At 50.0% G+C, this 143,434-nt stretch overlaps 1 protein-coding gene across 1 annotated transcript; it reads left to right on the top strand.

Annotated features, from left to right (window-relative positions):
• The first annotated feature begins 30,122 nt into the window (after positions 1–30,122).
• On the top strand, positions 30,123–135,246 carry LOC121432501 (hippocalcin-like protein 1). The gene is made up of 5 exons (XM_041630493.1): positions 30,123–30,373; positions 112,228–112,315; positions 129,400–129,801; positions 131,313–131,418; positions 134,216–135,246. Exons 3-5 carry the CDS (start codon positions 129,424–129,426, stop codon positions 134,311–134,313), a joined length of 582 nt encoding a protein of 193 aa, XP_041486427.1. The 5' UTR covers positions 30,123–30,373; positions 112,228–112,315; positions 129,400–129,423; the 3' UTR covers positions 134,314–135,246.
• The last annotated feature ends 8,188 nt before the right edge of the window (positions 135,247–143,434 follow it).

Here is a 143,434-nt window from a genome sequence, read left to right as displayed (position 1 = left end):
TCCTTGGGGTGGGGGTGGGGGTTTCATCACCTCCGCCTGAAGTTTAAGGAAACTGGGTGAAGCTGGAAGGCTTAGGTCTAGCTGTGTCCCCTGGGATGGGTGTTCTCATATAATCTGAGGCTGGACTCTCCATTGCTCCCACACACAGCAACCCCCTCCACCTGCCCCCTGCCTGTGTGTGACTGGGTGGGCTCTGAACTTGGTGGCACACTTGGCACTGATCTTGAATGGCTTCATAATGTGCTAGCAGCCCATGTGGCAGAGATTCATGAATGAGTGGAGGGTGGGAAGGGCTAGGGGTTCCCTGGGATCTACCTGCTACCCACAAGTGTCCTTGATTCCTGCTTTAATCAAACATATTACACTATTTTTCCGCATCCGTTTGCATGGGCATCCATGTATGTTTGAACACAGAAACCATGCTTTCTCTCTGTATCTATTTGAGCAAAGGACACGAGTGGGCTTGCTCTCCTGGAGGTCTGGCTTCCCAGAAGCCCCTCCCACAGGACCACCTCTTATCTTCTAAGGCTGAGGAATGGCCAGGCCAAGCTTCTCCCCAAGCTTCTCTGTGTGTCAAGTTACAACCAGGGCTGTGCCAAGCAACAGCTGCCCTGCGAGGAGAAGCCCTCCTGGTGTGGCCCTCCACCTGCTGTGAGTGAATGGCCTTCCAAACTCAGGTTTCCGTAGCTGGCCACAGATACTGCCTGCCTTTCCTGTGTATCTGAGGCTGGCGTGGCGCCGGGTCCTGGCTTGCAGGGATGGACCGAAACCATCCCTTCCTGGAGAAGCCTGCAGCCAGGTGGGGAGGCAGAGTTGCTAACAACAGTACAGTGACTTGTTCCTAAGAACTGGAAGGGGAAGTGGAGCCCACTAGGTGGAGTGGGGGGGGGGGGGAGGCAGGGCAGGGAGGGTTGAAGGAGGTGCTAATGAGATGCGGACTTAACTGGAATTGAGGGGGGAGCCCTGAAACATTGCAAGATGGCCAGGCACCTGCCCCCTGCTTGCCTCTCTTTGGGTTCTGCAGCGTCCCAGAGACCTTGGAAGGTATGCATAAGAGCAGTTCCAAGAGTCTCCTTTCTGGCGAGAGAAGACCTGATTCAGATGTTGGCTGTGATTCTGTGATTAGATTATTATAATAGTGTTTGATATAGTGTCTGATTCCTTTTTTTTTTCCCTTTGGTTGTTCGAAGCAAAGGTTCTCTGTGTAGCCTCGGCTGTCCTGGAACTCACTCTGAAGGCCAGGCTGGTCTTGAACTCACAAAGATCTGCTTGCTTCTGCCTCCGGAGTGCTGGGATTAAAGGCCTGAGCTCCCATCGCCTGGCTAGTATCTGATTCTAAGATGCTGTGTACCACAATCAGTGAGAACACAAGATGCATTAAGATGAGGCAGGTGAGAGCACTCGCTGCTCTTCCAGAGGACCTGGCTTCAGTTCCCAGCACCCACATCCAATAGCTCACAGCTGCCTGTGACTCCAGCTCCTGGGAATCCAGGGCCCTATTCTGATCTCTGTTGGAACCTGCATGCGTGTGTGTGAATGGGCACACGTACACATGAATTAAAAAGATGCATTGAGATTTCACGAAGACTGTGATATGTCTTGGGCAGAGGTGGGCGGACGCATCTTAGAGTCAGGGAATCAGGGATTTGCTTTGTAGGCAACACAAATACAGTTCCATGCAACCGTTCTTCAAGTGTAGCTCAATAGCACCCCTGGGTAACCCCTAAGACTGAGGAAGTCTGCAAGCCAAAGCCATTTTCAGGGGTGAAAGTTTGGTTGGTAGTGTATGCTTAGCATGCAAGGGGGCCTTGAAGTCCACCCCTAACAGACTGAATAAGCCAGGTGTGACCCCGTGAGCCCCGGGATACCTGTGACACCTATGACCCCAGTACGTGGGAGGATCAGAAGGTCGAGGTCATTCTCTTCTACTTAGTAAGCTTGAGGTCAACCTAGGATACGTGAGACCCTGTCTAAAAACAAAACCAAGTCAGGTGGTGGTGGCGCATGCCTTTAATCTCGGCACTCAAGAAAGAGGCAGAGGCAGGAAGATCACTGTGAGTTCGAGGCCAGCCTGTTCTACAGAGTGAGTTGCAGGACAGCCAGGACTTGTACACAGAGAAACTCTGTCTCAAAAGACCAAAAAACAAAAACTGTTTTTTTAAATGATTGATTTGTATTTATTTATTTATTTATTTATTTATTTATTTATTTTTTGGTTTTTCGAGACAGGGTTTCTCTGTGGCTTTGGAGCCTGTCCTGGAACTAGCTCTGTAGACCAGGCTGGTCTTGAACTCACAGAGATACGCCTGCCTCTGCCTCCCGAGTACTGGGATTAAAGGCGTGCGCCACCATCGCCCGGCTGATTGATTTGTTTTTATTTTATGTGCATTGGTTGTTTGCCTACATGTCTGTTAGTGTGAGGATGTTGGCTCCTCTGGAACGGGAGTTGCAGACAGCTGTGAGCTGCCATGTGGATTCTGGGAATTGAACTGAGGTTTTTGGAATAGCAGTCAGTGCTCTTAACGGCTGAGTCATCTCTCCAACCCCCCAAACCATTTCTATAATGCTGCGAAGGCCATATTGGCATGGTGTTTTCTTCCTCTCGCTGGGACGCAGTGAGGGTTCCTAGGCCCTTACAGTTACCACGTGTAGAAGCGAGAGAGAGATTCTCTACCAAGTCAGCTTTTCATAACTGTAGAACAGTGATAAACTTCTCAACAAACACTTTGTTTTGGGGGAAAACACAGCTGCTTTTTTTTTCCATAAAATAAATGCTATCATAGCACTGTGTGGTGGGTTCATTTTTAAGTGAATTAAGAGTTATTTCTGAAAAGTTTGGTTTCAGACAAAAGCAGTCTAATAAGGAATGCCCTTCAGGGGGGTGATGAATGGAGTACAAAGGGGTCCTGAGAATATCCTTAAGCTGGTCTATGGCATCATCCCAAGCCAGCCTGGCAGACTGTTGAAAATTCATGTGGGAACATTAGCACCAGCCTTGAACGGGGAGCGTGACAGGAGTTGGGATGGCTTCAGGCCATTCGCTTACTCTCTCTCTCTCTCTCTCTCTCTCTCTCTCTCTCTCTCTGATCCTCCATGACCTCCTCTGCACAGGGGACAACAACACAGACACTTCAGGGGCTCCAAGAGGACCGAAGACAGGCTGGGGGAGGGGCGGGAATGGCGACTTTTGAGCCACTGATTCTGTGCAAACAGGAAGTACTTCCCTGCAGTCTATTGGCTCCCTACAATACCCTGGGTACCAGGAGCCTGAGGGAAGCCACAGCATATAGTAGATGTTTTCTCCTGCTTCCTACTGCCTGGACCTCGCCCCACCCCAGCACCCAACCTATACCTGAGCAGGTGAGGGGCCTCCTTATAAGAGCAGGGGACACTGCCTTGGTGCATAACACCTGGTGCCATGCTGGAAACAGTCCTCTGCTCTCTGGGCTTCCGATGTCTGTGAACACTCAGTGCCGTGCATACACAGGCACAGAAGGGTAAGCTCAGCCAGGAGGCTGTATGTAAGGAACACTGACTTGGAGCCTGAGCCTGGTGCAGGATCTGGCAATAGACTTGAGCAGCAGGGGGTTAGTAGCCACAGGCAAGTCTTTACTTTCTCCCGAGCCTCCATCTGCCCAGACCCAGGATTCAGGCTTCCCGAGAGACCTCACCTGGGTTCCCAAGGCTTCTATCAGGAAGGTGTCCATAGACTGAGCCTAGGTTGTTGCTTGGCTCCACCTGGAAAATAGGACAAGGGTGTTAGCCAATGCTCCTGAGCTGTGCCATCTGGCACCGTGTGGCACCACCCCAAGGCTAACACAGGAACCTTATCTGGCCAGTCCTGCCCAGATCTCCCCAAACCTGGCAGATCAGGCTAGGAGTGCGAGCGTGCGGCTCACATGCACACCTGCCTTTGTTTATGTCAGGGCCCCTCACCGACTTCAAAAAGGAGTAAGAGCCAAAGACCTGCAGACAGCTGTTTGGCTCCGGCCTCTGTGGAGAGCCTGTCTCTAAGGACCTGCTGGAAAGGGACAGGAGGCTTCCTGGGCTCAGGGATGGGGATGCTCTCTAGAGTCACAAGGGCCAGACCTACATTGTAAAGGTTGTGTTCTGAGGCTTGTGGTCTCCAAGGGCTGAGATCAGGCTCTGTCCTGGATGAGAGGCCTGGACTATTCACCTCAGTGGGTGCATGCCACTCTGCATGTATCCTATGTAAGCATGCAAGTGTTTGAAATGATATTCCCAGCTAAATTTCCCTAAGGGTGAGATCAAATTATAAAGCGTAGCTAGGATACTTTCTTCTGGTGGCTCGCGCTCCATCCCCCACTCCCACCCTGCCTGTATCTTCCTTGTACTACATGGATACAGATACCAACAGTAGTAGAAGGTCCCTGAATCCAGTCAACTACCATCAACTCATGCTAGCCTTTACCCTGGGTATCCTCTGGGGCCTGCATTCTATCCAGGGCCTCTCCAGGTGAAGAGCCCTGAAGTGGGGCTTAGAGGGTCTCCAGGGCTCAGCCCGATGGCCATATGGTGATGGCCGTATGGTGATGGTGGCCGTATGGTGATGGCCGTATGGTGATGGCCGTATGGTGATGGTGGCCGTATGGTGATAGCCGTATGGTGATGGTGGCCGTATGGTAATGGTGGCCATATGGTAATGGTGGCCGTATGGTGATGGCCGTATGGTGATGGTGGCCGTATGGTGATGGCCGTATGGTGATGGTGGCCGTATGGTGATGGTGGCCGTATGGTGATGGCTGTATGGTGATGGCCGTATGGTGATGGTGGCCGTATGGTGATGGCCATATGGTAATGGTGGCCGTATGGTGATGGCCGTATGGTGATGATGGCCGTATGATAATGGTGGCCGTATGGTGATGGTGGCTGTATGGTGATGGTGGCTGTATGGTGATGATGGCTGTATGGTGATGGTGGCCGTATGGTGATGGCCATATGGTGATGGTGGCCGTATGGTGGTGGCCGTATGGTGGTGGCCGTATGGTGGTGGCCGTATGGTGATGGCCGTATGGTGATGATGGCCGTATGGTAATGGTGGCCGTATGGTGATGGCCGTATGGTGATGATGGCCGTATGGTAATCCCACTTTTGAAGGAGGAGACTGAGACAAGGCGAGTGTATGAATAGGTGAGGCGTGGCCAGCTTCTTCAGGGCTCTGGTGATCACTCTCTGGTTGCCTCTTGTACTGCAGTGTCCCGTGCCCACTTTGACCTATGAGAGCCTCTAAGGACGGCTCAGACAGGAGCAGGATACCCCGCCTCTGTCCTCCCTCCACAGAGTCCTACTTCAGTCAACCTACCACAAGGACAGAGATGATGAAGGTTCTGGCAGCAAAGCTCTTTAAAGCAGCTCAGGTGACGCCAGGCAGATCATTCCCGGTGATCTACTGGTCCTGAAAACCCAAGTCCCTAACTCCCATCCCTGGTGCCCCTGTAAAAAACTGGGTGTGGCAGCACAGTGACCTCAGTGCTAGGGGGACAGAGACAAGAGGGTCTTTAGAGCTTGCTGCGGCTAACCTGAACCCAGGTCCCCTGTCCCTCCTTCCCCGTCCTGGTCTCAAAACAAAATGTAGGATGAGTCCAACAAAGTTGTTCAGTGAATAAGAGCACTTGCTGCCAAGCCCGAGAACATGGGTTCAATCCCTGGGATCCACATGGTGAAAGGACAGAACCAGCTCACACGGGTTGTCCTCTGATTTCCGCATGCGTACTGACTGTGGCAAGTACACAGACACGGTGGGGGAAGGGTAAAGAACTGTAATTTTTTTTATTCTGAAAACGGACAGCTTCTGAGGATTGACGCCCAAGTTGGATCTTTAGCTCCACATGCATCCACATATAGATGAATACAGCACCCCCCCCCACCTCCCCAGGTACCCTCTCCTGCCGGTACACAGCAGAGAAGAACACCACAGCCCCTGCCTTCTCTCCTTCCTTCAGACTTCGAGATTCAGTTTTTCCAAACCCTCACGGCCTCACCATCCTTTTTATCAACTCCTGTACTGGTGGTTGGGTGATTTTTTTTTTTCTCTAACTTCCTCCTTCTCTTTCCAGTTGATTTAACTTTCCATGCTCCGGGCCAAGTTACACACAAGCCACTCCCTCTCAGTCACCAGGCTTCTAAGATTTTTTTTTTCCTTTGTAGAGGTGGCTCTTGCAGGAGACCCTGGGGAGGAGAGGCAGGCTGGGAGGAGGGACCTGGAACAGCACCTAGCCAGGCAGGGTTTCTCCTGCCTACCCCACGCAGTGCAACACTGAGGGCTGTGACTTCTCTCCTACACACACAGTCCCTTGCCCCACCCCTCCCTTACTTTGTCAAGAGGACCGCAGTTGGCATGGGTGTCCTCACTCCCTGGCATGGGTGGATTATGCCCCTTCAAATTCACAGCTGTAAGTCTTGTCCTCAAATTCTCAGGGTATGATTGCACCGAAGAAGTCTCTAAAGGTCACGTGGGTGGGGTCCTAATCCTATAGGAGTCTTTATCAATAGATTAGGTTGCAGGCACCCAGAGGTTGGAGAGGCAGCAATGAGGTGGCCTTCTGCAAGGCCAGGAGAGAGGGCTCAGTGGACAGCAGTCCTGATTTCACCTTGACCTCAACTGTCCTGCCTCCAGGGCTGGGAGACAATAGCTTAAACTGTTTAAGCTACCTGGTCTGGTGTACCTTGTCACAGCTACCAGCCCTGATCCACATACTGCCTTGGGCTCACCCTGCTGCCTATGGTGACTTGTCAGAACTACATGAGGGTTCACTGGGCTCCATGATGCTGAGGTCCCACAGTCTATGTCAAGACCCCTTTGCTGCTCCAAGGTGGGCCTTCCTGTCGTGCTTGTGTGCTTGGGCCACAGTCGACTGTGTCTGCTCTCTCTCTCTTTCTCACTCTAAGTTTTATGTGCATTGGTGTTTTGCCATAGGTGTTAGGTCCCCTGGAACTGGAGTTACAGTAAGCTGTCATGTGGGTGCTGGGAATTGAACCCGTCTCTTCTGGAGGAGCAGTCTGTGCTCTTAACCCCCGAGTCCTCTCTCCAGCCCCTGGTGTCTTCAAGAGAAGGCTCAGTTGATTCTGCTCCCAAATAGCCGGTACGAATGGTGCTTGTTAACACACGATGCACAAAATGGTATCTCTGCTCCATAAATGCGGATGCAAAGAACAGTCACCTCTGTGAATCCTCAACTAGATTCTTTGAAAGTTGTTCCTGAATGGTAAATTGTTCCTTGCGTTTGCTGCTGAGTTCCACATGGTGTGAAGTCAGTCTCCAGGTTCCTACCCAGTGACTTCTCCCCTTCTTGGAAGTCAAGCTGTTCCATAGTTCCCCACAGGCTGAATCAAGATAGTCGGAATGGGGTGTGTGGCTTGGTTGGTAGAGTCCTCATGGTACAAGCATAGGACCTGAGTTCAGATCCCCAACACACATGTAAAAGGTCATTGCAGCAGTCTGTGCCTGCAGTCTTAGCTTTGGGGAGGTAGACACAGAAGGATCCCTGGGGCCATTGGAATCCGTGATGCCCAGGCTCACGGAGAGACCCTGTCTCAAAAAGTTAGGTAGAGTACGATTGATGAAGACATAACATTGACTTCTGGTCTCCACGACACATGTGTACATAAATACACACAGGCAAACACGCTCTGGAGAACAGCTCTTTGTTGCATCCTTATAAGGAAGAGCTGAGATGTTCTTGAGCCTGTGGCTCCTCTCAGCTCCAGCAGTGCACCCCTCCCCCATCACCCAAACTGCCTCACCTGAGCAGACTGGTGTGGTCCAGTTCCTGACCACAGCCTCTGGGAGAGAATAAGGGGTGGCTGTGGCAGGGAAGCTCTAAGCAGCCGTGTGGTTTGTGGAGTGAGGGAAGAGTTGCTCTCAGTGGAAGCGACACTCGGCTTGCTTCATGAATGTTTTCAGCTCTTGCTGCCCCCTAAAGCAGTGGAAATTAGAAGATCTGAGCGCCACCCCAGCCAATGCTCACTCCCACAGGCACCCGGACTGAACAAATAGGTTACAGCTACATCAAAACCAGAGTGATAAATGGGCGTAATGTATGGTTTATGTTAAAAAGAGATTCTGGCTGGGCATAATGGTGTGGCTGAGGGTACAGAGCCAGGTGGGCAGCTGTGCATTTGAGGCCAGCCTGGTCTACACGGTGAGTTACAGGCCAGTTAGGGCTCCATCAGGAGACCCCATCTCCAAAAAAGCCTTTTGTTAAGCAAAACAAACATCAGTTCAAAATTCTAGGGAAAAGCGTGTTTCTCCTGGGTCCTAACACTACTCGTAGGTGACGATTTGTCTGAAGACCTGAAAGGTTGTTCTAGCAATCCGACTTAAAAACGTGAATGATGTCCCATGGAGTGGTTTTTTCCTAGCAAGTCCATCACAGAGGCCTAACTGAGACACAAAACAAAAAGGCATTGAAGTCTAAGTGTCCATCATAGTAGACAGGCCAGGCGAGAAAGTCCCTGGCCGGAGGGGTTTTCTGCCTTGGCAATATTCCCACCTGCTGCCCAATGCTTGAGAGGACTTAGGTTTCTGTTCTGTGTTTACATGAATAGCTGGTAACTCCCCTACCAAGCAAGCTTCCTTTCCACTCTCCCGAGAGGCTAGAGGCTGATCCTTACAGATACCTGCTATGTCAGCTCTGCTTCTGGCCTTGTCCTCTCTTGAGGAAGTTGTGTGAACCTGGTGGACGAAATAATCACACACCTGATCTTGCCCAGTGGATGGAAGTTCCCAGCCAACCAACTGACCAAGGAACCCTTAAATTTGGACCTGAAGAAGAGACAGAGTCAGGGTAGAGGTAGGAGAGCTGGGACCAGGACATTTCAGGCAGGAGGAGTAGTGGCCATGCAAGGGCCTGAAACCAGATGCTGAGGGTGGGGGGGAGGAGGAGTACCGGTGGTTGGATGAAAAAGGACAGCATGAACCAGGAACCAGCTGAGTCTGGACTCATGGCTTGCAGCCTCAGGTGGATCATGTGCTTGCTGTCAACCCAGGGACCACAGGGAAGTCATCCAGAAAGGACAACTGGGGGCTCTGAGGATGTGAATGAGAAATGTTCCCCCCTAGGCTCATGCGTGTGAAAACTTGGTCCCTGGGAAGTAATGAATGTTTCAGAACATGGGGCCTTACTGGAAGATCGGGTCACTGGGGCCGGGCTTGGAGAAGTCAGAGCCAAATCCACTCCAGTTTTCTCTCTCTTTCTCCCTCCCTCCTTCCCGTCCCCTCCCCACCACTTTCTGCATGTGCTCTGCCATTGCAGACTCTCGCTTTGGAACCATAAGTCCAAATAAACCATTCCTTAAGTCACTTTTGGTCAGACTGAAGTGACTGGGGACCTGAGGGGTGATTTATCAGAGCAACAGAAGAGCAAATAACACAGAAGAATATGTAGCTGGGGCATGACTGCCGGGCACTGAGATGACAGTTTGAGCCCTTCTTGAGAAGCTGGGTGGAGGCCACAGTTGCAGCTGAGGAAGCTACTGGCTTGTGAGAGATCACAACTCTAGGTTGTAGGCGGCACCTTGGGCAGATCCAGGGCAGGAGAACTTCTGCAGGAGGAAGGACGAATACTCTAATTATAGGCTCTGATGACACCACCCATGGTTCTGAGGAAGTCCGGTCTTGAAGGGCAGTAGCCCATTGAGAGGTTATTGGACCTCATCCTGTGAGTTCTGTATCAGGGGGCAGGGGAGGAAAAGCAAGCAGAGGAAGAGCCCACCCAAGCTAAAGGGATGGAGTGCTTCAAGATGGAGCCAGAAGCCCCAGGAGGGTCTGCCGGACTAAGCCCTATGGAGCTCTGGGTTGGCCGTGGACCAGATGTTGCTGCAGATGCAATGGAAGTTACTAGCAGAAACTGTGTGCATGGAGACTCAGTCTTTGCCATTATGAAATGCACAGAAACTGAAAAAGGGACCCTGGAATTCTAAGAGCTTGGTTCTTCTCCCTCCCCCTGTGTTCAGAACAGCGTGTGCATCTGTTGCGACTGGGTTTGGTTGGGAGTGAAGCAAAGACGTAAATTTCACTTAGAAAGGATGTTCAGAGTGGGCGACTCCGCTGGTAATGTTGACTGTCAACCTGACGGGCTCCACCATCACTGAGGACACCAACCTCCGGGCAGGTTTTCAGGTGATTTCCAGACTGGGTGAATGGAGGTGAGAAGACACACCCTAACTATGAATGGCACCATCCCGTGGGTGCTCCAGTCACCTCCATCCCCAAGTGTTCACATCCTCCTTCTACCCATCGTCTTAGTGACTACTGACTGTGCCCACTGACCAGACCTTTGCCAGCCCTTCCCTGCTGCCTCACATCTGTTGCTAAAGAGGATGAGAATGGACATGGTCGACCCCTGGTTGCCTCCGCCTCATCACACTGAAATATTAATGAGAAGTGCTAGCATTGCAGAGGAAGGAAGATGATTTAGGTTTCAGATTCCTGAGAATCAAGAAGGCCCGTGAGGGGATTGCCCCAGGCCTCAGGCTTTAGCAGAAACACAGTCCACACTCCTGCAGGGGGATGCGGGGACACTCAGGTTTGGAGACAGGGCGGTAGGAAGTGAAATTCTTTTTTTATCTGTTGGTTTCTACATCCAGAAGAGATGCCTCTGGCCTGAATGAGGTGTGCGAAAGAGACCAGAGGATTTCAGAGTTGGGAAGACATTAAATACTCATTAGAGAAAATGAGAAAGTGGGTGGAAGAGAGGAGGGGGTGGAGCCACAGGGCAGCTCCAGACAGACGCTGTGGGAGTCACATGCGGAGTCTGGCATGCTAAGAAGTGGGCTGCGTGGTGAGGTCTGATGACCTGAGTTTAATTCCCAGGACCTACGTGGTGGAAGGAAAGCACTGGCTTCCACAATTGTTCTCTGAGTTCCCATATGGGCACTGTGGCACGTGTGCATGCCCAAGTATCTGTGTGCACACCTGCAAAAATAAATAAATGTAAAACACTTAAATTTTGCTTAAAAGAAAAAGAGAGTTTGAGCTTGGGCAGGGAATTCTGAGTTGAGACATGGGAGGACCTGGTGCCCAGGATGGAGAAGTTGGCTCATGGGAAGAGCCAGTTGCTAATGGATGGAGGTCATGTGGCCAAGAAGAGGAGGTGGGGGGCTAGAGAAATCACAGAGCTGCGTGGGCCATCCGTGTGGGTAGGTATTTACTGCAGGACGGGGCAGAATGTAGGTGGGAAAAGAGTGTAAGAAAGGAAGTTAATCACGTCTTCACAGATGTGCCCATCTAGGGGTCTTACAAGGTTGAAATGGCAGAATAGTCAGCAATTAGCTGCTTAGCAACAAAGACCCTCCCCTCCATAGTATCCCAGCAAGTTGTCTTTCCCCAGCTTTCCTTCCCTGATCCAGCTAGCCCAGGGCTCGTGGGACCACCCGCCTGTTCCTCATTGTTCCTATTCAGGACCTCCAGCATGCAGATGTACACCTCAATCCTAGTCTGGCATTTGGGGCACAGGCTTGAGAGCATCTGAATCCAGTTCTGGAGCCTAACCTTAAGAAATATGCAGCCTGTTGCGTGGTTTCCTCTGCTGAGTGGAGATGACCACGGGACTCTCTACAGACCTGGAGCACGGCAAGTGTGTGCCTGGGCTGTGTGCTTGCACTCCCTGCTATCATTACAGCCGTCCCTCTGACCTCCTCCTACCCTCCTGGATACCCTGCCTTTCTCTCAGAAAGCCCTTTATTACCCCCTCTCCCTTCAGTACCCACTGCCATTGCTTGGCCGTCCCTTTCTTCCTACTCCTGTTCAGACCAACTGGGCCTTGTTCTCACAGCCAGAAGGGCTCCTGCTGACTGACTGACTGCTTTTCAGATGTAAAAATCCAGGGCTGGATCAGAGATAGGTGAATCTCTGGGAGTTTGAGGCCAGCCTGATTTACATAGTGAGTGCCAGGCTGGCCTGGACTACATGGTGAATGCCAGGTCAATTGGGCCACATAATGAAACTCTGTCTCAAAATAACAAGACCAAAACTAGAAACATGCAGAAATTCAGACTCAGAGAGACTGTGCAACGTACCTGAACCTTCACAGCACTGAGCATATCATCAGGAGATCAAGACTGAGGGGCCTGGCTGTGATCTCACGATGACATCTTGAAAACATCAGGACCCAAACCTGGAGAAGGCATTCAGGCCTGGGGTGGTGTGGTTGAGGAATGGATCGTCAGAAGGAAGCTGGCTCTAGGGCTGAGTCACCCTGGCCCCTGGCTGACATGTGACAAGAGGAAGGTGGCTACCCAGGCTTCAGAGGCCACTCAGCCCTCTGCTCTCCCCAACCCACGAACCTATGGGTCCCACATGGCTTTGTAAGTGTCAGTACATACAGGGACCACCACAAGGTCCACCCCTTCCAGTGCCTGTGTAACCAGCCTCCGGGGTATGCGTGCTCTTAGTCGGGGTTGATCCCATAGGCTGTCATCTCAAAGTACAGGATATGAGGGGAGGTGCTGAGAACCAGAAGCATAGGGTTCAGGGGCTCCTGTGGAAGCAGCAGATGCTGGCTGGAAGTGTCAAGCTGCCAGCAGGAGGTAGAGCTGGGAGTGAGGGTGGGGGATAGAGAGATGGGAGGGGAGAGAGAGGGCACAGCTCCTGGGTTCTAGAGGGGTGGGCTGAGCACAGTGGCCTCTCTTTCTCTTCACCTGAGTGATATGATATCAGAAGAATCTTCCTAACTGTGGCAAGCCCTGACCACCTGCTACCTGCATGGAGACATTCTTATGCAGGAGACAGGAGACAGTGGGGAGGCAGAGGACAGCAAGTTCCTGCCTTAAGATCAAAGAGCATGTTTGGAAAAGCCAGAGAGGCACCATGTGTTCACGAAGGCCAGAAGACCATATCGGCTTCAGACCCCACTGGGGTTTCTACCTTCCGTGTTCTCACCTGTCACGGAGTTCTGAGTGGGGTCCTCTTAGAGAAAGATGCGGAACAGAGGTGGAGAGAGGCTTGGTGGGTAGAGGGACGCTTCATCATGTGACGCCATTGACAAAGTCTGGCCTCTTTCTGGACTTGCCTCCTTGCCTCCACCCACAGCCAGCAGCTCTTGAGCAGTCTGGCTTCCCTGAAGATTTTACTCTCTTACCCTACCGTGGCTGGATCTTCCCCAAGGTTCCAGGGACATGAGGACTGGGAAATAGGCCACTGTGAATGGGGACCCAACCGAAACATCACAGCAGGCTGAATGTGATCATTGCTCCTGATTCCCGGACACAGTTCCTGGGCCCCTTGGAGCTGTTGAAGAGGGCAGTGAGAGCCTGTGGGACGCCCAGAAGCAGTAGCAGCCTATCATGGAGGGCATCAAACCGCCGCCTCCCCTAGACGGTTGAGTCCCAGCCAATCTCTCAAGTTCACAAGAAAGCAAGTGGCGGGGGGGGGGGGGGGGGGGGGGGGGCTCTCCTAGCCACAGAGCATGCTCAGGCTTTCTCTGGGAGCCTGCCCTTTTCCTCCTGAAGAGAGCAATGAGGTCAGCTTCTGCCCCAAGATGCTTGGTATGGAAGGCTGGAGCCAGACGGCGAGCCTTTATCCTCAACAGGCTTGCCTCCCTTTCACTCTGGCCTGAAAACCATCTCCCCTTCCTTTACCAAACCTGCCTCAGATGGCATCTTCAGACTCCAGTGATGCTCTAGAGAATTTCCCCAACCTTCCTAATGCTATAACCCTTTATACTGTAGTGCTCCTCCAACCATAAAATGATTCCCATTGCTACCTCATAACTGTAATTTTGTTACTCCTACAAGCTACCAGTCGATACATCCAGCAAGTATTTCTAGGGACACTCTGTGTCCCTGCCTTTGCAGGTCGCTGGCCCCAAGGAACTCACATCTTGATGGTAGAGATAGGTAAATACTGAGGTTTGGAACAAAACAACATGGTCAGACATTCCCTGAAGCAGATGCGGGCACAGGAGGGGAGGGGAAGGCTTTGCAAGGCAAGTGTCAAATCTAACTTAATGTAAAAGCCCTTGCTGAGAAAAGCATGCAGAGACGTACACAGGCTGTTTATTTGGTGACCCTGTGTCTTGTACACTGGGACTTAATATCTCCCAGTGGGCTAATGAGGACATAAAGCCCCTTGAATACGATTAGTGTGGCCGTGGGTTGACAAGAGTATGTGACCATCAGGGATTCAGGGCTTTCTATGGAGTTGTGGCTTTTGGTGTGAGGGCTTCTGTTCTTGTTCATAGTGAGAGATGTTTTGGAAGTAGCTACTGAACACCTGATTTTTTGCAGCCTCAGGCTCCTGTCCAGTGGGTCTGGGCACGATTCTGGCCACAGAAGAACTGGAAGGTTTTCATGGAAGGAGGCGAGATGGGAAGGAGGTCTCATGAGTAGGGTGCAGTGTACGGAAGGCCAGCAGGCAGACACGCCACACAGCTGGCCTGCAGGCAGATGTGGGAGAATGAAAGAGAAAATTTCTTAATGTCTTGACTGAGAGAAGGGATTTGGTTCCTTCACCAAAGGCGTGTTTCATGGCTTTCCGTATCTTCCCACTTACACCGTTATCACCTCAGAGAATTTTAGAACACTTCATCAACCCCAGAAGAAACCGTATACATTTTAGAGCCTCCCCAATTCCTTCTACACCTGGCCCAGCTCTAGAAAACCGTGGCTCTATTCCAACAGTGGAACGACTAGACGTTGGATCTTGCAGGTTCTGTCTCAACAGCATCAACCCAGAGAGTACCAAGGCTTGGACCTCATTGGAAAATCCTATCCAGCCCATTTTTCCTTTCTTCCTACCTTCCTCCCTTTCCCTCCCCCTCTTTCTTTCCTTTCTTCCTCCTCCAACTCCTCTTTCTTTCTTTAAGGCAGGGTCTTTGCCCTGGCTGGCCTCAGATTTACTATGTAGACCAGGCTGGCCCCAAACTGTCCTCAACCCTCCCTCCTTGGATTTCAGGTGGGAGTCACCTTGCTCCTTGTTGTGGTCATTTTCTGATGCTGTCTCTTTTAAGCTCACACACTACCCAAATTGAACATCCCTGTTCCAAAATGTTTGGGACCAGAAGTGTTCTAGATTTTGGTACAGTTTTCAGATTGGGGGAAAATAAGAAAATTTTGTATATCCATTAATAATATAGCTTAAATTTGGAGCATGCCTTTAACTCCAGCACTTGGAGGCAGAGGTAGGTGGATCTCTTGAGTTTGAGGCCAGACTGGTTCCGAATGAGTTCTGAGATATGCAGGTTACACAGAGAAACCCTGTTTAAAAAACAAATAAGTGTGTGTGTGTGTGTGTGTGTGTGTGTGTGTGTGTATGAGAGAGAGAGAGAGAGAGAGAGAGAGAGAGAGAGAGAGAGAGAGAGAGAGAGAGAGAAGTGGGGGGTTGGTGCTTGGTTATGGGACCCAAGTCCAGAAAAAGGCCTTCCTTTGATTTTTTTATACCTGATACACGCAGCCTGAAGGTAATTTTACCCACTGTTGTTAGGGAGCCATGTTTTGACTTCACTTGCCTTGCGTGCTGAAGGCTTCAGTGTGGAATCTTCTACTGTGGCATTGTATTGGCATACTAAGCTTTTGAATTCTGGAACATTTTGACCTTTTGTGCTTTTGGACCAGGGATCATCATTTTATTTTTTATTTTACTTTTTACATACTTTCTTTTCAGATTTTTTAAATGTATTTTATGTGTATAGGTGCTTTGCCTGTATCTCTGTCTATGCACCATATGCATGCAATGGCCTCAGAGGCCAGAAGAGGGTGTCGGATCACCTGGGACTGGAGATAGAGATGGTGGTGAGCCTCCATGTAGTTTCTTTCTGAGCATTAAACCCAGGTCTTCTGGAAGAGCAGCCAATGCTCTTAACTTCTGAGCTGTCTCTCAAACCCCTGATTTTACTATTATTTATTTATTTGTTTTCACATTTTTTTATTTTTTATATGTATGAATGTGCACCCCCTGAGTGCATGGGATAGCTGTGAGCTACCATGTGGATGCTGGGAACTGAACCCAAGTCCTCTGCAAGAGCAACAAGTGCTCTTAACCACTGAGCCATCTCTCTAGCTCTGGCCTTTACCCTTATTTTATTTTTAAGTGTGTGTGTGTGTGTGTGTGTGTGTGTGTGTGTGTGTTTATCTGTGTGTCTCTGTATGGGTATGCACATATGAGTGCAGTGCCCTCAAAGGCCAGAAGAGGGTGTCATATCCTCGGGAGGTGGAATTCCAGGCTTCTGGGAGCTGGTCTCTATGGGTGCTGGGAATGGAACTGCAGTCCTCTGCAAAAGCAACAAGTGTTTTAAGTACTGAGCATCTCTCCAGACCCTCGACCTGTACTGTATTTCACCACATCCACACTGTACTGTTTCTGAGCTACTGAGTTCCTATCCCTTAGGACAGGATCCTAAGTTTATCTAGACCTGCAAAGATTCTAGTTATAAGCTCATTCCTTTTCCATCCTTTCTTATAGGAAGACCTAACCATCTGTCCTCGAACCCTCTCTCTCTCTCTCTCTCTCTCTCTCTCTCTCTCTCTCTCTCTCACACACACACACACACACACACACACACACACACACACACCCTGGCTGACATGAAACTGGCTATGTAGACCACACTTATAGAGCTCTGAGCGCTATCTGCTTCTGCTTGAGATTAAAGTATGTGTTCTGTTCCCTGTGTTTACTATCTCTTTAGAAAGGAGGCTAAGTTCGTTCTCCTTTTACTTCTTCCAGCTGGAATAAGGCTATAAATGCCACAGTTTTTGTAGCCGCTCTGAGTCATGGCATGGCTTTGTAAATAAAAACCATACCACTCAGGGGAAGAAGAGACAAAAGACTGGGTCCCTGTCACCTAAGGGTGACATTTTAATCTTGGGTTTCCTACCTCTGGGCTATTGTTTTTGTTTTTTTTATTATTATTATTAAAATCAACTTCCTTGAATTATAACAGACAGAAAATGAAAAATTGCCTATTTGGGTGTGCATGTGTCATGATGCTTAAAGTCTAAAGGTCAGCTACAGTGTTGTTCCTCAGGAACTGTCCACCTTTTTGAGACCAGATCTCTTAGTGGCCTGGAGCTCATCAATTACATTAGACTGGCTGGCTGGCCAGAAAACTCCAGAGATCTACCCATGTCTGCCTCCCTAGGCACACACCAATGTACCTGACTTTTTATGTGGGCTCTGAAGATCAAACTCAGGTCTTCATGTGTATGCTGTGTGCTGGCTAGTTTTAAGTCAATTTGACACACACTAGACTCATTTGGAAAGAAGGAACTTCAATTGAAAAAATGTCCCCAGCAGACTGGCCTGTGGTGCATCTTCTTGATTAGTCGTTGTTGTGGGAGGACCCAACTCACTGTGGGTAGTGCTATTCCCTAGGCTGGTGGTCCTGGAAGTTATAAGAAAGCAGGCTGAGCAAGCCACAAGGAGTGAGCCAATAAGAAGCACTCTTCCACGGCCTCTTCTCCAGTTCCTATTTCAAGGTTCCTGCCCACGTTGAGTTCCTGCCCTGACTTCCCTCAGGGATGAACTATGATGTGGAAATGAAACCAAAATAAATCCCTTCCTCCTCAAGTTGCTTTTGGTTATGACATTTCACCACAGTCATAGAAGTCATGACTATGACATGCTGCAAGAAATTTCCCCGCTGAACCATCTCTCCAACTCTGAAAAGCACCCATTTAAAGTGTTCAGTTTAATGAAGTTTGAGAGATGTTCGTCCCATTTAACTAGTACCTCAAGATACAGGATGTCCCCAACCATCCCTAAAATTCTTTGCATACTTCATAGTCAGTTGCTACTCCCTAGGTAACAACCGTCAATCCACTTCCTGCCTTACAGATTCATTCCAACAGCACGCATGTGCGCTCACGTGTGTATGTACACATATGAGTACAGATGCCTGCAGAGTCCAGAAAGGAATATCGGATCCCTGGGAGCAGTTATGAACCGCCCACTGTGGGTACGGGGAGCTGAACTCAGGTCCTCTGCATGATGGAGGAAGGTCATTGGTTAAAAAATAAAGAAACTGCTTGGCTGGCCCTCATAGGTTAAAACATAGGTGGGAGGAATAAACAGAACAGAATGTTGGGAGGAAGAGGAAGTGAGCTCAGGCAGAGACGCCATGTTCCCCTCGCCCAGCCAGACGCACACGATGAAACTCCAACCCAGGATGGACGTAGGCCAGAATCTCCCTGGTAAACTACCTCGGGAGCTACAGCAGATTATTAGAAATGGGCTAGCCCAGGTGCGAGAGTTAGCCTAGAAGAGGCTAGATAGAAATGGGCCAAGCAGTGTTTAAAAGAATACAGTTTCCCACCCAATGAGACAGTGGAGCTGATCTACTGGGAGCTCACCAAGGCCAGCTGGACTGTGACTGAAAAAGCATGGGATAAAACTGGACTCTCTGAACATGGTGAACAATGAGGGCTGATGAGACGCCAAGGACAATGGCACGGGGTTTTGATCCTACTTAATGTGCTGGCTTTGTGGGAGCCTAGCCAGTTTGGATGTTCACCTTCCTAGATATGAATGGAGGGGGGAGGACCTAGAACTTACCACAGGGCAGGGAACCCTGACTGCTCTTTGGAATGGAGGGGGGGGGAAAGGAGTGGGGGGAGGGGGAGAAGGGTGGGAGGAGGGGGAGAAGGGTGGGAGGAGGGGGAGAAGGGTGGGAGGAGGGGGAGGGAAATGGGAGGCTGGGAGGAGGTGGAAACTTTTTTTTTTCTCTCTTTTTTTTTTTTTTTTTTTTTTTTGTTTTTGTTTTTCGAGACAGGGTTTCTCTGTGGCTTTGGAGCCTGTCCTGGAACTCGCTCTGTAGACCAGGCTGGTCTCGAACTCACAGAGATCCACCTGCCTCTGCCTCCCGAGTGCTGGGATTAAAGGCGTGCGCCACCACCGCCCGGCCTTTTTTTTTCTCTTTTTCTCAATAAAAAAAAAATACAGTTTGTGTGTTGTTATTTCGGGTAAAGCTAGCCGTGCAGGCGGCCAGGGTGCTGGGGACACAGCCCCGCCGCTCCTATTACTACATCTGCAAGCACAGTATGTGCTTTTAACTGTTGAATCATCTTCCCAAGGCCGCCTCTGAGCTGCTTTTACCTGAGGAAGAACTAGATGGGCTACCTTGCTGAAGTCAACATTTTTCAGAGCTCTTTATTTATGACTGATGGTGAGAGAGCTAAATAGAGACATTGTCTACACAGCTCAGCACCTAAGCAGATCTGGTGTTTGCTTAAATCCCCATGCTTTCTTGGAGAATCTTTGATTTTCCAACCCCTAACCCCCATCCCCCATGCTTTAGGTCAGTTCCCTGGGGAACAGATCTGGAGTGAAGTTCACAGACACGAAGGTTTGTTAGAGAGGCCCCAGTGTGTTAAGGTGCCTGGATTGGGACAGCTACAACAGAGACTGCCCACCCCACAGGGAATTCTGTTGCTAGAGTGACCTCAGAGTTGCTCAGGATCTTAGTATGTCCAAATAGACCTGTCTCCAGATATAGGCTACCCCGAGTGCAGGTAGACCTTAGGTTAGGTAGCTTTTTCCACTAGCCAACAATTCCCAGGGAAAAGTCAAGAGCCATTGTAGGTAGATACATTGGTTTTCTGGCCGCCCGGATGCAAATAATCACACAGAAACTGTATTAATTACAACACTGCTTGGTCAATGACTTAGACATATTTCTGGCTAACTCTTGTATCTTAAATGAACCTATTTCTATTAATCTATGTATCACCACAAGACTGTCGCCTACCGGTAGGTGTCTTTCTCCTTAGGCAGCTTTCTACCCTCTGTGAAAACAAAAGAAGAACCTCTTTTCCAAAGCAATATATCCTTAGACCCAAAATTTGAAGTCATGATACCTTTAAAATATATATGTTGGTTTAGCTTAGCAACCTGTACAATGAAATGTCTCTCTGTACTTAGTTCATTCACAGTCAAAAAATTCAAAGAAAACACAATAATATACATAATCCAGACTGTCTGTGTATTTTCCATCTTTATGTGGCTTATTTTATTATCTTTACTCCTTTAATCTATGATGTCTGTATTCTGTCTCTGTCTGACTTTGTTTTATTCTTTAAATTTTTTATAACTGTCTATACTATTTTTCTTCTCTCTCTCAAGCCTACGTACATTTTTAAAAACACACTGTGACTTGTTCAGAGGTTTACTTGTGTCTGAATCTGCCTTTATTGCAGATCTGTAATCATTTTCTGAAAAGGAGTGCTTTTAAAATGGTAAGCAGCTTGGGCGCAGTGGCCCTGGATGCTGGCTGTGCCTCTCTCAGCCTTCCAATATGACAGAACTACCTTCACTATCAGCTCTGGGACCTGCAGGTGGGAACCATGCTCACCACCTCAACTCTGGTAACCAGTTGGCTCATGCTGCCACCAAGTAACTTGCAGCATATTGCCCACAAACCCCATTTAAGTGCTCTACTTCCTGAAAGAGCCATGTTAGTTTGTGCAACTAACATGAACCAGGAAGCCTTAAAGGAGCTGTACAGTTTTTGTTGCTACCACTGAGTCAGGAAGCCTTCTCTTAAAAGAATCGTGCCTCTGTTTGTTTCTAGCAAACAGAGCCCATCTGAGAAAATGCTGCTACCATGAAGCTGTGCTTAACTCTGTTTCTTTTGTGTCTAGAATTTCTTCCCAAGCTCTTTCAGGTTTTATGTGGATCTAGTTGGCCCATGTTGGTGTACCATTGTATAGATGGAGACTGCTCATTCATCTCCCAGCCACTCAGACCTGAATAAGAAACTATATTAATTACAACACCATTTGGCCAATAGCTCAGGCATATTTCTTTCATTTATTTATTTATTTATTTATTTAGGATTTCTGCCTCCTCCCCGCAACCGCTTCCCATTTCCCTCCCCCTCCCCCGATCAAGTCCCCCTCCCTCATCTGCTCGAAGAGCAATCAGGGTTCCCTGACCTGTGGGAAGCCCAAGGACCACCCACCTCTATCCAGGTCTCGTAAGGTGAGCATCCAAACTGTCTAGGCTCCCCCAAAGCCAGTACGTGCAGTAGGATAAAAAAAACCCACTGCGATTGTTCTTGAGATCTCAGTATTCCTCATTGTCTGCTATGTTCAGCTAGTCCGGATTTATCCCATGCTTTTTCAGACCTAGGCCAGCTGGCCTTGGTGAGTTCCCGATAGAACATCCCCATTGTCTCAGTGTGTGGGTGCACCCCTCGTGGTCCTGAGTTCCTTGCTCATGCTCCGTCTCCTTCTGCTCCTGCTTTGGACCTTGAGATTTCTGTCCGGTGTGGGTCTCTGTCTCTGTCTCCTTTCATCGGCTCAGGCATATTTCTAACTAACTCTTATATCTTAAATTATCCATTTCTTTTAATTTGTGTGTCACCACGAGTCTGTGGCCTACCAGTATGGTTCCAGCTGGTGACTGATGTCTTTCTCCTTCAGCAGTTACATGATATCTCTTTGACTCCACCTACTCTCTCTATATATCTCTGTACGGATTTCCTGCCTGGTTTTACTCTACTAAGCCTTTGGTCAAAACAGCTTCTTTAATAACCAATGGTAATAAAACATATTCATAGCATACAGAGGGGAATCCCACATCAAAGCATAAGTCACCAAAGCGCACAGCAGCCGAGAAAATGAGTGTTATGGCTATGGTGGGAATCTAGGGGGTTCATCCTAGCAGCTGTGACACAGTGTGTGCTGGTGAGTGTCCTCAGAATCATTTAGATGTGTGGGAGCTGTGTGCACCCATCAGTCATCATTCCTCACTGTGTTCCACACCTGCCCCTGGCAACCAGGCATCTATGATGAGTCTCCACGGATTTGTGAGTCATACCCCTTCACTATGCACCTTGGGGAGAAAGCCCGCTGGGGAGATGCATGGTTCCCCATGGGTCAGAGGTCCCCTCTTGGGGACCAGTATTGCCTGGCCTCCTCTATGTCTGTTGTGTGCTCTTTGCTACCCTCTCCCCACATCACCCACACCTGAGAGGCTAAGGGTTCTGATTTCTTTTTCACCCTCATTTGTCCAGTTAGGCCTAAGTTTCTCCAGCTGTCATTCCTGACATTTTTCCCAAAGGTGACTGTCCCTGCCTCCTTGTCTCGGTCCTTTCTTATTTTAAGCATCATTCACGATGCCTTCCCTGGACCTAATTGAAGCCTGTGACATTTCACTTCCTTCTGAGTCGCATTTTTCCATCCACTGTGTCTAAGATTCTGCCTTCCTTTCCCTACTCCTTCTGAGGTTCAGCACTACCCAGTGTGGTGATTTGAAAGAAAGTGCCCCCCCCCCCCCAGGAGAGTGGCACTATTAAGAGGTGTAGCCTTGTTGGAGTAGGTATGGTCTTGTTGGAGTAGGTATGGTCTTGTTGGAGGAAGTGTGTCATTGTGGGGGCAGGCTTTGCGGTTTTAAATATGTTCTGGATATCTCCCAGTGTCTCAGTCCACTTCCTGTTGCCTTCTGATCACCATGTCTTTCTGCATGCCACCATGCTCCCTGCCGTGATGATAATGGACTGAACCTCTGAACTGTAAGACAGCCACCCCAATTAAATGTTTTCTTTTGTAAGAGTTGCCATGGTCATGGTCTCTCTTCACAGCAATAAAAACCCTCACTAAGACACCCAGCATGTGGTCTCACAGGGGTGCCTCTAGTCAACAGTGTTACCTCTGACTAGTTAGAGGGATGGCTCCCCAGTGATTACTGTCCCTGGAACATTGACATTCATATGACCTGGGTATGGTGACACACCCAAATCCAGACTTACAGAACGAAGGAATGCTCAAGGGAGGGTATTCATGTTACTTTAAGAATTATTTTAGGAGCTGGAGAATAGGGCTAAGGCCTTAAGAGCACTGACTTCTCCAGAGGACCAGGGTTCAATTCCCAGCACCCACATGGCAGCTCACAACTGTCTGAAACTCCAGATCTACCACTCTCACACAGACATACATACAGATGAAAGCACCAATAAAAATATTTAAAATAATTATTTTATTATTTTATATGTACGCATGTGTGCCTTAATATATTAGTGGATCAGGTTTTCATCCACAAACAGGAAGTGGGAAAGGGGGAGATAAGAGAAAGTAGGGTGAGGTTATCAACCCTCAGGTCTGGACACATTTCCTCCAGCAAAGTTCCACCTCCCACAGGTTTCATAGCCTCTCCAAACATTGCCACCAACTGGGGATGAGGTATTCAAACACACCAGCCTGTAAGGGGACATTTCTTACTCAGACAATCACCAGGACCTTTAATACATTTGTAGCGAAGCGAATATACTTTGTATCATGATGTACAAAGACAAATAGTAACACAGTTCAGACTCGCAGCCTATTCTTCTGTATTGGCTTTGAGATCTGCCCGCAGACGCTGGCATTCATCTAATCGATCTGACCTGCAGGCTCTGGGAGTCTGTGGTTTCCATGTCACCGGCTTCAATCAACATTAGTTCCTCCAGAGTTTGCGGTGACATGCTGACACTGGGCTGTGGGGCTTCTGCAGCTCTGTCAGGTTCTCTAAGGAGAAGCACAAATGCTGTCCTGAGTTAGGGGACTGGCCTCGAAGTCTCTCCTGGATGTGGCCAAACAACTTATGACAGCATGGGGTGTACCCTTGCCCAGAGGTCTTCTCAAACCCCACTGTACTATTGCTTATATTGTCTTTCCTGGCCGCAGAGGAGGCTGAGAATCTTGCCTGTGTTTATTGGCCAATGCCTACTTTTGTTTTCTTCAGTGAGATCCTTTTTTTGTTCGCAAGAGGCTTTTCAAGCCATGTCCCTGTTATACTCATGACAGCGGAACCCCGCAGGTCAAGTGAGGCAGGGGGAAATCCACTTAGATGTCTGTACTCTGGGGCCTACCTCCCACTTACCATTTATTATTTATGACTTGAAGTAAATGTCTTCCTCTCTGATGTTTCCAGTTTATTCATTCGTGCAACGCACAGCTCGGTAGGTTTTGGTGGATGTACCATGTATGAATCACTGCCTGATGTCAAGAAGAAACCCTGTACCCAGCAGCTGCCATTCTCCTCACCGCTTTTCCCATCAGCCCCTGCAAACAGGAATTTGTGTCAGTAGTCTCTGTGGGTTATCTTTTCTGGGCATTATGGAAAGATAGACTGTACAGTACATGGTCTTTTGTATCTGGCTGCTTTCACTTAGCATGGGGTTTCAAGGTTCAACACCTCACAGCAGGTAGCTGGAGCCCATCACTTTGGTCCATTGATGACCCTTTCTTTGTAGATAACACTTGGTTAACACATTCGTTAGCGGATAGATTTGGGTGGTTTTTAGTGAATCCTCGACTGGATTGTACACACATTTTGTTATTTATGGTCCTCAACCTGTGGGTTGTGACCCTTTTGTCAAACTTCTATCTCAAAAAATATTTATGCTATGATTCATAACAGTAGCAAAATTACAGTTATGAGCTAGCAGTGAAAATAATTTTAGGTTGGGTGTCTCCACAACATAAGGGACTGTATTAAGGGATCGCAGCATTAGGAAGGTTGGAACTACTGCTGTTCAGAACCCTGTCCCATACAAAATGGACCTGATGGGTCATAAGGTGACCTGTATGCTTAAGTTGTTGACTGTCTAACTGCTCTCCATAACCAACACTGAGCTGCATTCTTGTTGGCAATGACTTTCAGTCTTTAGTGCCCAGGTCCTTATCTTTATGATCCTAGGCATACTGGGAGGGACAGAGAATTCGCCTTTATGTTCTTCGAAGTCTTGAAAATTTAAATTATACTACTTACTTAATTTTTTTATTATTATTTGCTTGTGTTTTGGTTTTCTTTTGAAACAAATCTCATGTAGTCCAGGTTGGCCTCAAACTCCTTATGTAGCCAAGCCTCTGATTTATGTTTCCCGATGTGCCATGGGGTCAAAGTTTTTTTTTCATTTGCTTATTGGTCATTTATATAAAAAGATACCAACCTTCAATTTCAAGTCATGAACACTTAAAATTTTTTTCTATGAGTTTTATAAGTCATTGATCTAGTTCGAGTTACTTTTTGTATAGGATAAGAGGTAGGGACCTAAATTTATTCTTTTTCTGTTTGTTTATTTGTTTGTTTGCTAGATTTATTTTTGAGACAGGTCTCATGTGACCCAGGCTTGCCTAGAACTTGCTGTGTAACTGAGGATGACCTTGAACCTCTGGTTCACCTGCTTCTCCTGAGTGCTGAAATTACAGCACACACACACACACACACAGACACAGACACACACACAGACACACACACACACACCTGGTCTTCCAGGTGTCCCAGCAGCGTTTGTTGAATACACTGTTCTTTCTCCCATTGAATTATCTTTATAGTCATGACAAAAGTCACTTGACAATGTGCCAGGGTTTATTTCTGGACTTTCAGTTTTAATCTGTCCACCCAGATGGTAATTTTGACACCAGAACCACACTGGCTTGATTACTATCGCTTTGTAGTGATGACGCTGCTCTTCCATATGGGAACTAGAAAGTGCATTTACTACTTGCCTTGGAGGAAGAGGTGGCAGGTGGTTCTGAAAGTGTAGTCCCTGGACCTGCAGCATCAGCATCAACTAGAGCAGTGGTTTCAAACCTGTGGGTTGCAGTCCCACAGGGGATCACCTATCAGATATCCTGCTTGTCAGATATTTGTATCACGAATCAGAACAGTCGCAAAATTACAGTTATGAAGTAGCAAGGAAAATCATTATACAGTTGGGGGGGGTGTCACCCACAACATGAGGAGCTGCAGTGGTAGGAAAGTTGAGAACCATTGCTCTAGACACTGGTCAGAAATGCCCTCTCTCAGGCAGTGCCCCAAGCTTGCTCCACTAAAAACTGGGCCTGTGGCCCAGCAGTCGGCATCCTAACAGGCTCTCAAGGGATGCTGCTGGGCGCTAAGGCCTGGCATTCATTGCATTGCATCTGCACTGTCTTGATGTCCACGGAGACAACCGCAAACACATATGGTTATTGATTGAGCACTGGGGTTGTAGTCAATCCAAACACACTCAATTTCAAAGTTAATGTGGAACGAGAATAAAAAATACCTCATTCATGATTCTCACATTGATTTTTCACATACGTACAGGATTAAGTAAAACGCACCATTAAAATTGATTTCAGGTTCCAGGGAGATGGCTCAGTGGTTTAATGCAATTACCAGACAAGCACGAACACCTGAATCCACATCCCTAGATCCCACATGTTTTAGTTCGCTTTCTCTATTGTGATAAAATATTCTAACCAAAAGCAGCTTAGGGAAGAAAAGGGCTTATTTAGTTATACTTCCGTGTTACAGTCTACTGAGGGATGTCATGGCAGGAACTCAAGCAGAAGCTTGAAGTAGAAACCGTGGAGGTATACTGTCTGCTGTGGATACTTGCTGGATCAGTCTCTGGCTCACTGGCAAGTGGTGGTGTGCACCTATAATTCCAGCGCTCAGGAGGCAGAAGCAGGCAGAGCTCTGTGAGTTCGAGGCCAGCCTAGCCCACATAGAGAGTTCCAAGCCAGCTAGGACTCCACAGTGAGATATTCTTTCAAAACAAACAAAAACAAACAACCCCTCCAAAAAATTGGGTGGGGGTGCTTGCTGGAAAGATGGCTCAGTGGTTAAGAGTGCTAGCTACTCCTGCAGAAGATTTGATTCCCAGTACCTACATAGTTGTTCACAACTGTCCATGACTCCAGTTCCTAGGGATCTGACACCCTCTCTTGGCCTCCAAGGAGCCCTGGCATGCACGTGGCACAGACATATATTCAGGCCAAACAGCCATACATATAAAATAAGTTTTAAAAAAGAAAGAGAAAATCAAAACCAAAACACCCCTGATCCCTGTGTGAGGCATGCACTAAGGTCTCAGGGCATCAGCAGCTCAATTTCCTGGAATAGAGACTACACTGAGAACAAGGGGTGGGTGGATGGGGGGGGGGGGGGCGGCAGGCAGGTCCTTCCCAGTTTACACTGGTTCGGAACAGTGGTCAGGGCCATTGTTTGTATTTAACTTTGGAGTTTAACTTCTTCCCGAGGGATCTGATGTCACACAGAACACAGAACCTGGGCTAGCTCTCATTTTCAGACAAGGAAAAACCATCAACGCAATGCACAGAGCAGAGTCTCGTGTCAGGGCTTCTGATTCCTGTGGGCGGATCCTGACAGGCTGGGGACTCTCCCTCCAGCCAGCTGTCAAAATCCACAGTAGCACAGACCTGTAAACCCAATTTGGTGACCATGGAGTGAGTGCTCCAAGATCAACATTTGCAGTGGCTGAAGTACACTTCATGGTTTATGGAGCCATTTCCCACTCCTTAGTGTGTCTGAGCCGACCTGCCTCTCATCAAACCTACCTGATGGTGGAGTAATCTCAAAGCCATCAGAGTCTTGTCCTGTAACACTGACCAAACATGGTACAGCTGGGGCTAGCCCCGGGCCTCCTAACTGACATGTTGGTTTTCTATATATGTGCTGCGTGGTCAGGCTGATGGAAGAGGACATAGTGGGCCTGGAGGAAGAGGCCAACGAAGAGGAGAGAAATGCGCCTATCATTTCCTGGATACTTACTACGCTGTAGGCCCTGTGTGTACACCACCTGTTTAAAAGCATCAATATCCATCCACATTTAGGAACTAAGAGCAGGAGGGGGAGCAAGATGTCACAGTGGGCAAAGGAGCTTTTCTGCCAGACTGGATGATCTGAGTTAAAATCCTGGAACCCACGTGGTAGAATGAAAGAACCGGCTTCTGCCAGCTGCCCTCTGATGTCCACACACATGTCGTGGCACATGAACACTCACACATGCACACACAAATAAATAAATGTAAAAAGTAAAAATAGTAAAGGGATGCTGGAAACCTCGATCCTGGGTCAGTTGGGGTGACTGCAGAGAATGTTCCAGGCCTGTCAAAGCAGGGGTGGGAGGATGGTAGCTAAGAAGAGGTAAGGGAGGGAATCGTTATGTCTCCCAGACACCTCATGAGGTATGTCTTAAGTCCTGAAGGTCCCGCCCCTCTGTCCTGGTGCGTCAGCATCCAAGGTAGGACAGAGGAGTCCCAAAGATGCAGGGGTAAGACCTCCTTAAAGCCATGAGTAGGTTCTGGGGCCCTAGCATCAAGACCAAGGAGGGGTGATAGGTATAGATTAGACTGGCCAAGTGCTGGGCTTGAAGGCAGGCCCCACTACATATAGCTACAACCAAGTTTTTTTTCTTTTAATCTTTTTTCTTCTTCTTCTCCCTTTTTGTTTTTTGTTTTTCAAGACAAGGTTTCTCTGTATAAAAGCCCTGGCTGTTCTGGAACTCATTCTGTAGAATAGGCTGACTTTGAACTCACAGAGATCTGCCTGCCTCTGCCTCCAGAATGCTGGGATTAAAGACATAAATGAGCCACCACCAACTGGCTACACTCATGTTCCTTAAAGTACTATATAAGTTAGCTTTTTATTTAATCTTAACATTAAATTTATTTACTCTGTGTATGTGTGTGTGTTGTTTGACTGGGCATCCAAGAAAATCGTAACTCCCAGAGTCCCTCACAACCAAGTAGGTCCATATGACTAATTCTGGATGTGAGCGTAAGCAGAGAACTGGGCTAAACTACTTCCAGGCCTGGCACCCCAAAGACCTCCCTGAAGTGCTGCTGGTGCTCTCTTGGCGTCCTCTTAAAGGATGTTGCAGACTGGTGGAAACTGGAGGGTTTGCTGACATCCCTAGAGAGAAGCTAGACGGTTTCTGAATGTCTGAGTGGGGGCTCCCTCTTCCAGGCTGAACTGCAACCTGGAAGTGGATGAGTGACCATAGTACAAAGCACCCTGCCTGGACCGACTGGATCTCTGAAGTCCTCTGCCTTTGTCCTCCACTTGCTGGGGTGAGGCTGCCAAGGGCTTCTTACCTGTAACCCGACATATCTGTGCAGTTGGAAAGGGACAGAATGACCTTCGATTGGGCCTTTACTGGGTAGGAAGTCGTCGTGGTCCACGGGACCACGACAAGCCCGCTAGCATCATTGGACAGGTGCCCTGTAATCCTCGCAGCCATCATCCCCTTGCATCTTCTGGGTTTAGCTTTGCCCTGCTGCACTAGAAGCTGAAAGGAATGGAGGAGGCCCTGGGGCTGCCCTTCACCCTCCTAGCCGCTCCACTACCGGTTCCCTTGGCAGCCTCCTGTATAGTAGGAGTTCACTCGCATGTTTTTGTGGAGGAGGATTTGAAGGAGGGATTTGAGTTTTTCCCTAGAGACGCCAGAGAGACAGTTTTGTCTCTGCACAACAGGCTCGCCCAGCTCCTCATATAAACTGTTTCTGTGGTTACCTGTCTTCTGGGATGTTTGCAGTGGGTGGGCATGGCAGGTGCGATCTGCCAGGGTATGCCGGGAGTTGATGAAGGAGCTACCGTGCCCCTCCCTGGCACCTAGAAGGCCAGCTGTCCCTAGTATGGGAGATGTCAACCAAGCCCCCCCCTCACCAGGAAACTGAAACCACACTGAATGTCAAGGGAGGCAAAGCCCCAAAGAAGGATCCTGGCCCTCCTCACTCTTTTATAGGTGGGGAAACTGAGACTGAGAGAATGAATCTAAGGGTTTTCTTGGCAAGACCATTGAATGAGTTGGGAGAACTTCAACGGGAATCCAGGTCTTTCTGCCTCCAGGCCACGCTCTCCTCTTTAACGAGGCGCGGGAAGGTGGGTGATAGGTGCACACAGGACTGGCGTGGAGAGGGAGGGAGGAGGGCCTGGCGGGCGGCCCAGAAGGTGCTGGGGTGCCTAGGGCGACTCAGGCCTCTTTTCCACTTCCCTGGCCACCAGGGCCGCACTTCCTGCCAAGAACTGTGGGGGCGGGGGGCGCTGGAGTAAAGCCGGCCCCTCCGGGCGCCGCCTCTCGGCCTCTCCCACACCCGCAGGCTAGAGGCCAAGGGTGAGGGAGGTGGGACCAGCGCTCGGCCCCTCCCCTGCACCAGAGTCCCGTGGGACTGACACCCAGCCGGGAATCTGCGAGCGGTCAGGGTGGTGAGAACCAGGGGTCGCGAACCGAGGGTCCAGCAGTGGGTGTGTCACAGGACGGGGGCGTGGTCGGACTGCAGCCGGGGAGGGGCTAAGTCTGGGGGCGTGGTTGCGGCGTGGGGGGCGGATCCTTAGGAAACTTGAGTGCCCGCCCTCGCCGTGTGCCCCGCCCCGGCCTCCGCCTCCGGGTCCCGCCTTCTCGTCCCTTCCTTCCCGGGCTGGCGGCGGCTGCGGGTGGTGGACCTGCGGATCGGCGGCGGTCGCCCACACCTCGCTCCCTCCTGAGCCGGCGGATCCTTTTGTCTCTTCGAGCGGCGAAGGTCGCAGGGCCGACGCAGCGGCTGCGGGCGCACGGACGCCCGAGCTCCCAGTCACTTCCCTGGCCTCAGCCGCCGCCGAACTTGGTCTCGAGAAGCCGGCGGACCGCGTCCAGTGCCGGAGCCGGTAGGAAAGGGGCTACTGTGGGGCCGCGGGGCTGCGTGGAGGGAGCGTGTGTGCAACTGCTCGTTGCGACCCAGCTGTGTGAGTGCGCGGGTGTGTGCGCACCGGTGCTGATGGTGCCTGTTTCTCTGCGTGTTGGACTTGCAGCAGACCGCGGACCATGGCGTGGCTCTAGAATGGCGTGTCCTCGTGGGGATCGGTGTGCTCGGTGGGATGTACACTTTTCAGACTGCGTTGGTGAAATTGTGTGTCGGGGTGCAGTTGCCGGTGGGGACTAGTACAGGGCAAGTATGGAGGGGGAGCCGCTGTGCGCAGCGTGGGAGTGGAGGGGTGGGCGTGGGCGGTCAGGCCCCCGCAAGCTGAGCCCCCGGTTGTTGTCGCTCGGCGCAGTGCGTAGCTCAGGAATATGATGGTACGGTTAGGACCCGACCTGCATAGTGCCTGACTCATGGGTAGCGGGAATTAATCCTTCCCCACGGGGATGGGGGGAGGCCCACAGGGTCCACGTGGGACGCTTGTGGGCTTCTAAAAGGGATGGGGACCCACGCGGTAGTGATCAGCCCTGGGACAGTGGGAAAGATCAACCCAGCCCTGGCCTTGCCGTTACCAGCCCTGAGACCTGAGCCAGACACGCCACCTTCTTGGGTCGCAGTTGGAGTCTCTATCTTATGGGTACGGTCCCTCTGGAGCTGTCCTTTATGGAGCTGAGAACGCACTATGTGCAGTTCTTGACACAGAGTCTTGCACACAGTAGGTGCTCTTCACTGGATTCTCATCTCTTTAAAAAGAAATTTGTTTTGTCTATATTGTGGATGACGCTCTCATTTCCTCCTCTGCTGTGGTTTGTGCCTCCTTCCTGGCTCTAACTTGACAGTGAAAGCTTGGGAGATTCGAGAAAGTTTAGGCGGCTGGGTGCGCTGCCTTCTGTCCTTACCGCGGGCTGCGTGGCGCGGCCTTCGCGGGTGTGGAAGCCCGCCGTGCAAGGCACCACCCAGCGTCTGCGAAGGGTTCCAAAAGCCTGCGACTACAGACTGGAGCCCTTTTGTTCAACAAGTGCCTGGAGGGATGTCGCTCTTGGAATTCGAGTCGCTGTGTGAAAGTGGCCGTCTCCGTAGACACGCAGTCTATGGTTCCTGGAGCCTTCCTCCCCGCCTGGTCATTGGGGAGGCCACCCTCTGTTCTCCGAGCCACTACCGAGCCCCCCCCCCCCACCCCCCAAGAGGAGGGTATTTGCCAGGACTCCAAACCCTGTTAGACACCGCCCCCCACCCCCAAGCCCCACCTGCCTCTGCTCCCATGCAGTCATCCCGATGCAGGAGGCCGAGGTCCGCGAGGCGCCCCTCCTTCTAGTTCCACTCCTTGATTAAAAAAAGAAAAGAAAAAGATATATTTAATAGTATTAAAACATGGTTAAAAAAACGCACTGCCTGGATATGCATACTGTTCTCTACTCAGCCCATTGCCTTTCAACATTTGCTCTGTGCCAGTCCGAGTGGCGTGTGGGGCTCTGCTGCCACGGCCCTGCCAAGTCCCTTGATGGCTTTCCTTCGCTGCCTTCTTCTTCTTAGTACCCTTCCCAGTTTAAAAACAGCCTTTTAGCAAGGGAGGAACAGAACCTTTTGGTGTCAGGGACTCTCAAAACGGAGCTCTGGTGGGGACTGGGCTGGGCTGGGGATACCTGCCACCTGCCCTTGTATGGGATGCTCCTAGGTGCTCTCGCAAAAGACCTAGCAGGCACTGAGACACGGAAACATAAACCTCTGGTTTGGGTCCTTTGGTTTGTCTCCAGAACCCTGAGGTCTTTGAGATGATGGCCATCCAGGGATGTCAAGCTGGTTTATCATCCTGATTTGATGTCGGGGACTTTAGAAAGCCACCTGTTCTGAGCCTTAGCAAATTATTTTATATCCTAAAGAGAAAATGGCTTTTGACTGGAATCTTATCTCCCCCAAATCAGATTTAATAATCATTTTAAAAAATCAGTCTGACTTTCTCGGCTCAAAAGACAGACCCAAAAGCTGTCTTGTTTTGTTTTGCTTTCCTGGTTAAAGCCAGCCCTTTGTCTCAAGCAAACCAGTATTTTGGCCTTGGATCTATTTCTGTTTCACTTTTGAAAGCGCCTGTAATTACGGAGCTCTTGAGGTTTTATTGGATAATGTGCCAATGGGAAGACCCAGGGGCTGTGCCTCTCCCTGTCTCTCAGGATGTAGTGCCACTGCCTAACGTGGATTCCTTTGAGCCCTGCTTTTACAGTGTTTCCTAGGTGAAACATAACTGTCAATGTGTCTTAACAGGTCAGAAGCCATGTCTTTGAGAATGGATGTCTGGAGGCTGTTGGCTTGTGAGAGATCGGAGCAGGTGGACAACCCAGATGAACAGGGGTTTGCCCAAACTCTGGCTAGATGCTTACTTATGACCAACAGTGTGGGGGAGAGACAGAGAGAGAGAGACACACACACACACACACACACAAACACACACACACACACACACACACACACACAGAGAGAGAGAGAGAGAGAGAGAGAGAGAGAGAGAGAGGGAGAGAGAGAGAGAGGAGACAGAGATAGAATGAGAGAACGTGAAGGAATTGTTTTAGATGTAGACCCAGTCCCCCTCTCTGGCCACAAGGCTGTGCAGAATTAGAAATTCCCATGGAGGAAGAAGGTCCAGGGCCTCTTGCTAGGTTAGCTCCATCCTTACCCAGAGAAGCTGTTTTCTTTTGTTAGGTGGTAGACCTGTTTCTCTTAGGTTTTTTGAACTCAGCACTCAGGATCCACATCCAGTTCCACACTGGCTAGGCAGCAGGATGCTTTCTGTGGCTTCCTCTCAAACTTCCTCTCAGACTCTGTATTGCCCCTGATAAATGGTGGGACTCTGGGTGTACCTGTAATCCAATGATAATCCCAGGCCGTCCCAGGGAGCCTCAGTGTTTCCTTGGGATTGAAGGTTAAGCTATTTGGCAACTTGGTTCTTTACCTAGGTTAGGATCTGGTTTGTACTGGGTCCCAAGCCAGGCTTGTTTGGTGTGAGGGATGCTTTCAGTTTACGAGTTGCTGGCCCAGGCTTGATGGGGATTATGTATGTTTTTGGAGTTTGTCAGGATCTGATGTAATCGTGCTAGGGAAGGGAGGGCCCATTTGGAGTTAGGGTGAGCCGACACCTGGAGCTTTTGGCTGTGCTCTGCTTGGCCCCCCTCCCGCTCAAACCTACAGTCGTTTGGGGCTACTTTGGGGTGTCTGTGTGTCTTTAATTCTCACATTGTTCTTGTAGTGAGATCCTTTTAAGTTGGGTTCTTAATCTGTGGAGGATGTAATTACATATGGAGGTATCAGGATGGGCTGAGGGGCTAATCCCTTAGTGCCTCTTGTTCTACGTAAGAGGAGAACAACATTCACTTCAAAACCACCTACTAGTGGGGCAGGTTGTAATATATAACTGCAGATAATATAGTTTGACAGGTAAGATGTTTCTTTAGTGCTGATGAGCAAGGCGTGAGCTTAAAGAAATTACACACACACACACACGTTAGAGAGCCCTATCTTGACCATGTTGGTTCAAGTAAAGATGAATTTCCGAGGCAAAGCTTTACACCTCAGCATTTATGAACCATGACTAACTGAACCCTCTCTTCTCCCAGGCTTTCCCGGCTCACCGTCTCCCGCCAGCCTGAGGGTAGGAGGCGGCGCTGCTGGGAGCTCTTTTCCTTTACCTTAATGACTCTGGCGCAACGCTTGCCAGCCTAGTGGTTCTGCTTTCCTGGTACCCTATTTGTTTCTTTGTGGTGTTTTGGGTGCAGCCTAAGTTGGCAAGCAGCCAGGAGCCTGGAGGTGGAGGTGCCAGTTCAGCTCTACCTCTTTCCTTTCCGCAGTCTTCTCCAGGAGCCCGCAAGGGGCCTCTGACTAAGAAAGCGCAAGACTGGTTACCACAGCTCCGTGAAGATTCCCATGATCCTAAAGAAAAGGAAGAAAGGGAGTGGGGCTGTAGCTCTGTAGTAAAGCTCTTGCCTGCCTTGCCTGACGCTCTAGGCTCCACCCCCAGGATTGCCAATTAAGTTTAAAATGGAAGAAGGCCTGGGTCAGGGGGTAGGGGAATTCAACTTGCACAGCCTTCATGGATTTTGCTTCAGTATCCTCGGGTCTCTGTTGAAACCCTTCCTTGCTCTAAGTCTGCCTCAGCCGAGGCTGAGTCCCTTAGTATGAGTAGCATAGGCAGTGCACCTGCCGAATCCCCTAAACTGGTAGGTGACACACATCTATGTCAATCCCTTGGCTGCAGCTCTGGTTCCATGTTCCGGGATAGGATATAGGGTTCATGATACCCATCCCAGCTGGTCCAAAACTGTGTTGAGCCCACATCTTTTACCTATCATAACTAGACAATTTTCTCTCCTCAGCTGTGGAAGCTCTGTGTCGCAGGTAGGGACGAGGGCTCTTTTCTGTCCCTCATTGCTCTTGGTGAATCTTCAAAGTGAATCTGGACTGCCTGCCTCTTCCCCTCAGCCAGAGCCACCTCCTCCCTTGTACCGTGCCTTCTGGTGCTCTCGCTACAGCATTGCCACAAGCAGCTCTATGTAGGGGTGCACATTCGGGCATCTTGCTCCCCCAATCAGGTTTGTCCTCTTACAGAGTAAGTGCTATTTCCCATGCCTCCTGCGAGCCTCTTCCAGTCAGGGTCTGGGAAGGCTTAAGCTGAGAATGGGGTGGGCAAGTCATCAAAAAGCCTTTGGAGGTCAAGGGACCCATGTAGGAGAGCCTCTGCCTAGGAGAGGAGCAAGGGAGCTTCTGGGGGGTCGGGTGGGGATGCCTTCTAAGTGGGAGATGTGGGGAGAGTAGAGGGGCTGGGTGGTTTGCTAACCTTTCTCCTCCAGAATTCTGTAACTACGAGATTCCTACCTCTGCAATGCTGTACTATAACTCAAATAAAGTTATGGGCCTTTTAAGTGTACAGCTCAATGATATTTCTCTCAGTCTACAGTTACATAACCACCACCATCATCTGGCAAAGGCTCCTGAGTCTTTTCCGAGTGAGACTTCATGCCCATGGGCAGTGACTCCCTGGCCCAAGCTCCATCCACACAGCCTCTCGTCACCAGATTCCCTTGCTTTTCCTTTTGTCTCTCCTTCATCTTCCTAGGTTTGAACCAAGGGAGCTTTTCCTCAGGGTCATTTTGGAGTTTTCCAGGTAGAAGTGACTTGAACCGTGCGCTTGTCCATCTCATTTCTACATGGCGAGCTCTCTTATTGGCTTCCCTGGCCTGTACCTGGCATAGTCCTGGTCCCTAAGATGGACTCCGAGGACACATTCCGGACTGACTACAGTTGCTTCCATCCTAGTTCTTTCATCTAATATCTTGTAGACGAGTGCACAGCGGAGTGTTGGAATTTGGGGTACAGGGTATATGTGCCTGAGATGCTGTGGGGGCCTTGCTGCAATTACCGTCTCCTTCATGAAGAACCTGGGAAGCAAATGGCATCAAACCCGTCTCTTAGAGATAAGAGCTGAAGAGGCCCAGGGCAAAATAAAGAGCCTCAGACTGTCTGTGTCCTCTGCTTTGGTTGTCATTATGTGCCTGGTGTGACCTGGCCTGGGCCGTCTTCTTGTACGGACTCGTCATCATTTCCTAAGCTAAGGTAGCACCTTCCGGGGCGTGAGTGGTACACGACGTGTCCTCGTTTGCCTCCATGTCTGGTCCAGCTGGCAGCAGTAGCTGGACTGTGGCCATGTAGAGGGTTCTCTTGGGACGCAAGTGGCGAGGGTGGGCATCCTTGGGCGGGGAGTGCTGGAGTATTGAGGTGTGCTCCAATGCTTTCCACATTTCAGAAGGAACACGCTCCTTGCACTTGCGGGTACTAAGGAAGCCAGCGGAGGAAGGTGCCCTGTTTGACTGGGCGCACCAGCAGAGGCATGAATTGGCACAGACACCCATGCGAGCAGTGCTCAGACCTGAGACCTCCAGACACACCGTCAGGTCCCAGGCTGCTGCTTTCCCATTGATACGGGCAACTCTCATGGTAGACAATGAGGATGTCTTGTTTCCTTCCATTTGTAAAACAGCTTGGGAGAAGACAGGGACCTCTGGCCCAGCCACAGCGTGTGCTTTCTGATGTATTGTCTGGGAGGGTTCTGGGCCCACCTGGACCTTCAGAAGAAAGGTGGCAAGTCTGTGGCCACTGTCGCTGGTTAAGCCTCCTTGGATGGCAGCACCTCTGTGCCGTTAGATATTTTTCTTCCAAATTCATGTTGAAGGGACTGACACGTGTGTGTGTGTGTGTGTGTGTGTGTGTGTGTGTGTGTGTGTGTAAAGGCTACTGGAAGGGAGCCGGGAATGTCTGGGTTTGGAGTTTGGAAGACCATTTTGGGTCTTCTTGATCTCGTGGCTTCTGAAATCCCCCTTCTTGGGTTTCCTCTTGCATCTACAGGGTCGCTAATATTGGGGCTTCCAATATTCCAGATGACTCTGCAAGTTGCTTCTCATGCTCAATGAGGCTGGGTCTCCTGCCCCTTGCCCGGGAGTCTTGGAAAGCCTGTGTTGATGTGTTTTCAGGCCGAGGAGTTTTGCTTGCAGTGCTCACAGTCAGACCCAGAGCGGTGTGCTCACGAATCATACCATGCTCCTTCTCAGTGAGAGAATGCTCTGTGCTCTGCTTTCAGTCTGCAAAGGGTGGTGCTGCCTGGAAGCAGAACCAATGGCAGTCCTCACCCCTCCCTGCCCCTCCCTGTCACTCCCACCCTTCCCATTTGCTTCCCTGTACATAATTTTTGGAGGGAACTGAGAACCTCTTAAAGATCTGTCATTTCCAGCACCATGCAGGGTTGTTTTTCATTTGTTTGTTTTCCTGCTTACTATTGTTGATAGATGCTGTCCTGGGGCTGCAGAGGTGGCTCAGCAGTAGGGAGCACTGACTGCTCATCCAGAGGACCCGGGTCAATGCCCAACACCCGCATGGCATCTCACAACTGCCTGTAACTCTAAGATCTGACACCCTCAACACACACATGCAGCCAAAAACACAATGAACATAACTATAAATAAATAAAAAAATAGATGCTCTCCAGCCTGGGGTCCAAGCAGGGTTTTCCCCCACACCCTTGCCCAAGTGTAGCTGGGTAGAGATGTCGTTTGTTAAAAACCCCTCCACAGTGTCTGCGTGGGTCGTGTGCTTGGTGGCACAACCTGGATAGGGGCAGAGCCATGGCTTCCAGGTGGGGTATGTGACCTGTAGCTGCTGCCTTGGCATTTTCAGCTAGTGAAGTTAGAAGCTAGCCCGTCTGGGAGACAGCCATGTCAGAACTCTGGCCTGCCTTCATCCTGGAGTCTTAGACAAAGACTTGCTATCCTCTGTTCCCAGTGCTACTCTCTTGCTGAATCTGACATAGTGTGGCCTGATGGTCCCCTGACCCCACTGTCAGGTGAGATCCTGGAGTTTGGAGATATCAGTGAGAATGGGGCAGATGAAATAAAAGCACAGGCGAGGGGTTCAGGGCCTCTCAGTCAGGGGACCCCACAATATAGGGGTTCTTTGCACCAGGAGCTCCCTCCCATAGCTTGTCTTGGGGAAGTTACTGACTTTCTAGGAAAACCATGTCACTAGGGTCATCACTGCTCATAGTTGTTACCACCACCTACCACCACCATCAGACCCACCGTTATCATTACTACCATCACGACAGTCATCAGTGTTATTATCCCCACTGTCACCGTCACCACCACCACCATTGTTGTAGTCACTACCACCACCACCACCACCATCATCATCATTGTGGTCACCACCACCACCACCACCACCGCCACCACCACTACCATCATCGTTGTGGTCACCATCACCACCACATCACCACCGCCACCACCACTACCGTCATCGTTGTGGTCACCATCACCACCACCACCATCACCACCGCCACCACCATCACCACCGCCACCACCATTACCACCACCACCACCACCACTATCATCACCACCACCACCATCACCACCACCACCACCACCTGTATTTACTATCACCACCACATCACCACCACCGCCACCACCATCGCCACCACTATCATCACCACCACCACCATCACCACCACCACTACCATCATCATTGTGGTCACCACCATCACCACCACCACTACCATCATCGTTGTGGTCACCATCACCACCACCACCACCATTACCACCACCACCACCATCACCACCGCCACCACCATCACCACCGCCACCACCATCACCACCGCCACCACCATCACCACCACCACCTGTATTTACCATCACCACCACCATCACCACCACCACTACCATCATCATTGTGGTCACCACCATCACCACCACCACTACCATCATCATTGTGGTCACCACCATCACCGCCACCACTACCATCATTGTTGTGGTCACCATTATCACCACCATCACCATCACCATTATTGTCATAATCATCACCTAGTCTCGGCATTGACTCAGCCTTTGGGCCATGCTCGTGCCTTGTGGTTACTGGTAGTAATTATGAGGGACCTTGCATAGGATGACTGTAGGCATAGGTATCTCGAATGGATGTGTGGTGGAATATTATTCTGAGACTGGCTCCAGAATTACTGATCAGGAAGCTTCTGGAAAAAAAAAATCCATCCATTTTTTTTCAGGCCAGTGTTGTCTGGCTTGTGTGTTCTCTATGCCCCTCTGGAGAGCCCAGCTGTACTGGTTAGGCACTGTTTGCCCACCTGTCCCGAGGCAGTGGGCCTCTGAAGCTGGAACCCTGTAGATTCCTCCTGGTTGGCATTCCCTTACTGTCATAGAGCCAGGAGCACGATGGATGCCCAGATGTGTGCTGGAGCAGCCCCCACTTGCTCAACTATAGGATGGTGATTGCATTGAATTATTTAAAATCTCCACAGCTTGCCTGAGGGTTGTTCTGCAGGCTTGCGTGGCCAGGCCAGTGCACTAGTGACATTTCCTATGTGTGTCACTGATGGGTGTGTGTTTGTTCTGGGCATTTGTTAAAACTGTGACATAGCGGTCTGGGAGCCATCGAGACTTATGGGTTGCTGAGATGACCCCTGTCCGGCTAATGTCTGGCTTTGACTTGGCATAGGAAGCTTTCCTCTCTAGATTTCAGTCTCCTCATTTGTCAAATGGGAGTTTATGGCTGGATAAGTTCCAAATACCCCGTCAGCTCCACAGTTCAGGAAAAAAAAATGGTTTAAAAAAATGTAAACATGTGTGGTAAGACATATCCAGTGAAGAGCGTACTGAGAAATTTATGTAGCTAGACTGACTGCAGAAAGAAAGAAAGAAAGAAAGAACAAATTAACGAAGAACCTCCTAGAAAATGCAGACACCTTGGCACCCGCTGTGTTGAGCTGCGGCACAGCAGAAAGTGATGCTGGGAGGGGACCCACGAGTGGGGCACAGGCAAGACAGAAGCAGGAGTGGGGGGTGTGGAAGCCGGGGAGCTGAGCTCTGAGGCTTTTCTCTGCTGGTGCCACCATCCAGCTTTTGCTCTTAGCTCCCTGGCAGGTGGGATAACAAGGCAGGGCTCCTGGGCAGGAGGTGGATGGCAGCCTTGCCCACAGTGGGAAGCCACCAGAGGTTTGCATGTAAGCTCAACCCTTGAGCTCTGGACTCAGTGCCTTATTTAGAAGCTGTGTGCTATTCCCACTGGATGCTTTAGCAAGGAAAGCCACTGTCCAGGATGCGGTCCTCCTCATTCTAATGACGGGTTTTCATACTTGGGAGAGTCTATGCTGATGATCTAAGAGACTGGGAGGCGGTGCTTCTTATTGTGATTAATTGTTAATTAGGGACATGGCAGCTCCATGAAGTGTTGCAGAGGACAAGTAATCATACTACTTTTCAGACCAAAGTATATTTAGTGATGTAAAACTCTAACCAGATTTTGCTTCAAATTCATCTTGTGAGAGAACTCCTAAGAATTCCTTTAATATTAGCGCACAGTCGGATAGTAGGAGTTAGTTCCTGGAGTTGAACACCGGGAGTTTAAGCGTTTCCTAAGTATAGGGTTGGGAACCAAAATATGCAATTATACAGACAGCTTCATTTTACTTATGTTTGAGAGGGAAAAGCCAGAGGAGGCCCATGGGAAGGAGGTGCTAAACTGAGAAGAACAGGCATTGAGTATGGCTGGGAGCTGAGTGGACGTGTCTTCCCTGCTCCTCTGTGTTTCTGCGTAGTCTGAGTTTTCCGAAAGTCTGTGGCTTTTGTAATTAGAAAGAAAAGCAGGCTGGAGAGATGGCTCAGCAGTGAAGAGCACTGACCTGGGTTCTGTTCCCAGCACCCACATGGTGGCTCCCAACATCTGTAACTTCAGGTCCAGGGCGTCTGGTGCCTTCTTTTGTCCTCCACGGGCAGAGACATACACTCAGGTAAACACTCGTTCACATAAAATAAATAAATCTAAAAAAGAAAGAGAAAGAAAAGGAAAGAAGTAAGGAAGGAAGAATGAATAAAAGAAAGAAAAGGAAGAAAGAAAGGAAGAAAGAAAGAAAGAAAGACAGGCGCCAGATGTTGTGACCCATGCTTGTAATTCCATTTCTTAGGTGGAGGCAGGAGGGTCAGTAGTTCAAGGCCAGCCTCAGTGTCAGTGAGTTTGAAGACAAACTGAATCTTGTCTAAGAAACAAAATATCACCACCACCAACAGCAAAAAAAATGAAAGGAGGAAGGAATGAAGGAAGGAAGGCTGGTTGGCTTTTAAAGGAGCCTTGACACAAGTCTTCCTTGCTCATCTCTTCCGTGGCTTACTCTCTTTAATTTGTTTACCCGACTTCCTCCTTATCCCCAGACTGTCTGGAACCCGCACGGTCCATACTTGTGGCTGTGTGAATTAATGGAAATGTATCATAAATACACCATTAGAATTTGCTAACCCAATCTAAACTCAATACTGAGTAAAATGCATTAGCTGGATATAAGGGGCAATGTCCAGAGTCCTCCAAGAAATCGGCCTTGTCCCTGCAGCCGAGTGCAGTCTGTTCCTGATCCACACTTCTCCACTCCTGCCTTGTTTGTTTGGATTTGAGCATTCGCTTGTCTCTTGATCTGAAGAAGGCTTCCAGCTCCTCATGCTTTTATATGGAGCATTAATTTAAAAAAAAAAAAAACTTACTTATTTTGTGTGTGCATCTCTGTGTGTGCAGTGTGTGTGTGTGTGTGTGTGTGTGTGTATGTATGTGTGCAGTTTGGGAGGTTAGAGGACAACCTGCCAGGGCCAGTTCTTTCCTTCCACCATGTGGGTCCAAGGCATCAAACTCAGGCCGCTGGACTTGGCAGCAGGCACCTTTATCTCCTGAGCCATCTTGACAGCCCTCACTTGGGGTATTTTGAAGCCCTGGTGCCAGGGGTCGCAGTTCACTTTTTGCTGTCCTTACTTCTTCAGATACTGTCTCTCGTCCATCCGCTCATCAGACTGGCTGATGTGCCCAGTTTCCCTTTCAAGAGTAACCTTTCCCTTATGACCTGCTGGCATCCTGCCTTGGGAACCAGAGGGCTCCCCGTGAGAATTCTTCATTTTCTCCTTTGACTGAGATGGTGCAGGCTGCTGCTGACTGTTGCGGGGCCATCTCAACCTTAGTTTGGGTCAGGCCAGACTTTTGGTGGCGTCCCTCCAAAGGCTGTTATTCCCTGACGTTTCTCAGTAGTTCAGCCTGCCAGGGCCAGGCTGTTGAATCAGCAGTGGAAAGTTAAGGAGATGAGGCCGCCATGAGAGAAATGGGCTAATATAAAAATTAACTTTAGGGTGAATGAGGGAGAGAGGTGTTGGGAGCTGGGCTGCCTCCAGGCAAGTAGCGTTGCTGTGGCGTGTGGGAAACCCAGGGTTGCCTGTGCGGCCAGTCAGTGGCTACTTATTGTTTCTTGGATTAGATGTGTTTCAAAGCACAGTTTGAAGGCCTAGTCTCTGTATTTATGATACGGAGAAAGAAAACTGCACTTGTCAGCAATATTCCACTTCAAGACCTTCGCTGTAAGGAAACCAATTTAAAAAAAAAGAAAGAAACTGAAAAAAGAACAGGGCTCTGGTGTTCAGAAATCGCTCTTCCTCATGCTGGGTCCTCTGGCAATTCCAGCACCAAGGCAGGAAGTCTGCCTGCCCATCACTGAAGACAGGTATGTTTCTATGGCAACCAGGTAGCGACTGTGGTTTCCTGGGTACCCCAATCATCCCAGAAATGGAAGAAGCCCCACCTTAGGCATGTGCGTGAATTAACTTTCTCTAGGCAGAGGCGATCTGTTCATTTTACTCGCAGTGTGGCTCCTGACGTCACTTTGCTTTCAGTTCTCCTCTGTTTAATTATTGATAGCCCCCCTTCTCTGCCAGGAACACTTGAATGCACTGAGACCGTCTATCCAATACAACACACCTTTGGAACCTTTTGCTAGAGCTAGGAAGCTTGTTTAGTGAGAAGGATGAGTTCCCTGTAGATCCCAGCAAATGAGTTCAACCATTACGGGCTGTGAGCCCAGCCTTGAGCCAGGGCCCAGTACACTATAGGAGCTGGGCTGCTGAGCCTCTGTTATGGCCGTCGTCCCTACATTCCCAGTGTTCTTCTATTAAATACCCGAGAGAATATCCTTAAAAGGCCAGGCGTGGTGGCACACACACACACCTTTAAACCCAGTACCTGGGAGGCAGAAATGGTGGCTCTCTGGTGACTTCAAGGTCACTCTAGTTCTGTTTAGTGAGTTTTAGGACAGCCAGAACTACATGGTGACAGCCTGTCTCCAAACAAACAAAAAGTCTTGGAAGACAGAGAGGGGCCAGCAGAAGGCTTAGTTAGTAAGGACAATTGCTACCAACCTTGACAACCTGAGTTCCATCCCTGGGCTTGCATGGTGGAAGGAGAGAATTCACTCTACAGGTAGGTATGACTTCTACAGGCAGTAAATAAATAAATGTAAAATTAAAAAAACAGAGGTGGAGAGGTTTATTCAGGTTCACTATTTCAGAGGTTTGTGTGACTAGTCATTGGCCCTGTGGTGTGACACAGGAAGTGTTGTGGTTGGGGGGAAACAAAGGGAGAGGAAGATGCCAGGGTCCCATTGTTCCTTTTGGGGACATGCCCTTGATGACCTACCTGACTTCCTTCCACTAGGCCCCACCTTTTGACTGGTTCACCAAAGCCTGCAGTGTTGTCATTATTGGGTTTTATCAACCTGACCCAAACCTAGACAAGGCTGGAAGGAGGAAATCTTAATGGAGAAAACGTCTCCATTGGATTAGCCTGTGTGCACGTCTGTGGGCATCTTTTCTGGATTAATGATTGGTATGGGAGGGCATGCCCACAGTGGGCAGTGCCGCCTCTATGCAGGTGCTCCTGGGCTGTATAAGGAAGCAAACTGAGCATGTCAGTGAACAGCGCTCCTCCACACCGTCTGCTTCAGTTCCTGCCTCCAGGTTCCAACCCTGTTCCCTCAGTGATGGACTGTGATCTTAGCATTCCAAGATGAAGTAAACCCTTTCCTCCCTAAGTTGCTTAATGTCCCGGATTTTATCACAGCAATAGAAACCTTAATTAAGACGGAAATGGGTACCGGGCTGGTGGGGTATTTCTGTGACCAACCTGATCACGTTTTGGGGGAGGATTTGGGTTGAAAAGGCCATTGAGTGCTCAAATTTTAACGGGCTGTTCTCTGGGAGCTTATGTAGTTTCAGAGGGAAGTAAAGACTATCAGGGCTGTATCAGTCATATTTTGAGTTAGAGTCTGTGGTTCTGGCCAGCTGTGATGAATGAGACCAGAACCACTCAAGTGAAACCTTTGCACAGCTGAGACAATCAATACTGGTTATCTGGGGCTGAAGAGTCAGCCGTGATTAAGAAGAGACCAGCATCATTGAGGAGAAGTCTTCCGGGAAGTGTTTTCCTCAGAGTAAACATATAGAAGCTGGCGTGCAGATAGGCCAAAGCTGTACCTCATGCTTGTGGATGAACTTCATAATGTTTAGGAGTCTTCCATGTGGTACAAGTTTTGAAGGCATGAAGGGGTCGTGGAGAGCAGCTGAGGTCTGGCCCTGTGAGAGGCCAGGGGAGTCCACTGGTGCAGGTGCAGCCTTAGTTGCAATAGAAACCTCAGGATTGAGAAGATCATGGAGAGAGAAGTTGATGCTTGGCAGCATGTGGCAGGGTCAGAGTCCCTGAAGAGAGTCTGTTGGTGAAGCTGCAGCCTGGTTGCACTGGAGACCCCAGCATTTTGAAGATGCTAGTACCGTGGGGTGACCGCCAAAGGGCAGCCACAGGTCTCGAGTGGAGCCAGCCTGAGCTGTGAGATGAGAACTATGTTCTGTGCTGGGCAGAGCCGAAGAGGTGGAACTGCACAGGCCTAGAAGGTGACGAGTGAGTCCCAGATGTCTGATAGTGAACATTTTTGGACTTTGATTTCAATGTAACTGTGTCCTGCTTTCTTCCTCTTAGAGTAAGAAATTATTGAACTTTTTATTTTACAGGAACAAAATAGGGTGTTTTGAAGAGACTGGACTTTTAAAGTATTGGAAAATCTAAAGACTGTGGAGCTTTTAAAGTTAAGCAATTTTTTTTATTGCTATATCAATAGCCGATCTTGGGGACAAACGAGAAAGGAAAGGTTGTAGTTATAGTGATGTGTCTATTTGTCAAGCTGGACATAGCTGAGGGAATCTTGAGAAAATGCCTTTTTAACAGTGGCCTGTAGGCCAGGCGTGGTGGCACAAGCTTTTTATCCCGGCACTTGGGAGGCAGAGACAGGAAGAGCTCTGTAGTTGGAGGCCAGCCTGATTTCCAAATAATTCCTAGGGTAGACAGAGCTACACAATGAGATGCTTTTTGTTGTTGTTGTTGTTGTTTTTTTTTTTTTTTTTGGTTTTCTGAGACAGGGTTTCTCTGTGGCTTTGGAGCCTGTCCTGGAACTAGCTCTTGTAGACCAGGCTGGCCTCGAACTCACAGAGATCCGCCTGCCTCTGCTAGGATTAAAGGCGTGCACCACCACCGCCCGGCTGTTGTTGTTTTTTTAAAGTGACCTATAAGCAAGTCTGTGGGTGAGGACATTTTCTTGATTAATGGTTTCTGTGGGTGAAGCCTCCCCTGGATTATACCATAAAGCAGACAGAGCAAGCTGCTGTTTCGGTTCCTGCCTTGGCTTCCATTGAAGATAGGCTGTGACCTGTCAGCTAAAATAAACTCTTTCCTCCCCAGATTGCTTTGATCTGGGGGTTTAACCGCAGCAATAGAAAAATTAACGAAGTATATGGCCTTTGGGGATACTTGGTCTGAGCCATCATAGCCAGGGGGCTCTATGAAGATGATAGGCTCTTGGCTCCCTGCCGACCTGTGGGTGGAGAGGGAGTACATGCCTTGCTGGGATGATCTAGCAGCTGTGTGGTGGGTCTGTTGTGATTCCTAGGCATCTCCTGTGTATTATCTGTCTGCTTGCTTATGGTTATTTTATATACTCGGCAGTTCATGCCTACCCTGGGGAGCCCCCTTCACAATTTCTCAATATCTTTTTATTATTATTATTATAGTGTAGTATCTGTGCTACTAGGTGTACTACGGTCCTGTAGCACCTGAACTATGTGTACTACACTTGTAGCTGAGAAAGGGGCTGGAGATTTAAATACATACACACACAGAGACAGAGACAAGGAGACATGGGTCATCCTTGAATTCCCCAAGTCTGCCCCCTTTATTGAGTTCCAGGGGAGCTTATATATGGATCCTTAACTGATAGCCACGCCCCAGCCAAACCCACCAGAAACCACTCCCCTGCCATCAGGAACTCCTGAGAGTCTCGTGCTCAGAGCAGCTGCAAGCACAGGAAAACAAGTTGTTTACTCTGGCAGGCAAGGGGGTCACAGGAAATTCAGGGTCTGAGGGTCTACAGTCCCCAACATTATAGTTTTATTTATTTTCTGTGCATGTGTATGAGTGCATGTATAAAGGTCAAAGGACCTGCAAGAGGGTTCCCTCCTTCCACAATATGGGCTCTTAGGGTTGAACTCAGGTCATTAGGTTTTATGCATGGAATCATCTCGTTGCAACCCCCTCCCTCAACATGAATTTCTAAAGGCAGACATGAATGATCGGCTATGCAATGATTGGCTGGGCTCTTGCAATGCTTAGGTCTCTTCCAATACTGGCATTTCCCTTTCTTCTTTCATCCTAGCTGGGCTTTAGAATCTTCCAGTCCATGGGATCAACATCCTTAGCCTCTGTGGTAGAATCTGAGGTGGGTACCTCCCTCTGCCCATGTAGGCAAAGGCTGCTTGTTTGTTTCCGGCTACCCAGACTTGAAATAATCACACAGAAACTATATTAATTAAAATACTGCTTGGTCTATTAGCTCGGGCTTCTTGTTAACTAATTCTTACTTCTTAAATTAACCCATTCCTATTATTTTGTGTTTTACCATGAGGTTCATGGCTTATTGGTAAGGTCCCGGGCATCTGTTTCCTTCGGCAGTTACATGGCATCTCCTCGACTTTGCCTACTCTCTCAGAGATGTACCTCTGTTTGGATTTTACTCTCAGAGATGTATCTCTGTTTGGATTTTCCTCCTGGCTTTACTCTGTTAAGTCATTGGCCAAAAGCAACTTCTTTATTAACCAATGGCAATAAAGCATATTCACAGCACACAGAGGGAAGCCCACATCATGCCCACAGGATGCTGCTACACTTCTGTAGCAAATTAATAAAAACCCAGAGACAGAAATTGGGGATCAACTTGAAGGTCAGAGCAAAACAGTGAGCCATTGGCTCTTACCTCTACCTCAGTCTGAAATGGTGATTTTGCCTCCAGGAATCTAAAGTAGTGATATTTCATCTGTATTTTAATAAATAAAGCTTGCCTGAAGTTCAGAGAGTAAAACAGCCACACTGATCAGCCTTACAGACCAGGCAGTGGTGACACATACCTTTAATCCTAGTAACCACCCTAGTTTACCATGGAAACCAGGTGGCATTAGTGCACGCCTTTAATCCCAGAGGAATATAAGACAGGAGTAGGCAGGTCTCTGACACAGTCTCATTCTGAGATTCCTGGAGGCAGGATCACCATTTTGGACTGAGTTAGAGGTAAGAGCCAGTGGCTGGCTGGCTGTTTTGCTTTTCTGAACTTCAGGCAAGCATTATTTATTAAAATACAAATGAAATATTACTACATTTCCTCTTTTTGTTTAAAAATAAAAAAGAAGGCTATAACTAATATAAGAAAACTACAATAAGTTCAATGACTATATACAATGTATACAGGCAATAAACATCAACAATGTCTAGTTCATTTGCATTTGACAAATTCAGAGAAAATATTCCATATATAACCTATCTCATTAGGTATGTTTTCAAGATCAAACAAAGATATATTTTAGATAGACAGATTATCTTCAAACACTTCAGAGATCTACAGAATATGGCATTTAAGATGTTTTAATAACATAGTCTTTTTATGATAATGAGACATGTCTGCTCCTGGCAGCACCAATCTACTTCAGAGAAGATAATGGGCATTGAAGAAATGCCACATGGAGTTTACTTTCTTTGTGGCAAAAGTAAACTACTGGCCAAGAAAATGCCCTTGCCTTAACTGCTGACAGTATGCTGTCCTAATTGGACAAGCCGGACACAAAAGAAAGTGACTGTCAAACATTGTCAAACAAGGTAGGACAGCCCTTCAGAATATCCTGCTTCACAGAAACGTGTGTTGGATATGCTAGGCCTGTAGACCGAAGAAGGATGCCCCAACATTGCAGAGGAACCTTGGATAACTATCCAGGCAGCCAGCCATTTCTGTCATTACTCATATGTTTTGGAAGTTGCTTACTTGCACTTCCTGCTTACTCAGTTATGTCCTTCTTGGGTCTCTGAGGGAGTTGAATACTAAATAGTTGTAGTTATAGTTTTCCTTGTTTACCTGATACAGAAGGCAAGTTATGATAGAAAGCAAATTAGGTACAAGGCTTTGGAAGGAAAAGAATGAATTAAAGTGTAATTCATATACCACAAGTGTCATTGTTTAAAAAGTTCTGTGATACTAGAGAAATGGCCCAGCAGTTAAGAGCACGTGTTGCTCTTATAGAGGGCCTGAGTTTGATCCCCAGCATCTACATGGTGTCTCACAAACTCCTGTAACTCCCAGGCACTCATGTGGTACATATTCAAACACATAAAATAAATCTTAATTTTGTAAATGCACAACTCTGTCATTTTTAGTGTACACACAAAGTATATTGATACAAATTGATACTGTCTGCTTTTGCTGTCTGTCCATCACTCCAAGAAAGACATCTCGTAGGCATCATCAGTCCAGTCTCTCTTGCCCTAGGCCTGCAAACCATATGTTCTGTTTGCATGGATTTGCCAGCTCTGGACATTGCAAGTAAACAGAACCATCAAACATGTAGCCTTTTGTGTCCAGCTACTTTTATTGAATATGCTTTGGTGCTTCTTGTGGGCATGTAGTACCACATGCAGAGGTGCTCTGTGGCTTTACATGGCACTGTAATAGTCCACTGCAGGTGTGTGTGTGTGTGTGTGTGTGTGTGTGTATCCCTGGATGATGACTTTGACCTGTAAGGTAAAATAAACTCTTTCTTCCCCAAATTGCTTTGATCCAGTTATTTAACCACGACAACAGAAACCTAACTAAGACTAGTATATGGGTCTTTGGGAATATTTAGTCCTAACCATCATGGCCATAGGCTCTATGAAGATGATAGGCTCTTGGCTTCCTGCTGACCTGTGGGAGGATACACACACACACACACACACACACACACACCTTTCTCTCCTTTGGATTGTTGATGAACATTTGGGCTGTTTTCACTTTGGGACATTTGCTTACAAGTCTCCATGTGGACATAGGTTTTGTTTCTCCTAGGCATATAGTGAAATTCACTTTCATAGAGTGTGACCCAGGGAGGCAGATGGAAGGTGATCTTTGAGGCTATTGGCTGCCTGCAAGCCTCAGTTTGTGGGGTTGCAAGTGCAGAAAGCCCTTCTGCACAATATTGGGAAACAAAGCCTGCCCTTAGCCACCCCCAGCCAGGGAAGCCTAGACAGTTTAGCCAGGAGACATTCAAGGTCAGTGGAAAGGACTCCTGTTTCCAAAGAAAGCCCCCAAATCCCAAGGGCTTTCAGAGCATCTATCTTATCCTGCCTGGAAAGCTGATATAATTTCTGGAAGTTGGGTGGCCTTTTTGTGACTTTATGACTGATGATCCTGGATCAAGACCAGCAAAACAGATAAACAAAGTAGGTCTTTGCTGGCCTTTCCACTCTGAGTGTTGTAGTGTGATGTAGAGAAACCCCTTTCTGTCTACGCCACTGTTTGTAACCAAATGTGTTCTTCCTGGATTGCATGCTCAATGCAGGGTGTTTCATTTCCAGGTCCCCCTGCTGCTAGGCACGTATCGTGGCCGGCTTGGGAGACTTTCTGGTCCCTTCTGTTATTTCCCTCCCCTTAGCAGGCTAGACTGTCGGTTGGTCACCAGGGTGAGGGGTTCCCCCAGACCGACATAAAGGACTTTGATAATCACCATTTTGCTGCTTTGTACTTTCGGACATAGTGTTCCTTCTGCTGGGAACACCATTCCCCCTCCACCTATCTGTACCTGGCAGTTGGCTATGCATCCTTTTGGTGCTGTGCTGAGGAATGGCTCAGTGGGCAAGACCACTTGTTTGAATCCCCAGCAAAGTTAGACATGGTTTGTAACCCCAGTGCTGGAGGCTAAGCAGTAACAGGGGGATCTCAGGAGTAAGCTGGCTGCTAGGTTCAGTGAGAGACCCTGACTGGAGAGAATAAGGCCGCATGTAATGGAGCTGGATGCTAGACCTCTTTGGCCTCTCTGTATGGATGGGGGTGTGTGGATCTGAACACACACATTCTAATAGACCACACAGGCAGACATTCGTGCACACAGATACAAATTTAACAAGATCCAATGCCATAGGCCATATCACCTTCTTCCTGGAGTGTCTTGTGTAGCTTTTAATCAAAATGGTGGAATGGCATCTTCTAAAGAAACTGAATTTCTTCCCAGTTGATGGAGTCCCCAGAAGTCCCCAGAGAGCAGGGCCCAAACAGGCCCTCTTCTTCTCTCTGCACCTAGTCTTGCTCTGGTCTTCATTCAGCCTGGGATGGAAGGAGCTGAGGCAGAGGGAGGCTGAGACTATTGCAGACGCTGATTTGTTAGGTACACACACACACACACACACACACACACACACACACGCACACCTGCTACCATGTGCCCGTACTCCAAAGCTCCCTGCTTTAGCAGCCATGAACTACAGCAGCAGTGACAGAGTCCACTGTCTGAGCTTCTTGTGTGCTAGCCTGGGCAATGGTACCTGTTCATCACACAAATAGGAGTGCCTACCGCATGCCTGGGCTCCTTCCAGGCCTTTGGCTCTCACCAGTGGAGAAGCATCCTTCTCTTCTCTGAACGTCACTGTGGCTCCTTCAGAGACACCCTGGGTGTTGGCTCCTGTCTTCTTATCTTTCGTTCCTCAGTAGGCTCCAAGAACATGGTCTAAAGGATGGACTTCAGGCGCCAGCGAGATGGCTCTCTGGGGAAAGATCCTGCCTCTAAGCCTGATGTCCTGAGTTCAAACCCCAGGACCCACATGGTGAAGGGAGAGAACTGACTCCTGCAAGTTGTCACCTGAGCACCACACGTGTGCCATAGCATGCATGCAAGCACACACATGCAATAAATAAATAAATCATATATAGATATCCCCTGTAGCGCCTGCACTACGGGATGGTACGTGATCTGGGAGCTAGGCTGGAGATTTAAAAACACATGCACACAGATAGAGACATGGGGATACGGGTCATCCTTGAAACAAGAATGCCAAGAATGCCCACTTTATTGTGTTCAGGTGTAGCTTATATAGTGCTCTGGGATTTTTTAGCTGCAGCCACCAGAACTCACTCCCCTGTCTTGTGCTCAGAGCAGCTGCAAACACAGGAAAACAAGTTAACGCAGATGAGGGCAGCTCCGAGCATCTGCAATCAGTTGTTTATAGGAAATTCAGGGTCTGGGGGTCCACAGCCTCCAACAATTCCCCAAAGGTTGAACATCAGCAAACTAATAGCCGTCTCAGGAAAAGGAAAGAATATTGAGCACAATGAGCAAGTCCCATTGTTGCATCATGGCCTTTGAAAAGGACCAGCTACATCTTGCTGGTTTGGGGGTGGCGGTGTCTGGTGCTGTAGATTCACTGGTCCCTGTCTTTAGAGGTGAAACCTAAAGATGTTGTTATGTAAAATCCAATTAAAATAAAAATTAAATGCAAATACTGATTCATTGTAATGTTAATTTTGAGCCCTGGATCAATCAGAGGCTGTGGAAATGCCAAAGTTGTTAAGGCTGTGGTTGCCATGGTGATGGTGCTGCACAGACTGGGGGGGGGGGCTGTGCAGAGCCCTTCTGGGGGATTGCTGTCTGCTGACCTCTGCAGGGCAGGGTAGAGCTCTGCAATTTGGCCTGGGCGTAAGGAGACCTTGTGAACATGCTCTCAAGACTCGGTTCACCTAGAACTACCTGGTTTTCTTGGGAGAGAAAGTCACCCTTTCTGCCTCAGTTTCCCGTGCTTTAGAAGTAGCCACCCAGCAGTTTGAGTACCAGAAGCCATCGAACTTACTAGGAAATTATTGTGTTTATTGGTTCTGAATATGCCCCTTAAAGTCCTTAGCTCAGAGGAGGGCAGGGACAGACCCTGACATCCTGTCCAGCTACCCTTGATGACAATGGCAGTGTTTCTGTTCTATGGTCCATGGGCAGATCTCTACGAGAGGTGGCTGCTTCTGTGGGCCTCGCTGGGTTTTGACTCCCAGTGCCCCTTGCCAAGCATGAAGACCTGAGTTTGGTTTCCATAATCCATGTAAAAAAGCTGGATATAGTGGTTTGTGTGTGCAATCCCAGCCCTGGGGAGGCTGAGACAGGTAGACTCCTCTGGGCTTGATAGCCAGCCAGCTCAGCCACTTGTTGAGTTCCAGGCCAGCAACAGATCCCGCCTCACGAAACAAACTGGATGGTACCTGAGGAATGACTCCTGAGGTTGACCTCTGACCCCTCCACATGCATAACCAGTACATGCACACCCTTGTGTACCTGCACGCTCGTGAATGCACACATGCACGCGCCACAAAAATATTGGGGTTCAGAAGGTGACTTGTCTGTGTTTCCTGGGCTTCATGGTGGCAGTGCCAGAGTAGGCACGGGGTCCCAGGCTTTGGAAGGCAGCGATGTCTGCTGCTATACCGCTTTACCTGCCTCTGTATCACTAACACACACGCTCTCCTATTCACCCTGTCCTTAGAGTGAGTCTGCGGAGATGTTCGTTTTAGTGTCACGTAGATTGGCTTGGCGTGGAACAGTGCTGGATCCAAGACGATCTTGGTGTGTTTGAGGGAGTGGGTCTGCTGTGGCTTCCCGCCGCAGCCTGTGCCTTTAAGATGCGTGGTGCACAGCTGCAAGCACATACTAAACACCTGCCTGGGGTGGACCTGGCTCCCAGCCTTTATCAGAGGCCTGCTTTTTCTGCCTCAGCTGGGGCTAATTAGTGCCTCTACCGGCTGGCGTTGGGTCCACTTACTGGCTGTGTGAAACCGGCCTGGTCTTTCTCCATGCTCCGTGAGGCCGTTGGGAAATGAAGCAGCTGTTGGGGGACTTTTAAATTGTGTGGGAAATAGACTGCGGTTCTGATATCTAACCTGCACAGCCTCTGAACCGTCGTCTTCAGTGCGGCTGTCTTTCAGGGCCCTGGTACTAAAGAATGGATGGTGGTCCCCAGAGTGCTGTGCTGTGTCCCCCGCACACAGCGACTAGAGTCCACAGAGCCCTCATGAGAATGAAACTGGGAGATTACAGGTTCCACAGGGAGCTTTGCTCGCAGTCTGGCTTGTGGTTGTCAGGGTTAATTAACAAAGCTGTCTTTCCTCTGAGTTTCTCCTCCATGTGGGTGCATGTGGTGGGGGTGGTGGGGTCTTCCTACCCAAAGGCAGTGGCCAAGAGGCTATGAATAGATGCGCCCAGCTGCTGGGTGGAAGGTGACTTGGGTGTGTGTTAAAGGAGACTGGCATGTCACCCTCGGGTTGTGACAGGAAATGGCAGAACCCTGTGATAGGACCTGCTTTGAAAAATCTTAATGGCCCCTCTTTGGAGGTGGGATTAGGGACAAGGCTGGGAATTAGCCACATGAGAGTTTACGCTGGCCTGCCTTCATCCATATTGCTGCCCTGATCTTACCCCTCACCTGTGAAGGTAGGCGTGCTGGCTGGTTTTATGTCACCTGACACAAGTTAAAGTCATCTGAGAGGAGGAAACTTCGATTAAGAAAATGCTTCTATAAGATCAGGCTGCAGACACGCCTGTAAGGCGTTTCTTAATTAGTGATAAATGGGGAGGGCCAGACCATGTGGATGATGCCATCTCTGGGCTGGTGGTCCTGGGTTTCTGTAAGAAAGCAGGCTGAGCAAGCCAGTAAGCAGCACCTGCGTCAGCTCCTGCCTCCAGGTTCCTGCCCTGCTTGAGTTCCTGTTCTGACTTCCTCCTATGATGGACCACCAAGTGGAAGCCTACACTGAATAAACCCTCTCCTCCCCGAGTTTCTTTGGTTGTGATGTTTCATCACAGAAGCAGTAACCCTAAGACAGCAGGTGAGGGCATCTTGGCCAGAGCTCCAGGTTAGGGTAAACTGGCCTCCTGCCTGTCAGCTGAGTACTAGCCTAGGAGGAGCTTCCACTGAGCCTCCCTGGTACTTGTTTCTCTGTCTCCAGCCTTAGTAAGGAAACGATACTCTTGTGATTGCTCCCTTTTGAGCAGAATTTCGACCACGCACACACACACCCCAACCCTGTGTGTTAGAATTGGCCAGCACTTGCTAACAGATGCCTGAGGCTGCTAGCATGGGTGGCTGGCCATCACAGCCTCTCCTCCCATGTCCACTCTGTCTCCCAAGGAGTTGGACAGCCGCCATTCACCAGATGTACACCTCTCCCGTCAGGCCCCCAGCTTTTGGTCAATTCATGCCCTTCTTCACAGAAAGAGTACCTCGGCCTGGGGGACTCCCTCCATGAACCTGTGGTCCCTACGCTGAAGAGGGGGAGGGAGGGAGAAAAGGAGGGAGGGAGAGAGGGAAGTACAAGCACCTCTTAGCAGCAGTAACCCATTCTATGGCCTCCCTGTGACCTCACTCTCTGTACACCGCACTTGGAATCTCGCCTCACCTGCCAATGACGTGCAGCCGGAGCTGAGCTGAAGGAACGCTTCTCAGTGCTCAGCTAGAGCTAAATGATTCCAAACGCGCATTCTATAGCGCTTAGTCCTGCTAGGGCAGACTTGGCAGTGCCATCCCTGGGGTCACTGGCTCTCTGGAGTGACCTGTGGGAGGCCCAGGTACTTCTGTTTCTACAGAGTGGAGAGTGTGTTGGAGTTGGACCTCTCTTTGTTTCCTGAGTTCCCAGTCAAGATGCATCTCTGAGCCTCAGTTTCCCTATGTGTGAGTCATGTTGACTTGCTTGGAGTGTCGTGGGGGATTCTATGAGATTTCTTTTTTTATCATGCTCATGTGAGTTCCTTATTTCGGTAGCACTGGAGAGGGGTTGTTTTTTTTTTTTTTTCTAATTTTTATTTTTAAGCCCAGGACAGGATCCAGTTTGTCAGAGTCATCTGTGGGTGTTGGTAGCCTTACCTTCAGCAGGACTTGAATTTGGCCAAGAGCCCTGGCTTATTCCCATGGAGAACGGAGTTATTTAGAGCCAAACTGTGGGGGGCTTAATTCTCTGGGAAGCATTTGCTGCAGACAGCAAAGACATTAATGACTTGCTATATATGTCTTCACAGGGGAGTGATTTGTGGCCAACGCCAGACCCATAACTTCCCATTTCCTGAAGCTTCATTTTTAATGGCCCCTTAGATTTAGGAAGTGTGAAGAACTTGAGCTGATGGGGTTTCAGAACAGGACTGCTGTGGGGGGAGCTGGTCCTGTGGGACACTGAGGGGTAACCACAGAAGACATCACTATCTCTTCAGGAATGGTCCGCAGTGGGCAATCGATGGCCAGAAACCTATATTATGGAAAAGGACCCAGAGACCAGAGGAGGTTCAATGATTTGACCAGGTTAACAGCTCCCAGGTGACAGGACGGTGACACCTGTGACCCTCAGTCTGAAACAGAGCTTCATGCAGGGCAGCTGTGACGTTTGTGTTCCAGCGTGATGGCTTGTTCACGTGCCAGCTTGACTGGGCTAAGGGGTGTCTAGGTAGATAGTAACGTGTCATTTCTGTGTGTTGCTCGGGAGAGCAGCTCGGGAGCCAGCAGATAGAACAGAGGCATTTGGGTCAACAGATTCCTCAGAGTGAGTGAGTATGGTGTCTAAATAGACACACTAACCAAATGTATTGGTTATTTGTCTTGTTGATATGACAATATAATTTACAAAAGTGTTTACTTGGGTTTGCAGTTTGAGGGTACAATCCATCATCGTGGGGATTCAGGACCTTGAATGGGCTGGTCACGTTGCATCCAATCAGGAGGCAGAAAGAGAAGCAGTGGTGGGGTGCTGGGCTGGTACTCAGCTCGCTTTTCATGTTTTGTCCGGGTCCACATTCCAGCCAACGGGATGCTGCTGCTCACATCGGGGTGGGCCTTCCCAACACAGTGTAGTCACTCTGGAAACGCCCTCTTAGATACACCCCGAGTATACCACCAGTCTCCATGGTGATTCTAAGAAGTAGACAATGAAGATTAATTATCACCCAGCGGGGAGAGTGGACATCATCGCTCCTCTTTGGACACCAAGCTTCTGGTTCTTGAGTCTCTGGATTTAGGTAGAATCCCCAACCAACTGTTTCCCCTGAGCTCCAGTTTGTGGGCAGCAGGTTGTGGGACCTCTCAGCCTCCATAGCCATGCAGACCTCATCCTCTTGCTGTAGGTCTCTAGCTTACAGCCCCTGGATCCTTGAAAGCCCTCACCGGTCACAGCAGGATTTGAGTTACTTTCCAACCCACACCTTCTCCATTCAGGATGTTTGGTCATGGGACAGGGAAGTGTTGTTGGGGACCTAATTATGAAAATTAATTGGCTTCTGTCGTACTGGGGCTCAGGGTGTGACATATGGACTTTGGGGGAGCACACTCAGCCTCTTACACATGAAAGTGATAGTTTGCCTAAATAAGCGGCAGGTAGCATTAACCCTAGAGAAGGGTACCTGTCTTGTTCTCTCTAGGAATTAGCTCCCTGCCCACCCCTGTTACCTGTTGAGACAGTTTCCTCCAAGCTCAGGATCTGCCCGTCTCTATGTGTGGAAATGCAGAGTCCCCAGACCATGCCTGGCTTTGCCAGCCAGTAGCTGCTGGCGGCTGAGCAGTTTACACTTTCAGTGTAGATTCTCAGCCCTCTCAGCAACTCCTGGAAACTCCCTTCTTCGCTGTGACAACCCTCGCTGTCATAGCTTGGGACAAGGGCTGTCCCCACCAGTGCTGTTCTCTAGCCCTGTGTGAGGCACACAGTCCTCAGACCGCTCTTTGGAGATTTGCCTGCAGGCCGCAAAGTGCAGTCCCCTCTCTGGGACTGGCTGGCATCTCTGTGCTACACTTGGGGTTCTGGCCACTTTCCCAGGAGTCCCTGGCTGCCTGCTGTTAGCTGAACACACAGCCTCCTGCCTTTGGAGCCTTGCCTCTGCCCTCTGATCTTGGAGACTGTTTTTTTTTTTTTTTTTTGGCCTCTTCTATCCCAGAAGAAGAAAGGGTACCATCTCCAAGCACAGGACTGGATTCTTTCTTTAGTGTTCTTGTCACCTGGAGTCCCTGAGAAGTGTTAGCTTATAGGATAGATGAAGTCAGTGTGGTTCTCGGGGGCGGGAGATGTATTCTCGGGGAGCGGGCCGGGGCTTTCCCTTAGAAGCAGTAGCATCCAAGCTCTAAGATAGCTCTGGTGTGTGCATCAGTCTGGGTGCTCTGTCTGTCTGGGTAGTTCACTGGCCTCCACTAGGGCTCCAGCACACTCCTCTGCTCCCTTTCTCCTCCCGAGGAAGTCTTTCTAGTCATCTATGAACCTGGAAATATGGCCATGGGATGGTGTTATCACACCGACTCTCAGCCCCCAGCTGAGCTGACTGTCCCTACTGGGCTTTGGCAGGGAGGGGAGCCCTTGTCCCTGATACCATTTCACAGGGTTGGATCTGCTTTGCGGGTCCCTAAGCTGCCGGCCCCCCGAGGCTCTGCTTTCCCTCAGGCTTGTGAAGGGCTCACAGAAGGAGCTACTTACTGTCTGTCTTTCAGCTGCTCTGAAGGGGGGCTGCTGGGGCTGCAGAGGACCAGGGCATTTGAATGGGCTCACTGGCTCTGGCCCTCCAGAGTGTGTGTTTTATTCATGTTCCGGAAAGGTTTAATTAATACAACCCTTAGCCCAAGCTGGCGGTGTAACTCAGTTGGTAGAAAGCTTGCCTGGCATGCCTGGAACCCTGCATTTAACTCTTGGCACTGCAGAAAGCCAGCTGGGGTGGTGTGAATCTGTAGTTATATTCCAGCACTCAGAGGTAGAGGCAGGATGAAGTTCAAGGATATCCTTGGTTACATAGAGACTTTAGGGATAACCTGGGCTATATGAACCCCTGTCTCTGCTGAAGTTTGGAGACCACTAAGCAGGACAATCTCCAGGCCCTTCCACCTCTCACCCATTGCTCTGGAAACCTGTGTCTCTTCTTTTACACCTTCTGGCATTTCCAAAACGTCATAGGTTAGGCTGGGCGGCCTTGGGTCTGTGACAACCCTGACAGCCATGTAAGATAGTCAACAAGCAAAGTACTTGGTATGTGGGAAGAGCCTGTGACAGGGAGACTAGCATCTGTCCCTCACATGGCCTTCCCACACGTCCCAGGCGGAAGACACTCTGTAGAGGGGCAGGCAAAAGCCACACTCCTGCTCCAGGGCGGTGGCCAGGCCTTGGGCTGCCATTATCACTGACCCTCTGCCCTCGGCCTTGTGGATAAGGGTTACCCTAAGAGGGGATGAACATGGCTTTGGGAAAGAGTGACACATGGGTTCCCTCTCAAGCTACATGGAGGTGGCAGATGCTGGGAGCAGGATGCTGCCATGTTCCCTGGTCACTAGGAAGGACACCAAGAAGAAACCTATGATGTTTCCATCTCACTGACAAGACCTGAGGTAAACTCAGCTCAGTGCCAAGTGAGCAGCTTCCTCAACAGAGCCAGTGTGGGAAGACTGGGTTCAGAAGCCTTTAGTCAGGGGGGTTTACCCTGTCAAGCGCTTGTCAGTTCTCTAAGGACAGACACGGGGCACCTCAGTCAGGGCTGTGAGGGGATTGTAGAGTCACAGCCTGAGGGGTTCCTGGGACATTGATTGAGCTGGGCCATGCTTGAGGCCTACTGCAAGAGGCCCACCCTGCTTGGCCTCTGCCCTTGTTCTTCCCCAGCCCTCTGAGCCCTGTGGATGATAGAATTTTCTCATTTTAAAAGTGATTGATTCCTCTGGGCTCTAGAGGGTTGGACCGTAAATCAGGGGGCCAAAAGTCATGGTCGGGCCTTTCTACCTGAGCTCAGGGGTAGAGATTAGTGTTTTTCTCACCCCTGTTCCTGTTGGCCTAAGTTGCAGGTCCAGCCGGTGCTGGAGCATGGCTTTTCACACCTGCCCACACCTCTAGGTCAGGGACTTCCTATTCGTCACCTGGCCACACACCCAGAGTGGGAGCTCCCTGTGTTCCACGTCTTCACTGCTCAAGGCTCAGGATCTCACCTCTGCCCCTGCTGTCTGGTTTGAGCTGGAATTCCTTAGCACTCACTCTCAAAGACCCTGCGTTCTGGAGGTCAACCCTGGCCATTTTGGTTTTGATTTGGTTTTATTTATTCTTTGACACAGTGTCTTATGGGTCACTCTGGGCTGGCCTGGGACTTGCTATATTGATAGACAATGCTAGCCGTGAACTCACAGAGATCTGTCTGTCTCCTTATCACTAGTTCTGAGTGAAAAGATCTGATCTGACACTATGCTCAGCCTTGGTTTTGATATTTGAAGAAAAAAAATTACAAAATTTTGTTTTGGTTTTTTGCTTTCTCTGCTTAGCCCTGGCTGTCCTGGAACTAGCTCTGTAGACCAGGCTGGCCTCGAACCCACAGATGTCCACCTGCCTCTGCCTCCCAAGTGCTGGGATTCAAGGCGTGCCCCACCACACCTGGTTTGAAGAAAAATTTAATTCAGTTCTTACACACAAATTTTGGTTAGACTAGAAAATGCAGAAAAGCAAATTAAAAGACAATATAAAGACCCTTTTCTCCATGGCCAGCGAGTTGGCTCAGCAGGTAAAGGCACTTCTGTATTAGCTGTGACAACCTGAGCGTGTCCCTAGGATACTCATGGTGGAGAGAACTGACTCCTGTATGCTGACTTCACGCATGTACTTTGGTGTGAATCCCTCCAGACACATAAACATGCACACACACCACACACAGATACAGTTCTGACAAGTCTTCACAATTCTCCCGACTGTCTTGGTTGTACCCTGACTAGCATGCTGTTTAGCTTGTCTCTCCATTTGTTTCTGTCCATGAAAGGAGTCCCTCTGTCTGGAAGTAGAGCACACAGTCCAGCGGCCTCCAACGGCGCCCGGCTGGGAAGGGGTCAAACCATCTTATTCTCGCCCAGGCTCTGTGGACACCCGAACATATGATAAATCAGTGTGTGTGTGCTTCAGCTAAAACCCGAGCCTGCTTGCCCTTTATTCTGGTGGAGTGTCTTGCGGAGACCAGTACTATCACAGAGTAGACTCCCTGCCTCCCTCGTTCCTTGCCCTATGTCTGGGGAGGAGCGTGGGTCACACCCACATGACTGTGTCTTCTCTCCACACACGTGCAGAACCGTAAGTGAGACGCAGCGTCTGCACGTTAGATGTACCTGTATACCACTCTTCCTGCCAGATTGTCTTTTGCCCGGACAGAGCATTCAGTGATGTTTCTGTCTTGTCCATGTTAACACTATGGTCCAGGGTTGGGGGGGGGGGGGCGGCGTGTGGTAGACAGTGCTTTGCAAACATCGGTTCCTCTTCTCCCTTTGTCGTCTGCATTTGGGTTGGTTCAGTAGCTGTGATGAACATCTAATTCTCATGCATGGGAGACTGCCTCCCTCTGCCTCCCTGTGTCTGCACCCTTATGTGGTCTCCATCCTGGTGTGGCCCGGCCTTAATGGTTTGAGTCTAGAAAATAAAATACTGTTGGGGAACAGGTATCACTGATACCAGGGTCTAAGGCTGGGGCCATCATGCTGGGTCTTTACTTCTTTTAAAATGTCTTTGTAAAACTGGGATGGAGCCCAGGACCTCATGCATGCTGCACAAGACCTCTGTGATGAGCTATATCTCCAGCTCCTCTTGTTTTCTCTGGGATCGATTGCCCTGGAGGAAGCCAAATGCCCTGTAGAAGAACCTCATGTAGAGTCCCTGCCTATGGGAGGACCCATCAGAGGATGAGCTCAGGGCTGGCATTAGAGCAAGGCTTGGACCCCGCCCCCTCCCTGCACTTGACCTAAACGGCTGTGGTTCCAGGGTCTGCTGCAAAGCTCCAAGTGCAGGCAGGACCTCAAGAAGGCCCAGCGTGTCCCCACAGCACCATAGGGGCTGCCCTCTGGCAACCAGTGATTTGCAGCTGAACGGCTTAATCTGCATTAAGGTGTTGCTGAGCATCCTTGGGCTTGGGGGACAGATTTGCTATTTTTAGCAGGGAGTGTGATAAATCCTTTTAGTCTACACAGTGGAAGAGAGGGGTTGTTTATTGCGAAGAGTGGCATAAGAACTATCACGACGACTCTTCTATGAGACCCTGCCTATGCCACCCCACTTATATGAGATGTTCCAGGTGGACCAAGGTGGACCTGTTGGAATTTCTGTCCAAATGCTGAAATGCTGTTCAGATCTCCGACCAGACTCGTTAATTTATATTTCCTCCTGGGACCCCATGGAACTTCAAGTCTCTGATTTGGGGGCCAGAGGAGAAACTGAGCCAAGAATAGTGTAGCCCGGGCTTTCCTGTGTAGGCTCCTCATCTTTGCGAATCTCGTCTCTAGCTGTCCTTACACGGCTGCAGTGATGAGCTTCAGGGACAACACAGCGACACAGTGTAAGCTCCGGATGTCGTGTGTCACCCCAGGATGGTTCGAACCCGGCACCGACAATGACAAATGACAGTGGAGCCATCGGGACCCTTGTGTCTCGCCAGAGGGAGTGAGAAGCAGTGCAGCTGCCTTGAGAAGCCCTTTCACGGCTCCTCAGATGATCGCACAGAGCTGACAGATGACTTCCATGGTTCTACCTCCAGGCAAACAGTAGAAAAGTGTGTGCACACAAAGACATGGATGTTCACAGCACCCTCATTCCTAAGAGGTCCCAAAGCGGGAACAGCCCAGGTGTCCACCAGGCTAAATGGATAAACAAAATGAGGTAGATCCACACAGTGGAATATCACACAGCCACAGAAAGAAAGGAGACGCTGACTCATGCTTCCACATGAGGGAATCCTGGAGATATTATATTCGGCGAAAGAAGCCAGACACAGATGACGGTATATTGTGTTACTTAAATGGAACTTCTGGGATATACAAATCTAAAGACACCAAAAAGTAGAATATATTTTGGGGGCGGGGAGGAGGGGAACCAGAAGTGACTGCTGATTTTCCTTTTGAGACAACAAAAGAATGTTCCTGGGGTTAGACAGCTGTGGTAGCATACTACCCGTGAGTCAGCTGGACACCGTTGGGTTGGATAGCATCTAACAGTAAAGAACAAGTCACTTACTATACATGCACAGTGGCTGGGGCTCAGGTCTCCACACAGAAGCCAGGCAGATGCAGTGGTCACCTTAATCCCAGAACTCAGGGCAGGCACAGGAAAGTGCTCCCTAGGACAGTCAAGTTGGACAGCTGAACCTGCCCGCACGGGTGAGCTCCAAGCTCAACCCTGCCTCTGTGAATGACGTGGAGAGTGATTGAGGACACTGCATGTTGACTTAGGGCCTCCGGACATACATATCACACATGTGCACATGTGGGAAGAAGAGGAGGCGGGGGAGCAGGAGCAGGTCACCTTAGCAGTACCACCACAACCGTGCAGACATGAGCAGACAGCACTTTGACAGGCAATGGGGAGTCCCATAAGGGAGGTAAACTGGGGGATGTTATCCTAGCTATGAAGAGGAATGCATCAGGCAGGTATAGCTGTTAGTTTTACAGGGTTATAAATGAGCTTGCTTGAGCTATCTTTTAGCCTTGCCTTTTGCATCTGTAAAGTGGGATTACTCCCACTTTGTCGAGCTACTATAGGCCTGGAGGCTGAAGATGGATGCCCCAACGTTGCAAAGAAACTTTGGGTGACTGTCCAGGCAGTCAGCTGTCTCTGTCATTTCTAGAGGTTTTGGAAGTCATTTGCAATGCACTTTGTTTATTTAAGCAATACTTTAAACTTCTGTTGTCTTTGATGGAGTTGAAGACTAGATAGTTATAGTTGTAGTTTTTCTTAGATATGCTAGAAAGTAAGTTAGGTATATAAAATTTTGGATTTACTAAGATAGGATAGACTGTGGCGTATTTTCTTTAAATTTACCAGACACAAATGAATTGGAATTCAGTACACTGTGAACGTAATCTTTACTTGATAATTGTATACAGTCTTACTATGTTAATGTGAAAATTTTTCATTTTTGTTTAGAAAGACAAAAGGGGAAATGTTGGGGTCTATTATGTTCAGGTGTGTGACTTTTGTTTATGCTGCATTTGTTTAATTCTGTGAAGCTGTGACTGTCTAAAACACCTGATGGTCTAATAAAGAGCCGAATGGCCAATAGCGAGGCAGGAGCAAGGGTAGGCGGGGCTGGCAGACAGAGAGAATAAATAGAAGGAGAAATGAGGAAGAGAGGGAGCAATGAGAAAACAAGAAGACATTAGGGGCTCACTCCCCAGCCACCCCGCCACCCAGCCACCCAGCCACCCTGCCACCCCGCCACCCAGCCACCCCGCCACCCAGCCATCCCGCCACCCCGCCACCCCGCCACCCAGCCATCCCGCCACCCCGCCACCCAGCCAGCCATGGAGTAAGAGTGAAAGCAAGATCTACAGAAGAAAAGGAAGAAGTCCAGAGGCCAAAGGCAGTCGGGGATAATTTAAGTTAAGAAAAGCTGGCTAGAAATTAGCCAAGCAAAAGGCATTCATAGCAAAGACCAAACCTCCGTGCGTGATTTATTTGGGGACTGGGAGTCGGGCCCCCAAAAGAGTATGACATCACACAACGTACGGCTGAAGACTTTCTGGGGTGATATAGTATGTGTCTCCCTGCTCTGGTAGGTGTCACAGAGTGGTGGTGACTCTGATGATTGTCCGTTGCTTGTGCCCAGCACGGGACTGAGTACCAGGTGTGTGTGAGGAAGGTGGAACAGTGGCCAGACCCCCACCTGTACCCAGAGTCAGCTTGCAGGACCCTTTGACCCAGCCCGCTTGGAGCTGTGGTCCCAGAGAGCTTGTCTCACTCCCACGTGCTCACTTGAAGCAGCTCAGTCAATCAGTGCTGTCTCTGCCTGATAAGGGACAAGAAAGTGGTTCCACAGCAGAGCCCCAGGCAGCCAGAGAACCGCAGCAGGGGGCAGGGCCAATATTGGCTCATAGGTGAGATAACAGCAAGGAGAATACAAAAAGCATGCTGAATGCCTCCTGCATGCCTCCTCCTGGCACCCGATGTATTAGCACATATAATTGTCCAGGCAACTCTAGGACATGCTGAAGCAGCCGCCAGTGAGTGACGGGCTGTCTGTGTCAAGTTCTTTAGAAGCACTGCACAGGACAGTGTGCAAAAGAGGGCACAGTTGCGATACGCTGTGACCTGGGGACAGGGCACTGAGTGCTAAAAGCCGTGTCTCATACAGGTTTCTGTATCTTGAAATCTTTGTGGAACAAAATGGTTTTTTGAGACAGTCTAACTATGTAGCCCTGGCTTGCCTGAAACTCACTACATAGAGCAGGCTGGCCTCAGACTCCCAGAGATCGGCCTCTGCCTCTCCGGTGCTGGGATTAAAGGCGTGTGTCACCACTGCCCTGTCTCTGTGTTTTAAGGGAAATCAGGCCTTAGATCAAGTAGTTCTCAATCTTCCTAACGCTACAACCCTTTAATACAGTTCCTCATGTGGTAGTGACCTGCCCCTGTGATTATTTTCACTGCTATTTCATACTTGTAATTTTGCTGCTGTTGTAAGTCATAATGTAGATATCTGATGTGCAGGGTTTCTCATACGTGACCCCCATGAAGGGGTTGTTCGACCCCCAGGTTGAGAACTCAGCAGGTCTCAGAATCTGCTTGCTCACCCTGTGCACAGCGGAGCTTAGCAACAGGTCCTGAGGAGCAGTCCCTGGGGCTCACAAGCCTCCTGAGGTGACTAACTGTTTGTCCTTCCTGCTGTTGGAGCATCAGAGGCCCTGGGGCTTCTGCCAGGTTTTAAGAGGGGAGCAGTTTCCTTTGTCTCATGATGTGGGGTATTCTTGGTTAAGCCCAGATTAAGATGTTTCTCTTGGTACTACAAAACCAAAAAAGTTTTTGTGTTTTTGCATTTGTGTGTGTATGTTTGTGCCTTAGATAGGGTCACTATTGCTGTGGTGAAACACCATGACCAAAAGCAACGTGGGCTGGAAAGGGTTTGGCTTACATATCTTGAATCCTGGCTCCTTGAGGGAACCTCAGATAGGAACTCAAATCAGGCAGGAACCTAAAGACAGCTGATGTAGAGGCCGTGGAGGGAGTTGCTTACTGGCTTTCTCCCACGGCTTGCTCAGCTGCTTCTCTGTAGAACCCAAGCACCACCCATCTTGGGCTGGGCCTTTCACCTTGATCACTAATTGAGAAAATGCCCTACAGGCTTGCCTGCGGCTAGATCTTGAGGCGGCAATTTCTCAACTAAGGCTCCCTCCTCTGGGATGACTCTACAGATGGTGACAAGTTGACATAAAACTAGCCAGCGCATCGTGTGTGTGTGTGTGTGTGTGTGTGTTCCCACAGTCACATACAGTGACTTCCTACCACCCTTCTCTTTTCCTTGCTGATATTTGGGAATGAAATGGGGAGTGGCTAACCCTCTCCCCTCCAAGCTCCTTCCAGAAGCCCGTCAGGGAACCATGGCCACAGCTGAGCTCTTAACCAACTGAGGGGGATTGTAAAATTTCCTAGTCTCTGTGAGCCAAGTGTCCTGACGTGAACAGGAGGGAACAAATGTTCTTGTGCTGACTGTCCTCAGTGTAGCTTGGGACCCAGGCCATGGAAGATGAGGCAGGACATCGTAGACTCTGGGCTAGAAGTTGTGACAAGGACTTAAGCCTGGTGTTTCCAGAAGGTGCTAGGGGAATGTTCCAGTTGTTAACGTGCTTTGCATACCAGGTGACTCAGAAAATGCCCTTTACCATGGCAGAGGGTGGCTCGGAGGTCAGCAGCAGCGGGCACTGGCTTACTCCCTTGGTATAGGAGGATAAGGTGTGGAGGGGACTGAGCTGGGGACACAGTCTAGATGGAAGGGATCAAGTCTCACACAGGCCAGAGCGCTGCCCCCCCCCCACACACACACACACTCTAATTTCCTACAGTGATGGCCTTTCAGATGCTGGCTCACCTCTCACCAGGTCCTTATCTCCCTGTCTCCACATTCTATGTGGTCCCCGACCCCTGGAAAATCAGAGCTCTCCTGATCATTCCACCCCTGTCCCAGGCCTGGACTTACTCCTCTGGGTTAAGCCGTCCCACTTTTTCCTCTCCTAGCACAGCATCTGGTCTAGATTCTAGACTTGGCATCGATGTGCAATAGATTGGAATAAATTATATGACCTGTTGCAGCAAGCCAAGGATCTCTTCACATACTAGGGACAGGTTCTCTAGGGGTCCTGCTTCAAACAAGCTGTCCTGGGCAGTGTCTCCAACAACCCCCAGGTCCAGATTTGTAATAGAAGTCATGGCAGAGACCACTGGGTACCATGGGGTTCCTTGGGTTCGGACTTGGCCATGATGAAGTTGGGAGGTTCGGGAGGGGAGGGAAGTGTCTTGAAGCAGAAATTCTTCCTGACACGTGGACCCTCCCAAAGCCTCAAGGAGTGGAGCTGAGGGTCCCCTTATTGTAGCATCCCGCAGTTGGAAGGGGTTGTGTAGGATTAGAGACAGTTTGTTCATTGCTAAGAAACATCGAGAACTTGGCATAGATTGAGTGAGCGCTGGCTGGGGTGGGGCCTCATATTGGAGCCTCTACATGATCTGGGCAGGTCTGCCTTGCCGTCAGTCAAGACTGGCCAGCCCCAGCTCCTGGACACAGTCCAAACAAGACTTAATCCTTAGTCTTCTTGGCTTAGCCAACGGGAGAGGGCATGTGTATATGACAGGGCCCAGAACAGAGTCACCAGCTTGGAGTACAGGGAAGTTTCCCACTGAAGAAGGCTCTGGACTGCTCAGGACATCACCATGTTGACATGGGAGGGGTTCAGCTGAGTGTGTTCCAGGCACAAGGAACAATATGTGCTAGTGTGCCGGGGCCTAGTGTGCTGGGACCTTGAGATTGGCTCAAGGCATGCCTTTTTGTGAGCACCATCAATCTCTTCTCGGGTTTTGTTTGGTCTCCCTCCCCAACTTTCCGAGTGAGGGGAGGTACAGTTCGTTCCTGCTGCCATGCAAAAGTCTCTGTTCTGAGGGTGGAATCCAAGGCTGTGTGGTCTGGAAGTAGCATTGGCCTCTCTGCTCAGAGGTTTTCCCCACCCTCCTCTTTGAGACAGGCCGTGCTGTGGAAGTAAAGTGAGGTGGGCCGCCTCGCCTTTGAAGGCTGGCCTGAAGCTCAGCATGGAAATCGGTGCCCTGCCACGCTGAGGCAAGAACTGCCCTTCATGTAGCCACGAGTGTGGGAGTTGCTCTGCTTCCAGCCCTCGGCTCCTCTGCACCCTGGAAGCCACTGTGACCACGTGTCTGTATGGAGCCAGCCATACTGAAGCCAGTGTGATCAGGCTGGTTGTGCCGTCCTGGTATTGAAATGACTGCAGTCGTGGTTGCTAAACATTCGTGCGTACCTTTTCTGGGGCCACAGACTTCCCTGTGACCCGAGGAGTTCAGGAAGCCACCCCTGGGCTGTGTGGGCTGCCAAGTTTCACTACTGGCCTTCTTAGGTAAATCTGCACTTCCCCTCTGCCTGCTAGGCAGGCACAGCTCAGCTCTGCTTTGCCCTCTGCAGTTGAGAAATCTTGCTATCTTCAAAGTGGGCAGGCTGCTGAGGCAAGGGGCCCCAAGTGTCTGACTGGGCTGGATGCCGCAACTTGAGAACAGTTCAAACGGACCTCAGCTAAAGTCAGTTTAATACTGAAGTGCTGACTTCCTCAGGATGCTACCTCTCCGGCTGGGAACCCCATGAGGCAGGAGGATTGCCTTTCTGTAGTGATCGGGACAGCTGTCATCTCTAGTCAAAGCAAGGACCAGTGTTGGACCAGAGAAAGAAAGAAGGGAAGAAAGGAAGTGGGGAAGGAAGAGGTGGAGGAGGGAGAGTAACAGGAGAGGGAGGAGGAGCAGGAGGAGGAGGAAGAGAAGGAAGAGTGTGGGGCGAGGGTGTCTTTTCTCAAAGAAGATCTGAGAATTTTAAGATTTATTTTGACTATATCTCTGTTTGTGGGTGTGTGCGCACATTTGTGAATGTGTGTGCGCATTTGTGAGTGTAGGTGCTTACCCAGGCCAGAGCTATTAGATTTCTCTAGAACTGGGGTTACAGGCAGTTATGAGCTGCCTGATTAGGGTGCCAGGAACCAAACTTGGGTCTTCTGCAAAATAAATGTTGCAGGTAGGGTTTCTATCGCCGTGACCTTGACAGCTCTTATAAAGGAAACCATTTGTCTCATTGGGGCTGGTTTACAGTTCTGAGGTTTAGACCATTGGTGTCATGGCGAGAAGCAAGGCAGCGTGCAGGCAGATATGGCTTTGGAGAGGTATCTGAAAGTTCTCCATCTTGATCCGAAGGCCACAGGAGGTGAGTGAACTGTCACACTGGACATGGCTTGAGCGTCTCTGAGAGTCAAAGCCTGTGCCCACGGTGACACACTTCCTCCACATCTGTCAATAGTACCACTCCCCCCCCCCCCCCGGAGGCCATTCTCTTTCAAAGCACCCCAAGCATAAGTGCTTATAACTGTTGAGCTATCTTTCCAGTCCTATTTTATTTTTTAATTATATGTGCGTGTGGGGGGGTGGGGATGCGCACACATGCAGTTGAGTGCAGTGCCCTCAGAGGCCCAGAGGAGGACGTAAGATCCCTTGGAACTGGAGTTACAGGCAGAGCTTATGAGCTGCCTGCGGTGGGTTCTGGGAACCTGCATCAGGGCCTCCGCAGGAGCAGCCCATGCTCATACCTGCTGAGCGGCAACAGTTTTAAAAGGAGAGCGTTTGCTCCCTGGCCACCTGATTTGTCCCTTGCCCACCTTTTGTCTTCCCTGCCAGAGACTTCCCTTTCCTCTAGCACACCTAACCCAGCTTCACACAGAGGCCCATCCTGCCCTCGTAACACCCTCAAGTTATGTATCCCCCTTCTTCTACCCTTTGACTGAAAGGCCCATCCTCCTGTCATGGCTTTCTTCGAGGGTCAAGACAACCTGGTGGCAATTCAGAACAACATGCGAAGAACTGACGGCACCTATTCCTACCCTGAGATGCTAAGTGGGTTTTTAAGCTTCCGCTGTCTTTGGCCACAGACATGCCTATGCCTAAAGCTGGGTCTGCAGGGTCAGCTGGAGCTGTATTGAACTAAAGTTGAAGGACAGAAGTGAACCCAGTTCTCACAAAGGTTCTTTTGTTTGTTTTGTTTTGATTTGATTTTGACATGGATATCTAGTGACAAAATCCTCCTGCTGCTGCCTGGAGGGATTAACTGAGAGGTGGGGATTAGGGGAGAGGCTGGAGCAGGAGGAAGAATGGTCTATCTTCAGGGCTGAGCTCACGGTTGTCCGTGCTCTTCCTCAGCACATGGTTTCTGTGCAAGGCTTTCCTCACCACCACCGTGGTCCTCTTGGAGACCTGCACTGCTCTGCTTCTGGGCACACCGAACTGGTTCTCCAAAGGGAGGCTGTGTAGTGCATCCTGCAAGGAGCGTCTGCAAGGAGCATCCTGCATCTAGATAGCATCCTGCAAGGAGCGTCTGCATGGGGTATCCTGCATCTAGACAGCATCCTGCAAGGAGCTTCTGCATGGGGCATCCTCCATCTAGATAGCATCCTGCAAGGAGCATCTGCATGGGGCATCCTGCATCTAGATAGCATCCTGCAAGGTGCATCTGCATGGGGCATCCTACATCTAGATAGCATACTGCAAGGTGCATCTTGCTTGGAGGATCCTATGTGGAACTGAGAGCCGATTGTTTTTTTAACTAGTTGAGCTGTGTAGGACCTTGATGAAACTTCCCCCTTTGAAAGCTAAACCAAATGCAGACCGGGCGGCTAAGCCACATGGATGACTGAATGTCACTGTGAACCTTGTGGCTTTCATCTCCCAGGCTCCTGTTCCTGCACAGAGCACCAGGGACATAGTCTTTGATGTTGACCCAGGCATAGCCATCTTGGAACAAGCTAAGCTGTCACAGAGGGGGTGATAACTCTGAACCAGGACTAATTATGTAACAGAGCCTGGATCTCAGGCCCCACCTGGTCAGACCCTTTGGCGGTATGGGAACCCAAAGTGCTACCAGGTGCCTTGGGATTAGCCTGGGGCCTTTTATTCAGGAAGTGAGAAAGGGCACACATCTGCTCAGTGGAGCAAAAGCAAGCTGAGTTCCTGAAGTTGCCCCGTCATTGTTTTGGTGGAATTGTGGAATAGCTTCTTGGATGTCACTCTTTCAGGCCCTGAAATGGAGCCCTGTGCAAAGAAATGAGAAAAATGACCCGGGCATCCACAGCCCCCACTGTACCATCTGGTGGCTCAGGAATCTTTTATAATGAAATGAAGAAGGAGGCTTCTCACACTGCACATTGTATGCTCTCTCTCGCTCTCTCTCACTCTCACATGTGTGCGTGTTCATACACGTGCTCACACACACACACACACAACCAAAAGCAACAGCCTCTGGGAATGTTTTGCTATGTTTTGGAGTCTTTTCTGTGTACCCTGGGTACAAAGATGATATATTTAGCCAAGCACGAGGGATAATTTGGAAATAAATGAAAGTTTGAGTTTGTGGGCACATATGACAGTGTCTGGGCCTGTGTGATAGCCAAAGCTTGTGTGTAATGCCTTGGTGTCCTTGGGTCTCTTCACCCGCCTGGCTGTCTTTGTCCCTTTTATAGGGAGATGGGTCAGAAGAGTAATGCGGATCGGTAATGTGGACAGAAAGACCAACTGTAGCTCATGCCACGCCAGAAGGCCCTGAGGACATGGCAGGAGAAACTTTAACCCCAGGAGGAGGTAGAAGGGGTCAGACCCGGCCTGCTTCAGGCTCTTGAAGCCCACAGGCCTATTCAGGGCTGGCTCTGGATCCCTGGGGAGGCGGTTCCTCATCACCAAATTTGAACATGTCTGCCTGTTTCCACCTCCACCCCAAAGTGGTGCCAATTCTGTCCTCTTGGCCACTTCAGCAAAAACAAACCTCCGAGGAGCTTGGAGTCGACCCGTATCAGGAGCCAGTCAGGGTGTGAACGGGCTGTACAATTGGGCAACTAGCAAGTCAATTGCCTCAGACTGGAACCAGTGGTATGTCCTTGTGTTGGCAAATGCTAGCTAGCATGGAAGGCCTGGGCGGGTTTCCACCCTGACACGAGATAACAGCAGCACTCAGTCGTGCCCCCCCCCCCCTTCTGCTTTTCTGTTTTTATTACAGCCCTCATCCTACTCCCTAAACAGCCCGGCCTCCTCCCCTCCCTCCTCCCTGCTCCCTCCTCCCTCCTTCTGGTGGGGCTCAGGCCCTCTTGCAGAAGGGAGAGTTTAAACACGTGTTCTCCCGCTCTCTGCACCCCACCCACCTTTGGCTTGCAGAATGCTGCAAGCTGTTTATCCTCCTCAGAGGAACACTGCAGCAGTAAACACTCAGAAGTCTCCCAAACACTCACTCACCCTTCTGGGCGCTGCTGGCGGTAGACGCCACCCAGGTGAGTTCGGCCCTCGTGGGTAGTGCAGGTGCCACCCGGGGAAAAGGATGATGCCTGCTCCTCGGGTCTGGGCACTGGACGAGTGTCCTCCAGGACTTTGTATCTCCTTGTGTTGGGCCTGCAGTGGAAGTGGGACCCGGAAGACGTGAATCATAAGGGTTTCATGAGTGAAACGTGCCTCTCTTTGCTTCACTGTGGTCTCCATCACATTACCCTCCACTCCAAGCTCAGGTCCCAAGTGTGGACCAAAGGGTGGTGGAGACAGTGGCAGGGAGGAGGAAACCCGGTTTAAAACCTCTGTGCCAGGGCCAGAGGGATGGCTCAGCAGTTAAAAGCTAGGCTCACAACCAAAATGATAAGAACTCTGTGTCCACTGACCGACTAACTCTTCTCTCGAAGTGGCTCCTATCACTCGGGGCTTCCAGGATGTGATTGCAAGGGGTGGGGTGCCATCCCCAAGGGGATGCACCTGCTTTTGCAGGCTCCCCCAGACTCTCTCGAACCTTCTGCTGGCCCCTATCTTCCCAGGTATGAGCACATGTCTGTCATCTGACTTATCCTGCACTTAGGGGAGAAGGCCCGGAATCCCCCAGACCTCCTTTGTGGTATCAGACTCCACCAGGTACCTGACCCCCAACATGGACACATCAACTTACCATCTAATCCCTGGGTTCCTCCTGTCTCTGCCTTCACCTGCATCACACCTACGCCTCTTCATCTCCAGAATTCACATAACCCAAGGCTCGGCGCAGTAGACCATTTCAGACCCTTTTTGAAAGTAGTCACATGGCCAGGGAGGGAAGGGCAGTGTTAGGACCACCTCAGAGCCCAGCACGCAGATATGTGTTCCTTCGTGCCTTGATTCGGTTACTAGATGCCTGCCGTAAGCCTCGCCTGTGCTGGGGATGGAAAAAGGAAGGCTAAGGATTAAGAGCCAGCGAGACAGACTTGGAGCCAGCAATTTTATACACTCTAAGCAGCAACATTGTGTTTCTTTTTAAAGTCATCTGGTTTTGGCCGTCTCCCAGGAAATCGGATGTGTGTGGTGTGATGTGGTTCACGCCTGTTTGGTCTAGTAGCCCAGCATCTTTGCCAAAAGCTCACTGTGAAGTCCCCAGCAGCTGGACCACAGAGGTACATGAAGGTACCCAAATTTCAGGCAAATGAAGGAATCTGTTTCAGCACTGATTAACTCCCGCTGAGAGCAGCCCGCTGATGGATGCTCGGTCGGTCGCCCTCTAATGTTTCCTTTGTATTTTGCTGTTCCAGCACCCAGGAATTTTCTTGGCTCCCATGATGCTGCAGGCCATCGCAATGGGTGTTACTGAATTTCTTCCCAATATTACTGTGTCAGAATGGAATGCAAATCTTAAAAAAGAAATTTTATCATGGTTTTCCACTACTCTAAAAGCAATAACAAGCCAGGCATGGTGTGACTCATGTCTATAATTCTGGTCCTTGGGCAGCTGAGACAGGAAGATTGCCATGAATTCTAGGCCAGCCTAGCCTAGAATGCTTGACCTCCATCCTTTAAAAAAGAAAAGGTAAAAAAAAAAAAAAAAGGAAAAGGTAGGCCTTGGGATGTGGCGAATGCTTGCCTTGCGTGCACAAGGCTCTGGATTTGAACCTCAGCCCCTCATGTACCAGGATTGGTGGCACATCCCTATAATCCCAGAGCTTGGAAGGTGGAGGATCAGAAATGCAAAGTCTGAGAAAAAAAAAAAAGAATAAGGTTGGACTCCATTTCATGCTATATAAAAGAATTAACTCAAAATATACCCCAAACCTACATATAATAAGTAAAACTAGAACACTCTTAGGAGGTAAATGAACCCAGGTTTGACCTTGAATTGAGCCATCAATGCTTACATAGGAAAGAACAACATCCAAAGAAAACACAGGCAAATAGCTGTGCTTCAAAGGATGCCATCGTGAAGGCAAAGAGAGGAAGAGCCAGGCTGCCGAGGCTCAAGGATGCTGGACTTATATCTGGACTATGCAGGGAGCTCTTAGATGGAATCGCAAAAGACCCTCACAAAAACGTGGGCTTTTGTCTTTGCACTGGCAAGATGTTTACAAAAGCTGCTTAAAGAAGAACGTGTGGCCACGGGGACTTAAGGTGTCTGGTCACATTGCTCTTGCAGTCAGGAGGGGGGGAGAGAATGGGGGGGGCGTGCTGGTGCTCAGTTCACTTTCTGCTTTTATACAATCTAAAATCCTAGCCTATAGATGGTGCTTCCCACAGTTACGGTGGGTATTCCCACTCCAGTTAAGTCAACCTCACAGGTATTCCTCCCTCAAGGTTGTTTTCTATGTGGTTCTAGAACCTATCAAGTTGACAGTCGTTGTTAGCCATTACAGGACCCGAGAAGACGTTGCTCAAAGAATATATATATATGAGATATGATATGCAGGGGTGTGACACCAGTACCCATAGTTAGCTGTCATGAGAGACATGCAGTCTAAAACCACCAGGGCCCGCCCACATCCACTAAGAGCCTGAGAACAAAGTTGGGCAAATACAAGTGTAGGAGTGGATATGTGGACGTCAGAACCCTTGTCCACTGCTAAAAGAAATGCCAAGGGAATGGTGCCATCTCAAAAGATGGTAGATCGTGTCATTCCATTTCTGTGAAATCTCCGGACCAAGGAACTCCAGAGTATGGACACTCGTGGTTACTTAAGATGGCGTGGGGGGGGGGGGGGGGGACGACAGGAACTGAGTGGTAATAGGTATAAGATTTTGTTGTGCAAATTCTAATTGGTATTGATAATGAAAACCCAGAGTCAGATATTAGAGGGTGAAAGCTGAAAGATCAGAAAGCAAAGCAGCTGGTCACTAATTCTTACCTCTATGAAATCCCCAGACCGAATGGGGTATCCTGCTGTCTCTACAAAACCTCAGCCTGAATCCTGAGCTCCTGTCTCTCTGTCTTATATTCTCTCCATTCGGCCATATCATTCTCCAGAGTGCTGGGATTAAAGGTGTGTGCCACCACTCCTGGCCTCGATGGCTAACTAGTGGCTTAGCTTTGCACTCTGATCTTCAGACAAGCTTTATTTGTCAGAGCACAAACAAAATATCACCACAGGGGTTCTTCTTACAACACATTTTATTTGGTGTGTGTGCTCATTGTCACACATATGGAGGTCAGGACAACTCTGCTTGCGACCATGTAAGTCCCTGTGGAACTGAGCTGTGGTTTCCGGCCTGGTATGCTAAGCACATTCACTCACCAAGCCGTCTCTCTAGGGCAGATGTGAATTTTCTTAGGAGGGAGACTAACATGTTCTACCATAGACTGTGGTAATGACCTCACACCTCTGAAGCTGCTACATCCTTCCGACATGTGAACCGTGTGCTCTGTGTGTTATCTCTCGATGGAGAGCTGGGTTAGTTGCATCGTGCACCAGGCAAAAATCAGTTTCTGGAAGAAGGGTTAATTTTGGCTCTCAGTGTGAGAGGGCACAATCCCGTCATTGTGGGGAAGGCATGGCGGTGGGGACCCGAGGCAGCCACAGTCAGGAAGCAGATGAGTGCTGCTGCCCGCGGGCAGTCACCTTTTCATTCACTCTGGGACTCCAGCTCGATCAGTAGTTCTCAACCTGTGAGTTGCGACCCCTCTGAGATTGAGCAGCCCTTTCACAGGGGTCACCTAAGACCATCAAAACAAAAAAAAAAACACAGAAATTTACAGTATGATTCATAACAGTATCAAAGATACTGTTGTGAAGTAGCGATGGAAATAATTTTAGGGTTGGGGGTCACCACACCACGAGGAACTTTATTCAAGGGTCGCAGTATTAGGAGGATTGAGAACCACGGCTCTAGGTCATGGGATGGTGCAGCTCACATTTGGGGTGAGGCACCCCTTTTCAGTAAAACCTCTTTGGAAGCAGCCTCCTAGATACGTGCCCAGGGGTGTGTCTCCTAGGCAGTTCTAAACTCAGTCAAGTTGACGGTGAAGATTGACCAACACAGGAGATGGTTGAAAACCTTCAAGGACTTAGCACAGGAGCTCTGTTTCCACTCATCCTTTTCTTTCCTCAGCTCACACTCCAGCTGGAAGAGATTTCCTTCCGTGTCTTCCCTTCAGCCTGCCCGGGACCTTCCTTTCTTCCCTCAGAAGGAACCTTGTGTCCATGCTCATCTTGCTACAGTGTTACACCCCAGTCCTAGATCTCTTTAGGTTCTTCCTCCTGGGCTGCTCTCCCAATGGGGCTTGTGTGGAGATCTGAAATAGTTGTCCTTGGGACTGGGTGACTGCATCGCCGTTAGCGGTCGAGGCTTTGCAAGCTGGGGCGAGATCCAGGCCTGTAAACTTCTTCGGCAGCTGCAGCCATCCCCGAAGTTCATCTCTGGGTGTCTGAGCATCAGGAGAACCCCAGCAACTGGTAGGCGCTGGGGGGAAGGAGCTTCACCTAGCGTTTCACCAGCAGGCGTCAATCATTAGGGCCTTCTGTGCATCATAGCAGAGAGAAAATCTGCATCCCGGCCAGCTAGGGTCCTCTTTAATAGTGAATCCTGTTCCTTACATGTGACACTAGCAGAGTCATCGGAGTGGGTTGGATCCTTTAGTAATTTTTGATTTGCACTGGTCAATGAGAAAGCAAACTTTGAAAGGGTATGTCAGCTGTCTGAAAAAGTGGGTTGGACATTGGTTGACCAGTCTGAGCAATGTAGAAACCAATCTCAATCAATCAATCAATCGATTAATCAATCACAGTGGCAGAGAAGAGCCAGTGCTACCCAGTCCAACAATAGTATCTTTGTATTCAAGGTCAAGGTGGAATGGAAGGGAAGACCAAGACCAGGCCAACATTGGCAGGTAACAGCCACCTGGCCAAATTCCCAAACCCCTGGCTTTTCTCTTTCTCATGTGCCTATTTCCCCATGTTTCCTTATCTTGTACCTTTTTCTGCCTTGGGAGCTGAGTGACATGTGGCCCGTGTGTCATCTGGCCAGAAGGCTATGTATGGCAGATGTCGCTGAGTAACCCTGCAGGGCTGCCAAAGGGAGGACCCCCGAGGTTCAGTACCCTCAGGATCCTCTCTGGTTCAAACATCCGTGATGACGTGTCTTCTAAAACACGCTAGCAAGAGCGGAGATGCCTCCATATCTTTATTAGATCAGCCAGCACGAAGCCAGTGTTCTAAACATCACGACGTTGCTTCCTTCCCGCTCCCCATGTCTCCTCCCCACTCCTCTGAGCTGTTCGCAGAACATTGTTATTTACCCCCGTTTGTTTTCTCCGCCTGATGTTTGGAGAAGAAAATCAAGAGATCGTGCTTTCCCTCCTTCCTCACCCCATTCCCAGCATTGCTAACAATAAGACTATCTTCCTATGAAACAGCAGCCTTCTCTGTGCAGAAAAAGGTGTGTCTTGGCAGGAGAGAGGAATTATAAAGGAGCGCTTGGGAGGGCTGGAGAGGCATAGGAGAAAGCTGTTCACTTGTGCAGGACCCTGGCTGTGGCCTAGGGCCCTGTTGCTCCTGGACAGACTCTGAAACGTACTGAAGCCTCACCCTGCCTGGAGACTCCCTCCAAATTTACACCTGACCCACCTTGATGCCTTGTGGTTAGGCATCCCTGAGAAGGGGCCTCCTCTTTCCTTAGAAGAAGAGTAAATGCTAGATATGAGGAGCATGTGCAGGCCCCGTTTGTAGCCTGAAACATGGCTACCACTGCTGAATGCCGATGGCCTCAGTTTGGTCAGTAGAAAATGGGTGTATAGTACCAGCAGGGTGTGAGACAGCCCTGTTTCTTCATGGAGAACGGGGGGAAATTGACAGTGAAGGAGACTATCCTTGGAATTTCCTAGTAACCATGGAGTAGTCTCATGGTGAACAGCTGTGTGCAGGTGGCATGGGGAGGTGGGAGGAGCCTCCCTGGATGTATGATCGGCAGGGCTGGCTGGGTCCACCAGGCAGGCAGTTCTTAAGTAGAGAATGAGAAGGTGAAAAGTGCTGGCTTTGTTCCCAGAGAAAGTGTCTTTAGGTGCCTGGCTCATGGCCTCTCTCTCCCCGTTTCTCCCATGTATCTGTGGGCATTCTTTACTGCCCTTGGCTTACTCACCAGCAGGATGGGGCCAGCAGACACCTCATGATGCCAGGCTTTGCCTTGAGTTGGTAGATCCCTCACTGCAAAGGCATGCCATGAGCATATATGAGTCCTACCATCTTGGAGCCTACCCAGACTGTCAGCTGGGTAGGCTAAAGTGGCCTCCACTTAGACTACTACTCAGGACCAGGGAGGCTGACTGTTGGGGACTGCCCCAGGGCACAGAGCACTGGAACAGCATGGTGCCCGGACCAGGAAGGCTGACTGGGGGGGACTGTCCCAGAGCACAGCACACTGGCACAGCATGGTGCCAGGACCAGCAAGGCTGACTGTGAGGGACTGTCCCAGGGCACAGCACACTGGCACAGCATGGTGCCCGGACCAGGAAGGCTGACTGGGGGGGGGACTGTCCCAGGGCACAGCACACTGGCACAGCATGGTGCCCGGACCAGGGAGGCTGACTGTTGGGGACTGCCCCAGGGCACAGAGCACTGGAACAGCATGGTGCCAGGACCAGGAAGGCTGACTGGGGGGGACTGCCCCAGGGCACAGCACACTGGCACAGCATGGTGCCAGGACCGGGAAGGCTGACTGTGAGGGATTGTCCCAGGGCACAGCACACTGGAACAGCATGGTGCCTGGACCAGGAAGGCTGACTGTGGGGGACTGCTTCAGGGCACAGCACACTGGCACAGCATGGTGCCTGGACCAGGAAGGCTGACTGTGGGGGACTGCCCCAGGGCACAGCACACTGGAACAGCATGGTGCCTGGACCAGGAAGGCTGACTGTGGGGGACTCCCCCAGGGCACAGCACACTAGCACAGCATGGTGCTTCAAGGTTTTCCACAGGCCCTTAATGGTAATCAGTTCACAGGGAGACCTTGGTTAGTGACAGAACAGGGAGGGGTTAGCCAGAGAGGTGGTGGAAACCAACTGGCTTTCAGTTTGGGTCTACCTTATAGTGAAGAAGCCACCAAGGCATAAAACTCCTTCCTTCCTTCCTTCCTTCCTTCCTTCCTTTCCTCCTTCCCTACCTTTTTGTCTTTTTTTCTTTCTTCACGGGGTCTCATGTAGCCCAGACTAGCTTTGAATTCTCTGTGTAGCTAAAGATGGCTTTGAACCTCTGACCCACTGACCTCTACTGCCTGACTGCTAGGAGTACAGACGTGGATCGGCACACCTGGTGCTGGAGGGTGGGTGAGCCCTGAGCATTCTGCCAACTGAGCTACACTCCCCTGACCTTTTCCTAGAATCTCAATCTGTGTTCCTAATGGCCTTCAAATAATTGGAAGGGAGGAATTCCAGAGAAAGATCTGGAATATCCCATCCTCAGACTGGACCCGTCCTGCCTTCAAACTTGAGTGATTCTTGGAGTTAGTGCTGGGATCAGACAGGGAGGACCCAGTACTCCAGGTTATCAGCCAGGACATATGGAGACAAGAAGATAGTAGCAAGCAAAGCCTTTAATGCCAGAGTCCTGGTTCCCCAAGAGGCCAAGCCTCGAGTTCCTTGGTGTCTGTTTCCGTGGACACACACACAGGATGGGTGAAAGGCTAGAGAAGGAGAGAATGGGGCAGGGGGCTTTTCCGTCATGCCCCTGCCTCTGGCTTGCAGCTTTCGTTCATTGGGGAGGTGACCATGATGGAGGAGCTGCTCTGTGTCCAGCCCTGAACATTCAGAACTGCTGCTCGCTATGCAGCCTGAGTGGAAACAGTCAGTCCCTACGCTTGTCTGCAGGGGTCAGCGGGCTTCGCCCTTGTATGAAGATGGTTTCTTTACAGCGGGTTTCCTGCCCCTTCCCCAACCCAGACTCTGAAGCTGCTGGCTGCCTGACGTCTGTTGGCCAGGCCACCAAGGGATAAGGAGGTTTGAGCCAGGGCTTGGGCATATTTATGGTGGTCTGTCTTACAGGGTATGAGTCAGAGGGCTCCTGGGCAGGGAGGGGCTTCAGGGCCCTGTGCATCATGGGGAAATCAGGGGAGCTGGTTTCCCAGTGTCACACAGCCCTTCTGTGGGTTTTTTTTTTTTGGTTTATTTGTTTGTTTAATTCCAACACAGTATTTCTGAAGAGTGCAAGGTATGTTGGGCCTTTTACTTTTCCAAATGTAATATCGAGAGTTGTGGGCCCCTTTGCAGTCTGACCCCTCTGTGGTCATGTGACATCATGGCAAGGGAAGTGTTTAGGACTTGGAGTGATCTGTCGATGGATGAGTGGGCAGAAGTCTAGCCCCCTTACGTCAGCTACTCTGATGACTCTGAGATTCCGTTAGCCTTGCTTAGGAGTTTCTGGAATGGGTTCCTCGGGAACTGTATTAACACATTGCCACCTGCACCCCCTGATGTGGCTTTCCAGTACAGAGCAGCAGAGGGCTTGGGGGGCAGGGTGCTAGGGACAGAAGAGTTGGGGGACAGGATGTGGAGAAGCAGTGTGCTGAGGAGGAGGGCACAAAGTTAATCCTCTCAGACTTACGAAGTGTCCCGATTGGAGCCCAAATCCTTCATTTAAGAATATTTTATTTTAACTGGGTTTGGTAGCACACACTTTTTATCTCATCCCTCCCAAGGCCAGCCTGGTCTACAAAACAAGTGCCAGGAAAGACAAGACTACACAGAAAAACCCTGTCTGAAAAAGCAAAACAAAAAATATTTTGCTATTATTTTTTTAAGTTATGAGTTATGTGCATGCATTTGTGTGTGTGTGTGTGTGTGTGTGTGTGTTGTACACATGAGTACAGTGTCCTCAGAGGCCAGAAGAAAGTTTCAGATCCCCTGGAGCTGGACTTGCACACAGTTGCGAGCTCCCTAGCATGGTCACTGGGAATTGAACTTGGGTTCTCTTGAAGAACAGTTCCCACTCCCAACCACTGAGCAAACCTCCAGCCCTGGGAATCTTTATTTGGAAGGTGCTCAGGTCATCTCTGAGGTCTCTGCAGCTTGGACACCCTTGGCCAGGTCAAAGGGCTTGTTTACTCTCCATGTTACCCCTCGGGGCTGTGGCTAATGAACTCCTACTTCTGGACCTTGATCCTCTTGTCTGTTAAACAGATTGTCACCCCTTTCCTGTTTGCTGTCTGTTGGGGTCACCTAGGGTGTACGGAACATATAATGCCTCAAGGCTGGCTCCCTGTGTGACCTGGGTGAGTGGTATCTATACTGGGCTTATGAAATGATGGGCAGGACCCGGTGACTCAGTGTGCCAGGATGTGGGAAAGTTTCCTGGGGAAGATGCCAGGCCAGGGTCACAGGGCAGGCCCTCTGGAGGAGTGAGGAGACTGCATTAGATCCTCAAGGGTGCCTCGCCTAGAAGTGGATCCTCTGTCCTTCCTGAGAACAGGCTCCCAGCACCCAAGATGAAGAGGGCACAGAGCAGAGCCATGAACTGTATCCTGCTTGGGGTACATCCTAGCAAGTGTGGGGGTTGGACCTGGGGCTCACAGTCTGGCCCCTACCAAGGTGACTTTCTGAGCATGAAGGAGTGGCTTCAAGCTAGTTACCTGGGGATTAGGCCCTCCTGGGTGTTCTGGGATGTCAGGGAAGGGAGGGGATGATGGTAACCCAGTTGCTGGAATATTGTGGTCCAGAGGTAAAGGCTGGGGCTTTGTGGGCTTACTCAGGAGGCCGATGGGTAAGTTCCAGGAAAATGCCTGGTGAGGTGGATTACTGGTGGGACTCCTTTCCACTGTAAAAAAAAAAGTCCTTGCTCCATGCCACCTCACCCCCCATGCTGCGTCACCCCCATGCCACCTCACCACCCCCCCATACCGCCTCACCTAAGTGACTCCTCTTCTCACATCCTTTCCTCCTCAGAGAGGAACCAAGCCCCCAGCACCCGTTACTGCCTTCTCGGTGATTCTCTGACATCACCCAGGTGCCACCAGATAGGCAGCATATGGCCTGATTCCGCTGAACATAACTTGAAAAAGACCCCAAGCCCCAGCCGCAGGGTGGCAGGAATTTCTTGGTGCCTTAGCCTTCCATGCTGAGTTCTGGAATTTAGTCAGTCAGCTTGTCTACACAGGGAGGAATGAGGTCTCCAGGAGTCTGGGTCCTCTGGCTCCTGTCCAATGTGGGGTCCTCAGACATCAGGGCTCTTGGTCATCTCAGTGGGTCCTGGGGTAGGATGGCCCTGCTGTGAGCCCCATCGAGTAGGATAGAGCTGACAGAGTTGGGGTGTGTGTGTGTGTGTATCTGCTGTTGGGACAGGCAGCACAGAACCAGGTGAAGATAAGTAAATCTTCCCTCAAGGGGCTCTTTCTGGGGGCCGAATCCCAGGGTGGCTGCCCCTTTACTGTCTGGTGGGTATGATTCTCTTCAGCCCCTGTGTTTGCCTTCTCTTAGCTGCTGACTAACCCAAGTTCTCACTGTAGCTAACCCTGGGTCCTCACCTGGACTTCCCACTGTGGGCAAAGGGGCCTTTCTGTGCTCTCTTCATGAGTGAGTGAGACTCATGATGGCTCATATGGGGTGCACGGTTGGTTCAGCAGCCAGGTCAGGATCTCTGCATTCTGAATTCCTTTCCTCTCCCTGGCTGTGTATGTTTTCTCTTGCTGGGTGTGTTCTGTGTTCTGAGAGCCTCTCATTGAGCTCAGGCTAGACTTGCATATAGACCAGGATAGATACCAAATGACAGAGGTACTCATTGCCTGGGTCTAGAAAAGGACTCACAGCTTTCCATGGCCTGGCATACTAACAGCCATTCCCGGGGGTCATCTGAGATGTTTTACGCCTGGTCTTACCATGCCTGGCCCTTTTGTGATTGGTTTCTCCCCCATAGTCTACTATGTGTCTTTGCCCCACCCAAGCCTCAGCAGCTCTCATAGAAACAACTTCAGGGCCTCTGCACCTCGTGCCCCAACTCTGAGAACCTTCACCAAGTGCTGTGACCGCTCTGGCTAACCTACATCTGGAGCGCTCGCAACTCCAGTTCCATGCGCCCTGCAGGCTGGCAGCCCTGGGTATCCATAGTCCCGAGCATCCTGCATTGGGGTGCCTACAGCTCTAGGTTCCTATGGCCCCCTGCCTCAACAGCCTGTGTGTCTCAAGTCTCAGATGCCTTTTACCTCATATGTATGAACAGCCCATGCATCGTGGTACCCACAGCCCCCAGTCTTAAGCATATTCCTAAGCACCCCCCCCCAGTTTTCCCAATAGCACGTAGCATCTCCAACCCTGCAAATCCTGCCCCATGGCACCCACAACCCTAGACTCCCACACTTCCTTATCCTGAAAGCTCCAAGTATCCTCTACTCCAGAACTTGTCCTCCCAACAGCCCTTGTGTCCAGAGCCCTGAGCTTCCTGAAACTCATGTCCTGACAACCCTGAGTATTCTGACCCCAAGTTATAAGAGCCATGGGCATCCTGTCCCCATGTGCCCACAGTCCCAGGCTCCCTATACTACATGGTGCCCTGACTTCTTGCTTCTTCACCAAACCTAGCTTGATGTGATTTTCCGGCATACCTGTCTTAGAGCAGAGCCTCTAGCTCAGGGGAAAATACCCACAATTGGGGTGCCTGATCTAAAGTCAGGGCAGCCTTGACTTTATCTACATATGCCCAGGAGTTTGCTAAGATGGGAGCAGCCAGTGCTAGGTTGGTGCAGGGTCCTTCTGTGTGGGAGGATAAGGCTGTTTGCTGGTACTAAGAGAGGGTGTGGGAGCCACACAGTGATTGACTGATAAGGACCTGGCAGAGGAAGCCAGGAGAGGGACTGAACGGTGCCCCTGAGGCACGGGAAGGAGACATTTCTGAAGGAGAGTTCTAATTGCTTCTCTGATATGCTGTCATCTGAAGGGTCTATGTCTGAACACACTGACCTCCTCCTGACAGTTAGATGCGGAATTATACGGGATGTGAGCAGCTGGCATGGGGTTCTGGGAAAGGCATTTTATTAGCATTTTCAAACTAAACTTAAATATTCTTATTGTAAAAACTTCATGAATATCCAGAAGGAACTTGAAAAGTAAAACACTAATAACCACTACAAGCTTGCATGCAGATTTAGAGGTAAATGTTAGACTTGGCCAAAATTGCCATATAAGTGCCAGAGAAGTCACGGAGCCCCATGGTGCCTGGGCAGGTCCCACAGAAGACCTTGGAATTGATGTCACAGTGAACCCTGTGGTGAAGGGGAGGGGCTGGCGAAAGCTGTGACAATTGTCATTGCTAACCAAACAGTAAGCTGAGCTTTGACACTTATCTGTACTCACCCCACCACCACTGGCCACCACCTCCCCCCGACCCCCACTCCCACCCCCACCTCTACCCCTGCAGGAGTCCTCAACCCTCTAGGCATGCCTGTTTCCTTTCCCGGAACTTGGGTCACATTCTTTTTGGTTGGCATGCCTCCTGAACCGTGGCCAATATTTAGCCACCCTCCTTGAAGTCTTCATCCTGTGCCAAGGGTTCCTTGGACCTTGTGGCCTTGACCATCCATGGTCGCATGGGCTGGGGCTGAAGGTCAGTGTGTGCAGGGGGACCCTGACAGGAGCCTGTTTACTGAGCCTCTGTGCTTCCTGCGCCCGCAGCTCCAAAATGACATTTCAGGAATTGAATTACCGACATTTCAGTACTTGCAGAATCCAGGAATAGATTATTTGATTATATCTGTTGGAAGTCATCCCCACAACCGACTTTGGTTTCTCAGCCAACAGCTAAACCGAGTGAGGAGGGGGAGACAGCAGGGGAAGGCCCTCATTATGTGGCTCTCCCAAACGCACACCTCACAAGCTGGCAGCAGCTGGTGGCTTGCCCCCGGTCTGGAAAAACTCCTGAACTCCGCTGCACCAGGCTGGACCCAGACTGTCACTGCATCGCAACAGGCACAACATTACCGCGCCAGTGTGTGTTACACTGCTGGTCCCACACAGACTAAAAATGCCATTTTGATGGTAGCTGCAGCAGCCAGAGGCACCTCTCTCTCTTGCTTTTTGGGACTAGGAAGAAGTGGGCCATTTAGGTCTGCTGTGTAAAGTCAGGATCTGTGGCCTGATTTCTGTGACAAATCTTCCAGGAGTTGTCGGTCTTGGGGCTCCCATCTTTCAGGGCCCAACAGCTATTGAGGAAATCTCTGGTTTTCCTTGGGCTCAAGGTATCTACAGAGTATATGGAGGTCCCAGGAGGCGCTTCTGGGTCCTGCAACAATGTCTCCGTTTGGAGCTCTTATCCCAGCAACAATGTTTCTCTTTGGAACTATAACCAGCTTGAGATGGGAACATAGACACTTGGTGCTGCTATGTTGGGGCGCTGGCTTTCTTGTTGCTTCATAAATGGAACCCATTGGAAACACTTGTGAACACTTGCCCTGGGTCAAGAGCAAGTTCGTGAGTACCAGAAGAATGTAACTCTCTCCCCAGGGCTCCCAACACCCAAGCTCATCTCTGGCAGGGCCTGATGGTAGCCTAAGTACAGTGGGGGAATAAGCTTTGTCCCTTGGAAGCCGTCACCGTTTGCCTATTAATCAAATAATAATTAATAGCTCCTCCGGGGAAAGCTGAAATGAGCTAGAAGGAGGCACAGACTCAACCAGGCAAGAGCTCGTTATTCAAAGAGGTCAACTTAGAGTTTTAAGAAAAGGAGGCCTGTCCTCATTAGGCCACCCCCAGCGTGTCCTTGAAATGTGCTACTTCTTGACATCCTGGAAAGAAAGAAAAAAAACCAACTCTCTTTGTGCAGGTGTCTACCTGGGCCACTTATCTTCTAGAAACGACAGAGTTAGGCCTTTGGAGTGGTGGGGCTCAAATAGGATGCTGGCATCCGGCCACCTCGCCTTTTGTAGAGCCCTGGGAGCTGCATAGCAAACCCAGGTCCCCTTCCTGTTTTTATCCCTCAATGTCCTCTTCCTTTCAACCCAGGGAACTGCCTTCCTGGCCGCCTCACTTCAGCTCCTTCCACTCTGTTTCCCATCATTCCTAGAGCAGGCACGGTGCCTTCATGGTGGAGGAGGGGACAGGCAGGCAGTTGGGTCACCGGCTGTGCCTGCGGGTGTATGTGAGGAAGTGGCTGAGGGAGATTTGGGGAGTCAGATGTCTGGCCTGCCTTGACCTAGGCTATGCAGTGACTTTGTCCCCAGCTGTGAGAGCCTTAATTCCTCATAGTTCATCCAGGAATTCCCAACTGGGTGCAGGCAGGAAGAGGTGCCGAGCCACAGGGAGAGACAGGTATAGGGCATATTCTGTTTTGTCTCATGCTTGCCAACCCCAGAGCTTGGCACCTCAGAACTGAGTGTCACCTGTGAGCTAGCTTTTGGTCAAGGCTACTCTGTAAAGTCTGGATACTCAGGGCAGGTTCCAGTCAGTGAGGTGAACACTGGCCATGACCTCTTGTAAGACTAAGGAACGTATAGCGTGGTTGAAAACTCCCAGCATGCTTTTCTGTGTTCTGTGGTGCCCTGCCTCTGGGAATACCCAGTATCGATGATGTTGGGGAAGACTTGTACTCAGGTTCTGTCTCTGCGCCCTCCAGCCAGGTGGCCTCCATCTCCTGCTTCAGTTTCCTCATCTAGAAAGGAAAGCGGGCTATCTTAGGTCGCACAAATGGGACCTGCCCCTGGACTGCGACTTTGCTGTATCTAAGGTAGAGGGAGCCAGCATGCAGTAGAGGTGGATGTGTGGGCAGGGGAGTGAGCAACAGAAACACAGCCATAGGAGTGGGAGGGACCTAGTAAATGACATGCTTTTAGCAGTGGGGTGGCCTGGGGGGGGGGGTGTCCTGCTCTTGTGCTAAGGTGGGGTGTGAGGGTCATGTGAGGCTGGCTGGCTCTTCACTTGGAGGAGAAGCTGGTCTAAATGCATCAGCATCTTAGAAGGGATCGTAGCCCTTGAGCCATGTGGATGGTCCAGCGGAAGTCCACATCTGTCTTGCAACCTTGACCCAATTCCCAGGATTCCCCGGGAGCTCTTCTTACCGCATCATTTACCCTGTCACTTTGTGGTTCTCTGTCCTCTGAACTTGGCTCCACCTGGGCTCAGAGGCCTGGGTAGAAACTGACTTGGTTGTTGCACAGGAGGGAGACTGTGTGGGCTCTGTAGCCCCACATCGAGTGGCTATCTTAAGGTATGGCCTCACCCGAGGGCCCTGCCTTGAGGTCCCAGAAAGCTAAACCTTATTGCAGTACAAGATCAGAGGGCAGGGGGTGGGACTTCCATGTTCTTCCCCCATGGGCAGCCCCCCTGAGCCTTCCTGTTTCAATCCCATGCATCTGGAGGCCACCTCTCCAGTCCCCTCCTCCTCTCCTGGAGGGCTCACCAGGGCCAGTGCACCTCTCCCCTGGATGGCAGTGGTGAGAAGACAGGGCAAGCATGGGCCCTTGTAGGTCCGAGTTTCTCTGCTGCCCCCCCCCCCAATACCAATCCCTGCCCTTCCTTTTCCATGATCTTTAAAGATGAAAAGATGCGCACAATGCTTCCTTGGGAACCTTGTTGCCACTGTCCACCATGCAGTGAGGTGTACCAATCTCTCAGCTAGTCCAGTTTGGGCTTTACCTCTGATCAGTCTTCCACTGGAGAGAGATCCAAACTATCACCTTCCCGTGGGCTGAAGCACAGCAGGGGAGCTGTGTGGTACCTTAGCTCTGTGGAGTTGAGATTGGAGAGGAGCCTATGAGAGACAATCTACTGGAGTCTAGCGAGTCTACCAGCACATATTGAGCACCTACTGCATGCATCCTTCAGCCATTCACTCAGCGCTTATTCTGTGTCGATGGTGTATCCAGGTTGGTGGGTTCAATACTGAGTGATCCCTCAGGGGGCTCCCAGGTGAGAGGTAGGTGATTGAGCAGGTGGGTATGATACAGGGTGACAAGTACAGTCACCAAGGCAGAGCTCAGTAATAGATGCCACGTGCCACCCAGGACCGCTATCGTGGGCAGTCTTCCGTCCCACCCGACTGGATATCAGCATGGTCCCCTCGCTCCTGCACACCTGTGTTGTCCTTTGGGCTGCTACTACTTATGGTGGCTACAAAGAGCCTCTCCTGTTCCCCACCTAAGGACTGAACTCCAGGTGTATTCGGAGTCACTTGTCCCAGTTCCGTGATCCAGTAGCCATGACTCCCTGCCCTTTTCTGACTCCATCATGCCAGTGATCCTAAGGAAAGCAAGCCAGTGCTGGGCGGCCTCCTTCCCTAGGCCTCCGCCTGCCCTCCAACCAGTGCAGCATCAAGAGGCTTTGAGTGGTGCAGTCCGTGACAGGTGAGGGCAGCAAGTCCCAGAGGTGATTGGGTAATCAGAAGCTGATAATGGATGCCCGGAAGGAGATGAGGGCACTGATTCCAGGAATGTCGTGAGTGGGGGTGGATCCCTAGACTTGGGATGAGGATCCTATGGGGAAACTGAGGCATGAGGTTGCAGGAGGGGCAGCACAAGGCTGGGGCCCCAGGAGGCTCTCTGCCTCTGACACCCACGCCTCCTGTCCATGAATGATGCATGAGGAGGGGGAGGGGCCTGCGCTGTCATCTTCATTGTCTGACTCCATAATAGAAAAATTAAAATTTAAAGTGTTGGAAAGTGACGAGTGACAGAAACGTTCCTAGAAACTGGAGATGGTGCGGCCAAGTAGCTCTCGGCGAAGATGACATCAGACACCCGCGTCCCCGAGAGTGGGTTTTTAATGTTTCAGTATTTGAAGCCAAGGACACACATGGCAGCCTTTGTTCTTTGAGCCCCTGGAAGGGGTGGGGGCTCTGTTCTCACCACCAGCCTCAGGAAGCAGCTTCATCTCACTGTGGTCCCTATGCTTTGTGATACAGGCGGCCTCAGCAGCCCTGGCCAAGCTCACCAGTGCTCCTCCAGGAATCCATGCCATCCTGTGCTGGGAAAAGAGCCTTTCCAGTTTGTCTCTAGGTTCTTAGCCTGAAGCCAATACTTTGGACCCCAGGGTCCTTGGGAACTTTGACTCCAGTCCCACTTCCTTCCTGGGGTGGCTGCAGGCTTGGCAGGGTGATGGATTTTGGCTACAGGGTTCTGGTTGGTGTTTTTTGTTGCTTTAGTGTTTCGAGACAGAGTCTTGCTCCAGAGCCAAAGCCGGCTTTAACTCTGCCCCTGTCTAAGCCTAAGCAGTGTCAGGAGGGTAGATTTGTGCCATTATGTCAAGGACAAGGTCTGGTTTCCTACATGGGCTCTAGGAAAATCTAGAATCTAGCCAAATCCCTAGTCCCCACCTACTCCCAGGAGCTCAAAGTAACCTGGCTGGGCCTGCCCAGGGCAAGCACTTGTCTTCCGCTGGCCTGCTGGGCTCCAAATGCTCTGGGCTCCCTCCTGAAGAGTGTTCCAAGTCCTCCCCCGTGAGTCAAGCTGAGTCCTCAGGTCAGTGGGGCAGAGTGCCAGAGCCCCAGGGACAACGGGCTGCACAAAACACTTACTTTAATTAGAAGAATTATGTAAAACAGATCAGAAAGTTGGCAAAAAATATAGGACACACACACACACAAAAGTCACTGAGGGCCACCTCCTGACCCAGCCATGCATTTGCCCCGCCCTCTGGTGTGACTGTTTGCTTTCTCACAGTATTGGCATGCACACTGGAAAGGCCACGCGTGGTCAGCTTTCTTGAAGTCTGAGGATTATGGGAGGGAGACGCTGTTTTTCTCTGGGATGAGATACAGCTCGTCCGCCTGGATGGAGGCAGTGGGTGGAGTCCCATCTGTAGACACTGGTGTACCGGGTTCACAAATGTTAAATAATATTAAATATTACAGAGTGAAGCCCCATCTGTAGACACTGGTGTACCGGGTTCACAAATGTTAAATAATATTAAATATTGCACAGAGTGAGGTTCTGAGTGAACAGAAGAGCTGAGGTGGCTTTCTGCAAGGGGCAGGTGTGAGGTCTGGAAAGGAATTAAGAGAGCGACGTTGGACAGACATCTGAACCTGATGGTATCGAGGCTTTGCCCACCCCGCCCCCCACCAAATCTGGAATCCTCTTGATTATTGGCTCTTACTGTTCTGTCAGCTGTACCCCAGGTAGAGTCTGAAGTTCTGTGAGGTGTGGATGTCTAGGACTTCAGCACACAGAGCTGATACAATGGGACTGCTGGATTGAGGAACAGAGAGGGAAACAAGCAGATGACCATGTAGTGGGGGAGCGGGGGAGTCCACAGGCCATGGAAGGTTGGACAGAGTTCTGGGACTGAAGGTGCTAAGCCCTCCTTCCCAATGAGCTGTTTATGAAGATGAATACTTGACTATAAAGGGGAAGGGGAGGGAGGGAGAGGGACCTTTTTTTTTCCTATTTATTTATTTATTTATTTTTGGTTTTTCGAGACAGGGTTTCTCTGTGGTTTTGGAGCCTGTCCTGGAACTAGCTCTTGTAGACCAGGCTGGTCTCGAACTCCCAGAGATCTGCCTGCCTCTGCCTCCCGAGTGCTGGGATTAAAGGCGTGCGCCACCACCGCCCGGCTTCCTATTTATTTATTAAAGATTTCTGTCTCTTCCCCGCCACCGCCTCCCATATCCCTCCCCCTCCCCCAATCAACTCCCCCTCTCTCATCAGCCTGAAGAGCAGACCAGGTTCCCTGCCCTGTGGGAAGTCCAAGGACCTCCCACCTGAGGGAGAGGGACCTTATTGTTTCTGCCCTGTCCAAGGTCTCCAGTGTGGGTGCTTACTCTTGCAGACCTTTGACATCGTCCATTATCTTTTGCTTAAAGCCCGCCTTTTCATCTAGTAGCATTACAACCCTCCAGAGAATTCACTAGACAAAGGAGCCTGGGGTGGATTTGAGGGTGCTTGGGAGCTTTGCTCATGTCAGAGCTGAGGACTGGTGGGGTGTCTGTGTATGGGAGAGGCAGAGGGCGTGGATCCAACCTTCACCTCAATGCCCTTTGAGACACTGAGGCTGTGTGTGCGGTTTAGGGAAGGACACGGATGATACAATGACTTTTTTTTTTTTTTTTGTGGTGTGGCTGTTGGGGACAGATAAAATACGGAAGTGGAAATCAGCCCTGGATGTGAGCCCTAGATCTTCCTCTTAGCAGCTGCCTGACCTTGGCCAAGTTATTCAATTTCCAGACTTTGCTTTCTTCATAGGACTGGACAGGGTCACACCCTCCCACTGAGTCAGAGGGACGGCAGGCTGAAGTCACTCTATACAGAGTTCCCGAGCACCGAGGCACCAAACAGGGGCTGACTCCTGGTCTGCCTTGTTTTGTATTTTGAGGGGAAAAAATGAGAGAATCAATTGGAAAACCAGCAATTAATAAAATAATTTAGGAGAGTAATTGGGGAGGTGATAAATATTCATATATGCTAAACCACTTATTAGCGTGAATTTAAAAGATTCCATTCTCCTGCTAAGATTGTGTTGGGTGGTGGTTACAGAGCAGGGCACATTTGTCAAAACTAAATGAATTTTAGTTCATTTCACTTAGAAATGATGAAGTTTATTGTAGGTAAAATAAACTTGATTTTTTTTTTTTTAAAAAAAAGACCTTTTCTTAGCCTGGTATAGTGGCACATACCTGTAACCTGTATTGAGGAAGCTGAGGCAGGAAGATTAGGTAAGTTCTAGACTAGAATTAGTCCCAGTCTTAAAAACAAAAAAAAAAAAAAAACCAAATTTTCTTTTTAATGCAAGCAGTCTGAATGGAAATGTCAGGGTCTAATATTAAGGGGAAGCAAATCTGATCTCGATGAAGAAAAAGACATCTAATTTTTTAAAGAATTTTTAAAATTCTTTTTAATTATGTGTACATGTGTGTCTGTGTGTGGAAACAGGTGTATCTCACATGGGTGCAGAGTCCTTGGAGGTCAGAGGCCTCAGGTCCTCGAGAGCTGGAGTTAGAGGCAACTGTGGCCCTCTGCTAGAGCAGCCCATGTTCTTAACCACTGAGCCACCTCCCCAGCCCTGACATCTAATATTGTGCTAGTACTTTCCCTTGTGATAGCTCAGTGTGCTTCTGGGTGGGCGGTAACACACACCTTTAATCCCAGCACATGGGAGGCAGAGGACGATGGAGACCTGAGTTCGAGGGCAGCCTGCTTAAAGAGCGAGTTCTAGAACAGCCAGGGCTACACAGATAAACCCTGTCTCGAAAAAATAAATAAAAAAAAATATTTTAAAGATTTACTTTCCTCATTGCAAAGTTAGTCCCAGGCCCCATGGCCTCTGTCTCTTGAATTCCATAGCATATACATTTTTCTTAATGCTTACCATACTCAGAACACACACACACACACACACACTTTAGCCTGTTTAACCTAAACATGTCATCAACTGTGTGTTTCTGTTTTATCAGAAGTATCCTTGTGGCCCAATTTCGAAGAACTGGCAGGGTTCCTACTCTGAGGATGTACTGTAATTTATTTAACCCACACCCTGCTGTTCACAATTTAGGCTGTACCCTTCTAGAAGGTTCTCCCGAGGAGGCAGTGAGAAGCACAGGCTGTGCCTCACAAATGGTGGGTGGAGGGTAGCTAAGTAGAGCTGCAGCAAGGATGCAAGTGACCCCGTTTGCCGGCCCTGTGGGGACGTTTTAATGTCCCTCTCCATTGACTTTATGTTTAGAGACGCTTGTCATGAGCTAGCATTTGCTTCCGGGCTATGTATGCCCTGACACAGCTCACAGGCTACCTGCTAGTGTCCCAGTATCGGCAGCACAGTCTTGAGACCCAGGACTCTGTCTTTTTACGTGTTCTGAGTCACCTTGTGTGATTTTTCCACCCTCTCGGCTGGCCCTACATCAGCCCTTCAGAGCTACTCTAGTGCCTGCTTTCCTGGTGGCTTCCTCCATCCTTTCCCACTGAATGCAGTACTTCCAGAAGATTCCTGGAAAAGCCTCAACTCAGGAGGCCGGAGTGTAAGCAACTCCTTGTGACCTCCACACACCTGGCTTGCGTCTACCTTTCCTATTCTAGGTCATGGCTGAGCACCACCAGGCCAATGTGACGGGACATGGAAGTGGCCATCTGGCCATGGGGACTCACTAGTCTGAGGATCTACCAGTCCAGAGTGAAAAGTAAGCCTGTGGCACATGTGAGGATCACAGCTAGCTGCCTAGGGCACAGCTAGTTGCCGAGGGGACAGGAGAATACCCTGGGGTCACAGTTGGAAGGAAGGCAAGATGCATACTTTATGCTGAGCGCATTTCCTCTGCAACATAATGACAGACCTGTGACCTGGAGTGAACCGAGAAGAGGGGGCAGGGTGGTACTAGCGCTTGGGGTTGCCTTTGCAGGATTCCAGCTCTGGGCGGTTTGGATCATAGCAGGATGCTAAGTGTGGCCTCCTCAATAGCATTCTCTGGCATATTTCAGTGTGGGGGGTGCTGTTCTGGATGCTCAGGGGGAGTGGTGAAGGCAGCGTGGGATGTCTCTGTCTCGGTGGTGGACATTTGGAAGACATGGGGGCTTCAGAGAGACTTGGCTGTGGCCTTAGTCCTCCTGTATCTGCAAAGAAGGCTTAAAATTACAACTCAGTGGTGCAGAGCTTGCTAGCACACGTGAGGTCCTAGGTTCAATACCCAGTTTTAAAATTATATAATGGTAATAATAAATACATAAAGAGAACTTTTTTGAAACAGGGTCTCATTATGTAGCCCTAGCTGGCTTTGAACTTGCTCTGTAGACCAGGTTGTCTCTATGTCCAAAGTATTGGAACCAAAGGCACAAGCCCTCATGCCCAGCCTTGTAAACAGAACTTCTGATGGCAAGTTCCAAAAGTGCTTGGACTTGGACATGACTCGGCCCTCCCAGTCCTTACGCCCCTTTCCAGAGCTATCAGGGCAGTAGACACCACCACCCTGATTCTCCCCATGGACCTTCACGGAACTGCAGTGTGCAGGCAGGAGCAACCCTGCCGTTTCCCAGTGACCACTGCTTCTTCCTCCTCCTCCCTGTTCTAAACTCTCATCACATCCCTTGTTTCTCCAAAACATTGTGAAGATGAATAAAAAGGGACTTGCGAGAGAAAAGGCATTTGGGACCCAGTGGCCCTGGGAGGTGAGTGCTGCTGCTGCTGCTGCTGCTAGTGGAACCCTTGAGGCTTGACAGACTTGGGGGACACAACAGACCGGGCTCCCTTCTGAGCTGTGGATGAAACAGTTCGGATTCTACAAACGATGACTGATCTTTCCTCAGTGGCAGCTGAGCGGGGCTCAGTTGATGGCCTGCCTTGCTGTTGGACATCTGTTCGGTCCAGCTTTGTCTGGACCACATCAGCAGCTTCAGCCTCCACCTTTATGATGTGGTACCACTTATCAGATTGGCCCAGGATGGGAGGCCGGGAAGCTATTAAAATTCCAGAAGTGTCAGTGGGCTAAGAAGACGAGACAGGAAGGAGAGGGAACGTGATAGGGCTAACAGCAGACTTTGCACTGTACTTTTAACATGTAGTTGCTTGTTCACGGGAAGACAGGAGCAAGAAAAATGCAAGAATGCCTGGGATGTAAGGGGATGCTCAGAACCGGCACTCATTCTCAGCCCAGCTGCCCAGGGTGACTGCAGCCCTGAGCAAGAAACAGGAGCCCCTGGTGCCATCCCCCTCTACCCCACCCCCCCAGAACAGGCATGCCCACCTAATTGTTAGGGTGGACCTGCTGCCCCAAGTCTCCCTGGAGGTTCAGTCAGAAGGGATGTTGAACTCGGCAAAGCCCTGTGCATTTTTCTCATTGTACATATGCTATGAATCAGGCTGGCTGTAAGTCTACCTGTTCTGCCCTTTTGTGATGGTGGCTACGGTTTAAAAACTCCAGCTGTCATTCAGCGAGCTGGGCAATTGGCTTTGCTGACATTGGAGACACCCCAGGCCTATGCTCTGAGGATGGGGAGATGTGTGGGTGGATGGATGGAAATTCATGTGTGTGTCCTGAGATCTTGACGGTTTGAGGTCTGGAGTGAACAGGGAGGACCTGCTGGACCAGGGCAGTGAGAGAGCTTTGTTCTTTTGTCTGTGAGTTGAGGAACTCCTGGACTTTATGTCTAGCTGTTCCTGCTGGGGCGAGCCTGTAGGCGCTGGGCCAGAGGCTTACCTACTGTGGTCTGTTCTGGACCAGGGAGCTGAGTACTGACCACAACTGTGCCCCACTGAGTGCTGCGGGTCACAAGCCCCAGCCTCCCCAGAGGATGCAGCCTCCTGGTTGGGTGGAGCATTTCCTGGAAAGCTTCTGCCAGGACTGCCGCACCCCACACCCACCTCCCCCATATTAACAGTCACTTGCTGGCTCTTATTCAAGACTTTGTGTGTTACCTGCTCTGGGAAGCTTTCCTTGACGCTAGGTTAGGTTGGAGCTCCCTCTGTGGCTTCTGTCACTCACCTACCCAGGACCCATAGGGTTCCTCTCAACCTCTTGGAGCTGTTGCTTCAAGGAACAGGAATCATCCTTGTTCCCTGTTGCATCCCAGACATTTAGGACAAATCCTGACACACCACTAGGAGCCCGGTTAAATGTGATGTGGATACGTGAAAGGAAGGGCAGATGGGTACCATCGCTCTGATGGAAGTTCACATATTGTGGTGTCTGCGATTGGGTCCCCAGGATCACTGCTTATGTGGGGGCAGAGGCAGTCCCCAAGGCCTTGCAGGAGCAGAAAGGAACCCTCTGTGCGGGTTCTGTCTAAGCTGTCCAGGAGCCCCCTGTGGTGACTTCTAGGACCTACAGGGACCTGATACACTGGCTGGGCGCCATCTGAAGCTCTGAAAGAATTCCATGAGGACTGAACAGCGGGTGGCCTATCCAGGGCCTCGCAGTTCCTTCCTCCCATTGGGAGACTTTCATGGTTAGCTAGGCTGAGACAGTGTTAATGTGTTAGATGGGACTCAAGGGACCAGAGTGTTGGCCCCCCTTTCCCTGAACAACTTGAGCGTGTCCTGATGTCCTCTGTGGCAGCTCCTACACTGGTCCTCACTGCCACCAAGGTATGGTGGCACTGCAGTCCCCAGACAGACTGGTCTGTAGTGAAGATTGGTCCCACGGTTGAGTGTGATCCAGGTGCATTGTGGGAATGTGTATGCTGTCACAGTGCGGCCCGTTATGCTATGCAGTTAATATGCCTCAGGAAGAGCCTGAAGTGACATGATTATGACTTGGTTTGTTTGTTTTCCTTTTAAAGGACTGGTCCCATGTGATCTGAAGTATGATGTAGCAGTAAATTAAGGATAAGTAGATTGAAGCAATGAACTACCACTGTGTATCTACTAGAATGGCCACTGTCCAAACCTTTGGATAAAACAGCTAGTAGTAGTCTCAAAACATTAAATACGTTCTTACTCTACGATCCAATAGTCATCCTCACCCTTATTGCTACCCAAAGAGGACCAGATATATGCCCACAGGAAGCTCACACACGAGGACCCCAAGTCCAGCTGCTGTGACCTAAGTTGACCTTCCCAGCCACAGGATCCCACCATAACCTGCCATGTTGCCTCAGTTCCCAAGCCACAGGGTCAAAGAACCATAGACTGAGCTTCTGAGACTGTGGCCAGAGTAAACACTTTCTGCCTCGGACACTGATTGTCTCGGGTGTTTTTGATGGAAAGTTGATTCCATCGTACCTTTGCCGCTGGAGTCTACCTACCGTCCTCAGGTTGTGGGGTCCGCGCATGTCCAGGCGTCTCTGCTGCGACCCTGTTGGTCTTTTGGGCTTTGCAGTTCTTAGAATGGGGCGAGCTGCTGTTTGTGTGTAGCTCATTCTGCAATCCATGAGATGCCACAGATAGCCTCTGAACAGCCTCCCCCCATTGGTGAGAACAAGGAATGTCTTCACTCAACGACCACGTTTCCCTCTGAGAGACAGGAAGCCACTCACTTCCATTGAAAGCTGCTAAAATTAAAATACGTATGCATAGTTTATCCACGTGTGCACCCGTTTCTGCCCACGCGCATGCGAGCACACACATACACATGCCTTTATAATGGTAACTCAAATGGCGTGTCTGCTTTAGACCCAGAACCTGAGGTTTGCCCCAGCCTGTAAGCCACACTTTTAGTCATGTGTGGGTTGCAGACAACTATGGGCCTCCACGCTTGAGGGCGGGGACGGCTGGAAGATCCTTTCCTTCAGCCACATGCGTAAGTCGCTTCTCACACAAGTAGTGGACATGAGGCCAATGTGAGCCTGTGTGGCTGCTGCAGAAGACTCCTTGTGGAAGCTTAGGGACAGAGGGACAGGATACTCCTCCATGGGGATCAAGATGGGTGCAAAGCCCCAGCCCCAGGAGAAGCCCCGTTCCCTATGGAGTGTTCTCTAATACCCTCACTGTTTCACTGCGAGGCAGAATTCCAACCTGTTCTGGACAGGTGAAGGAGGGACCTCCAGACTTAGGCACAGTTGCTCTCTCTGTGCCGGAAGGTGTGCTGGCTGCCAAGCAGGGCCCTGTCCTCTGCAGTAGTACCTTCCAGCAGGGCTACAGTTGCTAGCCCCAGGCGGGTAAGAGATGTCACCAGTGTCGAGTGGACAGTGAACCTCATGGTACAACAGGAATGGGGTAGGAGACAGGAGCTTGGGGCCTCTGTAGAGGGAACCTCAAGACCCATGTGAAGAAGAGTTCATCGAGAAGTTAGGGTGTGTTCTGGGTAGAGGAAATAGTCCCTGGCATGCCAGAACTTGGTGAGAAGACCTCAAGACTGTCAGCTGTGGTTAAGGCCAGGAGGCCCGCTGGGAGGCCTGAGCACGTGGATTGTTTTGTGAATGACCTCTTCTTTCCAGTACCTGCTGGTCCCCTGGGGTCCTGACCCAAGGCTGTTAGTGGTGCATGGCTGCTGTTGTGATTGCTGGGTGGCCTCAGTTCCGTGTGCTTGTGTGGCTGGGAGCTGCTAAAATTACAATATGTATGCATAGTTTATCCATATGTGCGCACATTTCCACCCACGCATGCGCATGTGTATACACACACACACACACACACACACATACACACACACACACATGCTTTTTTAATGGTAGCTCTGGATTGGCAGGCCTGCTTTCAACTCAAACCCATTTCTGGAGATTTGCCCCAACCTGTAAGCTCCAGGCTTCTTTCCCCGTATGGAAGGCCGTGTGTGCTCTCAGCACGCTCTGGATACAGTGATTCCGGGGAGCTGCCCCTATGGCTTGAGGCTGTCCTGAGTCAGGACTGTGTTAGCTGAGTTGGGCTGTTTTAATTTGTGATACTGAATGCACACAGTGTGGACAGATCCTGGGGAGCTGTAAAGATGGCCATGGCCGAATCTACCCATGTCGGCATGGCTGAGCAGTGTCGCTAACAGGACTCTCATGCCTTTGGGGTGCCCGTGGTGAGCCGGCTGTTGCAGGAATGTGGAGGCTGCTCATTTGTGGGGAATGAATAATTTATTTCTGTTTTCGCATGGCTTACCCCTTCATCGCAGCCAGCATCCTGCAGGTTCCTGATTAAGGGGCTTTGCAGCCTTAATCCCCGTCTTTGTGATGTGTTTCCAGGCGGATGCTTCACAGGCAACACTTCAGGGGCGTCTTTGTGTTCTCTCTCTCTCTCTCTCTCTCTCTCTCTCTCTCTCCCTCTCTCTCCTTCACCTACCCAATAATTCATCAGCTCTCTGCCTCAGGTACGTTGTCTCCAGTGTTTGTATGTGAGAAGCTGGAAGCTGCTCATGGCCACACACCCCCCCCCCCCCAGATGATGGTTGGCCATGGACCAGCTTTAGCCCCTGCCCAGATCACTCACCCGTCTCCTCTGAGGTCCCTCTGGCATGGGCCCGGGCATATGCCGTTCATCCTGCCCAGGTTACTATCCTGATTCTCCTCCAAGTCCATCATTCAAGAATCCACCGTGGCTGAAGACAGTCTGAATTCTAATATTCAAAACTGTTTATAACTAGCTGGGATCCTTCTTCTGAGCTGTCTGTTGATTCGTTGTTCAAAGTTTAGGAACAGTCTTCTCTAAGAGGCATTTGGAGACTTGTGAGCCTAGGAACAAGATGCCACCCTTTGCCCACTCAACTCTAGGACAAGATCATGAACACCCAGGTGGCTGGCAGGCCCAGTAGCTGGCTTGGCCCTGGATAGGACCTGAAGGGACATTGTTTGCTGTGGATGGGCCTGACGCTGTGGTTCTGTACACTGCACACAGCAGGGTGCTGCTCCCAGCCTTTAGCATGAGTGTCCATGCATTGAGAGGGTGTTTGTGGGTTCATATTCTCATGTGGTCTCATGGCTACCTGAGGAAGGACAGGGAAGAGAGACCAGAGGAAGGACAGCGACCGTCCAGGGCCACCCAGTGACATATCGAAGTCCATGTTCAGCATGCTTTAGATTCCGTCTGTGTTGAAGGGTTCACCCCCACCTCACCTTCCACATTCCTGGTACTCTGAGAACCTGGGATGGACTCAGGACAGCCACTCTAGGGACACTGTGGCCATTGTGCTCCTGAGTAGACTATAGTGATAATTTGTTCCAAGCCGAATACCCGCTCTCCATCCTCTCCTCCAATTTCATTGCTAATAAAGCTGCCGGCATGCCTAGCAGCAGCGCTCACAGAGGCCTGCAGCCCTGGCTCGTATGACAGGTGACCACTGAGTGACCGCAGGTGATGTCAAGTGCACGTTTTGGAAAGGGCACTCGTTCAGGTAGGAACCTTGATGTCGCTGACCAGCAGCAAATGGAAGCATCTGCCTCTCCCAGTAATTTTGTTTTTTCATGCTACCACACCTGGCCATATTGGCCTCACCTGGGCACTCCTGGGTATATGGCCTGGCCACACCTGGCCGTACTGGTCTTAATAGGGCCACTCCTGGTTATACATCTGGCCACACCTGGCCCTGTGAGTTGGTGCCAGGACTCCTTCTTTCCTCTTGGAATCCTCTGCACAATGGCAAAATGGCAGGGTTGGACCAGATGGGTGTTCTTTCTCTTTGCCTTACCCATGGAAGCCTTGGCTAAATGTCTGTGTTCATAGATGCTGTGGTCCCACAATGGAAGGAAGGGCAGACTACTTTTCCTTCCCATCCTCTTGAGACGCTAGGCTCTGGAGAGAGGTGTCCTGCTGAAGGCCTGTGTCCCCTCAGCTAAGATGGGAGAGCCAACGCCATCGGGAGCAATCACCCCACCTCCCCAGGCCCATCACTGTTCCCACCATGGCTGCCCATTCAGTGTTGGCAAAGATTTTTGACAACCTCCATTCTAGAGTAGGCACCCCTTGAGAAGAATGCCAGAGTGGGTATCTTATTGCTCCTGTCCAGGGTCAGCAGTATTAGGTAGCCATGGTAGGAGGTGACAGTGGCCCTGGCTGGGGAGGGGTCCCAGAAAGCCTGTTAGGAGAAATGGGCCACCTTTATTCCTACCCCATGGAAGGACATGAGTGGGTGAGTATCCGTGTTTGGTCTCATAATGTAGAGATGGTGCACTCGCATCCAACGAGACAGAGCCAGAAAGTCTCAATTCACTGCTATCCTGGGATCCATGGACCCTTTAATCTTTCCCTCTGGTGCCTGGCATTTTGTTTCTAGTTTTCAATTTCATGAATGCCAGCCACACTGGTGAGGGGCGTGCAAGCAGGAACCACCGTTAGGCACTGCATAGTCTTTGGAACTTGCGAATTTTTATTGTCAAATTCCCAGGATGGGCATTGACCAGGACTCTGCCTTGCTCAGGGTTGGGCTCAGCTCACTGCTGAACCCAGCAGTCCTCCCAGCCCCTTCCCCTTCTGTGAGCCGGGCAGCCTGAGTGTTCTCATCCAGATTTGGCTGCCACTGTGTGCCATGGGATACAAGCTATTGACATCTGCATGACCTATGGTCTCCTTTATGACCCCGTTGCTTTATTATTTATTATTAATATTGCTACTTCTTTTTGTTTGTTTGAGACAGAGTCTTGCCATGAAGCTCAGACTGAGCCCAGACTAGCCTGGAACTTACAACCCTCCCACCGTAGTTCCCAACGGTAGGGTCACAAAGTGTCTGCCATCATACCCTGCTGTAAGTCAGTTTATTGAACGGTGAAATGAAAGAAATGTCTCTACAGAGAGAGGTCATTATCCGAATAGTATCCGAGGGTATTCTGTGAGTCACTGTGCTCATTACCTGGAGACCATGGTTGGCTGAGTCACTTCCAAACCATAGTCACTCGGGAGTCATCAGAATCCCAAACCATCTATCTTGGGCTTCAGAGCCCACAATATTTTTTTTTCCCTCCCTAAGGGACTTTGCTTCCTAATTAAGTTGAGCTTCAGAATATATTAAGACAATTTGTCATCTCTTGAGCACACATCCGGTCTGTGGGAGCAGGCTGGAGAGGCCGTTTCCGGGTTCCCTGCAGGTCTTGGAGGTAGCACGATGCATGACCTGGGCAGGATTGTTTGGGGGCTGGGGAGAGACTTCTCTAGCTGAAGGCAGGAACAAGCAGTTCTCCAGGTCTGGGCCATCGAGAGGCCCCAGCCACAGAAACAGCCAAGGACTCTGAAGATTCTTAGGCTACAGCTGTAGAGCGGTGGGTGCAGCTGGGATCTCTTATGGACCACGTATCCTGAGGACTGGCCCTGCACAACACCCCCAGATCCTGGAGCACCCTTGAATAAGAATAAGGAGACCCCCAAGAGCTTGTGTCTAGCAGCCTGCCTAGCATCAAGTTTATATCTGAGTGAACCTTTGTACTTCTCAAAAATGAGGAGGTGGCCCTGGACCTAGTACACATGCTGGCTGGCCCTCAGCCTGCGCGCCCGGCGATGCTGGGGGTTCCCGAGGTACCATGTTTTTAGGGCTGTGCCCTGGATGGGAAGCTGCCTAGTTCTTGACATCAGCTAGATTGGCACACCTGCTCTGCACTGTCCGTCTGTGAGGGGTGATGGTGTGGCACTGGGAAGCCCTGTCTCTTGTGTCCTTTGTCCTCTAATGTAAAAAGGTAGAAAGACTTTGGCTTAGATTCCCTTTTTCTTTTGGCGGGTGTCTTAGTTAGGGTTGGCATTGCTGTGATGAAACACCATGACCAAAATTAACTTGGGGAGAAAAGAGTTTGTTTAGCTAACACTTCCATATTGTAGTCCATCACTAAAGGAAGTCAGGACAGGAACTCAAACAGGACAGGAACCTGGAGGCAGGAGCTGATGCAGAGGCCATGGAGGGGTGCTGCTTACTGGCTTGCTCCCCATGGCTTGCTCAGCCTGCTTTCTTATAGCACCCAGCACCAGCAGCCCAAAGATGACACTATCCACAATGGGCTGGACCTTCTACCATCAATCACTAATTAAGAAAATCCCTACAGCTGGATCTTAGAGTGGCGTTTTCTCAGTTAAGGTTCCCTCTTTCCAGATAACTCTAGCTTGTATCAAGTTGACATAAACTAGCACCATGGGGCTTGGAGATACAGTTCCTATATCCTAAAAATTTCCACGTCTATATGTAAGGCAAAGTAAAGGTAGCATACCTAGTTCAGTTGGTGGTGGTCTTTTCCCAAGTGTGTCCAGCCATTGCCATAGTCATTTTCAGAATACTTTCATCGCTCTAGAGGAAACCTAACACTTCAGGCTGCAGCCTTGTTCCCCCAGCTCCAAGAACCGCTAACGGGCTGGTGATATGGCTTGGTGGGTAAAGGCACTTGCCTTTACCTGGAACCCACACGGTAGAAGGAGAAAACCAACTCCCAAAAGTTGTCCCCTTAACTTCCATATGCACACACACACACACACACACTACCTCAATAAATAATAAATAAATAATAAAATTTGTAAAAGAAAAGATAGTCTTTCGTGTCAGATGGTTTTGACGTCCTTATTAAACTGTATGTGTAGGGTCAGTTGGTTGACTTTTGAGGCATGGATGGAACCCTAGGCCTTGCTCATGCTAGGCAGGTGCTCTGTCTCTGTCCTGCATCGATAGCCCCAAATGTACGTGTTTATTTCTGGACTCTTGATTCCACTTCATTGCTGTGTCTTTCCGTTGGGAGGTGTGGGTAGATAGCTCAGATGGCTGTGCTGTGCAAGTGTAAGGACCAGGGTTCAGACCCCGGAACCGGCGTCAAATGTCAGGCGTGCATGGTGGCTCTGAAGGTCCAGATGGGATCACTGAGTCAGCCGGCTACCTCGACTGGCTGTACCAGTGAGCTCTGTGTCCAACTGAAAGCCCTTACCTCACCGAGCAAAGTGGAAAGTGACGAGGGAAGGTGCCTGACGTCAACCTTGGGCCTCCACATGCATGCGCCTTCACACACACAAACCGCACGTATGAACACACTCTGCACACACAGAATATAAAGAAAATTGAGAGGCATGAGTAAGTACTCTCTTCTTTTTTATAACTATTTTTTATAACTTTTTTTGGCTACTCCGGGTTCTTTGCAATTCCATATGAATTTTAAAACCAGTTTTTCATTTTCTACAAAGAAGTAAACTAGGTAGGGGCTGCTGACAGGAATTGTCTTAAGTCTGTGGATCAGTCGGGAGAAAGGCTGGCTTACCATAATCTTCCAGTTTGTAAACAGAGAATGCATCCGGAGTTATTCAGATCTTCCTTGTTACCTTTCAACAGTGTTTTTCCTCCCCCAGGCCTGGTGCTGCCTAGATCTTTGGAGGCTGAAGCCAGAGGAGGGCTGTGAGCTTATGGCCAGTCTGGACTGGACGGCAGGACCTAGGCTAGTGTGGGTTATGTGGCAGAACTTGGTTTTTGTTTGTTTTTATTTTTTGTTTTTTAATGAAATTAAATAAACAAGCAAAACAATGTCTTGTTATTTCCAGAGCAGAATTTTTTTTTGCATTTCTTATTGAGTATTTTTTCTTAGTATTTTTTGGAGGGTAGGATGTCATTGTTTGGAATTATGTATTCTAATTATTATTGTCATAATTTCCACTGTTTGAATTTTGAATTGCAAATTTCTAAACACAGTTATTTTTATCTATTGATCTTGCCTCTAGCAGCCTTCTTGAAAAATGAAGCGGATTCATCAGAAGTGCTAATTACCAAATAATAGTATCAGAGAATGAAGTAGCGTGCCTCTTCCATCCTCATAATAGATATCTTTCATATTTGCATTTCTTTTCTTTATTGCCCTGCTGGGATCCATATGATTTGGACAGATACGGCTGAGGAGATGGCTCTGTGATTAGAGCATGAGGGACAGAGTTTGTATCCTCAAAACCCCTAGAAATGCCAAGTGGGTGTGGCAGGCAACTTGTAATGCCAGCTGTTGGGGACCAGCTTCAACAGGTATACCACTTGCCAGGGTAGGGACATGGGGATTAGAAAAGTTAGTAAAGAGAATGAAGACGCCAGTAAAAATAATAAAACAGAAACCTAGGATAGTACCGGGAGGGAGTTCCAGCGAATACTGAAATTCGCCCACGTTTCATTTTCCATACACTTTTATGCCTTAATAAAATAAAAAGGCAAAAGACTGCTTTAACATGATGCCGAGGACAACTAGAACAGTCACTTGTTTCAATACTTGAGACATCAAGTCATTAATTCTTGAGAAAAGCGTTCTGTCGTTTAGACGGTGAACCCACCTATACCAGGTATCCTGAAGTCAAACCTCTAAATTCAAAAGAAGGAGCAGAGTGTGCTTGAATTCTCTGACCTTTGATCAGGGTGGAATAGATCTACCTCCACGGGCCATCTTAACGTCCAAACACTAAATACACACACTAGGTCAAGCTCAAACTCTCTGACCTTCAGACAAGGTGAAAAAGGCTCGCATTTCGGGGCCTCCACAGCCAGCAAGTGGAAAGCAGAGACAGAGCGACGCTGGCTGGACAGGCGAGCTCTGGATTCAAGAAAGAGACCCTGCCTCGATGAGTAAGGTAGAGAGCAATAGAGGAAGACTGGGGACATCAGCCTTGGGCCTGCACACACGTACACGTGTATACGCACGCACGTGTATATGCACACACATGCACATGGGGAGAAAGAAAGAACTACCGAGAACAAAGAGGCACTACTGTATGAGTCTTCATCCTAGGGGCATCACTGCCCATTGTAATGTTAGCTGCGGTTTTTCTTTTCATAGCTGTCTTTTGTCAGATTGCAGGGGTTCCCTTTCGTCTCGTCCTGTTAGCCACATAGAGTGTCTTCATCATGTAAAGGCATTGGATATTGCCAAATGCTTCTTCTAGATCTGTCTGGGTGAGCACGTGCCCTTTGGTGGTTACTGCTATGATATACTACATCAGCGTATGTAGAGGTGCTTCAGACAGGCTTGATTGGCATGGCACGGTGCACATAACGTATGCTCAGAACCAAGGCTGTAGTGAAGTCGCACAGTACAACATGTCTCATAGATTATATGTTTGACTTTGATTTGTTTTTAGTCATTGCATTTGAGCCTCCAAACCTTCTTTTTTTTTTTATTGCCAGATTTCTCAACCCTCACATTCAGTGGCTTTATATGAGTTTGTGACACACAGTTTAAGGGGCTGGGTATGAAAGTTTCTCAGTGGATAAGAGTATTTGCCACCACGCCTGATAACCTGCGTTTGATCCCTGGGATCCACATGATTGGAGGCAGTAACCAGCTCTTCAAAGTTGGCCTCTGACTTTCACACACGCGCCGTGGCACACACGTGCTTCCACATATGGAGACATACACATATACAAACACACAAATTCAATTGCAAAAAAAATTTTTGATTTTCAGATAGTAAATAACAAAGCTTGCACTCCTGGGACAGACATCACCAGGCATGTTGCTGCATTTGACAAGCAGTTTTGTGAGGGATTTTTGACGCCATATTCTTAATGAGAACGGCTCAAGAATTTTATTTTCCCTTGAAGTCGGTCTCTGGTTCTGTGTCATGGTAGTGGCGATCTTTTTCAATGCGTTAAGAAGCATACCCTCTTTTTCTGTCTTCTGAGGAGTTGGTAAAAAAAACTTCAGGGGCTGGAGAGATGGCTCAGTGGTTAAGAGCATTGCCTGCTCTTCCAAAGGTCTGGAGTTCAATTCCCAGCAACCACATGGTGGCTCACAACCATCTGAAATGAGATCTGATGCCTTCTTCTGGCCTACAGGCAGACACACAGAATGTTATATACATAATAAATAAATAAATAAATATTAAAAAAAAACTTCAGCTCTTTACAGTTCTGGCATGAAGCCATTTGGGTGTGGGCTTCTCATTGTAAGGAATTTTCTCATTTCTTATTCAACCTCTTCATTCCTTGAGTCTGCTTGTGCCTTTTCTTTTTTCTTGACAAATGATATTAGCTCCTTTTCTCATTGCAGTGACCAAATACCTGACCAGAAGTGACTCAGGAGAGGACAGGCTTACCTGGGCTCAGTTTGAGGGGCTACAGTCCATCACAGTGGGGAAGGTGTGGCAGCAAAAGCATCAGGTGCTCGCTCACATCTGAACAGATCAAGAAGCAGAGAGCTGAGTGAGAAGAGGCTCCAGGCTCCAGCCTCATAAGCCCCCTCACCCCTAAAACTCTACACCCTCCCCAAACAGGCCACCAGCTTGGACCGTGTGTTCAAACACGTGATCCTATGTGGAAAGTGGGAGGGGGAGGTTGTGCTATCTGAATACTCCATCATCAAACAGTAATACGGGTCTTGCTTTGTAGCCTGAGCTGGCCATATTCACAGTCCTACCCCGAGTGCTGGGATGTCCGGCCTGTGCCACCACACACTCAGCTAACTGTGTCCCTTTTCGGTTGGCCTAAACTCCCCAAACCCTTCCAGAGTTGTTTTGAGTTTTTCCTATGTGCTGTGTGTGTGTGTATGTGTGTGCACTAATTCACATAATTTTAACTTAAAAACTTACAATTAGGAGGTGTCATTATCGCATCAAGAACTGGAATAACAGGTTGGGGCCACCCACTGGGGACAAGACTCTGAGCTGGCCAGAGGTTCTCCTTGCTCTCTCTGCCTGTCCCCTTCCCCTCCATCTGTCCCCACTCTGTGGACCTAGATAAATGGGTCAGGCTTGGCCACAGCCGGCCTTAGGTCTGCCAGGCACAAAATGCTGGGCTCCCACAGAAAAGGGGAAGTGTGGAAAACTCCCTGCTAGAGACTGGGCTCTGGTGCAGCAGCCCTGCCCTGCTCCACAGCGGCTCCACACAAGGCTCCTTCCTGCCCGATGCCTGTACATCCCGGGCTCTGCATGACTCACCCATCTCTCCTTCAGAGGAAGAGACAGTCGCAGACAGAATCAGGATCCACCAGACGTAGCTCCTCATAATTATTCCCTCCTAATGACTTCTCCTCGAGTCCGTCTCCAGTGATGACTGCAGTCTTTATCTCTCACTGGAAAGCCAGGGAGCCCCTGTGGCTGAATGATAGGGCCAGGAAGAAATTTGCAATTCAAGTTAATGGAGTGTTCACAAGCAGCCTTTAGGGTCTCTGGAATGGAGGGTTCTGCTGCAAGGAAACCTGGGATCCGAGCTGGCTGGAAGGGATGGTAGGGGCAGGATGGGGGATCTTCCTCGGAAATTCTTCTCACTTCCCTAGTCTTGTTAGTTATAGCGGAACAGAAGACACAGTCGAACACTGTGTCTTTAAGAGTTTCGTTATCCTGTAGGGACCTTTGTTCAGGTACAGGCAGATCCTTGACTTCCCCCAGCAAAAAAATTTCAGCACAAGGCAGCATAGAAAGAGACTTGGAGTTTATTGAAAAGAGTTTTTGTTTGAGACAGGTTCTTGTGTATCCCAGACCGGCTCTGAGCTTGTGATCTTCCTGCCCTGCCCCCTTGTCAAATGGTGAGATTATGGCTGTGTGCCACCATGTCTGGTTTTATGATGCTGAAAACCGAATTGAGGACCTCATGTCCAGTAGAGAAACCCTCTCCCTGAGAGGGAAATTTTGAATGTGGACTTACAGGCAGCGGTGGCTTTAATCCCAGCACTCAGGAAGCAGAGGCAGGTGGATCTCTGTGAGTTCAAGGCCAGCCTAGTCTACAGAACAAGTTCCAGGACAGCCAAAGCTACACAGAAAAGCCCTGTCTTGAACCCGCCCCCCCTGCAAACAAACAAACAAAAAAAACAATTAAAAAGAACAAGAGTTGCTACAAGGAGAAGCAGGGCTGTGGAGGTGGCTAGGAAGATAGAGTATTTGCTGTACAAACATAGAGACTGCCTTTGAGTTCCCAGAACACATATGAAAAGCTCAATGCAGTCATGAGCATGTGCAGTCCGAGCATTCCTACGAGGAGACGGGAGAACCCCAAAGTTCACAGGCCAGTGAGCCTGGCCTAGTATGTAGGTTCTATCTCAAGTAAGGTGGAAGGCCTGGGCCAACACCTGAGTTTCTCCTCTGACTATGCACACATGCACCGTGGCACAAATGTGCCCTTATTCACGCGTGTGAATGTACACACATACACATATGCTAAATAAATAAGTCAGACAGAACGGCAGCCTGATGGGTCACAAAGGTGGCTTGGGCCACCAGGATGTTTCATTGGAAGCGACACTTAGTGATCTTGTCTGGGAGATTTCCAGAAACTAAAGAGGAGCCAGGCCATGCTCCGGGTCATACAAACTCAGGCCTTGGCTGTGGGTCATTGCTGTGTAAACGAAATAGCCTTTCTCTGTTGGCACCCTCCACAGTGAGTGTTCTCTGTTCTTGAATTCTTGATTCTCAGCAGGACAGCAGCTTCAGCCAGGCTACTAGTGAAGTGCCAACTCTTCCGGGTGGCTCCTTGGCCTTTGTGGCTGAGATCACTGGGTGTGCCCAAGGTCGTTCACTGACTAGGCCTATGTGAAAGAACTTCCCCTAGGACTGCCCTGACCCAGCAGGTTCCCTTTAAGCTTGGGAACCTCTCTAGGGGACAGGGATGGCTGATACAAAGTGCTCTCTTGGGTTGGGAGTCGTCCTCTTTAGTGAGCTGTGATTGGCATGTGGTCCCTTGGTGGTCACGTAGAGCTATTCCCAGAAGGCTGGCTATGGTGGGCTTTTGTCGCTGAACAACCAAGGTCCCTGCAGCTGACTGAGAGCCAAATGCTTTATTAGTCAAGGCTCTTGAGAACTGTGGTTCTCAGCCTTCCTACACTGTGACCCTTTAATACGGTTCCTCAGGTTGTGGCGACCCCCCCCCCACCATAAAATCATTTTGTCATTACTTCAGAACTGTAATCTTGCTACTGCTGGGAATCATAAGGTAAACACTGATATGCAGGCTATCTGATAGGCGACCCCTGTGAAAGGGTCATTCACCAATCCCAGGGGTCGTGACCCACAGGTTGAGAACCACTGCTCTAGAGGCCTGGCTCTGATAAAGTGGATACATCTCACCAAGATGGCTTTAGATTACACCATAGGACAGTGTAGTCCAACAGTGGCTGGCTATACACTGAGATCCCTTTCTGCTCAGAACACTGACCTGGATGTGTTAACAGTCTCAGTCTGGTCCTGAAGGTATGGAGGTTCCTAGAGAGCTGCTGGCCTCCAGTATATCCGGGGACCAAAAGCCTGGGCTCTGATGAGTGAGGGATGGAGACAGCATCGGAACCAGGGTACACACACTCGCCAGCGAGGAGGGCAGGCAGGCAGGCATAGGCTGCCCTTGTGTCCGTGATGCCCACTCCCGGGGAGGGTCTCAGCCTGGTGAGTCAGTCTGCCAGAAAACACACTTATAGACTCACCCACCCAAAGGTGTGTGTTGCCCACAGATCCAGTCAAGCTGACAACCAAGATTAGCTATCACAGACACTAATGGTGCAGTGTCTCGGCAGGCTGAGAGAGGGGGACCACCCCTCACATATCCACACCCCTAAAAGGAGGTGGGGTGCTTGTTCGCTGCATCCTATAGTAACTTTTTTAAAAATTAAAACAATCTTTTAAGACTCATTTTTTAATTTTTATGTGTATATAGATATAAGTATGTATTATGAGTGTATGTATGTATGTGAACCTGAGTGCAGGTGCCTGTGGAATCCAAAAGAGGGCGTCAGACCCCCCCTTGGAGCTGGAGTTGCAGGCATTTGTGAGCTGTCTGTCATGGCTGCTAGGAACAGAGCTCAGCCCTCTGCAAGGGCAGTATATACACTCCTAACCACTGAGCACTCTCCAGCCTGAATCTGTAAACTTTTTTGGTTAACATCTAAAGTATTTGGTTTTCTCAAAGTGGGTTTCTCAAGGTCACCATCACACACATGTGCCATTGTCCATTGTTCTCATGTGTTCCCCTTTGCCCTCTCTCTGCCTTCCGCCCCCTCCAGCTGGTTCCCTTCCTTCTCTTACTTAGCGCTTTCTGTTTTCATGTCCTGTGTATCCTGACATGTACCCCACTTCTTCCCTTTCATATCCTGTGTATCCTGACATGTACCCCACTTCTTCCCTTTCATGTCCTATGTATCCTGACATGTACCCCACTTCTTCCCTTTCATATCCTGTGTATTCTGACATGTACCCCACTTCTTCCCTTTCATGTCCTATGTATCCTGACATGTACCCCACTTCTTCCCTTTCATGTCCTGTGCATCCTGACATGTACCCCACTTCTTCCCTTCCTTGGATCCGTTTCCCTCTTGGGCTCCCCTTTCTAGTCATACTCATACATACATACACCCCATCACCACCAGCACCATGTGCGCGCGCGCACATGCACACACCTTTCTGAACATGACTTTTCCTCTAGCAACAATTTCTAGTTCTTTCCATTTTTGTGCAAGTATCATGATTGTGTGAGCTCATAGCTGTATGCCCTGTTCCCTTGGTTAACGGCAGTGAATGCAGGAAGTGGGGGTCTGGGCTGAGGATTTGCATTTTGGGTGTTCCACTTAGCCACGAATGACACGGGCATGTCCCAGAGACACTCCCTCCTCAGTAATACCCTGGGAGCCTGGCTCTCGGCCAAGGTTATGGGGAAGGCAGAATGAGGAAATCGTGACTGGCTGTACACCTGCCTGGTAAGGTCTGCTGCAGCCACCATGCTGTGGGTTCCGATGACCTTTCATGGGGTTCCCCTTTTCTGCCATCAGCCTGGTCTTGACCCCCTGAGTGTCAGTCAAATCAGGACTCTTGGAACTCACTGGGGCTGGGGTCTTTGAAACACCTTGAGAAAGCATGGACATGTGGAACACAAGAGATGATGAGGTCAATGAAGCTAGCCCGTATTCAACACAGTAGACATGCTTCCATGCCCACCCATGAACCCATGAGCTTTACATGGCTCAGAGTGTGAACGCTAGTGTAAGCTGTGGACCTGAGTGACAGCAATGACAGTGATGGGACAGTATCTCATTCTGGTGTAGGGTGTGGGCCAGATGTGCCCAGGGGACTGGAGAGACAGCTCATTGCTTAAGAGCCCTTCTATCCTTTGACTGACCCAAGTGCAGTTCCAGCCCTGTTGGGAGGCTGTAACTCCTGCTCTGGGGAAAATCTGATGCCCCCTAGTGGCCTCCACAGGCACCTGCACTAATGAGTATATTCCCACACTAATGTGCACATATCTGGTGGGGAAGTGTGTGGCTTTTGTAGTCCAGATCTTGAATTTTAGGGCTGAGTCTGAGGTCAGGGCTATTCCTTTGTAAAGCATGGAGTACTAGGCACCTGCAGTTGCTGGCTGGGCATTGACGCAAGAGAATGAAGCCGACATATTCCTGACTGTGTGGTGTCCAGTCAGCTGGGCTGGGTGGGAGGAGGGCAGACGCACAGTCGCCCCCCCCCCCCAGTTCCCACCTCCATCTGCAAAGCAAGGGAACCCTCAATCCTTCAGACACCGAGGTAGACCGGAACTTGGTACAGGAAGCACATAGGAACGGGATCATTGCTGCGGATAGACGGACCATGGACCTGGAGGGGAAACTGAGATTGGGCTGTAGCCAGGAAGAGAAGCTGTGCTCAGGTGACAGGATTTTCCAGGTCCCATCCTGGCTGTCCCTTGGCTATTGAGTCAGTTAGCAGCTTCTCTAAGGCCCCGTTTCCCCCACTCAAGGAAATGGATGTGACGCTGGGTCTCCCTCCTTGGTTTGTCCTGAGGACCTCAGGGGACAAGAAAAGATTTCAGTGAGGTACTATTCAGGAACATTCCCATAATACTGTTCACTTGGGAGGGGACACCAATCCCCAGACGGGGAAGAACAAGGTGGCCTACAGAGCTGGCCCTCTACAGGGGCTTTGGTTGTTGGGCGTCCTGGAAGGCAGAGTGACTCTTGATGCTAATGGGGTGTTTCCTTACCCCGGATGGTGAGGGCTTGTATGCTGTCTGAGTTGGGATGTATTGGTTTTGTTTTTTGTTTTAATGCACATTGGTGATTTGCCTGCATGTAGGTCTGTGTAAGAGTGTCAGGTATTGGAATCACAGACAGTTGTAAGCTGCCATTGTGGGTGCTGGGAATTGAACCCCGAGTTCTCCGTTAAGAGCAGTCAGTGCTCTTGACTGCCAAGCCATCTCTCCAGTCTCAGGATGTATTTTTATTCAATGTGCACATTAGAATATTTTCTGTGTACCCTGCACTGAGACAGAGAGGCCTGACTGGGGCAACTGGGACTTTGAGGAGGAAGCCTGGGTAAGCCCAGGTGGGGGCCAGACATGGATGCTCCTTTGTGCCTCCCAAACCCAGCCTGGATGTTCAACCAAGCCTCCTAATGACCAGAAGGAACAGAAAGCAGGGTACCACACACAACCGCATCTCTGATGGTCCAGAGTCACCCAGTTGAGTTATAATTAATATTTTGAGCCAGGTCTGTGTACTGGGGAGCCATGGTCATAGCGGTGCTCACACTGGTTTTGGATAATGTAACCCCAGCTGGGCGGCAGAAAGGCAGCATCTCAGAGGCTTCTGTTAATGGGAGAATGCACACATCCTCAGCCGTGCTTGGGTGCAAGTGGAGGGAACAGTGTGGGTTCATCCAGATGTCAGTGTCCCACGTGACCTATGGTCTTCTCTTCCAGGGGCATGGTCTAGCAGCCCGGTGAAGCCTGTGCATCAGCCCCCAGCAGTTCTGACCTGTGCTCACTCTTGGCCTCCACTTGGCCCTAGGTAAGTGACCCTGAGGCCAGTGGGCCTGCAAATGGTTAGGGTTGTGGGTAGAAGGGGTGACTCTTGTAGAAACTGTGGGGACAATCTACCCAGTGCTCTCAGGGGACAAGTCGGGAAACTGAGGCTGGGAGGCAAGAAGAACCCTTTTGGGTTCTGGGTTTAGCTCTCTTCTTAGTCTCTGAGAGCATCATGTGTGCCTGTGTTTGTGCCTGTGAGCTTGTCCAGGGAGCAGAGTTGAGAGCTCCGTATAAAAGTAAGGATGGAGAACAGAGGCTTCTCTCTCCTGAGGTTCTTCTTATCTTCCCTTCCCTTTGCACCCTATATGCCAAGTCCTCCATCTCCCTTGCCTTCCCCCAGGCCATTCCTCGGAAAGGGAACAGCACCCAGAAGGGACGGGTTAGGGCACCTTGAAATTATCCTCAGAATGAACCAGGCCTTAACTGTGTGGCCAGCGCCACCACCTTTGTTTGAGAGGTCGTGTGTATCGAGGGACGATGTCAAGTGGTACTTCCATGTGGCTCTGGTAGATACAGCTCCCCAGGAACTTGGGCTGCCAGCTCCCAGCAGACCTGGGTGTGGCTGGGTTCCCCCTTCCCCCAGACACCCAAGCTCCCCTAGCATCAGGCACAGGGTGTCCTTGGGACTTCCTGTGGGTGGAGTAACTTTTCCTGCCTTCATCTCCTGCCGCCTATCACTTGCTCCCCCACATCCCCTGTACACTCTGTCCAAAGGAAATACCCAGAAAGGAGCCTCTGCCTTGGGAAGGCGGGTCTGTGGGTCTCTTGATAGACATAATGGCATGTGGAGGGCAGAGAAGCAGTTGATGAATCTGCATGACTGAGCACCATCTACGTACATGCTCCCAGCCCCAGGGTCTTTGACTCCAGTTGCCCCAAGCACACAGGGACATGGCCTGGGAATGGATGCCTGGATGCTGAGACAGACACCAAAGTCAGACGAACGGGAGTTAGAGCCCGTGGGATCTTTTCTCATCCCAAGGCCCCTTGGTATTTGATGCATACACCCCTGCACTCAGCGAGGAGGGTCTGGGTCAGGTGATTAGTTCTAAGGTGATGTCAGAACTTTGCCATGGTGTCAGGGGATACCCAGTGGGAAGACCCCCCCCTCCCACCACCCCGAGGATGGACAGACACCTCCTCCATTCCCACTCTGTGGAGGAAATCCTGTACAACAGGCCTGGGGCACAGCCTCCCCATTGGCTGCCCACCCTGGCAGGCAGCGCACACACACAGGCTCACCGTTTATTGAGAATATGTTCTGTCGCCAGTGAACTTGCGGGCTGTGACCTCCAATGGCAAAGGAAAGCAGAGTTAAAATTGGGACCTTAAACTCATTTTAATATGGAGAGAGGAAAAAAATTAGGTTGGAAAGAGAGGGTGAGAGGCTGCGTGTTGAGGCTTCCCTTTTGGATAAAATCTTCCACTTGGGCCTCAAGAGATGTGACTGTGAAGGTTTGGGAGCAAAGGCCCAGCAGCAGCTGTCAAAATGGATATAGAAGCCGTGGAAGGACCTGTGTGGCTGGAGAGGATGAGGAGATGGGTCACATGGATAGGAGTGGGGCAAGGTACGAGTCACAGACTCAATGAGGAGAGGGGATACAGCCCATAGCTTGAAGCTCACCGTAGACTGAACGACAGCCCTAGGTGTAGATCGTGACCTCTTACAGGTTTCAAAGATCAACGCTGCTCACAGAGGCCTGTGTGGCTGGCAGCAGCATCTAGAACACCAATTCTCAGCCTGTGGGGTCGCGACCACCTTGGAGTCGGATGTTTGGCATCCTGCATATCAGATATTGACATTGCGATCCATAACAGTAGCAAACTTACAGTTATGAAGTAGCAATGAAAATAATTTTATGTCTGGGGAGTCACTATAACATGAGGAACTGTATTAAAGGTGTGCAGCACTAGGAAGGTGGAGAACCACTAGTGTAGGAGATGGTAGGAGAATGGCTGGAGACTGGCTGGACTATAGGAGCAGGTCACTAGGCTGGTCTCTTCCGTGATGATCCCTACCTCAGGTGACATTGCAGATCACCGTGACCTTCCTGGGGTGAACCCCACCCATGGGGACCCTCACAGTCACAGGGTAGGGTATAGAGAAGGGAAATCTTTCCTGTGTTGAGAGTCGCGGCTTATTTTTAGGACAACAATGACTTGGCAGTATCAATTCCTCTGGGTGTCGTCTCCAGCTTTGCTGGGGAAGATCGTGCCTGGAGAGTAGTGTGAGCAGTCGTGAGAACACACACACCGACAGTGCACTTTGGACCCTATGGTGGACTTCTCGAAGGGGTGTAAACCACTGTCCGAGTGGCGGGGGTGCTGTCCCCTGTCCTTTTTGTGTATCTACTTTAGAACAGGTTTGATGTGAGCTGGTGTCCTAGGCCTCCAGTAAGCAAGGCCAGCCTGGCTCTTGGCCAGTTGGAGAACAATTCAACCTCCAGTCACCTGGGCTCAGTGACCCTATTAAGACAGAACAAGGTGCACTTTGGGAGACCTGTATACCAAATGGCTGGATTTTCCCAGCCAGAGCTGATTCAGTCAGACACCTCCCACCTACATCCTGGCCTCTCCAGGTGGGGTCCACATCCATCCTTCCCCTGGCTCACCCTGGGCACGTGTCCCTGAGTTCCTGGGGTGACCCAGGTTTCACATCCCTCTCTAGTTGATCTTTTGAATGGTCTTGGACCTCTACAACACAGTATGTCAATTTTCAGACTGGAAATACTGAGAACACAGGAGACACTTAAATGTTTGCTTGGTGGCAATTGCCGGGATCTCCAGGGTGCCCACCCTCTGGCTAGAGTTAAGACTATGGCTCAGAAAGGACGGGCTGGGGTAGAGCTCAGTTGGCAGAGTGTTTGTGTAGCATGTGTGAAGCTACATGGGTTCCATCCCTTCTGATCTGGCACAGATCTGTAATCCTAGCACTCCGGAGGTGGAGGCAGGAGGATCAGAAATTCAAGATCATCCTCAACTCCATAGCACGTTGGAGGCCTATCTGGGAAAAATGAGATCCTGTTTCAAAGAAGAGGCAGGGGCCGGGGTGGGGGTGGGCAGGCTGGACATTCCATACATGGGTAACAGGCACAGAAGTTTGAGTGGGTGAGGACAGTGCTTGTGAGGCACACAGAGTCCCCATCAGTGGCTGGATCTTCTGGGACCTAAAGGAGTACCCAGGCAGCCTGTTCCCTCCCTCCGTCCCTCCCTGACTTCCTTCCTCCATAGTGAAACAATTACTGTGGCCTTCCTGTGTTTGGTTGTATGTTAATTGGTCATAAGATCTGTCCCATCTGTGCCCTGGGGAACTGGAACCCAGCCTTGTGCCTTGGGGGTGGAGGCGGGGCAGTTGGTTCATCTTGAAACTCAACCTCTGTGTCGCCACCCTGTGCCCACCACCTGCCTGGATATGACCTGGCAGGACAGGCACAAGCTCCACACAGAAGGAGAGGGCCCAGGTCTCTCCAGTGCATCTCCCGGGTCTGCCCTAGGGTTTCATATACTAGGTATTCAGTTAAAGCCTGTTACTGGGGCCGGGCGATGGTGGCGCACACCTTTAATCCCAGCACTCGGGAGGCAGAGGCAGGCGGATCTCTGTGAGTTCGAGACCAGCCTGGTCTACAAGAGCTAGTTCCAGGACAGGAACCAAAAGCTACAGAAAAACCCTGTCTGCTTTTCGGGCTGGGGGGGGGGGGCTTAATTGGGGGAGGGGGAGGGAAATGGGAGGCGGTGGCGGGGAAGAGACAGAAATCTTTAATAATTAAATAAATTTAAAAAAGAGAAAAAAAAAGAAATAAAAATAGTTTTTCTTTTTTTTAAATATTTATTTATTTGTTTGTTATGTATACAATATTCTGTCTGTGTGTATGTCTGTAGGCCAGAAGAGGGCACCAGACCTCATTACAGATGGTTGTGAGCCACCATGTGGTTGCCGGGAATTGAACTCAGGACCTTTGGAAGAGCAGGCAATGCTCTTAACCTCTGGACCATCTCTCCAGCCTCTAAAAATAGTTTTTCATTAAAAAAAAAAAAAAAAAAAAAAGCCTGTGGCTGGACCTTCACAGTCAGGTCCTTGCAGAACCTGTGGCTTCTGGCCCTGTGATAGCTGAAGGAAAATAAAATGGGGAGAACATGACAGCTCCTGGATGTGGTGGGGGAGGTTTATCATAAGTATGAGGAAGAAGATAGCCAGAGGAGGGACATCTGGGAGAGTCCAGAGAGAAGTGGGTGGGAAGAAGAGGGGAGAGCCAGACCAGGAGGCCAGGAGGTAAAGGGTAGACCACAAAAGGACCGGGAACCAAAAGGGCGGATTAAATGAGGAAGGCCAGCCAGCCTCTGGGCTGGAGAAGTTGAGGGTAGGGGGCGGGGCCCTGTGACAGGAAGCGACTGCAGGCTGCTGGCTGGAAGTACCTGACGGCCAGGTCCACTTCCATATGTTAAATAGGTACCTCAGCAGTTACTTTCCCAGGGTTTCCAACAGTATCAAGACTCAAAGTAGCCAAAGGTGGCTTTTCTGAGCTGCCCACACGGTTTCTCATGTCTTCCTAACTGGGGGTCACGATTACGGCTGCTGGGGTCCCTGAGGGCTGCAGGCACAGCTCATTCCTCCACCTAGTGTTATCTGCAAGAAGTGGGGCGGGGGTGGGAAGTGGTGATGTATTAATGAGCATGGCTTATTTCCTCCCTGAGACATTAGGCGTGAGTCAAACAGCTCCTGAGGTGGTTCCCCGGAGGAGGTTTTCTTCTGAGTTTAAGAAAATCAAACAAGGGCTGGAGAGATGGCTCAGTGGTTAAGAGCATTGCCTGCTCTTCCAAAGGTCCTGAGTTCAATTCCTGGCAACCACATGGTGGCTCACAACCATCTGTAAAGAGGTCTGGTGCCCTATTCTGGCCTGCAGGCATACACACAGACAGAATATTGTATACATAATAAATAAATAAAATAAACATTTAAAAAAAAATCAAACAAGCCGGACAAGCCGGGCGGTGGTGGCGCACGCCTTTAATCCCAGCACTCGGGAGGCAGAGGCAGGCGGATCTCTGTGAGTTCGAGGCCAGCCTGGTCTACAATAGCTAGTTTCAGGACAGGCTCCAAAACCCCAGAGAAACCCTGTCTCGAAAAAAAAACAAACAAAAACCCAAGTTTGTGAAGTGGGTAGGGGAGCTATGCTTACCGCCCCCAGTCTACAAGCTCCGTTGGGGACCACCTATCACCGGGGTCCCTTGCCCTGAGGACAGAACCACGTGTTAACACACATCCATAACATTTAAGGTGACATTTCTTCTTTGTTAGCTTCTACCCAGGGCATGTTATTAGTGAATGGTCAAAGCCCATTCACTTGAGGTGTATGAATTCAGACTGTTCCAGTTCACTGGGGAGCTAGGAGTTGGGAATCTAGACGTCACTCAGGCGGGGGCCTGGGAGGAATGTAGCTTTCTTCTGTCAGCGGGGAGCAGTGAACCTCCCGGACAGGAGGGACATGAGAAAGGGACATAGGAGTCTAGATGGGAAATCAGCTTCTCAGTACCTTAGAAACCTGCCCTGTGGACAGGACACATTTTATAGCTGGTATCCAGCTGCTCAGGGACAGAACTGGCCAGAAACCTCTGGAGGGAAGAGTGTGAAGGGAAGCCTTCCCAGACCTTTCTGAGGCTGGCAATGATCAGGGTACCAGGGCTAATATGGGTATTTTACTCCGCCGTTACAAACAGCTATACATCCCAGTAGCTTTGTGTTTGTGGTTTTCACCCAGACTGTAAACTTGAACCAACCTTCAAGAAAGGAATCAGAAGGCCTTGGGTTTGATGGTATTTATTCCTCTCTTTCCCTCTCTTCCCCTCCTCCTCACTTTCCTCATTCATTCACTTATCCTTTCATATTGTTCTGTACTTTTCTAGACTGTTCTGTGTTGTCCTAGTATGTTCTAGACTGTTCCGTGTTGTCCTAGTGTGTTCTAGACTGTTCCGTGTTGTCCTAGTATGTTCTAGACTGTTCTGTGTTATCCTAGTGTGTTCTAGACTGTGCCATGTTGTTCTATGCCAATTCTGTTACTGTTGAGTAAATATTGTGAGTCATTGATCGCACCCCTTAGTGTGCCTGGAGAGGTAACAGGCCAGAGCAGACACAGAGACCTTTGGTCCCAAAACCTGTGCCTATGAGCTCCTGGAACTGAAGAGCTATGAGGGGCTCCTGCACCCCACGAAAAAACTGAGTCTTACCCCATGCATGCCCCTAAGGTCGATGCACCCCAGATAACACATTCCACGTTCTCGCTTTCCTGCCATTTGCCTCTGAGCACACCGCAGCTCCTTCTGGGAATTCCTCTTCCACCAGTCAGCATTTCCCCATGTGTCCAAGATTCAGGTCGTTCCCCTGGCACATCTTGGGGCCAAATCTATGCACTTTTGGTAATGGGAGAAACAGCAGAGGAAGGAGTGTGTGTGTGAATGAGTGAACTCATTCTTGTCCGAGTAGCGAGTTCCCAGGGGGAAATCCTACCCAGTCTGACCTGGTGCTCTGGAGACTCTTCCTGACAGTTGTGTCTCCTGGACTGTCACTGGGGCAAGGAGGGATGGGGACCTTTGGGTAGTCACTGTGTGAGGGGAGCGTGTGTGTGTGAGGCTTTGCGATGTGTACTAAGGGCCCTTATCCCTCACAATAGGGACCCATTCCTAAACAGTGGTCATTGGGGTTTCTAGCACACACCCTAACATTAGAGAAGCGGCTTTCTTCCTCCTGGAGCCCCACCGCTGTGCCAGGCAAACCCTTGACGCCTGGGCCCTGTACTAACCCTAACCTTAGCCAATGTGAGCCTCCACAGTCCCTGCCCTGTTTGCCTGGCTGTGTCCTTCCTTCCTTTCCCCTCATTTCCTCTCTGAAGTACACAAGTTAGAACATCAATGGCTCCACCCCAGGGATATGTCCAGATCATGGTGACCCCAGGCTCTCTGCCAGCATGGGACACAGCTTTTAATGCCACTGCACTAGATGTGACCGGCAAGAGGAGCTTTTCCGGGCCTGTGGCTTCCCGCCTCGAGCTGCTCAGTACTCTGATGGAGCTTGCTGCCCGAGCCTGGGATTGACCCAGGCAAAGCCCAGCCATTTCCACCACCATTCTTTTGCCTGGCGTTTCGGTTTGTCTCGTCTCCTCATAGCTTCCACTTCCCTTCCTGTCATAGAAATAGTTACGCTGTAAACTCAACAGGCAGGGACCTCCGCTCTCAGTTGGGAGGATGGGAGTCAGAGAAGTTGAGCCAGCCAGGAGCAAATGGCTAGAAGGGACTGACCCAGTAACTAAGCCCGCATGCTCCACGGTGTTCTGGCACAGTGAACCGCAGTCCCCTTTAGAGAGGCTTGGTCAGGAGCCATGAGAGGTACTCTGCTGGATGCTAGGCCTGGCTCAGCGCCCTGGGATTCCTTCTAGGCCCTCTCAGGACTGTTTGGTACTGGCCACTGGCCAGGGAAGCCTAAGTCACTAGCTACATAGAACCAGTCCTGGAAGACCTGTCCCATTCCCTTGTCCCCTAGGGAAAGGGCTCTTGTTGGCCTCCAGCCTCAGAGCATTGTTGATATGAACTATCATCCCACCCATTCAGGAATCCATATGTGAGTCTTTCCACAGCAGATCCAGGATCCCCAAAGAACCTTCTGCACCAAGCCTGGTGTGCCGATCTGAGCCTGGGTGCCGGGCAGCAAGACAGAGAGGCCTCTGCTGGCTTCTTCCCACCAGAACTGACTACACAAGGCTTCCACCTGCAGAGGGGCTGGGGGGAGGAAACCGAGGTCTCTGCCCATCTCCAGCTTGCGGTCTTACATGCCCTTCAAAAGAGCACACAAAGCATGCTGTGCACCGCTGATCTCAGTGGACTGAGGAGGCTCTCAAGTTCAAGGCTGGTCTGGGCTGTGTAGAAAAGCTGTCAGGAGAAGCGAAGGGAGAATAGGCTGGGGTTGGGGCTCTTGGTAGCATGCTTGCACAAAACAGATACAGTGGTGCATGGCTCTAATCCCAACCCTAGGGAAATGGAGGCAGGAGGCTCAGGAGTTCAGGTCCAGTTCAAGTCGAGCCTGGGATACCCGAGACCCTGTCTCAAAAACAAGGATTGTGGGGCGGGATGATTCACAGAGTACTTATACTCAGTCCCTGGGAGTAAGACTGTGTCTATATGATGTGTTTGTTCCTGTGGCTCAGCCTTGAGCTTCCACTATGCAGTTGAGCATTGCTGGAGTCCTGAGCTTTTTTTGACTAGCTAATCCGCCAAGGTTTCTTTTCTATAAAGCTGGCCATTAGAAAGGAAAGTCAGGGGCTGGACGTACCTTACCTTTCATGTCTTTCCAGCTCTCCCCATTGCCAGTTAGTTCCAGGTGTGACTGGGGTGTTCATATTCTTGGTTGTGTTCCACGTTAGTTAGCCAGATTCTGTCACTTCCTCACAGGGCCGCTCTTAAATGCTGTAGAGCAGTATGCTCTCCCTAGATTTGGCCCTGGCGCTTACACACTGGTCTTTGCCTTCCCCTCTCCACTCCCCCCCCCACCGCCGCTGATAACTAAGTGCCCAGATGTCCCACTGGTCCCATGCAGAAGCAGTCCAGCCACCACCCAGAGCTCCTTGGTTGATGATAAGCTCATGGGAAGGAGCAGGAAGCCTTACTTGGGACCCCATACCTGGGTTGTCCAATCGAAAGGACAGCCACATCTGACTAATAAGCCATCTCCTAGTGACACATGCCTCTGAGTATCTCCCCTGCTGTGTCTGTGCCAGCGAGTGGAGGTTTCTAGAAGACCAAACCAGAATGTGCCCTCTGTAACTACTTATCTGAAGAGGCCACTTTGTCATCCTTGTCCCTCACATTCCTGTGTCCCTAATCCTGGAGGTCACACCACGTGCTGGAGCGCTTGGGAGGGTGGGAAGAGTTCTTCATTCTCCGGGGTACCATGCTCTGTGAGCCTGGCGCTGGAGGATGGAGACGGGGTGGGGGGGTGCAGGGGGGAGCCTGACCCCAGGGTCCTTCTGGTCAGCTAGTCTAGACTTAACAGCACATAGTCATCTCGAGGTTCAGAGAACCCTGACTCAAAAAATGTGAGGTGGAGCTGAGGGGAGGGAAACAAAACCACAGCGAGGTAGAGAGGGATTGAAAAGCAAAAAAAAAAGTAAAAATCATCCCGGGAGCTGGAGAGAGCTCCATGGCTAAGAACAAGTTCTGCTCTTCCAGAGAACCCGAGTTCGGTTCCCAGCACTCATATGCTGCAGTTTTAAGCTTCCCGTAATTTGATCTCCAGGGCTCTGACCTCATCTCCTGACCTCTCTGAGCATGTGTCCCACAGACATCCACAGACATACACATGAATAGAAATAAAAAGTTATTTTTAAAAAGGAAAAATCACACCCTGATGTCAAGCTCTGTGCTGTGCACATGCTAATGGGGCAAACATGCATACATGTGAGTGTGCATACATTTGCGTGTGCATATGTGTGCATGAATCCTAGAGGCTTCCCCAGGAAGCAGCCCCAATGCTGAAGAAATTCTCTTGATACAGACAGGAAAGGGCACCGTGATGGAGGACTGTCCATGCAAAGGCCCTGGGGCTGAAACATTCTTACTAGGGTCTAATGGGGAGAAAAGAAAACAAATGATGCCCTAAAAGTCAAGGTGCTGAGAAAAGGTAGCAAGTCCCATCGCAGTGCTGAGGACAGTGATTGTGGATCCTGGGAAACCTGCCCCCCAGGGAGTGAGAGACGTTTGTGTCTGAGCGGCTGCTAGTAGGGGAGTAGGAGCTTCCTGGGAGGCTGGAGTGGGTGTGACTCGGGAGGAGAAGCCACCGCAGGGCCCTCTTCCTGTTATGGTGGCAGTTTCCTCTTGGGGGTTTCCTTTTGTTTTTCTCCACCTCTTCCTGTTCCCTAACTCATGTGGAGTCTTTCAGGTGGGAGAGTGCAGGGGAAGGGAGGTGGAGTCGCACAGGATGGGGCTTCCCATGCAGCCTTGCTAGCTGCCCCCTTTCTCTTTCTGACATTACACTTCCCCTCAGCTGTTTAAGGGTGACATTTATGTATCAGTTTGTGTGTGATGATGGCCAAGTGTCGCAGTGTGTATGCGTAGGAGAGGACAACTTGGAGGATTCTGTTCTCTCCTTCCCACATGTAGGTTTCCTCAGGGTTGGTGGCTTGGGCCTTTACCCGAGGAGCCATCTTGCTAGCCTTGCCTCTCTTTTTCTTAGAATCGCTGAGGCTTTGGGGGAGTGGAGAGTATGAGCCCCTGGGAAATGGTTCAAGAGTCAGGAAGAGTTTGCAGTGACAAGCCCTGGCCTGGAGCGGCTCCAGCTGAGACCTGACTCTGTGACTCCTGTGGCAGGTTGGCTTTGCATCTGGGTACCCACAACACCCTTCCTCCCCTGGATCTCACCGGGGGTGACTATTGTCACTCAGAAGAGGCAGGAGCCTCTCTTACTGTAGCCCTCTGCCTCCTGACTGGGGTCAGGCTTCAGGTCCCTTGCAGCTGACTTCCATAAGAGGTCCCCACAAGCTAGGGCTGTGGACCTGATAAGGACTGAGATGCAAACATTATCTTTCACACATGGCATCAGCGAGTGAAAGCAGCACAGGACACCGTAGGGTGCTAATGGACAGGGAAAAGAATCTCTGTCTGGCGGCATTAGTTCCAGAGCTGTCAGTACCATCGCTTGGTGCTGCCCGGTACTGTCCACCAGAAGTGGACAGCTATATGCATATGTAATATGAGATTTTCCTACAACCACATGGAAAGAGGAAAGAAACGGGGATGAGCAATGTCCACAACCTGCTTGATTTAACCCATTCTATTCCAAACATGCCCAAATCCTATATATTTTACCCTGCAGGCCTGTATGAGTTTGGAACAGTGATTCTCAACCTTCCTAAGGCTATAACCCTTTAATATAGTTCCTTGTATTATGGTGAACCCCCCACCATAAAATTACTTTCAGTTGCTACTTCATAACTGTAGTTTTGCTACTGTTATGAATCATAATATAAATATCTGATATACAGAATGGTCTTAGGTGACGCACAGGTTGATGGTTTAGACCCATTATGCTGTCTTGCCTGGTTTGAAGATAGAAACAGGTGTCACTCTGCTATCCTGTGCCCTCTAGTGTCCGTCAGGCCTCAGTGCATCTTCTGTTACCCTTATCAGGACAGCTGATTGCCACTCTGCAGAGAGCTGCAATACAGCAGGTGGGCCGCAGGCTGCTGGAGTCTCACCTCCCTATCTGGAGAAAAACAGGACATAGGTCCAAGTTGTTCTGGAAAATACAGTCACCCCCAAGACGGGATCTCATCAACAGGAGGAACATTCATCTGCGGGTCACCATGCGGAAGAGCATAGTTGATGTCCTCGGGATTTTGTACCCAATCCCCACCATCTTCCTCCAGCGTCTGTCTAGCAGCCCTGAGCTATAGCGGGCTGACTGATGGGAATACTTTCAGCAGTGGAGGGAACTGCCACTCGTGTTTCCAGCCAGCGTTCAGCTGTGGCTAATGGGACACTGGAGCACTGGCTTCCCAAAGGCCTCTCTGGGCGATCAGCAGAATGACACCATCAGCAAGGCTTATTGACCTGTGTTTTCATAGGCTCCCCGGCTGCTTGTTTACTTCCCTTTACTTCACAGTTCAGTGTGTTAAAGACAATAAGAGCGAGCGAGAGAGAGAGAGAGAGAGACAGAGAGAGACAGAGAGAGACAGAGAGAGAAGCAGAACAGAGAACAGAGACCCAGGGAGAGGGTGTAGGAACTGTTAGCTCCCTCCCCCAATTCCCATTACGGTGAAGTCAATTTGGACTCCGTGTCCTCCACGCTCTAAGAAGGCTGCTGTCTGTCTGCTAGAAGCCCTAGTAGAATATGAAGTGTTTTAAGAATATGAAGTGTTCTTCCCGAGGACCCTCATCCCTCACCCCCTAAAAGATGAAAGCAGGGCTGTCTGATCAATGAAGCCTGGGTTCATCTGATGGCCGGGGCTAGGTGGGTCCTCCTTCTGGGAAGCATCCACAGTGATGCTCTGTCCCTGCAGAAGGGTTTGTATTTTGCCAGGTATTTTCCCAGACTGCTGAACATCAATAAGGCTGGCTCGGTTGCTTAATGAAGAACAGAGGGTCATGGGGCGCGCAGCACCGAGCCCATTTAACATCCTCGGCTGCCGCCGCCTGAGTGCCTCCAAGAGAGCTAAAATGAGGTCTTTTGTATTAAATATTTTATCCAGGTCTTTGTTAGGCGCTGTGAATGAGTGCCAGGAAGTAAGTGTGAAGCTGCCAGCATTTGTGGGCTCCACTTAACCGTTTCGTGGAAGTGAGCATTAAGAGGCCATCTTGTGACGTGGCTCTGGCAGCCACTTTGCTGGCCAGGAGCTTCAGCGGATACCAGCTAAGTGCACTTGGAAACTCACTGCCATTCAGGTTGTTGGCAGGGAAGGGGCCCAGGATCGAGTCCACCCCAAAGGATGGAGCCTGGCTCTAGTCACAGTCCGCCTGACCACGGTCTGCCTTGTGTGGACAGGCATCTCCTGTCTTCCTCAGTGGGACAGCTCTGCCAACCCCCAGCTGAACTGAGTGAGACCCCTTGTGCTGGAATCTCTGTCCAGTCCTCCCTGGAGCCTCCATCATCTCCCAGCATCCTCTTTGGCCTTCCGTTTTGACTCTTAATGCCATCTTCCTAGGTAAACCACCTAGTTCTCTGCCTAGGAATGTGCCGTGGAAGCCCAGGGCACTAGAGAGTGGGGGACTACAACCCGAGGTGACTCAAGATTCTCTTAAAGAGCCTGAGTCAGGCCCTGCCCACCCGCCAGAACATGGGCTTCTCTGGAGAGCTACCCAAAGCTGTCTTAGCAGCCCAAGGTTCCACGTGCCAGGAAGGACGGGTGTGGGGCTCTTGCTGCAGGGAGTCTGCTCTCTTACCATCGCTTCGGCGCTCCAGCTATCTCATTCTCTGTGTTCCTCTGTTCCAAGTCTCTGTACAGAACCCTTCTCCCCTTTGAGTCAGAGGGGTGTCACTGTCGCTGATCACACGTGAACTGAGGGTTTCTATGACTCAGGCTGGCTGGCTGCTGGACATGCATGCATCTCAGCAGCGCTGGGCATCAGTGATGTGTGTTTGTCCATGTGGATACAGTGGGGCCTGGCAGGGTGGGAGGACTCTACTCTGTGAAGTCCTCCAGAGCTGGGGCTTTGTCTAGTGCCCTTCTTTACTGAAGTTACAGAAAGGGGCCAGTCTTACCCTCTCTTCCTTTGTATCCATACGGCATATGCTGTCAGTCCTGGGTTCTTAAGACAGCCAGACTTCTTTTCATTAGTACCTCTTTCTTTGAAGAAATATGGATGCAGGAGCAGAACTTAAAGCCATTATCTTCTCAGAGCTAGTCCTGAGGCCCAGACTGGTCCTCTTCCCTCTTCTACATCCCTGGAGCCTCGGAGCCTCAGGAATAGCCCTGATGCATGATTTGGAGGCTCTCGAGTGGTATCTTTGAGCCTTCATCTAGAGGGCCACTTGGGCTCTACTGGGTTGCGAGCTTTGTTAAAAACCTTCCTGTCCCCAAAATATTGAAGTCTGAAAGCAAGGGTGTGTGTACCATATCCACAATAGCAAGAGTGTCCCAAACCAACACAAAGCACCCCACCCGTTCTGCCAAGCAGCCTGACAGCGGGAAGATGATGAAGGGTGGGCAGAGGCACAGCGCTGAGGTCGGGAGCTGCTGCCTCTGGGATACTTGGGAAGGAGCCTGGAAATCAAGCATGTCCTCCAGCAAACGCCGAGGCTCTCTGCCTGGTGGCTTCCTCTCTGCAGACATTCGCAGAGCGGGTGCGAGGAGCTTGGCATTTTGGTAGCATCCGTAGGATGATAAATCACCGACACAGCAGTGGCGTGTGTTCAACGAGGCAAGGGGATGCTGAGCGCGTGAGCTGGAAACCCAAGGGGCTGCGGCCAGGCTGTGTAGGGCGGCTGATCGGGAAGAGGAGCCACAGGCACTGGGCAGGCTGTGACAGCAGTGCAGCTAGGACCGCATTACTCTCCCTGGTGCCCACACAGTCCCATAGCCAGGCAAGCTGGAATGAGAGGTTCTGCAGCTCCCTGGGGGTCAGCGTCCTTGTTAGCAGGATGTATCTGATATGTGAAGTGTCTAGTGGACCCCAGTCCCGAGACAGACACATTTTAAGTCTCCCTGTGAGAATGGCTCAGTGGCCAGGGCCTTGTAGCCACACAGCTCCTCTGTGTCTAGGACCAGCTATCCCCAATATTAGTATCTGAGCAGGAGCTCCACCCCCAGCTCAGTCCAACCCTGCTTCCCTGCCTCTCACCTCCTATAGCCCCAACCTCTTCCCTGTTCTCTGGGGTCCCACTGCTAACCTTGTTTCGCACAGTTGTATCTCAAGCCTGAGGGCTTACTGAGGGCCCGCCACGAGAGTGACGTCCAGGCAGCCACCCTCTTGGGCCCTTTCTTCTGCTTTTTTTTGTTTTGTTTTGTTTTTGATAAAAGGTTTCTCTGTGTAGCCCTAGCTGACCTTGAACTCAGAGATCTGCTTGCTTCTGCCTCCTGGGTGCTGGGATTAAAGGTGTGAGCCACCACCACTTCCCCCTCGCGTTCCCTGTCCTCACAGACAGGGGTGAGCCTAGACTGTCCTGTTCTGTCTGTCTGGAGGTTCTTAGACTTGACACCCCAGCCAAGGAACAGAGGCTGGGCTCCTATGGTTTGTGTGTTTGTTCCTTGAATAGACAGTGTAAACGAAGGGGCCGGGTTGGAGAGATGGTTCTTGCTGTTCTTGAATAGACAGTGTAAACGAAGGGGCCGGGTTGGAGAGATGGTTCTTGCTGTTCTTGCAGAGGACCCCAATTCAGTTCAGTTTCTAATTCCTACCGCCAATAGCCTTTAAGTTACCTGCCCACATGGGCGTGGCCTCTTATTTATGCCCCACACCGCCCCACTTCCAGAGTTCCCTACTACAAATACCAACAAAGTGGCTCACAACTTCTGTAACTCTAGTTCCAGGGGATCCGGCCTCCTAGTCTGGCCCCTGTAGGCACAAACGCCATATATATAGAAATACAACTATCATACACATCAAATAAATATTCTTAAAACATTGAAGAAGAAAAAAAAAAGAAAACGTGGACACAGTTTAGCGTTCTTAAAATTGCAGATACAGCCAGGCATGATGGCACATACCTGTGACCCCTGGAGGATGAGGGGTGTAAAAACTACTCAGCTACATCGTGAGTTTGAGACCAGCCTGAGCTAGAAGAGACCCTATATCAGAAAACATCAATAAATAAATTAAATTACAAAGGAGAACACAGCAAAAAAACCATTCAAGGTCCCTATCTATCCAGCCCTCTCTTATCTTCAGCCAATGTTCCCATTTCTAGTAAGTTCTTCCAGAGGTGGTCGACCCAGGTATGTCTGCCTTTGTTGCGTTCACAAATGGCAACATTTGTCACTTGCTCTTGTATATGTTCTCTCTTGGACAGGGTCTCAAGTAGCCCAGACTGGCCTTGAACTCCTGACCCTCCTGCCTGCACCCTCCAGTTCTGGAATTCCAGGTGTGTGCCACCAGTCAGCTCAAAAGACAACTATTTCTTAATAAGATACAATGGACATTTGAGATGTTTGTGGGCACCAGTTATCTGTATAGGCGAGGGTGTGTTTAGATAAGTCTTGTGTGTTTTCAAAGGCACTATCAAGGTGTCTGTGTTGGACAAGGAAGTTTAAAGGTATCACAGTCATATAGATAAGTAAAATAAAACATGTATATACAAAGCCAACAACCTGGGAGGGAGGTGAAGAAAGGGGACAGATGTGACGAACAATACTGAAGTGTGTGGGTCTCATCCCCCTTAACAGGATCCAGCACACATTGTTTGGGATTCATGAGCCTCGAAACAGTTCAGAGTGGTTTCCTTTGAGACTTGGGAAGGGGACACCTACCCACACTCATTCTTTATACGCCTCAAAACCGGCTGAGCCCTACGCTTGTGTTACTGCCGAAGGAAGAAAGCACAATTGAGGAAGTGAAGTGAGAGCAGTGTTAATGTCCAGCCGCAAATTACCCCAGCATCTCACACGCAGGCCTCATGGGAGACTGAGTGGGAAAGGCTTTCCGATGGAGCACCGGCCTGGATGTCCACGGGGGTCTGTTTCAACTGTTAACATTCAGACCGACATTTCCCGATCCATGCTAATTCTAGATCCTCCCCGCTAGAGCAATATCTCAGGCAGGATAAAGAGCGGGGACTCCCTACGGATTTCCAGGTGCCTCTCTCCTGGGGATAAAAACAGCATGATGTTGGCTGGTGACCTTTCCTGGTCGATGGTGGGCAGGGGGCATGGGGTCTGGGAGGATATGAAGCCACCTCATCCTGCCAATGTTTCAAAGCTCTGTTAAGAATATCCGAGTCCCCGTGAAACGCTGCTCCACCCAGACAATCTGGGTAGGAATGGGGTTGATAAGCAGCATTGCTTGGAGAGTTGGGCGTGTTGGTAAGTGAAGTAAAGCTTCCAAAGGCCAGAGCCAGGCACCCGCTCTCAGCCATCATTAACCCTTCCCTGAGTTCACTTAGGATGGATGTCAGTCCACCTATAAATGTAACCGAGCTGTGTTAGATGGGAACATGGGCCACCACTACCCACCTGTCCAAGCATCATTTACTATGTGGCATTAGCAGGTGAATCTGTGACATGAAATGCGTGCGCACACACACACACAATGCCCCAAGAGAAAATGTTCAGAGCAAAGAGTCTGAGTTGGGCTCATGTTGCCCTTTTGCCCAAGCTCATAAGCAGAAGGGTTTGTCTTATTCCAAAGGATGGTTTTTCTTTTTTCCTGGAGTGTTCTCTTGTCCGACATGTTGTGTAAAACCATTGTATACTTTCTGACCTGAGGCATCCAAGACATGCTCAAAGTTGGAGTTTGCACAATTATGGTCTCGAATTCCTCCAGCCCATGGCACTGGACACAAAGGAAACCTTGCTTAGCCAGCTTTGTGGTAGGATATGATAGGAAGCCGGACCTTGGGTCCCAGGCATCCACAGCTGACCTTGTGTCTTGCAGGCTTAGTCTCCACTGCCAGCTGCCATGGGCAAGCAGAACAGCAAGCTGCGGCCTGAAGTCCTGCAGGACTTGCGAGAGCACACGGAGTTCACCGACCACGAGCTGCAGGAGTGGTACAAGGGCTTCCTCAAGGACTGTCCCACCGGCCACCTGACGGTGGACGAATTCAAGAAGATCTACGCCAACTTCTTCCCCTACGGCGACGCCTCCAAGTTCGCCGAGCACGTCTTTCGCACCTTTGACACCAACAGCGACGGCACCATCGACTTCCGGGAGTTCATCATCGCGCTGAGTGTGACCTCTCGGGGCAAGCTGGAGCAGAAGCTCAAGTGGGCCTTCAGCATGTACGACCTGGACGGCAACGGTTACATCAGCCGCAGTGAGATGCTGGAGATAGTTCAGGTACTGGCATTGGCAGGGCCCGCTGGAGCACAGGCAGCCAGCTGCAGTGAGATGCTGGAGATAGATAGTTCAGGTACTGGCACTGGCAAGGCCAGCTGGAGCACAGGCAGCCAGCTGCAGTGAGATGCAGGAGATAGTTCAGGTACTGGCATTGGCAGGGCCAGCTGGAGCACGGGCAGCCAGCTGCAGTGAGATGCTGGAGATTGTGCAGGTACTGGCATTGGCAGGGCCAGCACCCCCATGCCCAGCCCTGTACTCTTTATGATCGTCATGATACCAGCTCACTCCTCAGCTCCCTTGCTCCCATGTACACTAAACGGCTGCAGGCCCTTGCAAAAAATAATGATAAAAACCAAGCTTTCATCGATCACTTGCTAGACATCAGGCCCCCACTGAGCTCGTCAATCAGGCTTATCCTCCAATGCTATAAAAACAGGTCATTTTCTGCTTTTAATGAGATCTGAGGCTTAGATAAGTGATTGCTAAGAATTTTCAGAGCAATTGGGGAAATGGCTCAGTGGGTAGGAGTGCTTGATGCCCAAGCATGAAGTCCAGAGTTCAAATCCCAGCGCCCATGTAAAAGCCAGGAGTGGGTGAGCATGTCTGTAACCCTAAAACTAGGGGACAGGTGAGTCCTGTCCCAGAAGCTTGCTGCCCAGATTGCCTAAAAAAATGGCAAGCTTTGGGTTCAGTCAAAGACAAAAGGGAACGAGGTGGACACCAGTATTTCCCCTCTGGCCTCTGCATGGGTGTCTTTGCACACAGATGTATAACTTACAATTTAGCTTTCTCTGTAGATCAGGGCCTCCTGTAGAACTCAGAGTGGGAAGTCCTGAGTGGCACCAATACTCATGCGCCCCCTGCATCCTTCTGCCTTGGTGCTTTAAATCATCTCTATGTCTGGTCCAGTGGGGTGGTTCTGTAGGGAAAGGTGCTTGCTGCCAAGCCTGACAGCCTGAGTTCGATTCCCAGGACGCACACAGGGCAAGCGGTCCAACTCCCACAAGCAGTCTCCGATCTCCACACACACACACGAGTAAATAAAGGAGTAGATGAGTAAGGAAAAAGAAGTGTGCAGTGCTAGGCCCAGCAGGTACAGGTGCTAATAATACATTGTATTATTAGGGAATAAGAAAAAGTCTGCACCTCCAGTCATATTTCTTTTTCCAGAATATTTCCCATCTGCAGGTGCAGGACCCACAGGTGAGCCAAGCTTACTGCATTTGCCCCTGTGACCTCCCCCCTCAGCATTCCCAGCCCCCCAGATCCATTGTACCTTTCAAATACTATCCCCACCCACGCCTAGCCCAGGAGTCCTGTTACTCCACCATCCCAGCGGAGCTGTATCCTGTGCTCTTAAACACCGCCTAACTTTTCCAACTCTTTGCCCAGCATCTTGTCTCTGTGGTTTGTTCTGATCGGAGAAGGGTCCTGCCACGGAGAGGGCGCACTCGGCCCTGTCTCTGCCATCCTCCGCATTCCTGCACACACTCATGAATGCTCCTTTGCAGGCCATCTACAAGATGGTGTCCTCTGTGATGAAGATGCCCGAAGACGAGTCCACACCGGAGAAGCGAACAGACAAGATCTTCAGGCAGATGGACACAAACAATGACGGTAGGGACGTGGGGGCCGGGGGATGGCGAGCCCTGGATGTTTGGGTGCAACTGTTGCTGCACAGATGTGTTTGGGATGTGCTCTCTGCGGCCCTGCCCCCTTCCTAAGCCTGTTGTGCCCCTTTCCCCCCCCCCCACTTGATTCAGCTGTGCTGAAGGAAGACTGGACATCTACCCTGCACCCGGTGCCCTCCCTATGGCTTTATGACAATGGGCATGTCCCTAGCCCCTCTGAGCTGTAGGCTTCATGCACGTTGTCTTAGGTAGGCTCACTATTACTGTGATGAAACACTATGACCAAAAGCAACTGGGAAAGGAAAGGGTTTATTTCGCCCATAGTTCCACATAGCAGATCATCATGAAAGGAAGTCAGGACAGGAACTCAAGCAGGGCAGGAACCTGGAGGCAGAAACTGGTACAGAGGCCATGGAGGGGAGCTGCTTCCTGACTTGCTCCCCATGGCTTGCTCAGCCTACTTTCTTATAGAACCCAGGACCACCAGTGTAGGGGATGGCACCACCCACAATGAGCTGGGCCCTCCCCCATCAATCACTAATTAAGAAAATGACCTGCTGGCCAGGCATGGTGGCACACCTTTAATCCCAGCACATGGGAGGCAAAGGCAGAGACAGGCAGATCTCTGAGTTCGAGGCCAGCCTGGTCCATAAAGTGAGTTCCAGGACAGCCAAAGCTATACAGAGAAATCCTGTCTTGAGAAAAAAAAAAAAGCCTTACAAATTTGCTTATAGACAGATCTAATGGAGGCATTTTCTCAATTGAGGCTCCCTCTTCTCTTGATAGCTATAGCTTGTATCAAGCGGACATGGAATTAGCCAGCCCACATGTTAACCGAGAGAGTGGTTTTACTATTTCCACAAGTATATTTAGGGAGGAGAGGCAAGGATACTGATGGTCTGAGAGGTGAGAGACTCAGAGGACTTTTGTGTCCTGGGATCCTGCGGAGCTGGCCAGGCTTCTTGCTATAACCCTGAGATGCAAGGCTCCCCAGGCACTCATGGGGGTCATCAGGCATGGAAGCCTAATCTGTCTGTGGCCATAGCACCGAGGACTTTGAGGTCCTACCATGGCTGCAAAAAGGCAGGTCTCGCCGGGTGGTGGTGACGCACACCTTTAATCCCAACACTCGGGAGGCAGAGGCAGGCGGATCTCTGTGAGTTCGAGGCCAGCCTGGTCTACAAGAGCTAGTTCCAGGACAGGCTCCAAAGCCACAGAGAAACCCTGTCTCGAAAACTCAAAAAAAAGTGGGGAGCAGTCCACGAGGAGATGGCTTATGTCCTCCTTTGCCTTGACTGTTTCTTGTAGGACCCCAGCAAGGGTGAGGTAGCTGCTCGCGGTGCGCTGATTCGGCCTGTCTGTGGCTTTGTAGAGCCACGACTGATTGGCTTTTGTTCTACCAAGAAATGCAACATTAAGGGAAAAAAAGGCTCCCTGGGTTGTGCTGAGATGCAGGGTACGCTAATGCACAGGAAAGTGCCGTGCCGGGCCTCGAGTGCTCTGCGCAGGTGAGCTGAGGCCAGCACTCAGCAGGACACGAGGTTGCCGTGGAACTGCAGACAGCAGAAAGCTCTTCAGACTGCGAGGAAATGCTTTCAAAACACACTCACACACAAAGCAGACAGCCTCTGGGCTGGTCTCAAAAAACATGCTTCACTCTCTTGTCTATCATGGCTCCAAGGCTTTGATTCTGACAAACCATATTGAGGCTTGGCCTTCCTCTCCGCGAAATGGGGAGAACCCCACTTGCGTGGGTATGAGGCTAAAGCGGCACCATGCCAATGGCTCACTTCGCATGGATGGCACACTCTAATAAAAAGCTGTGGCTGTTGTTCCTGATTGTCAAGGCCAGGAATCTCACCAGCTTCAGAGGGGACGGTGGACAGTGGGGACTGTACGTGTCCCAGTTGTTTATGTTTCCCTATGGAAGCCACTGGACAGAGAAATCATTCCTGTTAGCCTGTGGGCATGCCTGTTGGGATTGTCTTGATGGTTAATTGAGATGGGAAGGCCCATCACCACTCTCTAGGCGGGAGGGATGGGGCTGGACCGTGAGGTGAAAGGAGACAGCAGGCAGCCAAGCACCCATGCTCTCTGTCCTGTGAGGTCTTAAAGTGACTGACTCCCTGCAGTGACGGGCTGTGACCTAAACCAAGGAAACCCTCCTCTCCTAAGTTGCTTTTGGTCAGGAAATCCCCTCTCCCCACCAAAACACAGGGTTTATCTATGTAGCCCTGGCTGCCCTGGAACTCACTCTGTAACCAGGCTGGCCTCGAACTCAGAGACCCACCTGTCTCTATCTCTGCCTCCCGAGTGCTTAAACTAAAGGCATGTGTCACCACCCCTGAATTGGTCAGGGGATTTTAGCCTAGGAACAGAAATGGAATTTGATCAGCACTCATGGTTTGTCCTCAGCCGCCCCAGTGCCTGACTCTCCAGGCCTCCAGGTGGGGCAGGCAGCTTCATTCAGACCCAGAGTTCATTACCAAACCTGATGATTTGAGCTCGACCCCCAGGACCTACATTTTCATGATACAAGGAGAACCGAGTCCTGCAAGTTTTCCTCGAAGCATATGTATGCCTCAGAGGACATGTCTGCCCACACACAGTAAATAAATGTGTGTACTCATATGTAAAAAGAATTGCAAGTGCCCTAGAAGTGGATGGAGAGTGGACATTGTCCATTTTCCAGAAGGGTCCAGACGGACCTGAAGTCCTATCCCCTTTAGACGCTCAAAAAACAGAGCACGGGCTAATCCTCTTTCTCCCGCTCTGACCCCCAGGCAAGCTATCTCTGGAAGAATTCATCAAAGGTGCCAAGAGTGACCCGTCTATCGTCCGGTTGCTGCAGTGCGACCCCAGCAGCGCTAGCCAGTTCTAAGGGGAATGAGCTTTGGGACAGTTGCGGAGAAACACAGGCTTGTCCTGCCATCTTCAGCTTTGCTTGCAAAAGTGGATTCCTCCGTGATCTCTGATCTCCCCTGCTCTCCCGGGACCTGGGTCCAGGCAGCACATCACACCCGCCTGGCCTGGCCAACTCGGCTCCCCCCACACCTGACCAATTCATTGTCCCTCCTGTCCAGTCCAGGCCGGTTACTTCCAAGGGTTCAAGTGTTCTTGGCTGTCTGGTACCTCCCTGCCCACAATGGGCCTGGAGGCTATCGCGGATACCAGGCTGGACTTTTCAGAGTCTTACACGATCCCAGGTGACTTTGTGGGCTGGGTGGGGATGAAGAAGATGGGGAGTAGACAGGCAAGCCCTTCCAGTGCATGGCTCCACCTCCCTCGTTCATTTTCTCTGACCAAAGCCGCTAGCACGTATATACCGTGGTCTCCTTCCTTTTACTATGAGTTACGTGTACGGTGAAGTGGACTGTAATGTGTAGGCCCTGTATTTAATGCCTCTGACTGCCTTTGAAGCATGGTCCCCTGTGGCCTGTGTTCCCCCCCCCCCCAAGTCTGGCTGTGCTGTGGTATTTATGCATTCTTGATTTGCCTGATTCCACAGGAGATAGATGCATGCCCAGGGCTATGAACATCTGCCCTCCGTGCTGCGAATACGGATATCTGTGTGTGCTCCGTCCTTCCTGTTGATTGGTCTGGCATATTAAAGTGATCAAATAAACCAAGGCCTGCACGTTTCCTATTTTGCCGTGAGCACCCTGTCATGGTTCTTCCCCTCTCCAATTTTTAGCAAAAATGGGTCCTTGGCATCCAGCTGTTGATGAACACAGTCCCTGGGGCACCCCGTAGTCACCACTGTGTCTATACATCTTCTCTGCCTGTTTGGCAGTATCTGCCCAATGCCAAGAAAGACCTGTGAAAATAAAGGACGGCTGTTCTTGACAGGTCTGACTTCTGACTGTGGCATGCTGCCTCCCTCGCTTCCTCCCCCCTCTGATTTAATCATCAAGGTAGCAGGGACGCTACACCCAAGAGAGCCAGGTGCGGCTCAGGGGCATCAGAGCTACTGTGAGGAGGCAGACCTGGGCTCTCAGCCTCATCTGGTGCCATCCCTATGTCTGCCATGGGGATGTTTGCCTCTTGTGCCCAGAACCCATTGAGAGCCAGTCGCTGCCTCCTTCCGTGTCCCCCACTGTCTTAGCCAGGGTCACTATTGATGTGATGAAACCGATGGCCAAAAGCAACTCGTGGAGAGACGGTTGAGTTCAGCCACAGCGCCACATCATAGTCCAGCAGCCAACACCGTGTTGGCAGGAACTCAAGCAAGAGTAGCATGTGCTCTTCATGGCTGAGCCTTCTCAACACCCCAGGCCTGCCTAGGACCCTTTTCCATGGGGTGGCACCTCCACGTCAATCACTACTCAAGAAAATGCCCCGCAGACTTGCCTGCGTGCCAATCTGATGGAGTTTTTTTTGGTAGTTTTTGTTGTTTGGTTTCGGATTGCGGGGGGGGGGGGGGCTGTTTTGTTTTGTTTTGTTTTGTTTTTTGAGGTGTGTTATCACTATAGGCTTGAGTGGCCTGGAGCTTATGAAGCTGACCTCAGACTCACAAATCCACCTATGGAGGTTTTCTCAGTTAGGGCTCCCTCTACCCAGATGATGCCTGGCTATGTCAAGTGGACCAAAACACCCAAACCAGCACAATTGACTCCTTATCAACTTGACACAAATACATCACTATTAAACTACAAGCTTTCATATTTTAATTCCCAAGACCTTATGTTAATATCAGTATCACTATATAAAACACATTTCAGCATTTAAAGTCCCAATAATCCTTAAAACTTTTTAACACTTTAAATGTCCAAGTTCTCTTTAAAAATCCCAAATCTCTGGCATAAGAACAGACAGGCGGGGGCTGGAGAGATGGCTCAGCGATTAAGAGCATTGCCTGCTCTTCCAAAGGTCCTGAGTTCAATTCCCGGCAACCACATGGTGGCTCACAACCATCTGTAATGAGGTCTGGCGCCCTCTTCAGGCATGCAGGCACACAGACAGAACATTGTATAAATAAATAAATAAATAAATATTTAAAAAAAAAAAAAAGAACAGACAGGCGGACCAATGGAACTGAATAGAAGACCCAGATATCAATCTACACATCTTTGAACACCTGATCTTTAATAAAGAAGCAAAAAATATCAAATGGAAAAAAGAAAGCATATTTAACAAGTGGGGCTGGCATAACTGGATATCAACATGTAGAAAAATGAAAATAGACCCATATCTATCACCATGCACAAAACTCAAGTCCAAATGCATCAAAGACCTCAACATAAAGCCAGCCACACTGAACTTTATAGAAGACAAAGTGGGAAGTACACTTGAATGCATTGGCACAGGGAACTACTTCCTAAATAGAACCCCAGCAGCACAGACACTGAGAGAAACAATTAAAAAATGGGACCTCCTGAAACCGAAAAGCTTCTGTAAAGCAAAGGACACGGTCAACAAGATAAAACGACAGCCTACAGAATGGGAAAAGATCTTCACTAACCCCACATCAGACAGAGGTCTGATCTCCAAAATATACAAAGAACAAGAAATTAGACACCGAAAGATCACACAATCCAACAAAAAAAAATGGAGTACAGACCTAAACAGAGAACTCAACAGAGAAATCTAAAATGGCTAAAAGACACTTAAGGAAATGTTTAACATCCTTAGTCATCAGAGAAATGCAAATCAAAACAACTGAGATTCCAACTTATATCTGTAAGAATGGTCCAAATCAAAAACACTGATGACAACTTATGCTGGAGAGGTTGTGGGGAATAGGGAAAAGGGAACACTTCTGCATTGCTGGTGGGAATGCAAGCTGGTACAACCCCATTGGATGTTAGTGTGGCGATTTCTCAGAAAATTAGGAAACAACCTTCCTCATGACCCAGTAGTACCACTTTTGGGTATATATCCAAAGGATGCTCAATCGTGCCACAAGGACATGTGCTCAGCTATGTTCATAGCAGCTTTGTTTGACATAGCCAGAACCGGGAAACAACCTAAATGCCCCTCGACCAAAGAATGGATAAGGAAAATGTGATACATTTACACAATAGAGTACTACACCGCAGAAAATGACAGCTTGAGTTTTGCAGGAAAATGGATGGAGCTAGAAAACATTTTGAGTGAGGTAACCCAGACCCAGAAAGACAATTATCATATGTACTCACTCATAGGTGGTTTTTAAACATAAAGCAAAGAAAGCCAGCCTACAAACCACAATCCCAGAGAACTTAGACAAAAATACGGACACTAAAAGTGACTTACATAGATATAATCTACATGGGAAGTAGAAAGTATAACAAAACAAGATCTCCTGAGCAAATTGGGAGCATGGGGACCTTGGGGGAGGTTTGAAGGGAAGAGGGGAGAGGCAGGGAGAGGAGCAGCGAAAAATGTAGAGCTCAATAAATATCAATTTAAAAAAAAAACCAAATCTTTTAGCCATAGGTTCCTACATAAGTCAAAAACAAGATAAATACTTTCTCACTCAAGAGGGAAGAGCCACAATTAAATCAAAGTAAAACCCCAGTCCAGAAGTGTAAATACCTCAATATCTATTATCTGGAACTTACAATCTTCTGGACTCCAAAGGGCTTAAGTGGCTCTAATTCTGGCACCACAGCACACAAACAGCACCTCTCATGGACTCAGGCTGGGTCCACCCTGCATCTGCCACTGTCCTTGACAGATCTAAAATCTAGTGTGCCAAAAGAGTACACTGTAGACAGAGGTTCCTGTCCCACGTGGTCCCACAGCCATTTAATCACAAAGAAACACATAGATGCTTATATTCATTATAAAACTGGTCTGTTAGCTCAGGCTTATTATTAACAAGCTCTTACACTTAAATTAGCTCATAATTCTTATCTATTTTTAGCCACATGAGGCATTTTCATCTTGCTTTCTCTGCTATCTAATTCTCCTTGTCTGGTCACCCCACATATACTTCCTGCCTAGCTACTGACCAATCAGTGTTTTATTAACCCAGCACAAGTGACAAATCTTTGCAGGGTACAAGAGCGTTGTCCCACAGCAGTCCTCTGCAATGAGGCTGCCCCTCTACCAATGAATGATCTCTTGACTTCTCTTCAGGAACTCCAACCCTGCTGTGTGGTGACGAGCCTCAGTTTCTCTCTACGGTGCCTTCAACCCTGCAGTTTCCTGCAGCCCAAATCACTACCATATGGAAAACATATCACCAAGTTCAGCGGCCAGCCTGAGATGCACACGGCCTTCCCCACACTGGACCCAGCTTCTACATGCTCGACCCCAAGGAAACACTTCCCGGCAGAGTTCACCTCAGCAATGCTGGCTTCTTCTAAATCAGAGCTGGGCAGTGTTGTCCCAGGGAAGCAGCAGCTTGCCTCAGAGGTGCTGGTGTCTAGTTAACCGTAGCTGGTCCTGCAATCCCTTCTCGCCAGAAGCACGGGTTCTGAACACAAAGCAGTATCCCACAAAAGGCCTCTTAGGGTCTTCGCTTCCCTCTGAGGCATCCTAAACCAGGCCTTATTAATCTCTACACTCCCAGAGAACTCCCATTAAGCTTTGAGTACTCCATGGATTCTTCCAACACTTTCACAATCTCCCCCAAACCAATGTGGTCAGGTCTATCATAGCAATACCCCCACCATAACCAAAAGCTACTCGGGGAGGAAAGGGTTCATTTCTTCTTATGGTTTATAATCCATTATGTCAGGAATTAATGGAAACAGGAACCTGGAGGTGGAGACCCTGAAGGAATGCTGCTTACTGGCTTGCTCCTTTTGGCTTATTCATTTTGCCTTCTTACACCATCTATGACTGCCAGTCTAGGGATGGCACCACCCACAGTGGGCTGAGCACTCCCACATCAATCATTAAGCAAAAATATGGCCCACATATACACCTACAGATAATCTGATGAAAGTTATCTCAGCTAATGTCCACTCTTCCCAAACAACCCCAACTTGTGCCAAGTTGACAAAAAAAAAAAAATCCATAGTCAATGTGATAGATGAGAAAGATGAACAGAGGATGGAGCGATGGGTAGAGGTTAGTCCGTTCATTCGCTAACCGGCTGTGTGTAGTCAATGCAGTGAAGGTGACGGAGGAGACAAGACCACCCCGATATCTTCAGCCCTGTCATTCAGCAACCCAGAGCCAACAGTGTGATTCCAGTTCAAGCTTGAAGGCACGGCAAGACCAGTGTCCATCTCGAGATAAAGAAATTCTACACACACACCACACCACACACACACACACACACACACACACACACACACCACACACACACATACACCACCCACACACATACACCACCCACACCACCCACACCACACACACACACACACACACACACACACACCACACCACACCCTCACACCAGTATAGCTATTTATGTCTAGTCCCAGTACTTGGAAACCTAAGGCAGGAGAATTGCCAGAAGTTAGAGGGCAGGTTAGTCATATAAGGACCAGGCCATCCAAGGCTACTTACTTGCTGACTCCATGAATAAGACCTTATATGGAGTGGGTGGAACAAGGGGGAAATAAACCAAGAAGGAAGAAACTGGCTACAGCTCCTTGTATACAAATGCAGAGCATGAGGATCCTAGTAGACACTGCCCCATCGGGAACTCATTCAATCAGTGTGGTTCCTCAGGTAAGCAGGCTGCTGCTGCCTAGAATGAAGAGGGAAGTAGGCCCAAAAGATGATGCCAAGAAGCCCAGCCCACCAGAGAGGAAGACCCAGAATGAACCTTGAACTCTCATCCAAGTTTTCTGCACGGCAGGGATCCCCTAACAGGCTCTTCAGCCTGGGTGCAAACACTTGTGGGGTGGGAGGTACCACCTCAGAAAGGCCTCTGGGCCCCCAGAACTTCTGCTGTCCTGTGCAGGCATCTGGGGAGGGATAAGGGTCTAGTGGCTGTTGAATTAAAAAAGAAGAGAGAGAGAAAGGACATGACTGGTCCTAGGTATCGTAGATAAAATGGAGACATAGCTAAGAGTGGGAACATCTGGGAGAGTGGACATGACCCCGAAGGGAAGGGTAAGGGGAGAGAGGAGGGGGGAACTAAGTGCATCAGTCAGGAGACCCCAAGACAGAAGAAGGGAACACAAAAGACAAACAGGTAAGCAACATGGTTTGATTATACAGGGTAGCAGCTGGGGGGGGGCGGTCGCAGCAGCGCCTCTGGGCTGGAGAAGTCTAGGATAGCAGGCGGGGTATGCCAACCAGGAGGACCCTGAAACAGATAGTAGACCCTGAGGGATGCTGGAAGAACCTGGCAGCCAGGTCCCCTTTGATATGTTAAGTAGTCCCAGGTTGTGCGGCTTCCTTTACACAGCGGAGGGACCTGTGATTTTCCTTGCCAAGCAAGATTTCCTGTGTCCCTACTCAAAGCACCGCAGTGCCAACAAGAGCTTCAGTTTTCTGCGAGCTCTGCGTGTGATGAGCTGTGAACGAGTCACGTGACTGTTCTCCTCGGGAGCTGTGTGTTCTGAGAACTGAAGTACTGAGCAGCCCACGGACATCCTGGGGCAGATGAGGTGCCCAGAGGCAGGGTCCGACCTCAAGCTCTCAAGAGCAGGACTGAGGGATAGCTAGTGGTTGCCAGGCCCATCTCCACAAGAGTCTGACTTCTACAGGGGTGTGGCTGTAAGGAGAGCATTGGGTACTGCAGATGGGAGTGGGTAGGAGGTATGGGGGGTTATGCAGAGAAGAGAGCCTAGGTGGGCTCTGACTCTGGCTCACAGTCATTTACCTGAAACAGCTGCACTGTGACACACAAATATCTCAACCCCACCCTCAAGGTACTTTGGGGATATGTAGGCCAGATCTGCATGCAGGGTGTCTCGCGGTGTGGGCACAGGGATACCTCAGGAAGCCACCACAGCCGCAGGCATTACTCACTGAAGGGACAGGCAAAGAGATAGAGAAAAGGAGTCTGAAGAGGACCCGCTGGTCTGTCCCTGGAGGTGCTACAGCCTGAGGTAGCGGTGAAGCTTGGGCGACTCTGGAAAAGTGCTCGGAACAAGACGGGCCTGGAACCTTTTTTCAGTGTAGAGCTCAGCCCTTCGCTGTCTAGCTACATCTTAAACACTAGGTGCTGCTGCCCCCTGGTGGCTATGACCAGGAAGACTGCCCAGGGCTGCACAGCTATCGGGAACCTGGTCCTAGAGCCTGGCCACTTTCTGTTTCCCATGCCCTCTGACTGATGGAGATGCTGAGGCCCATGGGAGCACCTAACTTGTAGTAGTCAGAAGCCAAGGCCAGGATCCTGGTGCTCAAGACTCACAACCACAAATAAGGTCTTTGAATAGGGTCCAGACATTATCTTAGATTTTATTTGCTAAATATGGCCCTTCCTGCCAATACACCCAGAGATGAACATGCAGAGCCGCCAAGACAGGCCACACCACAGGCAGCCCAGGGCTTACTACATGGGCCACCTAGTAGAGGCACACTCCTGCCCAGACTTTCAGCCCAGCGTTTTCTGCCTTCTCCCAAACAGAGTACCTTGGCTATCAAGTATGGATGCCTAGCAGGCTGCACCTTAGAAATACTTAAGGTCAGCTAGGCAGTGGTGGCATATGCCTCTGATCCCCGTACATAGAAGGCAGAGGCAAGAGGATCTGAGTTAGAGGAAAGTCTGGTCCCAGAGCAAGTTCCAAGACAGTGAGGGCTGTATAGGGAACCCCTGTCTTGAAAAACCAACAAGGAAAGAAATACAGGCTCTGGTGGAAGCCTCCTACCACACCAGAGGCCAAACCGGCATTCTGAACCCCACTTAAGACCACCTCTTCTCCCCACCAGGGCCCACCCAGCATAACCCCAACAGCCCCTTCTCTCCTTGTCACCATATCCCAAGCCCATACCTCTGGTGGAAGCTTCCTACTCCATTATAGCCCAGGTAAGACTGCCCTCCAACCCTGTTGGAAACCTCCTACCCCACCAGAGATTATACCAGCTCCCTGAAAAGAAGGCAGACACCTTCTACCTCACCAGAAGTCAGGCCAGCATCCTGAACCCCAGAGCACCCTGGCCAGACCAGAGGTTGTGCACATAGCCAGAATTCCAGCCCCAAACCTGGGTAGCAACTCCCTGCAGATCCAGAGGGCTGTCCAGACCATCAAAAGTCCAGCCCCAATGCAGATAGAGACCCTCTAACTCAACCACAGACCACTACAGCCAGAAGACCAGTGAAGAATGCACCCATTCGACAAAGACATGTCCAGAAATTGGCACTTAGACCTATACTCACTCCAAATCCAGATGCCTAAACATCGGTGTAAGAGCACCATAACAACAGCCAAGGTCACATGTCACCAGAGCCCAGCCATCCCACGACAGCAAGCCCTGAACATTCCCACACAGCTGAAGCACGAGAAAACAACCTTAAAATCAACTTTCTGAAGATGACAGAGTTCCTTAAAGAGGAAATGAATAGACCCCTTAAAGAAATTGAGGAACAGACAATCAAAAATTTGGAGGAAATCAATAGATCCCTTAGCCGGGCGATGGTGGCGCACGCCTTTAATCCCAACACTCGGGAGGCAGAGGCAGGCGGACCTCTGAGTTCGAGACCAGCCTGGTCTACAAGAGCTAGTTCCAGGACAGGCTCCAAAGCCACAGAGAAACCCTGTCTCGAAAGAACCAAAAAAAAAAAAAAATCCCTTAAAGAGCATCAAGAAAGTCAAGAAGCCGGGCGGTGGTGGCGCATGCCTTTAATCCCAGCACTCGGGAGGCAGAGGCAGGCGGATCTCTGTGAGTTCGAGACCAGCCTGGTCTACAAGAGCTAGTTCCAGGACAGGCTCCAAAACCACAGAGAAACCCTGTCTCGAAAAACCAAAAAAAAAAAAAAAAATGTCAAGAAAAACCAAAAGTTAAAGGAAACAAAATTGTTCAAGACCTGGAAATAGAACTAGAAGTAATAAAGAAACACTGCATGAAAAAATTCTATAAATGGAAAAATCTAGGTAAGTGAATAGGAACCACAGACACAAACATCACTAACAGAATACAAGAGATGGACAAGAACCTCAGGTGTTGAA

The sequence above is a fragment of the Microtus oregoni genome, unplaced genomic scaffold, assembly GCF_018167655.1.
Source record: "Microtus oregoni isolate MIOR12 unplaced genomic scaffold, Mior012 000034F_ref0000314, whole genome shotgun sequence".
Classification (NCBI taxonomy): domain Eukaryota; kingdom Metazoa; phylum Chordata; class Mammalia; order Rodentia; family Cricetidae; genus Microtus; species Microtus oregoni.
This window is presented reverse-complemented; position numbering and strand designations above follow the sequence as displayed.

Coding starts and splice junctions, on each gene's coding strand:
- LOC121432501 (XM_041630493.1), top strand. CDS start 129,424: ATGGGCAAGCAGAACAGCAAGCTGCGGCCTGAAGTCCTGCAGGACTTG. Junction 129,802..131,312: donor AGATGCTGGAGATAGTTCAG/GTACTGGCATTG, acceptor GCTCCTTTGCAG/GCCATCTACAAGATGGTGTC. Junction 131,419..134,215: donor GATGGACACAAACAATGACG/GTAGGGACGTGG, acceptor TCTGACCCCCAG/GCAAGCTATCTCTGGAAGAA.